This window comes from Paramormyrops kingsleyae, chromosome 1, assembly GCF_048594095.1.
Source record: "Paramormyrops kingsleyae isolate MSU_618 chromosome 1, PKINGS_0.4, whole genome shotgun sequence".
NCBI lineage: Eukaryota > Metazoa > Chordata > Actinopteri > Osteoglossiformes > Mormyridae > Paramormyrops > Paramormyrops kingsleyae.
The window spans coordinates 42951508-43095686 of record NC_132797.1 but is presented as its reverse complement, the minus strand read 5'-3'; the positions used below and the strand labels follow the sequence as shown (position 1 = coordinate 43095686).

At 44.0% G+C, this 144179-nt stretch overlaps 1 protein-coding gene across 1 annotated transcript; it reads right to left on the bottom strand.

Annotated features, from left to right (window-relative positions):
• Positions 1-40397: 40397 nt before the first annotated feature.
• On the bottom strand, positions 40398-133353 carry LOC140592537 (uncharacterized). The gene is made up of 3 exons (XM_072716030.1): positions 132945-133353; positions 45862-46288; positions 40398-42702 (listed from the first exon to the last, which is right to left on the bottom strand). The coding sequence occupies exons 1-3, from the start codon at positions 132952-132954 to the stop codon at positions 42669-42671; spliced, it is 471 nt and encodes a 156-aa protein (XP_072572131.1). The 5' UTR covers positions 132955-133353; the 3' UTR covers positions 40398-42668.
• Between the last annotated feature and the right edge of the window lie 10826 nt (positions 133354-144179).

The window sequence follows — 144179 nt, the reverse complement described above, 5'->3', positions numbered from 1 at the left end:
GTGCCAAAATCGCCCTCCACAAAGGCCAGTGGTGTAAAACCAGAGTCAACTACGTGGGTCTACTGGTTGGTCCAAATGGTATCGAACCCCAATACAGCCGTACCCGAGCCATCCAGACCATTAAGGCACCATCGAACCTGACAGAGTTGCGTAGTTTCCTCGGCGTCTGTAACTACTCTCGGCAGTTCATGGAAAACTACGCCGATGTTGCCAGACCGCTAACTATACTCTTGAAGAAGGATGCTCCATTCCGGTGGTCCACGGAACAGGAAAACAGCATGAAAGAGCTGAAGCGACTATTGTGCTCAGCCCCTTGCCTAGCTTACCCTAACCCAGACAAGGAGTTCTATTTGGAAGCGGGCTTTTCAGACCACTGCCTTAGTGCTGGGCTGTATCAAACCTACGACCAAGATAAATGCGTGGTCGCATATGCCAGCAAAACCCTTCTGGCACCAGAGCGCAAGTACTCTGATTGTGAGAAAGCACTGCTCTGCACTGTCTGGGCAATAAAGCATTTCTCCAACTACATTGGAGGGCAGAAGACAGTCATAGAAACAAACCATCAACCTGTCACATTCTTGAACAGCCAGCGCATCAGGGATGGCGTGGTCACCAATGCACGGATAGCCACCTGGCTGATGGCACTCCAAGGCCGTGACATCGAAATCCGGTATGCCCAGAACCACAAGCTACCCCTGGGCATGGGACTGGCCACCTGCCAAAGCTGTTCTCAGGAAGGACCACCAACACCCAGCATTCTGGACACGTCGACCCCAATGGAACCCTCTCAACACCACTACTTTGATGAGAACATCTGTCAAGACATGACCACCGTTTATGTGGATGGGTGCGCATTCAACCAACAGGGGACCCTGAAAGCTGGAGCCGGCATTCTGTGGCTCAACGACGACCCCGTCCCACCACAGCAGTTCAAGCTTGGTCCCCACACGTCACAGTACGCGGAGCTAGCAGCAGTCTTAATTGCCTTGGAGGTGGCCTCCGAACATGGCGTACAAGATCTACTGCTCCGCACAGACTCCAACTACACACGTCTCAGCTTCATGTGCCATCTCCCTCACTGGAAACAAAATGGCTTTTAAACTTCAGGAAACAAGCCTGTCAAACATCAAGACCTCCTGCAGGCATGTGATGTTCTCATTACTGCACAAAACATGCATATTTACTGGAAGAAGGTTCGCGGTCATTCCAGACTCCCGGGACTTGACAAGACATACAATGACCGCACAGACGCACTCGCAAAAGCAGGGGCACTACACGGTGACCCGTGGGAGTTTCGTTCCCCCCCACCCACCCATACTGTCCAGGTCATCACCCGCAGCCACAGCCGAGCGTCTGCCTCGCAGCCAGCGGCCTCATTGCTGGGACTTTCCCCTCAGCTTTCCGACTCGGACATCATCTCCCTCCAATCCACTGATGCTGCGCTCGGCAAGGTCTGTGATCACCTCCGCGACTCCTCTGCCAACTCGATCTCCGCAACCGACCGAGACTCCCTTCCTGAACTCCGTCACCTGACAACGATCTTACCGTCTCTTCGTCTTACCAAGGGCGTACTTCTTCATGTCCCTGATGCCCACACTTCGCCGCGGCTCGTGGTCCCTCAGGCACAAAGGGGGGTCATGCTACTGTACGCCCACGACGCACCCTGTGCAGGACACCGCAATGCCAAAACAACCTACGAGGCACTTAGTCAAGTAGCCTACTGGCCTAACATGCGACAGGATGTAACAGAATATGTGAAAGGATGTCTGGTCTGCTGCCAATTTGAACCAGCAAACCCAAACCACAAGGCACCTCTGCAGCGACGGGGTATCAATTTCCCATGGTCAGATCTACAGATTGACTGGGTAGGACCCCTGACGAGATCAGCTCGCAGAAACAAATACTTCCTCACAGTCACCTGTCAGTTCACTAAGTGGGTAGAATGCCTCCCGGCACCCAACGACACAGCCCAGACAACGGCATATCTGCTCACGAACCATGTGTTCTCCAGGTTTGGCCTCCCACTGAATGTCAACTCAGACCGAGGCACCCACTTCACAGCCGAAGTGATGCAGGACATCTGGAAACTGTTGGGGATCAAAGCCCAGTTCCACATCAGCCACCATCCTATGGCATCCGGCCAAGTAGAACGGACCAACCGAACCGTCGTCGGTATGCTCAAGAAATATGTGGCATCCAATCAGAAAGATTGGGATGTGAAATTGCCTCTGGTGCTCATGGCAATCAGAGCCACACCCCACAAGTCCACAGGAGTGTCCCCCTTCGAACTGATGACAGGACGACAAATGACACTCCCTCTCCACCTGCTCTACCAACCTGGTGACAACAATCTCATCACAGCCTACACCACACAACAATATCTGGACAGCCTGCACCAGCATTTGAGAGCTTCCTTTGCATTCGCCCAACAAAACCTGCAAAGAACCGCAGAGGGCAGGAAAGCCTACTATGACCAGAAAACCTCACAAGATGAACTCCAAGTGGGAGATAAAATCTGGTACTATAGGTTTGTGCAACCAAACTCAGCACAAAGACTTTCCAGGAAGCTTCTACCACGTTGGTCGGGACCACATGAGATCGTGGACAAACTGTCACCTGTGGCTTACCGAATCCGAACCAACAAAGGCACCCAAGAAACATGCCTCAAGTGGGTTCATCGGAATCAAATCAAGAAATACCAAGCCCAAAGAAAGCCTGAAACACCCACCAACCAGCCTTCTCAAGACGAAGTCAGCAGCTTGGAATAAACCACATTCCAACCAAAAGAAAGACAACTTTTCCAGTCGAAATCTCCTCCAAAACCACAACAAGAAAGACCAAAGAGAAAGGGGAGGAAAGATGGTCACAGATAGGGTAGACCAGGGTGGTGGACTTTAATGATATCTGGTTGACCTTTTCATTTTTTTTTGCTGTACTTATCTGTTTCTTTCTTTGGATAGCTTTTCATTTTATTTTGGTTGTTGTTTTTGGTAAGGACCTGGGGTGGCTCACGCGTGCCCGGGAAATTACTGAAGAGGATCCAGTTTTGCAATTTTCTTTGTCCCGTTTGTTTCTTTGCAATTGTTCTCTGGCCGAGAATTGTTGCCCACTATACTCTCTCCCTGTTCCCTTTGCACCGGTGTGCACAACATTCAGAGTCTCGACTCACCCCCTCAATCCTAATATGGTTTTATTTTCTACCCTCTTATCACTAGGATGATGCTGCCCCCGCTACTAGCATTACTCTGGCTAGGAGGAGTGCAACCCCAGTCTGAGACGGTTCTCCCGGGGCCTCCGTCAGGCATCGTCTTCCGGGAACAGCCCGGTCTGTTGATTACCAACTGTCGTACTCACACGCAGCGAGTATTCGTCCGTCTTGACCCGTACGATGTCTACCAAGCCCATTACCCCCATGAGAGGCCCCAAACTAGCTGGGCGGGTGTCCGATGGACCCAAGATGCTCTGCATCATGCTGCCGCAGACACCACCCACATGCTAGAGCAGTTACGAAAAATGACCGTGACCCAAGCGGAACTAAGCGGTTCCAACCGACGCTCCAAGAGGTTCCTGGGCGCCCTGCTGGGAGCTGCAGCAGCCGTTGGAACCCTTTTCAACATAGGATTCACCACGGTCAACGTCGTAAACCTAGCCACAGTACGACGGCATGTCAGTGAACTGCAGGATGAAATTCCTAAGCTCCAGGAACAAGTTCTTATACAGAAGGATGCTGTCCAAGCCATTGGCAAGTCGTTGCAGGGCACCGTCGTCATTGTCAATACTCATAGTGCCATTCTCAACCAGACGGTGAAATCTGTCAATCAACTCTTCCACGTTCTCCAGAATGACTACGCTCACACTCAAGTAGTTTCGCTGTTGATGGAGGACATGCTCCGGGAGATCACCTCCTCCTTGGACAGTCTGGCAATGAATAGGATCCCACCCTACCTGGTGCCCCTAAGCCTAGTGCAAGACATTCTCGCTGGAGCCACAATAGGGGCTGTCCAGCCTGTCCAAGCTCACCTGGCCTATTCATTAGGAAGTGCCATACCCTTATACGTTGATCCCATCCTCGTGAATCTACCCCTCACAGACCCAAACAGCATCTACCGTTTAAAGGATGTTGCCAATGTAGGATTCTGGCGGGGGGATACCTATGTCCGGCTTCATACCCCGGATGTGGTGGCGTACCACGACAATAATCCTGAACTCTTTTTGGCTCCCAACCTCCGCATGTGCACACGAACCAAAGATGTTCATTATCTATGCCCCAGTAAACCATTTGTGCGGGATAACACAGGGGGCATTTGTGGACTCGAGCCTATGCGGACGGACACTAGTCGCGCAGCTGAGGCTACCCCGCGAGCCCTAGTGATGACCACGCAGGCCGAAATAGTAGGAAGCCAGTGGCTCATTAACACTCCCTCCAAGACGGCCACCCTTACCTACGATCAACATGACACAGCCACCCGTCTTACCCTGCCGAACCAAACATTCTGGGCCAATGTACCCAAAGGGGCAATCCTCCACATAGACGATTTAGCCCTGTACCACCTACCCAGTGACACCTACGAGACGACTTTAGAAATATCTCCTTTTTTCAAGGAACACTCCTTTGAGTTGGACTCCTCGCTTGAACAGTATGAGGGGACCCAAACTATCGATTTGAAACCTGTCAATGATGCACTGCAGGCTCTGACCCGACAACCACTAGGGACAACCCTAACCGTTGCTCAGGCCTGGACCTCCGCAGACACTGCGGTGTGTGTCGCATTGATCCTGGGTCAGGGACTAACCCTCGTCTTGTCGTTCATACTGTTCCTTAGGTATCGCGAAGTACAAAGTCGGTTAAGCCGATGTGCTGCTGCCTATCCCCGACTATTCAATAACAGGAAACGACAATCTGCAGCTCCCACCGAGCAGGAGGGTGACTTACTCGAGATCACTCCTCTACCGCCTCGCCGGAATGTCATAGCCGGCAGGGATTCTGAGTTACTCCCCTGAGACCCTCAAGCACCTCACCACTGCCAACCAGAGGTTCACCATTGCTTGCTGCCGCAGAAGCCAGGCGCCAGCCCTGGCGCTTCCTCCCGGTCCATCCTGTCGCTGTGCCACCCAGGGTGCCAAACAATGGGATGTCAACGATGCCTCATTGCATGGGTGTGATCCTGTTTCAACTTCCGTCGCCTGAATGATGGCAATGCCATCATTAGCCGAAAGGGGCGATATGTAGGATCACACATGCACATATCACAGGGCCTAAATTCCAGGTGGCCTGAGACAAGGCCGAGCCTGGTACGAGAGGCACCAAAGGGGGGTTACACACACAAACACACACACACAGATAACCAGGGAGGCTAGCACTCCAACTTTTATTGCCCAAAGATTTAGGGACCTACAGACAAGCAGAGTGGACTTCACGGACAGGGGTCCCTCGACTTGGCACACAACCCCCTCCCCATACACTCTGCCTTACATCTCACTCACCCAACAGACGAACACCCTAAAGGAAATTTCATTTAAGTTGCTTTTGTATACCCTGTATATTGATTTACTCACGACTACTAGTCTCAATATACCGATACGTTATGTTTGTATGTGTCTGTAGGATCACATGCACATATCACAGGGCCTAAATTCCAGGTGGCCTGAGACAAGGCCGAGCCTGGTACGAGAGGCACCAAAAGGGGGTTACACACACAAACACACACACACAGATAACCAGGGAGGCTAGCACTCCAACTTTTATTGCCCAAAGATTTAGGGATCTACAGACAAGCAGAGTGGACTTCACGGACAGGGGTCCCTCGACTTGGCACACAACCCCCTCCCCATACATTCTGCCTTACATTTCACTCACCCAACAGACAAACACCCTAAAGGAAATTTCATTTAAGTTTGGCTTTTGTATATCCTGTATATTGATTTACTCACGACTACTAGTCTCAATATACAGATACGTTATGTTTGTATGTGTCCTTAGACAATCTTAGTGTTTTGTGTGCCACCCTTATAACCATGTTCACGGAGTATCACCTATTTCACCCCTTTGCTCTTGAACACATATAAATTTAAATAAATAGATTGGTATAGCTACCATTGTATATATGTTCTCATGGTATACCAGAAGAATCTGGAAAGTGAGTGTAACCAATGTGTCCTAACTTTTAGAGAGTCTTCTTTGTTAAAACCCCCCCTTCTCTTCCAACATTCCTTTGTGGTCCTTATCTGATCTTGGTGGACAGTCACCAAGATTCTTTGTTTCTACCATGCTATGTTAAAAGAACTGAATTAAGGTGTATCTTATCCATTCTGGAGAAGATGAATTGGCATAAGCCACACCAAACAAAATATGTTGTTTCCAGATGTGCAACTTATATTGATATTACCACAAACTAACGGCCACGCCTATCTATGGATAAGATGTGCTGTTTGTAATAATAATAATAATAATAATAAATTTAATTTATAATGCACTTTACATTTTACATAGAAGATCTCAAAGTGCATACAGACAGTGAGAGAATGTCACATTAAAAACAACAATAAAAGAGGAATAAAACAGTTAGTTAAGCAGTCATTAAAGACATTGGTTAAAAAGAAATGTTTTTAGGTTTTTTTTAAAACATGTAACAGTCTGTGGAGCCCTCAGATGTAGAGGAAGGGCATTCCACAGCCGTGGGAATAGGAATATTTGATGTAATATCCGCACAAAGTGTAACATCTGTTGAGGTGCAACCCAAAACACCTGTATCCTATACTGATGTGAATCAGTCACATAGATAAAATAATTAATTGTTTAATCAATTAATACAGATGGTATGAGGTATGTACCTGTGAAGCTGGTATGGCATGTGTGGTGTCAAACTGATTGTTAATCACCCCTGATTCCAAATCTGGTCAGTGATTACCATAAAAGTGGATGTATCAGTTATAACAGCATAATGAAAATCATCAGTAAAGGGAGAATCAGTCGGGCCATAAATCCCAAAAGGACTGATACAGACCCCCTTCCGAAAGCCCGCCAAATGGATGGCCAGCCATTGGGCCAGGAGTCGAATTCCTGGTCATCCCTATTCATGAACTTTAGACCATAAAAATCTAGCACCTCAGAACAAAGGTTAATAACCGCCAGCCCGAAGGAGAATATCAGCCAGGGCAAACAGATCATCAAGCGCAGAAAAGACCATCAGCCCGGGAGACGAGAAGCCCACAAGAAACCCTCCGGTGAAGGCCCAGCTGAACAGAGAACAGCACCCAAGACAAAGCTTCACCAGGAGAGAGAATCCAGAGGGGCTCCACTCCACTGCTCAAAACGCCGCGCCTTCCTGAGTGCCATCAACTCAGCAGCTCTGCCATCAACTGCCAAGACCCCCCCCCCCCACTCTTCAACCAAGTAAACCAACTTCCTTTCATTCTAACAACTTAAGCTGTTCTGTTAACCTGCTATAAGACTTTAGGGTCGTGTTCCACAAACTGTGCTTGCTTTGCAGAACAGTATTTCCCATTTAAGGTTGCTTATTTAAATCCGGTCATTGCATTTTCATAATTACATCATTTGTTTTATTCCGTTATTTCGTGTTTGTTGTTTGTGTTAGGTGTAATGTCTGTCTTTTGTTAGTTGTAGTGTTAGCTAGGAATAAATGCATGTCTTTTACACAACTTCAGCCTCCGTCATTGAGTACTCACACTAAGTTCCTGCCTCTGTGCGATCTTGCTACACGCTCTGAACCTCAAACTCGCCTGAAACATCGCGAGACTCTCTCTCATCGGCCGTGAGGGGAGCTTCGCTACCAATCGTTTACATTACCTGATGATGCAGCTCGCTGGACGAGCCTTCTAACCTAGGTTATAAGTGATATTGGTCAATCCCGTTTAAGTCTCACATTAACAGACTTACGGGGATACTTCAATTGAGTTTGGAGGAGCCGAGCATTCGGCATAACAATTGGTTAATGATCAGCATTAAATACTGTAATACTTAATTAAACTTTAATTAATTTCAAACCTATTGGTGGAGAATATTAACATTTATTTGAGCTAATAATTCCTAGACAAACAACTGGTCAAATACTGTACTAAGCATATTGTTATGGAACTCTTAACATCTAATTACATATTATACATTTAGAGTTATATATTTAGAAAAAAAATAATACAATTATATTCTCACCCTTATACTTTATGTATCTATCTTCGATTATGTCGTGCTGATCAATTCCCAATGAAATAACGGTACATGCGTGTTTCTTTGGGTTAAGTCTCCTCTGTCTTTCGGTCATGGTGCTATAACAAGAAAAAAGTGGCAGAAGGAATGGAACAAATCCAGCATGCTAATCTATTTCATTCATGCATATCAACTATGAACGACATAACAACGATAAAAAGTACCAAGAATTTCATATGAAAGTTCCTTCTGACGTACATATTCACTGTGTTAAGGTACTCCACGTAAGAGAGATGGAGAATACTGCTTCTTTCAAAAAGATTTATGACCCAAAGGTCATAAAGGTCACGGGTCAAAAGTTCACTGGATGGGCGGGTCTGGGGCGTGACGTCACCTGGCTGTGAGCCAGCAACGACTAGTGAGGTTGGGAGAGGTTTTTTTTAATTATTATTTATTTATTTATTTATTATTAATTGATTATTTATTTATTATAATTATTATTAATTATTTATTTAATTATTTGAGGATTTTGAATTGTGTGCTTATGAGTGGGTTTTTGTGGGAATAGCCCCGTGCTACGAGGGTGCCGAGGACGGAGCTGAGGACGGGGGCTGAGTGGGTCGGTTACCTGATGGAGTGTGAGCGTACGGTGCCTGTGGAGCGGTACCTTGGGAAGGTCCCAGTCGGTCCAGCGGAGCGTGTACTTGGGCATAGCGCAAAGGCCTCGGAGAGAGCGATGCTGTGTCTGGTGCGGTACCGTGGTAAGGTCCCATGGCTTTGGATAATCCGCAAAGGACTCGGAGAGAGCGATGCCGGAGAGCTGAGAGTTGTGCTGCGCGAGACTGAAAGAAACCCTGTGAGAATGAACAAGTTGGAGCTAAGAATGAGAGGAGGAGGAGGGTCTGGGTCTGACGCTATCCTCCAATGAACGCTTAGCGGCAGTTTGGGTGTGTGTGTGTGTGTGCGTGAAAGCCGACACCCCCCTGCAGCAGTAGCAGTTTGGCCTTGTGTGGTAGTTTTTTTCAAACTTGTGTTTTTCCTCATGCAACCTATGTACATCCCGATAGGTCAAATCCCGGTCAAACTGTAATTTGGGCCACACATCAAGTTTGACATTTTGTATTTCAGTAAATTTTGTTTGAAGTTTTGTCTTTTCCCCCGACTCCCCGCCACACATCAAGTTTGACATTTTGTATTTCAGTAAATTTTGTCTTTTCCCCCCGACTCCCCCCATACCGTCTGCGCAATTAAAACGTACATCGAAATAGACATCAGATAAAACTTGACAGGACGTATATTTCTCCTTAAAGAATCCTAAGAAGTAACCAACCGCAGATATTTTTATTACCTCAGTATACATTGGTATTACCCCAGTATGCCGAGCAGGGTTTCCCTCCTTTGGTAGACACAAGTACCCCCACCCAGTATCATCAAGGCCTTGCCCTACTAGAAAGAGAAAACTACACGGGACCTGCATAGAGTAAGTATATTATTTCTTTTACGCGTGTTTTATGATAAACACCATACAATAAAATAACTTAAAATAATTATTTTATTTTTAGAGATTCAGCTATTTTGGGTTTGTTTTTTTTTCTCTACGGGAGACGCTGCGGATAGAAAACTCCATATAGTGAGTATATTATTTCTTTTATACGTATGATAAAAACGCTATTCATTAAAAATGACATTCTAATAATAGGTATTCTCTGTTTTTTCTATGTACGAGAGAGACGGGGCGGACCAGTCAAGAGAAAATCTACGCAAGACCTGAATCAGCAGGGTATGGACGGAGCAACACCCCCTCCTCTACCCGAAGCGCTATTAAATGAAATAGACAACATCAACAACGCTAATAATGATGAAAATGATGCGGTTTACTTTGCTCAACACGACTCGCCACCCGCAGCGTCTGGTGAAGCGACGGCCCAAGAGCCCTGTTTGCTACCATCCTTAGAGACATTATTAATAACCTTCCTGTGCTGTTAGGGTCGGCACCGACCCATTTTTAAGTTTAACATGCATAAAAGCACCACATATATTTGTGCATACTCTTAAAACGAAAGGCTCCATATTGAACCTTTTAGATTGGTACATATATGACACTCCTTGGACATTCTCAATTAAAAGAAATGGCACCTTTTTGAAGGCAATGGTTATATTTCCTCTGGTTAGAACCCCTATAGTTCTATATAGCACACCCAAGAACCTTTTTTTCGAAATATATACTGCATCAAAGCTTTTTGACTTTGTCAGGAATCTCTATTTAAACTAAATAAATTAAAACAAAATCAAGGTAAGGCATCCCCACACATGTAAGGTAAGATAAGACCAGTTCAGTTTATTTATATAATTCTCTAGAGGTTTATTTTATCATTATTTTTTATTGAAAACGAGAGGAATGCTGTCAAAAGAAAGGTCCACAAAGCCACACCAAAAATATTAAAACTTTAATATTAATAATAATTTAGATTTAAAAGATTTAATATAATATTAATATTAAATCTTTTCATGGATAAGGAAGCCTAACAAGGTAACCAAGAAGTAAGAAACAAATTGGATGATAAATAATTGTTTTGAGGGTAAGATGTAAGACACGTGCTGCTTGACACCGACCCGTCTAACATAAGAGACAGGAACAGAAAGCTAACATAGGCCGAAGGTTAAGCGTGTTAAATGAAAGGCAGCGGGATAATTCCCCATAATGCCGCACTATAACAAAATCAAACGCGACGTGAAAATGTTTAATAGACCTCAATAAAAATGTCAGGGACGTCTACGACAAACGCAGATTGTTGACTAGTGCGGAAACTGCCTTTTGGATACCGAACTGTAAAAACTAGCAGCATCGCAAAAAGGGTGTTGTAAGTCTTTAAAAATATTTCATCGAATGAATTTGTTAGTGTAACATGAAAGTTTTTCAAAGATGTACAGATGTTTTAAAATGTAATATGAAAGTTTTTCAAAGTAAGATGTACAGATGTTTTAAAATGTAACATGAAAGTTTTTCAAAGTAAGATGTACAGATGTTTTAAAAAATGTAACATGAAAGTTTTTCAAAGTAAGATGTACAGATGCTTTAAAAATGTTCGGGTGTTTTATTTTCTAGACGCGTTGTACAAAAACGTTTTGTTATGTGTACGCAGCGCAAGCATGTTTGTACAAAGTTTTATGCATTCATTTTGCGAATCAGTTTTGAAATCTAATATGAACGTGGCTTTTATTTTACAAAAACAAAGTTGCAAAAAATTTGTAGGCTCTTTATCAAAGCAGATTTTGTTAATATAACAGTTAAACAAGTTTTTTTTAATTTATTTTCAAAGTTGCACAAGGGTTTTAAGTACACGTGTGTTTTATTTTTCAAACTTGTACAAAAATGTGTGTGTACATTTATCAAATGAGTTTTAAAATGTAACATGTACAGGTATTTTATTATTCAAAATAAAAGTTGTACATACATTTTGTTATATGCATGCAGCACGGTCATGTTTTTAAAATGTACTAATTTTTGCGGGGTGGTGGGCACCTCTCGTGGAATCTATCAATCTTTAGCAGCTTTTGAACCCTGAGCCACACGGGGACTGGGGCTTTTAACCGTGAGACTCGACACCTACACATTAGATCCTTACTTCAGCAATGGTTCCCATGTACCCAGTGTATAGGGTCAGGTCCATCGCAAGAGAATGTCTCCGCCGTGAGAAAACGATCCACCAGCATTTTGTGTATCAACGAATCTGTAACCATTCTTTCCATTCATTATATGCTGAGTTTTCCAAAATTGTTTTTTAGCTGAAGCATAAAAAGCTGTAACTTCGAGTGCACCTGGTTTAATAGCATTTTATTTATAACAGTAGGAGCTTGTAAACTGCATTTAGCGGTCGCATTAAAACACATTAAAAACTTTAAAGAATAAAGCCTTAGTTATTTTTAATAAAGACGGCTTTCTAGTAAATGGTTTTCCTACAAGGTGATCCCGTGGCCTATACTTAAGACATCCGGGATGTTAAGTTAACAGTAGTGACTGAGTTTTTTGCACTATTTGTTTATTGTTTGTTGTGTGTTCTACATACATGTTTTCACTGGAGGATCTGCTTTTATTCTCATTGTACATGTGTATAGTGACAATAAAAAGGCACCCATTCATTCATATAATATGTCGGACACAATGGCTCTGAGCACGAGGGAGTCTGCGGTGAGGCGCACGAGCTGCTAGCTGATGTAACGCTGCGAACAGTGGGGCTCTGACATTCTTAAGGTGCGGCTAACTATCCCCGAGACACTTTAGCCAGGATCGTGTATATTTGCGCTTAATGCTGCTGTCAATGTCAGGGTTTTGTTGACTCTTATAGGGAGCTGGCGAGCAATAACATTTTTTGGTTGGTCCTTTTCATTCAGTACATACACGCTTTAGAAGAAAACCTAATCACCATTAAAATAAATAAATAAATAAATAAATGTACAAAACTATTGAAATCTCCCAGAAGCATGTGCATATTTTTCTGGTTTGCGTGTGTGTGTGTGGGTGGGTGTGTGTGCGTGGTTGCCTAAGCCCAGTCGGCCTAGTGTTTGATAGGTGATGGAGAAGCGTACGGTCGTGGGGACAATAAACTACATGCGCCTATGCCAACATGTGTTTAAGTACTGTATAGCGACAAACATGGACGCTTTCTTTAACGTAAAACAGTTAAAGGCTCATTCGGTTTTGTTAACATTCTTAATTTTTTTAATTTCAAGTAGCCTCTAATCACCTTACATTAGTTCTGATTTACCGTAGTCACCAATTAGAGTATTTTAAAACAATGTCACTGAAATGTCACCACATGTTAAAGCTATCAAGGAAACATGATTATATCAGCGGAACAAACCAGTCGCCGGTATGTATAGACAGATCATGTGTTGCTCATCAATCGACAGCATTTTGAAATCTATTTGTATTTAGACAAATATATAGGGAATAAAGCGTTGTGTTTTAAAAGCAGACATTGAGGCCGAATTTAAATTGGTCACAATTGTATTTTTTTCCGCAGCTAGAAGTGTCGGCTGAGCCTGATTTTAATTGGCATGTCGGTTTAGGATTCTTGCAGTAGAAGTTATGCAGTGAATTGCGGTACTCTGAAATTAAGTGATATGTGTATTAGAATCGTGAAGCGTCATCTTCCTTTGTTTTAGGTTCACCCCAGGCATTTTATGAATTGTAATGTAATATCAGACAGTGTGTGATGAATTTCTGAAGGCATGTTATATATGACCATTTCGTGGAAGTGTCTCATGGAAAAATGTAGTTGCAGTTTGTCAGGACTAAAGACTGGCTAATATGACATGGTGAACAAGTCCTGTGGTTAAAGAATGCCTGCCTGCTGCTTAAAACATTGTGTTGTATGCCGAATATTTCTTGCCCATAGACTACATGTTGCTATACTGTTCCTTTATAATATTCAAGTATTATTTTTTAAATCATTTAATGAAATAGGTAAATATCTCATCATTGATGACTATGGTCCACCTGAGTGACAAGTAACCTGTCCTGGACAGAGGTTTCTTTAAGGCCTGTTGTGGGAACCCCATGGTGTAGCATTAAGAGAAAGAATACAGGGAGTGGTACAAATGAGCAGTTGTCCTGCCCCCTTTTACTCATTTTGGATGCTTAAATTACTAAATTGTGATTTTAATGCTAATCTGTATGTTTCTATGGTCTGAGTGAGTCTCCAGTACTACATGAATGGTAAACTTAAAAACTCTACTTCTCTTAGCTTAATGATATTTTCTTTTACTGTGTACGATTGGTAGAAATGAAAATCCTGATTTGCCTCTCAGCTTGTGTGTGTGTGTGTGTGTGTGTGTGTGCATGCGGTGTATCAACAATGACAATCACTAAATTCTAAACAAACCCACATATAAAACCCCCTCCCCACCCTCCCCAGACACCTATAAAACACAGCATTCTTGCTCGCACCCCCCTCTCATTTTGTGAAAAGCATGTCTGTTGCCAAGACTACAGCTCGTGTCCTGAGTCGTACATACTATGACCCCAGCCACCTGGGGTCATACGGAGGGGCCTCCAGACTGCAGAGAGCCGTGCAGGAAGATACGGGGAAAAAAAGTGGCTACTGATGACATCAGAGAGTGGCTGTCTATGCAAGACAGTTATACTTTACATAAGCCGGCTAAAAAGAATTTCCCCAGGAACAGAGTGTTTAATACCGAGAGCCATGTATCAGCGGCAGGCCGGTTTATGCGACATGTAAGGGCTGGTGACGTACAACGACAGGTTAAAGTATCTCCTTACGGTGATTGATTTTTTTTCCTAAAAGGCCTACTTGCGTGTGTTAAGAAACAAGACAGGGGTGGTTGTAACGGAGGCCTTTGATTTTATTTTAACCGAGGAGGAGTGTCCCTCAAGTTACACACGGATGCGGGTAATGAGTTTGAAGAAAGAACTTTTCAGAAACTTTTAAAAAGTCATAAAATCACCCATTTCACCATTTAACCAAACGTTAAAAGAGAGGATGTCCAAGTCAAATTGTATTTTCTTACAGCTTGAAAAGTGCGGGTGTGGTACCATCAGATTGGAAGCATGCTAATATAACACCCTTATTCAAAAAAGGGAATAGAAGTAATCCAGCAAACTATAGGCCAATCAGTTTAACTAGCATTACTGGAAAAATAATGGAAGCTATAATTCAAGTGAAAATGGTAGATTACCTAGATGCAAATAACATTATAAAGGAATGCCTTTAATATAAAGTAGGCCTTTTACAGGGTTCGTACGGGTGCTGGAAATCCTGGAAAATGCTTGATTTTTAATATAGTGTTTTCAAGGTTAGAAAAGTGCTTGGATTTTGGACAATGTGCTTGAACCTGCTTGAATTTGAAATTGCATTGCTTTCATAATAATTCGTTATCTTACGGAGTAGTTTTCCTTTTAGCTAAAAATGCATTTTGCACGTAACGAAAATAACTCCGCTCGAGTCCGCGCTTGTGGCTGTAGTGGTGTAATCGTGCATTCCATTTGCCTCGGGATCCGATTTTCGGATTCCGATATTACGTCACATCCGCTAAAAACTCGGGAAAACCGAGTCGGATATAGTAGCAATACCATGGATCCATATGGAAAAAGCAAGATTTTTTGCTTAGCCGGACAACTTGTCGGATTTAAGGTACCTCAGTTTAAATGGCCTAAATGGCCTTTATCTTCGTTCACTTACAATTAGCCCGAACTACCTTAAATCCGACAAATAATCCGACTAATCATGAAATCCAATTCTAGAACGGTTAACTGGTAGCCATTGTTACCAATATCACTTGATAACACATTACGCGCGGTGCTTCACGTATAAAACTCCGTAGCAACACGTCCACAGATAAATTGGACGATATAGTGTGTGCGACCGATTTAATGAGCCACAAATGAGAAGTAGTGCTTAAACAGGATAAAGCTACAACTTTCCCTTCTGTTGATAAAGGGCGCAGCCATCTTCGATTCTGAACTCGGGATCCTCTGCGTTATCCGATCGAGATATTTCTCGGATCTCCGAGAAATGGGAGCGCGCATGTCATCACTTCCGGCTTCGAAACTCGGAATCCGACTCGGAATCCGAGTTCCTAGGGCAAATGGAATGCACGATAACAGTCTAAAGGGCACTTCCTTGCCAATTTGTTATTGATCATCAATAACAAATCATTTCTACCAATCGTACACAGTAAAAGAAAATATCATTAAGCTAAGAGAAGTAGAGTTTTTAAGTTTACCATTCATGTAGTACTGGAGACTCACTCAGACCATAGAAACATACAGATTAGCATTAAAATCACAATTTAGTAATTTAAGCATCCAAAATGAGTAAAAGGGGGCAGGACAACTGCTCATTTGTACCACTCCCTGTATTCTTTCTCTTAATGCTACACCATGGGGTTCCCACAACAGGCCTTAAAGAAACCTCTGTCCGGGACAGGTTACTTGTCACTCAGGTGGACCATAGTCATCAATGATGAGATATTTACCTATTTCATTAAATGATTTAAAAAATAATACTTGAATATTATAAAGGAACAGTATAGCAACATGTAGTCTATGGGCAAGAAATATTCGGCATACAACACAATGTTTTAAGCAGCAGGCAGGCATTCTTTAACCACAGGACTTGTTCACCATGTCATATTAGCCAGTCTTTAGTCCTGACAAACTGCAACTACATTTTTCCATGAGACACTTCCACGAAATGGTCATATATAACATGCCTTCAGAAATTCATCACACACTGTCTGATATTACATTACAATTCATAAAATGCCTGGGGTGAACCTAAAACAAAGGAAGATGACGCTTCACGATTCTAATACACATATCACTTAATTTCAGAGTACCGCAATTCACTGCATAACTTCTACTGCAAGAATCCTAAACCGACATGCCAATTAAAATCAGGCTCAGCCGACACTTCTAGCTGCGGAAAAAAATACAATTGTGACCAATTTAAATTCGGCCTCAATGTCTGCTTTTAAAACACAACGCTTTATTCCCTATATATTTGTCTAAATACAAATAGATTTCAAAATGCTGTCGATTGATGAGCAACACATGATCTGTCTATACATACCGGCGACTGGTTTGTTCCGCTGATATAATCATGTTTCCTTGATAGCTTTAACATGTGGTGACATTTCAGTGACATTGTTTTAAAATACTCTAATTGGTGACTACGGTAAATCAGAACTAATGTAAGGTGATTAGAGGCTACTTGAAATTAAAAAAATTAAGAATGTTAACAAAACCGAATGAGCCTTTAACTGTTTTACGTTAAAGAAAGCGTCCATGTTTGTCGCTATACAGTACTTAAACACATGTTGGCATAGGCGCATGTAGTTTATTGTCCCCACGACCGTACGCTTCTCCATCACCTATCAAACACTAGGCCGACTGGGCTTAGGCAACCACGCACACACACCCACCCACACACACACACGCAAACCAGAAAAATATGCACATGCTTCTGGGAGATTTCAATAGTTTTGTACATTTATTTATTTATTTATTTATTTTAATGGTGATTAGGTTTTCTTCTAAAGCGTGTATGTACTGAATGAAAAGGACCAACCAAAAAATGTTATTGCTCGCCAGCTCCCTATAAGAGTCAACAAAACCCTGACATTGACAGCAGCATTAAGCGCAAATATACACGATCCTGGCTAAAGTGTCTCGGGGATAGTTAGCCGCACCTTAAGAATGTCAGAGCCCCACTGTTCGCAGCGTTACATCAGCTAGCAGCTCGTGCGCCTCACCGCAGACTCCCTCGTGCTCAGAGCCATTGTGTCCGACATATTATATGAATGAATGGGTGCCTTTTTATTGTCACTATACACATGTACAATGAGAATAAAAGCAGATCCTCCAGTGAAAACATGTATGTAGAACACACAACAAACAATAAACAAATAGTGCAAAAAACTCAGTCACTACTGTTAACTTAACATCCCGGATGTCTTAAGTATAGGCCACGGGATCACCTTGTAGGAAAACCATTTACTAGAAAGCCGTCTTTATTAAAAATAACTAAGGCTTTATTCTTTAAAGTTTTTAATGTGTTTTAATGCGACCGCTAAATGCAGTTTACAAGCTCCTACTGTTATAAATAAAATGCTATTAAACCAGGTGCACTCGAAGTTACAGCTTTTTATGCTTCAGCTAAAAAACAATTTTGGAAAACTCAGCATATAATGAATGGAAAGAATGGTTACAGATTCGTTGATACACAAAATGCTGGTGGATCGTTTTCTCACGGCGGAGACATTCTCTTGCGATGGACCTGACCCTATACACTGGGTACATGGGAACCATTGCTGAAGTAAGGATCTAATGTGTAGGTGTCGAGTCTCACGGTTAAAAGCCCCAGTCCCCGTGTGGCTCAGGGTTCAAAAGCTGCTAAAGATTGATAGATTCCACGAGAGGTGCCCACCACCCCGCAAAAATTAGTACATTTTAAAAACATGACCGTGCTGCATGCATATAACAAAATGTATGTACAACTTTTATTTTGAATAATAAAATACCTGTACATGTTACATTTTAAAACTCATTTGATAAATGTACACACACATTTTTGTACAAGTTTGAAAAATAAAACACACGTGTACTTAAAACCCTTGTGCAACTTTGAAAATAAATTAAAAAAAACTTGTTTAACTGTTATATTAACAAAATCTGCTTTGATAAAGAGCCTACAAATTTTTTGCAACTTTGTTTTTGTAAAATAAAAGCCACGTTCATATTAGATTTCAAAACTGATTCGCAAAATGAATGCATAAAACTTTGTACAAACATGCTTGCGCTGCGTACACATAACAAAACGTTTTTGTACAACGCGTCTAGAAAATAAAACACCCGAACATTTTTAAAGCATCTGTACATCTTACTTTGAAAAACTTTCATGTTACATTTTTTAAAACATCTGTACATCTTACTTTGAAAAACTTTCATGTTACATTTTAAAACATCTGTACATCTTACTTTGAAAAACTTTCATATTACATTTTAAAACATCTGTACATCTTTGAAAAACTTTCATGTTACACTAACAAATTCATTCGATGAAATATTTTTAAAGACTTACAACACCCTTTTTGCGATGCTGCTAGTTTTTACAGTTCGGTATCCAAAAGGCAGTTTCCGCACTAGTCAACAATCTGCGTTTGTCGTAGACGTCCCTGACATTTTTATTGAGGTCTATTAAACATTTTCACGTCGCGTTTGATTTTGTTATAGTGCGGCATTATGGGGAATTATCCCGCTGCCTTTCATTTAACACGCTTAACCTTCGGCCTATGTTAGCTTTCTGTTCCTGTCTCTTATGTTAGACGGGTCGGTGTCAAGCAGCACGTGTCTTACATCTTACCCTCAAAACAATTATTTATCATCCAATTTGTTTCTTACTTCTTGGTTACCTTGTTAGGCTTCCTTATCCATGAAAAGATTTAATATTAATATTATATTAAATCTTTTAAATCTAAATTATTATTAATATTAAAGTTTTAATATTTTTGGTGTGGCTTTGTGGACCTTTCTTTTGACAGCATTCCTCTCGTTTTCAATAAAAAATAATGATAAAATAAACCTCTAGAGAATTATATAAATAAACTGAACTGGTCTTATCTTACCTTACATGTGTGGGGATGCCTTACCTTGATTTTGTTTTAATTTATTTAGTTTAAATAGAGATTCCTGACAAAGTCAAAAAGCTTTGATGCAGTATATATTTCGAAAAAAAGGTTCTTGGGTGTGCTATATAGAACTATAGGGGTTCTAACCAGAGGAAATATAACCATTGCCTTCAAAAAGGTGCCATTTCTTTTAATTGAGAATGTCCAAGGAGTGTCATATATGTACCAATCTAAAAGGTTCAATATGGAGCCTTTCGTTTTAAGAGTATGCACAAATATATGTGGTGCTTTTATGCATGTTAAACTTAAAAATGGGTCGGTGCCGACCCTAACAGCACAGGAAGGTTATTAATAATGTCTCTAAGGATGGTAGCAAACAGGGCTCTTGGGCCGTCGCTTCACCAGACGCTGCGGGTGGCGAGTCGTGTTGAGCAAAGTAAACCGCATCATTTTCATCATTATTAGCGTTGTTGATGTTGTCTATTTCATTTAATAGCGCTTCGGGTAGAGGAGGGGGTGTTGCTCCGTCCATACCCTGCTGATTCAGGTCTTGCGTAGATTTTCTCTTGACTGGTCCGCCCCGTCTCTCTCGTACATAGAAAAAACAGAGAATACCTATTATTAGAATGTCATTTTTAATGAATAGCGTTTTTATCATACGTATAAAAGAAATAATATACTCACTATATGGAGTTTTCTATCCGCAGCGTCTCCCGTAGAGAAAAAAAAACAAACCCAAAATAGCTGAATCTCTAAAAATAAAATAATTATTTTAAGTTATTTTATTGTATGGTGTTTATCATAAAACACGCGTAAAAGAAATAATATACTTACTCTATGCAGGTCCCGTGTAGTTTTCTCTTTCTAGTAGGGCAAGGCCTTGATGATACTGGGTGGGGGTACTTGTGTCTACCAAAGGAGGGAAACCCTGCTCGGCATACTGGGGTAATACCAATGTATACTGAGGTAATAAAAATATCTGCGGTTGGTTACTTCTTAGGATTCTTTAAGGAGAAATATACGTCCTGTCAAGTTTTATCTGATGTCTATTTCGATGTACGTTTTAATTGCGCAGACGGTATGGGGGGAGTCGGGGGGAAAAGACAAAATTTACTGAAATACAAAATGTCAAACTTGATGTGTGGCGGGGAGTCGGGGGAAAAGACAAAACTTCAAACAAAATTTACTGAAATACAAAATGTCAAACTTGATGTGTGGCCCAAATTACAGTTTGACCGGGATTTGACCTATCGGGATGTACATAGGTTGCATGAGGAAAAACACAAGTTTGAAAAAAACTACCACACAAGGCCAAACTGCTACTGCTGCAGGGGGGTGTCGGCTTTCACGCACACACACACACACACCCAAACTGCCGCTAAGCGTTCATTGGAGGATAGCGTCAGACCCAGACCCTCCTCCTCCTCTCATTCTTAGCTCCAACTTGTTCATTCTCACAGGGTTTCTTTCAGTCTCGCGCAGCACAACTCTCAGCTCTCCGGCATCGCTCTCTCCGAGTCCTTTGCGGATTATCCAAAGCCATGGGACCTTACCACGGTACCGCACCAGACACAGCATCGCTCTCTCCGAGGCCTTTGCGCTATGCCCAAGTACACGCTCCGCTGGACCGACTGGGACCTTCCCAAGGTACCGCTCCACAGGCACCGTACGCTCACACTCCATCAGGTAACCGACCCACTCAGCCCCCGTCCTCAGCTCCGTCCTCGGCACCCTCGTAGCACGGGGCTATTCCCACAAAAACCCACTCATAAGCACACAATTCAAAATCCTCAAATAATTAAATAAATAATTAATAATAATTATAATAAATAAATAATCAATTAATAATAAATAAATAAATAAATAATAATTAAAAAAAACCTCTCCCAACCTCACTAGTCGTTGCTGGCTCACAGCCAGGTGACGTCACGCCCCAGACCCGCCCATCCAGTGAACTTTTGACCCGTGACCTTTATGACCTTTGGGTCATAAATCTTTTTGAAAGAAGCGGTATTCTCCATCTCTCTCACATAAATAGTATTGTAGTGTTCTCAGACAAGGACGAGGTGTTTTAATGCAAAAGGGGTGTTTATTTGGGCTGTTGTCGGCCACAACCCACGCCGTACACACCCCGACTTAAGAGAGAGCCGTACTTGAACCACGAGGCACTCCTCCCTCTCCCTACACACACCACACACGGGGTGGAGCTTCCTCTCATATCTTGAACAACCAATAACATTTCGAAACGCAAAAAGGAATAAAGTGCAACTTTCACATTAACACATTGTGATCCACAACACAATAACATTCTGAACACGCTACACTACCCCCTCTTACTGAAGTCCTCGACCCCGAGGACAAAGTCTTTGAATCTGACTGGGGTTCTCCTCCTCCGTTTTGGACGCCCCCTGAGGAGCGTGCGAGTTTGGCCTCCAGATGCTGAGTCCTCTGAGCCCTGTGAACAGTCGCCCTGAGGGATATCGGGCAGCGATGCCACCCGCTGGCCGCTACTGGCCATATCAGCTGATTCGAGTACCTCCTCCGGCCCTGTAGGAGTCTCAGTGTTCTGTGAAGGAAGTACTGTGCTGCCTCGCGGTGATGCGGCGCCCCGGTAAGGGGCCAGTCTGTCCCTGTGCAGTACCACCTTGCGCCCCCGAGGAGGCAACTGCACACGATACACAACCTCCCCCAGCTTTTCCAGTATTGGGCATGGTCCAACCCAGTGGCTGTCCAGCTTCGGGCATCTCCCTCTCTTCCTCACTGGGCTGTAAACCCAAACTAGCTCCCCTATCCCAAAGTCGCGCCCCCGGGCATGCAGATCATAAGCTCTCTTTTGCCGCATCCCTGCAGAAACTAGCTGCTTCCGGGCATATGCATGGGCGGAGTCCAAGCGGTCCTGGAGCTGTCTAGCATATTCGAGTCCAGCCGGAACAAGTGGAGCATCCGGGGACTGACCAAAGGCCAATTCTGCAGGGGTCCTAATTTCCCTACCGAACATCAGCAGGGCCGGTGTGCATGATGTAGAGTCCTGAATAGCAGAGCGACATGCCATTAGAACCACCGGCAGATGCGTGTCCCAATCGTGTTGATGTGTAGATGTTAAGATGGACAACTGTTCAGCTAGCGTCCTGTTGAATCGCTCCACGAGCCCGTCACTTTGAGGGTGAAGTGGGGTGGTGCGAGTCTTGTTGATCCCCAATTGACTACACATACAAGAGAATACCTTGGATTCAAAGTTTCTGCCTTGATCACTATGGATACTCTGGGGAACCCCGAACCTACTAAACATTCCTTCCACCAAGGCATTGGCAACCGTCACGGCCTCCTGGTCAGGCAATGCAAAGGCCTCAGGCCATTTTGTAAAGTAATCCATAGCGGTCAAAACAAAACGATTTCCCCGTGTGGTGCGAGGAAATGGCCCCATTATGTCAACCCCCACCCTCTGCATTGGCTCCCCCACCGGAAACTGCTGTAACTGGGCCCTAGACTGACCTTGTTGCCCCTTACGTGCTGTACAAAGATCACAGCGCCTGCAAAAGTCCTCCACATCACGCCGTAGCCGTCCCCAGTAGAAGGCCTGATGCAGACGTCGAAGTGTCTTTGTCACCCCAAAATGTCCCGATCCAGCAGAGCCATGCATAGCCTTCAATACCTCCTCTCGCATGTCCCCGGGCACCACGACTTGCCATCTCTTTTCTCCCGTCGCGGGGGCCACCCAAGCTCGCTGCAGAACGCCCTCTATCAGCCGCAGACATTTAAACTTGGCCCAAAGTCCCTTGGTAAATGGGGAGAGGGCTGCCACCTCCTCCCATGTTAGTCGCTGCTGTGCCTCCATCCACCGAATCACAGGCTGCAGGTCTGGATCCTGCCTCTGAGCATCCGCCCATTGAGTGACACCCACCTCTCGTAGCTCCCGGCAGACCGGCTCTAGCCCATCGTTTCCATCTGCCTTCCGACTCAGCTCCAGCTCTCGGGCCTCTCTGCGCTCACAATACTCGCATTCCTGCACACTACATGGTCGTCTTGACAGGGCATCTGCATTGCCATGCCGTTCCCCTGCACGATGTGTCACAGTGAACTCGTAACTCTGCAACTCCTCGAGCCAACGAGCCAGCTGACCCTCTGGCTCCTTGAACGTCATCAGCCACTGCAAGGAGGCATGGTCAGAGCGTATGGTGAAATGCCGACCGCACAAATAGTACTTGAAATGCCTAATGGCAGAGATTGCGGCCAACAGCTCCCGTCGTGTGACACAGTACCTCTTTTCCACTTTGCTGAGCAACTTGCTGTAATAGGCCACTACTTTCTCTCCATCTGGCCACACCTGGGACAAGACCGCCCCTATTCCATCCCCACTTGCGTCGGTGTCCAGAACGAAGGCCAGTTGAGGGTCCGGAGGTGCCAGAATGGGCGCGCACACAAGGGTTTGTTTTAGAGCATCAAAAGCATTTCGACAGTCCCCTGACCAGACAAAGCACTGATCCTTCTGCAGGAGCTTGTATAAGGGAGCGGCAATACAGGAAAAGCCCCTTGCAAACTTCCTGTAATAGGATGCCAAACCCAGAAAGCTTTTCAACTCTCTCCGGTTCGCTGGGACAGGCCACTCCCGTACAGCCCTCACCTTGTCCTCGGCCGTGCCAATCCCCTCACTGCCTACACGATGGCCCAAGAATGTCACCTCTCTGCTTAACAGTCTGCATTTATTGGGATGTAACTTCAGGCCTGCGGATCTTATTTTTTCCAGCACTGCTCTCAAGGCTGTGATAGCCAAATGGAATGAGCTCCCATGTGCCAGTATCTCATCCAAAAATACCAGACACTGCTGCCGCGGAAGGCCTTCCAGCACTCTCTCCATCAAGCGCTCAAATGTGGCTGGAGCATTGCAAAGACCGAAACCGAGGACTTTAAATTGCCACAACCCTCTACCCGTGCAGAAAGCGGTCTTAGGTCGAGCTTCTGGCGTCAGCGGCACTTGCCAGTACCCACTTCTCAAATCCAATGATGAAAACCAGCTAGAGCCAGCCACAAGGTCCAAACATTCATCCACACGCGGGAGAGGGTACAAATCTTTCCATGTCACTGCGTTGAGTCGTCTGTAATCAACGCAAAAGCGCCACTCCCCCCCCTTCTTTGGGACCATAACTACTGGGGATGCCCAGGGTCTCTCAGAAGGTTCTATTATACCGGCACGCTGAATTCCAGAAAATGCCCGCTCCGCAGCCTCCTGCCGTCCTAAGGGCATGCGTCTTGGCCGCTGACGTATAGGTGTCGCATCCCCTGTGTCGATATTGTGTTGCACCAGGGAAGTCTGACCCAGGTCTTCCTCATTACAGGCAAAACAGCCCTGGAACTCCAACAACAGCTCCCACAACTGTTCCTGTTGCTGCGTGTCCAAATCACCCGAGCTCCGCTGCATTATCTCCCGCAGCTCCCCCATTATGTCCCCCGCACTTCCTGAAACAGACCCAGGCCCTGTGTGCATTAGCAGGGGCTCTTGCTGGGACACTCTGGGTGGCATTGTGCATCTTGAGTCATCCCCATCTTCCAAGTGACATGCCCAGGACCCAACCACCAGTCCATGTGTATGACGAGCTCCTGGTGGCCTCATCTTCACCACCTGGCCATTGCTGAAACTCAACGTGGCCTTTGACAGGTCCAACCGACAGCCATAGTCCCTCAAAAAGTCCAACCCCAAGATACAGCTGTCCTGCACATTAGCTATCCACACTGGATGCTGCATGTTTACACCCGCCAGTCAACAGCCCCTTCCCCTTCATTGGTGCGAGCTCGCTGGTAACTGTGTGGAGCTGGACTGCTGTGTCCTCAAGCTGCGTTCCCTCTGGCACCACCTCAGGACGAACCACAGTCACTGTAGACCCTGTGTCTACTAGGGCAGTGCATTTAACTCCCTCGATGCAAATCGGAATATGGCAAAAGTCTGATATGGCCGTTCTTCCCACAACCACCACGCCATGTTCACCCGTCCCGCTGCCCATAGTGGGCTTATCTGCCTGTTTGGCGAAGAGCGGGACATGGACTCGGGGGTGTGCAGCGTCCCGCCTACTGCGCCCCCTTGCTGTTTCCCGAACTCTTAGCTAGTGCAGGGCATTCCTTAACCAGATGTCCTGGCTGACCACAACCCCAGCAAAGGCGGACCTGTGCCTGCTGTGTCTGCCGCCTGGGTGAAGGCCGCGCCAGCCCCCGAATCATCTCTGAAATCTCCTCCAGCCACTCCGGTCTTGCTGAAGCCGTTTCACCCCCCCCAACAGCCCGGACAGTGGGAGAGGGGTTCACAGACAACCGCCTTGCCGCCTCGACTGCCATCTCCCTCTCTAGAGCCAACTCCAAAGCCTCAGCTAAATCACGAGGGCGTGCTAGCTGTGTATGTATGCGCAGCTCTGCTGGGGACAGGACCCTGATGAACTGATCGCGGGCCAGTTCACTTTGCACTGATGGGGGAATATGGGCATAAGCTCGCCTTGCCAAGGATTCAATATCGTTAGCCAGAACACGCAGCGGCTCCCCTGGGATTCTCTGACGACTGTGTAATTCGGACCGCAGAAGCTCAGATCGGAAACACTGTCCAAAGCGACGTCTTAATGCACCGACCAATGCACCATAATCAGCCCTCTCACTAGCATCAAGCAGCAATAAGCATGACAGTGCATCATCTGTCAAGCAAAGAGCAAGCTGAAGGGCTTTCTGTTCCACTGACCAAGCATAAGCATGAGCCAATAGCTCAAATTGTGCATGAAAAGCCTCCCAGTCAGATCTGCCGGGGTATTTCGGCGTTTTTATTCCAACCGGCTTATTCAGTTCATGGGAGCCGCCATTATTGTTTACCTTCGGTCGCGTCGCTTCACACGAGGTCGGCGCCGCTACGTCACGTACGTCTGACGTCATGGCGGCCGGCAGCGGCGGGTAATGGCGGCTCGTTTCCTCGCCTGCAGCCGCGGCCTCACGCGGCTCGTTTTTCACTGAATTTATTTTATACTGACTGGGAATCGCCGCTGCATGCGCACCAAACATATGCACTGCCCCAACACCAGCGTAATCGTCATCGTCCTCCATCTTAATACGAGTTGGATTATCCATTCTCACCAGCGGAAGAAGCTGCTCGTCTCGTTCAATCAGCGACTGCACTTCCAGCTGTCTCACAGATTCTTTTTACTTCTGACACCAGTTGTAGCGTTCTCAGACAAGGACGAGGCGTTTTAATGCAAAAGGGGTGTTTATTTGGGCTGTTGTCGGCCACAACCCACGCCGTACACACCCCGACTTAAGAGAGAGCCGTACTTGAACCACGAGGCAGTCCTCCCTCTCCCTACACACACCACACACGGGGTGGAGCTTCCTCTCATATCTTGAACAACAACAGTTCGAAACGCAAAAAGGAATAAAGTGCAACTTTCACATTAACACATTGTGATCTACAACACAATAACATTCTGAACACGCTACAGTATGTTTATATGTCCAGTCCAATGCCGGTATTCAGATTAAAGAAACCGCAAAACATTATTTTTACGTGCAGTGTTTGCTTTTGAGCAAAGATAATAGTTTTCAGAAGTTTGTTTGATTTTGCAAGACGAGTGTAAGGTATTGTGGTTTAGCTTGAATTTTAGGGTTTGTGCTTATAGAGGAGATTTTAGGAAATGTGTTTTAGCAATTCAGGAAAACTGTAAAATGTCAAGGCATGTCAGACTGGGTGATAGGCCTCAGACTCGATCCAGAGGCTTACAGTAAATACTTATTGTTCTGTTTCTTTTATGTTCCTCTTTTTGTATCTGCTACTATGACAAAAAAAATCCCAGTCTATCTATCTAGTGCTGCTTCATTATTCCATCCTCTTTGTACAATGTACAGTACTGTCAGCAAAACAGCATGATACTACCACCACCATGCTTGACCGTTGGTTCAGTGTTCTTAGGTTAGGAAAACAACCTCACCCTAACCCCTTCAAACATATCTCTTTTCATTGTGGCCAAGCAGAGATGACACATTCACACGTCATTGTGACTGCCCCCCCCAGCCACCTTGTGAATTTGCAGTCACACGTCATTGCCCATATGGGCTGGCCCACATTGTGCCCAGGTAATGTGGCCCATATGGGGCCCAGATAAATCCCACATCATTTGCCCATATGGGCTGGCCCACATTGTGCCCAGGTAATGTGGCCCATATGGGGCCCAGCAATAACCCATACCGAACCCATTTGGGGTTTCTGGGCTGGCCCAAATGGGATCCATATGATTCTTTGGTGCAGATTTTGATGGAGCCCATATGGGGCCCATGTGGGAATGCTACCTGGGATGTTTGAACATCAGCTATATGTGCATCCAAATATGTCAGTTTACGATAGGGAATTATGATATAACCGAGCCGTTTTAGACTTAATATTGTGTTCGAATTATTTGTCCTGCCGAGACAGAACCGATGTGGTTAAAGTGCTCACCTCAGAACACCGCCTCACAGACGGCATCTACGATTATTGTTATTTTCTGTTATAAATGAATATGTTATATTTGTACGTATGCATACATATTTACATCAAACCATTTCAACCTTATTTGTGTGTATTATTTTTAAAATTGATGCTTTTAGATTATATTAAAGAAAGAAATACATACCTTGAAGAAAAATCACCTCGTAGGGACATTTTCCGGGGTTGGCGGGAATGTGTATAATTTCGCGCGAAAGTGTATGGTGCCGCCTCTCCAAATCGTGGCTCCGTGGATACGCAATCCCATACACAAAACTGGTATGCGGTTTAAAAGGACACTTTTTAAATATCCAAATAACCTTCAGCTCTTTTATATTTTATAATATCTAACAACAGTAGCAGTTGTACCTAAACATCCATTCTACTTTTATTAAGTGAAAATGATTATACGCTTTAAACATGTCGGATTTACAGGGACACCAAAAATGGTCTTGTAAACCCAATGACCTTATAGTGAAGGTATGTATTCAGGGATTTTGTCCTAATAAGACATAAATACCAGAACACACACACACACACACACACAAACAAACAAAAAAAGGTACACCGAGAGTGGTATCTAAATTTTACCTCCATACTTTTGTACTTTTTAAGGCTGTTTTGTGTCACATAACAGTCAACAGTTCTTTTTCTGTGTGGAACAGTAGACTACAATTAAAGGGTCAACATTTCTCTATCTCACTTTGTCTGTTACTTCATCCAGGTGTATTTCTTGTCACTCCCTGCAGCACTGAGTGTCTGTTTGTCTTTCAAAATGTTGGAGTAAAACTCAGAACAGGACTGCTCAAAGTTGAGAGTGATCAATAGCTCACTCCTCAAGAGTTCCATTGAACACATGTTCCTGCTGTCACTCCATTTGATGGCCATTCTGGAAAAGATCCTTTCCCCATATCCAGTGGATGCTGGGATGCTCAGGATGTTGCTGATGATGGTCAGCATGTTCAGCAAGTTAGCTACTTGAAAGAGAGCCACTGACCTGGCAGCCACATCTTTGCAGGGAGACATCTTTGAAGTTGCAAGGAGAACAGCCAATTGTCTTCTGAAAAGGTCGACCCATTTCTCAATGTATGAGATTGCTGTGTTCAGAAACACAGTAAAATCTGCCTGTTGGGTGAGTGGTATGTAAGGCAGGATGTCTGGGGAGGGGGTTGTGTGCCAAGTCGAGGGACCCCTGTTCTTGAGGTCCACTCTGCTGTCTGTAGTTCCCTAAATCTTTGGGCAATAAAAGTTGGAGTGCTGGCCTCCCATGTTATCTGTGTGTGTTTGTGTGTTTAAGTGTGTTTATGTGTGTGGGGTCACTAACCCCCCTTTGGTGTCTAGGCCAATGTGTACCTCTCGTACCAGGCTAGGCCCTGTCATATGTGCATGTGTGATCCTACACTCATATACGGTGTCCCCGAAGGTCAAACACGACGACGTTTCAAAAAACACAACAGCATTTCAAAAAACACAACATTTAAAAAAACCCAACGACATTACAGAAAACACAACGACATTTCAGGAAATGGAAAGGGTAGGACTACACTTCTTGTTCGTGATTGGACAGTACCCTTGGAGACGACCCTATAGCTGGTTCTCAAGGATCCTCAGATCCTCAAGGTTGCCAAGGCAAGAGCAGTAAGCACACTGGCACGTGTCGGAAGACGTGAAAGTCAGACATGCCAATAAGACCATCAGATGCGGCAGGAAGTGGAAGCCACAAGCTGCAGTGAGACAAGCCGAGGCATACTGGAAGAACCAGGAGATCATTGGGGTGGTCTGCCAAGGTCGGCTGGGTCTTGGTAACTACAGTGCCAATAGGTGGTGTAGGACCAATGCCAAAGGCAGAAGAGGCCTCATAGTGCAGATGGTCTGGGAGGCAGCAGAAGAAGAACACCATGTGAAAGCGGCCAAGGACAGTAGATGCGCGCCAAGGACGGTAGATGCAGCAGGACAATGCACTGGAATGATCGATGTCCTGGAAGGAAGTTTGGGGTACTGCCAGGGCAAGCTGTCTTTTCTCCTGCGAGCAGTGGCTGACCTCTTACCAACTCCTAAAAACCTTAAGATCTGGGGCAAAGAAGAAGATCCATCCTGCAAGCAGTGCGGAGCATTGTCTTGCACCTTGAACCACATCTTAACAGGATGTCCCAAAGCACTTGGAGAGGGCCGATATAGGTGGAGACACGATAAGGTCCTTACGGCAGTGGTTCCCAAACTTTTTCCAGCCGCGTACCCCCTGCTACCAACGACTATTAATTAGTGTCTATAAATAGATCATACTGGTGCATGCCATGGCAGAATCTCAGAATAGAAAAATACGCAGGACTTTATTTAATTTTCGGTTAGATGCTGTTAAAGACAGTTAAGTTATCTGTGACAAAGCTTTCCAGTGAGTGTCATGCCCCGATCGTCCGCTCCTTCCGTGTGCCACGCCCCCTCGTTAACCCTGTGTGGATTCCCCATGTTTACCATCTGCTCCTGATTGTTGTCAAACTTGTCATTAGTCCATTATATTTAGTCCACGTTTCCTTTTGTTTCTCCAGTCCAGTAATTGTATTGTCATTCTGCTTTACCGCTCGTGTGTGTTCCTTTTGCTCATTAAACCCCGCATTTCCCCGATCCTATGTCTCCTCGCCTCTGCTTCCCCGGTCAGCGTTGTGACAGTGAACCTGCTTCCATGCTGCAATGTGAACATTTGCCATGTTCCTAAAAATTCTGTTTATTGCACATTGTCTGACCACACAGACCTATTGCCAGATGATCATACTGGACATATCAACTGGACATATTTTGCACTATTACAGATTGATGTTGTAGGATTACAAATTTATAAATTGTTCAGTCTGGCTTCCAACATAACAGTGTATGAACTGAAAGAGATAGGCAAATTGGATTTGCAGTTGGAGGTAAGGATGGGGGACATTCTAATAAGATCAAGTCTGGGGGCCCAGGTGTCTGAGACATTAACATTTAATCTTTATGAACTTCCTGATCACTGGGTAGGGGCCCAAAGTAAAGGTGAATGCTAATCTCAAGGCCAGGCTGTGCCTTTGTCGCTATGATAATGTGAAGGTCTGGGTGATACTATCAGGCTAATTAGATTAGCACCTGGAGAGGCATTTGAAAGGCACTGTTATGCTGATGAAATCAGGGCTGGGGAACTTCCAGGCTGATTCCTGGAAGATACTATGCTTTGTTTAGTTGGTCTCCACCTCTGTGTATCTCTCCCCCCTTGAAACGTATAAACTCTGCCGAGCTGAGTTTTAGTCAGACTTGGATGACTACAGCGACGCATGGCGAGTTCTCAATAAAGAGGAACTTCGGCCGGAAAGATATCCCAACGTCTCCTGGTCTCTGCTTCGACAAAGGAAAAAGTTTCCAACAGTTTTGGTGCCGTGACTCGGATAGAGCTCCTCACCTGAATCCAGATTGAAACTGTAAGCTTCAAGAACTGACTTCATTCCAGACAGAATTTTTTGTACAACCAAGGATTGGTGAGTGCCACTCTATTCAAAAGAACCTTTAAGACCAGTACAAATTCGTCATCCTCTGCGCTGTCAGGGAAGAGTTAACAGGCTGCTGTAGGGTTTGGTTAACTAAGTTATCCTCTAAAAAAAGTTTCTTTTTAGAGATGAAGGTTATCCTCTGTTCAGGCAGGGAAGATTAGAATTACGTTCTAATATTTGTGTGTTATCCTCTGTTCAGGCAGGGAAGATTAGAATTACGTTCTAATATTTGTGGGTTATCCTCTGTTCAGGCAGGGAAGATTAGAATTACGTTCTAATATTTGTGGGTTATCCTCTGTTCAGGCAGGGAAGATTAGAATTACGTTCTAATATTTGTGTGTTATCCTCTGTTCAGGCAGGAAAGATTAGAATTACGTTCTAATATTTGTGTGTTATCCTCTGTTCAGGCAGGGAAGATTAGAATTACGTTCTAATATTTGTGTGTTATCCTCTGTTCAGGCAGGGAAGATTAGAATTACGTTCTAATATTTGTGTGTTACCCTCTGTTCAGGCAGGGAAGATTAGAATTACGTTCTAATATTTGTGTGTTATCCTCTGTTCAGGCAGGGAAGATTAGAATTACGTTCTAATATTTGTGTGTTATCCTCTGTTCAGGCAGGGAAGATTAGAATTACGTTCTAATATTTGTGTGGTATCCTCTGTTCAGGCAGGGAAGAGTAGCATTATGTGCTAATATGTGTGTTATCCTCTGCTTTGCCAGGGAAGATTAACAATAGTTGATTTGTGTTAACAAGCGTAACAGGCCTCTGTTGATCAGAGAGGTTTTAGTGTTTTGATGGTGTGGTAGCGAACAAATTCACAAAATGTTCAAGAAGAATGCTAGACTGATCCCCACCACTAAAAAGGGTGGTCTTGCGACTCCTTCATGGTCTGATAGTGAATTCAAATCACTGTTAGGAGTGCAAATGAACCTAATAGTTACTGAGAAAGTGAGACAAGAACTAACTCAGAAGTATGAGATCCATCCAGACAAGACTTGGTCTGTAGATGAGTGTAAAAAGGTATTAGGAGCATGTATTCGCAAGAAAAATATAAAAGGCATTATCTGTTGCCATAGAGAATTTAGTTTAGCACTAGGTACACAACAGTCCCAGCGTATCTCAGAGCTAGAGGAACAGATCCAGGAGCTCCGTGCGGGAGTATCCTCTTTGACTAAAAAATTGAACCGCAACAAAGCTTCAGTCAGAACTGATGTGGAGGAAGTTAGTCAGCCTGATAACAACTATCCTGACCTACAAGCTTTCTTTGAAACCAATGTAGCCATCCAATCAGTAACTGATGTGCCTGTAAATTCAGTGGAGGTATGTGGTGCTAAAAGGAGATCTCAGGGGATTGAGAGAATTGAAAGCGTTACTCCCAACGCTTCTGTTGTACAAGTACAAACTGTTACTAAATCACTAGGACCTAAGGATATAGAGAGACTATCCCAGAGCTTACCCTCAGCACACACAAATTTTTCTGAATTTAGAAGAGCTTTGATCAGCAAAATGCGTCTCTACAACATGTCATTAGAAGAAGTCACACAGCTGATGTCACAAATTCTAACTGAATCTGAATTCAACCGTTTTGACTTCTGAACTACAACATGCCAGTAAAGGTGATTTGAGAGAAGGTGTTTTGAAAATTCTAAAGGACATCATGGGACCCAAGGTAGACTGGTCCAGAATTATTAACTGTGTGCAACAGAGAGAAGAATCTGTAAATGAATATACTGAAAGGTTTTGTCAGTCAGCTGTAACTTACAGTGGAATAATTGAGGATTCTGAAAGTGTGCTTGATGATAAGGGACCCCTAGTCCGCATCTGGTCAGATGGCCTTATAGCCGATTACAGAAAAGCATTGCCATTCCTAGATCTAACCTGGTCTAGCATGACTCTCAGAGCTAACCTCGACAGGTTAGCGGCATGGGAAAGGGATGCTGATGTTAAGGCAAAGGTGAGAGTAGCAGCAGCTACGTTTAGCACAACAAACCTCACAAAGGCAGTACAAAGTGCCAGAGAGAGAGTTGAATCGTGTTGGCAGACTGCACCAGAAGGTGGACACACAATCATCCCAGGTCAGTGGGTCATGATAAAATCATTTAGAAACAAGCCATTAGAGCCTAAGTGGCACGGACCACATCAAGTGATGTTGATTACAGCAGCTGCAGTGTTGTGTCAGGGAAGGAAAACCTGGACTCATGTGTCACACTGTAAAGTTGTTCCCCCACCGGCAGGGATAGGATAAGACACACGGACCAGTGAGGAGCCCAGGGAAGAACCGACTGCAACAGGCTTCGGGGGCCAAACCCTGCGGTGAAGACTCCCACATAGGCCTTCCCCATCTACTAGGCCATCCTGACCTCACTGCTCTTTAGGTGTTTCGGGAATTAAGAGATAGGGAAAGAAGGAACAACAGTAGACACAGATCGAACAGAGGATACAACCCTAGTGTTGGCAAGTTTTGTACAACAGATACTGCTCTGTCGTCTTTTGTTTTCTTTCTTACTCTGTGCAGATACCACTTGATGGCTGTCCCGGGACCCATACACACTGACCTCCTCACCGGCAAAGGAAGCCACAACTTCTGACCGATTACTAGACCCACTACCGAGCCAACTGTCACAGAAGAGAAAATAAATAATAAAATAAAAAAAATTTAAAAATACACAACGCAGAGAATCACATACGAGAACGTCAGTCATCCATCAACATGATCAAGATTGCCGTACTAGTAATCATCATGGACATTGCACAAGCTGTAGACTCCAGAAACAACATCTTCTCAACAAGACATTCTGGATCTTTCAACAAAATTACACCAGATGACTGAAGATAATTCTTCATGGTTCGGAAAACATGTTAGGGAAACCCTGGCTGTGGATCAAGGAAATAGCAATTCTGCTGTTGTTTTTCCTACTGGTGTATTATCTATGTGTCCACAGTATCAAGTGTTTCATTCAACGGATAACCTGCACCCATCAAGAAGAAATGACAGCTCCAACCAGAAAAGACTATTATCCATAAGAACTTCACAGACTCTATCTAAATGGTTTTTTTTCTTTCCTTTATGTCATTATGGCATTCATCACTGCCATCAACAACAGAACAAGTGCTATGTGCCTGTAACGGTCACAAGTTACAAGAATTAAGTGTCTAAATTTGTATGTTGTGAGAGTTATTAGAACTCTCAAAGGGGGAATTGTAGGATTACAAATTTATAAATTGTTCAGTCTGGCTTCCAACATAACAGTGTATGAACTGAAAGAGATAGGCAAATTGGATTAGATTAGCACCTGGAGAGGCATTTGAAAGGCACTGTTATGCTGATGAAATCAGGGCTGGGGAACTTCCAGGCTGATTCCTGGAAGATACTATGCTTTGTTTAGTTGGTCTCCACCTCTGTGTATCTCTCCCCCCTTGAAACGTATAAACTCTGCCGAGCTGAGTTTTAGTCAGACTTGGATGACTACAGCGACGCATGGCGAGTTCTCAATAAAGAGGAACTTCGGCCGGAAAGATATCCCAACGTCTCCTGGTCTCTGCTTCGACAAAGGAAAAAGTTTCCAACAATGTCTTGCATATATACAAAAACTGATTTTATCGATTACTCAAGAACATAAAATATAATTAATACCATTTGTTTTCACTGTAAAAATAATTCCCGTGGTTGTTGATATTCTCATTATTACTTAATATTTACTTTTTAATAATATATACAATGAACTGAATCAGGCTTAATCAAGATAGGTGATCTATCACTTTAACGATCCCCAAAATTAACCTCCTGGACCGGACAAATACAAAACGAATGATTAAACATTATATGCGTCTCTTTTTGTATGTTTTCTAAATAAGACCGCGTGCCCATACCCAACTGTAATAGCGATTACAGCAATCTATTCTTTTAGTATTTATGTTAAAGCAAGACTTTTATTTTATTACAGTTGTGGGATTAATCTTTGGAAACACTTAAATTTAATAAGCACAAAAACATATGACATAAACACGACTGTATTGTGGGTTTTACGGCTTTTTTGGAGGTCACCTACTCTTCTGTTGTGAGAATTACTGACTGTCTCGTTGTTCGAATTCGTGATTCCCCCCCGCTCCCTCACGTACCCCCTACAGCCTCTTGCGTACCCCCGAGGGTATGCGTACCCTAGTTTGGAAACCGCTGCCTTACGGTAATTGCCAAGTGGACCAATAAACTTCAGGCTTCACCACCCAAAGCTGTCAAGTTCTGCAGGGAAGGAGACAAGGTGCCAAAGGCAAGTACAGCTGCCAAGAATGGGTTTTCCATCTTACTGCAAGCCTCTGACTGGGAGATGCAGATGGACCTGCAAAAGAAACTCGTCTTCCCGGAAGAGGTAGCTGTAACATCACTCAGGCCAGACATGATCCTGCTATCCAGGAGTAAGAAGACCATCCTGATGGCTGAACTTACTGTACCATGGGAGGATAGGCTCACTGTCTCTCACCAGCTGAAAAAAGCCAAGTACCAAGATGTGGTTGACGAGGCTCTTGCCAAGGATTGGTATGCAGTTATATTTCCTATATTAGTTGGCTGTGGTTGCCGTGGTTTCCCAGCAATATCAGTATGATACTTCCTACAGAAGATCGGCATGGAACCCAAACAAATAAAGAAGGCCATTGGGGAGATGGCTATGGGTGACCACAACTGGAGCCCTTCAAATAAGTAGCATTAGCTATTCCGCTCCACCTAGCCAGGATCCACAACTTATGTGGCCAGGTTTATTCTTGGCTCAGGGAGTAGGACACCCCTGCCATGCATAGTTCCAGCTGCAGGGAGCGGCAGGGAGATGACCCTGTAGCTGGTTCTCAAGGATCCTCAGACCATCTTGCCACTAAGGAGTCCCAAGAGAGGGGAGGACTTTGCTACATCTCAAATAGCTTTTGCAGATTTCTGCTTGTAGCAATGCATCTTTGATGCTTAATTCACCTAATACACTTTTAGCCCATTTACTTTCCTCATGATTACTGTAAGTGAGGTATACAGAGAAAGTACAAAATAAATTCACCATGTCACTCCAAGGGTACTGTCTAATCACGAACAAGAAGTGTGGTCCTACCCTTTCTGTTTTTTGAAATGTTGTTCTGCTTTGTGTTTTTTGAAATGTTGTTGAGTTTTCTGAAATGTCGTTGTGTTTTTTAAAATGCTATTGTGTTTTTAAAATGTTGTTGTGTTTTTTGAAATGTTGTTTTTTGACCTTCAGGGCCATATCATATCCTGCATGTCTTAAACAATCAGTAGTGCCTTAGATATCAACAAATCTATTCAACTGCGTTTTCATACAGAAAGTGTGCGTTCATCACAACTTAGAAAAACGGGACAAACCACGTCCGGTATTGATTAAAAATCCTAACTATTCCTGTATTACCCTGAAAGGCTTAGGTCAGTGGTTTTCAAACTTTTTTTGTTGTGCCCCCCTTCGCAAGCAGTTGACCTTTTATTACCCCCCCCCCCCCCCCCAGGCTTGGGTGCGTATAACTGGTACGTAAGTATGCATTCGCCGCATGAAGCAAAATGCGTGGCAATAGTCATAGCAATGCAAATCCATATTTATATTATGTGCATAAAATCTATCCATGTTTTACTTCACAGTTGTTTCATTGTCTGAAAAAAAACCAAAGGCACTGTTTTCTATTACTCCCCTTTTAAACACATAAATTAAACTTTGGATCCACTACACATTTAAGCACACTCCCCACTTGGGTTGGGCTATGCGCCCCCCCTGCAGTGCCGTAGTGCCTCCCAGGGGAGGCATGTCACACACATTGAGAATCACTGGCTTAGGAAAGAGCATTTCGCTGCAGGTCTCCACTGTGGGGCCAGAAACTTATCTTAAGTTAATCTGGGGTGTTGTGTCACTGTCATACAATTTAATACAATTTAAATCAAAGTTCTTTAATTATAATTCCAAAGCTGTCAGTATAAAGACAAGCTAGAGTAAAGATAAAATGTGCCCTTCTATTAATTAATTGTTAGTTTGGCTTGAGGGACCCGGTGATAACCTTTATTGCAATACATATATATTTTGAGTTGAGAATTGGTAGTTTCTGTGATAGGTCCTTGTGTCCTTTGATTATATAAGCATATTTAGAAAGTACTACTTTAACACTTAATGATCATGTAAAAACATAATTTTTTTTTTTCGAAGCAAATATATCATAACAGTAACAAAGAATATTGATTTTTTAAAATCATGATTAAAGTATAGATTTTCAACAGAATGAAAAATCTTTTGCATTAAATATAGATCATATAAAAATCCACTGTGCCTGTGTGAACTATTCATGTTTCCCTCATGTTGCACGTTTCCTCTGCATATCCATGTTTCCCCCCACAACTGAAACACAGGTAGGTGAGTTGCTGATTTCCACAGTGTTTGCCTGTAAGTTGGTGTTTGCTGTGTGCTGGACCGACACCTTCTTCAGGGTAGACCTCTGTCTTGTGTCCTATGCTGCCTACCATAGTATCTAGGTCATTCCCATCACATGGATTGAGAAAATGGATATGTGGATGAATGTGTGTTTTGTACCATTTCTGTGTCTTGTTTATTTTTGTAAAATTATTTATGTGACTCAATTGAAATAGTAATTTGAGTGGCGCTTTCATGTGCAAAGTTCCAATTTAAATAAACCGTGAATGCGCCAGTGTACCTTATTGAAGTCTTTGATATGTCTAATTAATTAAACAAGCTTTAATAAGTAAACAGCTAGAGTTCTACGATATCGAATCTGATTAAGGCAATGTGGTCAAAATGTCAGCAGTTTGTTTCAAAGCTATAGGATCAAAGACATTGCCAGCTGAATCTGGATATCAGAGGACCCCATCAAGCCCAAATACAATGGTAGTTGTCAGCTTCGGTGGGGAGCGCGAGCCAGGAAGCAGGCAGCGAAGCCAGGAAGTCCGGTAGAAGGTTTATTTTTAGAGGCAGAAGGACAGGTGCGGACATCGACGGACTATACAACGATGACAGATCTGGGGTACACTGACTTAGACACGGACTAAATACAAGACACAGGCTAAGGGTAACGAATCACAGGTAAGAGACAATCAGGGAATCACACGAGGTAACGAGGTGGGCGTGGCACACATCGGGAGCGGACGGAGCGGGGCGTGACAGAACCCCCCCCCAAAGGCGCGCACACCGGGCGCGCCAGAGAGGAGGCGACGGACGGGACGAAACCGGGGAACAGGACCTGAAAGACAAAACAGAACGTCAACCAAAACCAGGGAACAGGATGGAGACGCAAAACAAGAACAGGGACGAAAAGAAGGACAGGACCTGACAGAGGACAGGGAAGGCGGACAGACAGATCAAGAAGGGAGACACAGGGGGAACACCCACAGGCGACACGAAAGGGCCAGGAGTGCCAAAAGGAGGAACAAAGGGACCAGAAGGAGAGACAGGCGGGACGAACGGAAAGGGAGGAGGAAACAGGGGAGCCCGAGGGAGCCCAGGCGGGCGACAGGCAGCGGCCGGAGGGGCCGCAGGCGGGAGGGAGAAGGGAGCTGAAGGGGACCACCCAGGGGCCAAGGGAACGGGACGAGGGAGTGACGGAGGGGACACGGAGGGAGCAGGAGGGAACACCGGTGCAGGCAGGCAGAAGGGGGAAGCCGCGGCAGGCGGAGGCGCAGCCGGAGCCGGCGAAGGCGCCGTCCGACGCCCAGCCGGAGCAGGGGGGCCCGGAGGCGACCGACACGGACCCGGAGGCGGGACCGAGGACCGGCACCGAGGATCCAGGGGGGGACCCGGCGGCGACCGCCGACCCCGAGCCGGAGGACCCGCAGGCAGCCACCGAGCCACAGCCAGGGGCCGAACGGGCGAGCCAGGGGGCAGGGCGGGCGGGACCCAGGCCCTACGCCTATGTCCCCGTCCCTTGCTGGAGACGGAGAGGCGGGGTCCTGGGGGGCGTCGGCCTTGCCGGGGTAACGGCGAGGGAGTCAGGGTCTCAGGTAGGGCCGCGGGCAGGACGGGAGAGGCGGCTTCAGGCAGGGCCGCTGGCAGAGCGGCGGCAGCTGCAGCAGGGAGGACAGGCAGGCCGGGCAGGTCAGGTGGGACAGGCGGGTCAGGCAGGACAGGCGGGACGGGTGCCGCTGTCACGTGGTCAGCAGGGGGCGCCTCGGCGGGCGCCACCAGCAGGCGGCCAGCAGGGGGCGCCTCGGCGGGTGCCACCAGCACGCGGCCAGCAGGGGGCGCCTTGGTGGGCGCCACCAGCACGCGGCCAGCAGGGGGCGCCTCGGCGGGCGCGGCCTCCACGCGGCCGGCTACAGGGACTGCAGGCAAACCAGGCAGCGCAGCCGCGGGCAGATCGGCGGCGGCAGCAGGCAGCGCAGCCGCGGGCAGATCGGCGGCGGCAGCAGGCAGCGCAGCCGCGGGCAGATCGGCGGCGGCAGCAGGCAGCGCAGCCGCGGGCAGATCGGCGGCGGCAGCAGCAGCAGGCGACGTCGCGGGCAGAGCGGCGGCATCAGCAGCAGGCGGCGCCGCGGGCAGAGCGGCGGCATCAGCAGCCGGCGGTGCCGCGGGCAGAGCGGCGGCATCAGCAGCAGGCGGTGCCGCGGGCAGATCCGGAACACGCAGGTCCGGAGCCGGCAGGAAGGGTGCTGAGCGCGTGGGGCCCCTCCCTTTCCGGGCTTTGGGAACCCGGGGAACGCCGTCTCTTGCGGCGCGAATTCCGCCTTGCCCCAGACGCTCCGGCCGATAGTAAAAAGCCTCCATCGGAGGGGGCTGCTCCGGATGCGAGCTGGCCAGGCTCGTAGCGATGGTGTCATCAAAGGCGGGGAGGAGATAGCAGGCTCCCAGGAAGAGCGACGGAGTCTCCTCCTGCAGCTTCTCCCCTCGCTCGGCGAGCCGGCTTTGTAGCCGACGGAGGCATTTCCGGGCTTTGCCCAGAGGGTAGTCCTGCCCCGACGGGCGCTCCTTCCGGAGCAGGTCCCGGCCCCGGCTAGCCAGCTCCAGGGCTACCGGGTCCTCCTGTACCTCGGGCTGGGAATGCCAGTACAATGACAGCGAAGTTACATTCACTTTAAGTAGCAGAGCGATTAGAGGGGAATTGCCTACAGCTGTCCTGTCCTGCCCGTGTGGGCATGACAGAGGTTTTTTTTTTTTTTACATCAGAAAACATTATTATTTTAATGTCTTTTATGAATGCTATTATCATAGGTTTCTATATATTGTATTTTAACTTGTACTTTTTGTGAGAATGATTCACTTTGAGATATACCAAGGTATGCTTCATAACCAGAAGTAATTACAATTGTATGTTTTTTTTTGACTTAAATATTTTTACATTCAATATTACAGATGAATCAAAATAACTGGATACCAAGGTCATGCTGCCAAAAGTAGTGATTTGGTGTAAATTAACTGGAGGTTTGTGGCCTGCTTTCACACAGCTCAGTATTGAAGAAAGCTGTTAACTCATATTTGTGCGTTTTTTTATGTCTAATGTGACTTGAAATATCACCACAGTATAATTACAGAATACAAAAATATGCTGCCCCCCCTCTCCAAACACACATGTACACACACACACACACAAATTCATTTCTATGGGAAAAACGCTAAATATGACAACCTTAACCCCTACCCAGCCCTAACCATGACCAAAAGTAACCAATCAAAACAGTTTTGCATTTTTAGTTTTTCATTGCAGTCACAGATTTTTATTAAATTGAGCTTTCCCAAGGACCAGGAAACTGGGTAAAAAACTGAGTACTCATCACATTGTGGGGACATTTTGTCCCAATGAGGTAATGTATACCTGCTCACACACAAACACACACACACACACATTTATATTAATATCTTTATTCATACCCCTTACCCTCTTTATCCCTACCCAGCCCTAACCCTAAACTCAAGTAACCATACCAATACACAACTTTTAACATTTTTAGTTTTTTATTGCAGTCACAGATTTTTATATAATTGACTTTTCTCTTCAAAGATATAGTCCCCACAATGTCAAAATAACAGGTTTTTATCACATTGCGGGGACAGGAGTACATCTGTTGTGTAAGTGTTCCTACAATGTAATCTATACATTTACCCCCCTCCTACACACACACATACACAGACACATAGCCATGCGTCCCAAAGTCACTATTTTTATGCTTGATTGACTGACCACGTGAATCTACAAGCAGTAAGTTTATGTCTCCTTTATTGAAATGTGAATTGCAAAATATCCAGATATGTGTGGTGGCTGGTCGCGACAGAGGAGACAGACCCCGGAATGCAGTGTGCAACTGATTTAATATTCCAGCAAGCAGCGATCAAAGATAAGGGGAGCAGGCGGAGTCGTGGTCGTAAAGCAGGCAAAGGGTCGATGTCCAGGGAAGTCAGTCCTACACGGAGTGACGGGACAAGACGACGAGGGGAAGGGACACACGAAGCCGATGGAGGAGCAGGGCAGGACAGAGCAGGCAGGGGTAGGAGAAGGCGGGTGGATGGAACAGACGGGGCAGGCAGGGCAGGTGGAACAGCAGGGCAGGACACAGCAGGCAGGGCGATCGGGGAAGACAATAGACAGAAAACCGCTCAGTATGGCACATTAGAACAATGGCAACAATACAGTACTTCGCACTGAACATCCTGAGTCATAGACAACTTTAAGAAGTGGAGCAATTAGCTGACGAATGCCTGCTGGTGCTTGGTCCCGCCCTTGTGGGCGTGACAGTACCCCAGACAGTCGCCTCCCGGAGGCCGAGAGTGGCGACGAGGACGGGGCTTTTCTATTTCATTTTATGGCCAGGGTGTGGGTTTGGACGGATGGGCAGCGTGGAAATCAGCGACCAGAGTTGGATCCAGGACATCCGCTGCAGGCACCCAGGAGCGCTGTTCGGGACCAAACCCATCCTAATCTACCAGGTATTGCAGTTGTCCTGCCCGGCGTCGGGAGTCCAGGAGAGCTCAGACCTGGTATATTTTGGAGCCGTCCTGCAAGGTGCATGGAGGAGGTATCGCCACTGCAGTCGAGGGATGTGCCGTGATGTACCGCACAGGTTTCAGGAGAGAAGCATGGAAGGTGGGACATATTCGGTATATCTTGGGCAGCTGCAACCGGAAGGAGTCAGGTCCCACACATTTGACAATCCGGAAAGGCCTAATATAACGGGCAGACAACTTATGGCAGGATGGGAGCTTAAGGTTACGGGTAGAAAGCCATACCCTTTGTCCCACATGACAGGGGGGAGCAGCTTGTTGATGTTTGTCAGCTTGTGCCTTTTGTTTTGAGGATTGTCTGGAGAGGGCTTGCTGTGTCCGAAGCCATGTGTCCCGGGCTCCCTGGAACCAGTCATCCACTCGAGGAATGTTGCTCGTGGGTGAGTCTCAGGGGAAGAGCTGTGGGTGATAACCCAACACACTGAAAAGGCGAGAGGTTAGTCACAGGATTGACTCGGTTGTTTAGCGCATACTCTGCCCACAGAAGGTGGGTAGCCCGCTCGATGGGTTTGTCTTTACAAAGTAACCGCAGAGCTTTGGAGACCTCCTGATTAGACCTTTCAGCCAGACCGTTAGATTGGGGATGGTAGTCGTAGGTCAGACTGAGGGAGATGTTTAATTTAGCACAGAAAGCACGAAACACCTGAGAAGAAAACTGGGGACCTCGGTCTGAAACTACATCCTCTGGCAACCCGTAATACCTGAACACCCAGGTGATTAACAACTCGGCTATGTCCGCCGCGTTTGGAAGCTTAGGCAAAGCGATGAGTCGGCACATCTTCGAGAAGAGATCCACGATGGTGAGAATTACGGTGTTCCCCTTCGAGAGGGAAAGGTCGGTTACGATATCCATGACAATATGTGACCAGGGTCAGGAAGGGATTTGTAGAGGATGAAGCAACCCAGCGGGTGGTTGGTGTGAAGCCTTGAGTTGAGCACATTCCGGACACAAGGCCACATATTGCTCCACCTCCCTCCTCCATCCGGGCCACCAGTATTTTCGGGCCACCGGCCGGAAGGTAGTGGCGACCCCCGGGTGTCCTGTACTGCGAGATGTATGCACCCACCTTATTACGGTTGACCAATGGGGCCCAGGTACATACAGTCTTCCCGGGGGGCAGCCGAGAGGTGGACTGGAGTGCTCATTCGCAGTGCGAATGGTCTCCTCTAGCACTAGAATTCCTGGAAAAATGAGGCTCTTCTCAGGAGGAGCCCCCCCCCTACTCCCCACACAAGCTGCCCGCCCCCTCTGCAGCACCATTAACACCTTTTGTTTAATGAATCACAGTCACTCAGTCAAAGTCACCCCCCAGCCTGAAGTCACTTCTTCAGCTCAGGTCTGCACTAAAGAGTTTATCTAGCAGTGTGTTGTAAGGAATCGTATACATGCTTTGATATAGCATAATTGGAAATATAGTGGAACCCCCAAATCTACTAGGGTAACCGTGGTGTCAATTACACAAATATGTGATATAACAAATACATATACTTGATGTATGTTCTTTACACAACTATATGTGTAAATTTATGATCAAATAAATGTGCAGACAATCTCATACACGTGCATGCATGTACATTTTTGATATAAACACTTCATATGGTACATGGGAAAAAGTTGCATCATTGAGTCATGAGTGCAAGCTGCCAGAAATTTAGACACAGAATGTGTAAATTTCAAGTATCAGATGGTATAAAGATAAAGAGCATATGTGTGTGTGTATGAAAGAGAGAGAGAGTCAGTGTCATTCAAGTGGAAGATACACATTTATTATATAAAATAAGCAGATACACAAAAGGTACAAAACCATTTCGTGTGAACTGTTTCCGTGGAAGGTGCACTGTAGCATTATTTAAAAAAAAAATTTATAACAAAAGGTTGAACTTTACACATTACATCGTATAACATTTTTGGCACCCCTCGAGTAAACAATATTTCGTTTTTACTGCGTGACACATTTATAATGCATATACCATGCTAATGTCATGCCAGTATCCTTTTACCGATATACGTAAATCAGTTTGAACTTTTAGCTCTAACTTTTACAACTGAATAAGGTCACACAGATTGTTGCAGACATCAACTGTATGTATTTATTATATCAAATATAACCGCTTGAATGTGATACGGAAACATACATACGCGAAAGTCTTCTTTATTGTGCCGTAATATATTTGGACCGCAATCTGTTTCTGAGTAATTAGCCCTTTTGTGTGCTCCAAACATGTAACGTGTGAACTGTTTCCGTATGACGTTCACTATGGCATCTCATAATCCCATACATGATTGCACACACGTCCGGAGTAATTTACAGTATTTTGTGTGCTCATAACTATACAATGTTTCACATGTAACGTGTGAACTGTTTCCGTGTGAAGTTCACTGTGGCATCTCATAATCCCATACATGATTGCACATACGTCCGGAGTAATTTATAGTCTTTTTCGCACGTAGCGATGTCAGTGTGTATACTTGCAAAGTGCATTGTGCTATCTCATAACAGATGGACATAGTAATCAGTAGTCTTTTTTGTGCTCATAACTACGCAATGTTTCATATGTAACGTACGAAGTTTCCCTGCAAGGTGCACTGTGCCATTTTTTAACAGGCGGAATGTGTGTTTTAGCACATACCTTTATTGTGTTTTGTAAGATACTTGGACTTCATACGGTCTTTACACCGTAAAGTTGCAAGTTCCATTTTTTTTCTTCATTACTTATAAAAATGCTTTGTCTGTCGGCACATTTATAATGCATATATCGCGCTAATGTCATGCCAGGGTAATTTTGACGACATAAATCAATTAATTTGTCTTTTAGCCCTGATCGAACTTTAAAACTGAAAAAGAGATTAACACCAATTGTTACAGACAGTAAGCAAATGCATTTATTTATTCTTTCAAATACTTTCGGGAAACTGAAATCGCAATTGCTGAATCAAGAGAAATGGGGATTAAATTGTATTTCAAATTACGATTATAATATACATTTATTTTACGATTCCTCAGACCAAACTGTTAGAAAGACGTTTCTGAGCAGATCCGAGGTTGAAACCGTGAAACTCGCTTTCATTTGCAAAACAATAGGTGTTGATTGGCGCTGATGAGGGGGCGGGCAGTTTGTGTGGGGAGTGAGGGGGGGGCTCCACCAGAGGTGCGTCCGAGATTTTTCGTAGGCTTTAGGGATTCTAGTGCTAGGGACCATGAGATGGTGGCCACGAAGCAAGATGGGGTCAGGATGGAGGAGGTTAATTCTACTGCTGCTGGGGTTTTGTACTGCCGGGAAAGGGCAACCGCCTTTACATTTTTTGATCCTGGGAGGTAGGTGACTGTAAAATGAAAACGGGCAAAAAACATGGCCCACCGGGCCTGTCGGGGGGTAAGCCTTTTTGCCTTCTGTATGTATTCTAGATTCCAGTGGTCAGTGAAGACCTGGAAAGCGAGTTTAGCCCCCTCTAACTAGTGTCTCCACTCCTCCAACGCCAGTTTGATGGCTAAAAGTTCCCCATCCCCCACATCGTAATTACATTCGGCTGGTTAAGTTTTTTGGAGTAATAGGCGCAAGGGTGTCGGTGACCAGTTACCGGGTATCTCTGTATGAGCACGGTTCCGACGCGTCGACCTCCACTTCAAAGGGGTCCTCTGGACGTGGTTGTTGGAAGACAGGAGCAGAACAGAAGGTCTGCTTCAGCTTCTGGGAGGCGATGTCGGCCTCAGGAGTCCACTGGAGATGGGTACCCTTTCCGCGGGTAAGGAAGGTGAGAGGCGCGGCAATCCGACTGAAAGACCTTATGAACCGGTGGTAGAAATTGGCGAATCCCAGAAACTGTTGCAGTTCTTTGATGGTGCGAGGCCGCAACCATTCTTGGATGGAGACCACTTTACGTTCGTCCATCACTACAGCCCCTGGTCTGATGACATACCCCAGGAACTGTACCTGATTTCGATGAAACTCACACTTCTCTCCCCTTCGTGAAGCCGCTGAAGAACCTGACGAACGTAGTTTATATGCTGGGAGAGGGAAGACGAGTAGATCAAAATATCGTCTATATACACGATGACAAACTGATTCACCATGTCTCGAAAGACAGCATACATAAATGCCTGGAAGATTGACGGGCTATTAGCCAACCATAAGGCATAACCAGATATTCATATTGACCTTTGTGAGTGATAAAGGAGGTTTTCCATTCATCCCATTCATCCCATTCATCATGGTGAAGTTTGTAATTTGACATTCAAAGTATAGACATTGCAAAATGCAGTTTGGAACACTTGCAGAAACATTATAAAAGTACATAGTAAGCAATGCTGGCAGTTTGTTTTGATCCCAGATATCTGATCACCAAAGTCTTGGCTACATGAAGATGACTAAATGGTGTAGTTGCAACATTCATTTGGATAAATAAATAAGAAAAACCTAACTCATGTAACTATTTCTGTCTCCATTCATTGAATATGTAGCAACTTTCATGTGTATGAATGAGCCATCGTCACCTGGCCACGTCCCCAACCCCCTTTTATGGCGCTGAAGGGGATGTATCTGGATCGCGTTTCACCGTTGCGCTGTTAATCAAATTACCATACGAATGCGATTTGAATACGCGCTAATGCGGCTATTTAGAATGTGAATAGCGATCTTCAGGTGAGAGCGGTATACACGCCCCCGATGCAGGTAAAACAAAGTAAGATGACAAGGTTTACTTTTTTGCCGATTTAACCTAATTAAAAAAACTTTAATACTTCCGACAATGGACGTTTTGAAAAGAAGACAGATTACGGATTTATCCAGCGTTTTTTTCATGATTCCACATTAAGATTTCAGCGAGATATAAACTGAAATAGACGCGAAAAGTACGCGATGTCGCCGACGACATACTCGACCCCAGAGAGTTAAGTTTGGCTTTTGTATACCGTGTATATTGATTTACTCATGAATACTAGTCTCAATATACAGATAGGTTATGTTTGTATGACACAAAAAAATTTGATCACATCACACCAGTCTTATCCTCCCTTCACTGGTTACCAGTTAAGTCTCAGATTGACTATAAAATACTGCTGTTAACCTATAAAGCACTGAATGGCCTTGCACCAGACTACCTTAATAATCTGCTGACCACATACAATCCCCCACGTTTGCTTCGATCTCAAGGTGCGGGATATCTGTTAGTACCTAGGGTAGAAAGATCTACGGCAGGCTGCAGAGCTTTCTCCTATAGAGCTCCTCAGCTGTGGAACGGTCTTCCACCGGATGTGCGGGTTTCAGGCTCACTTTCAATATTCAAGTCTAGACTAAAAACACACCTATTTAGTTTAGCTTATAGGGACACTAGTTCGAGCTCTAGCTAGCTTCTCACCTTGCGGGATACCGCATATTTTTCAAGTCGATAAAAATTATATAAACTTATAAACTTAAATTAATTTCAAACATATTGGTGGAGATATTTAAAATTACCTGAGCTAATAATTCCTACATAATTGGTGGAGAATGTGGGTACAAGGTTTAAACTTTTTGTGAGCACACAATTTAAACTTTTTATGACCGAACGTGCAGTTGAATAAGCACTACTGTGAACAGGTTGCAAAGTTGAGGATTAATTGCACTCACAGCAGTCCGAAGGCATTTAAGCGGGATCATACGGGCTTATTATTTTTATTTCTATTATTAGTAATTTTCTTGTTTTATTTTCAGTTATTTTATTTTAGTTTTCATTCGTTTTAAACTGCAGTAAACTTAAACCCTATATCTGACGAGATTCTCAGGTATAGCGCGTTGTTTCCAGGATCGATTCGGACGAGTTTCTCCGTTTCTATATATCCTGGCAGAGATCTCTCTCTCTATTAGCAAACAGGAATTCTTGTTAAGAGGTTCTAGCCTGAATTCTGTTGCTCTTGTACTCCCTGAGATAAGACCGATAGCTTAGCTACCTATCGGGATCTTTCTCGTATGTGTGTGCCTGCTTTAGACAAAGCAAGTTTAACACCGCTTTGCGCTGTGAGACAAGTGTGTGTGTTATTTAGAATTTGGGAGTCTCCAGTGCTTGAGACCCGCCGTGGTTAAGCACCATTTGCGACGAGATATAGTGCACTCGTTATTTAGATCCGTCGCCGTAACGCGAGTGCTGTCTCGCTTCAGCAATTGTTTTAAAGGGTTTTAAACTGCGCAAGACACAGAAGTTATCCGCAAGCGGCGTGTGCATACATTAAAAGTGTATATCACTCATCTAGCGTCGGCAACCGCCTAGCAACCGTCTTGGTTACGAGTGCAGTCAGCGAACGCTACTCTAACCAAAGGTCAGAGCCCTGAAGGCCTGCCTGACGCCATTTGTTTTTTTTCTTCTGGGTCACCAGTGACCCCACCCCTTATAGGCTCACTTGTCGGGGACCCCCCCCCACAAAGGGAGCAACACCCAATTGCGCCTCTAGTGGTCAGGCATTGGACTACCACTCCATTTCAAAAGTGCGCCTCTAGTGGTCAGGCATAGAACTACCACTCCATTTCGAAATTGCGCCTCTAGTGGTCAGCCAAAGTAGTATAACAACATCTGAGTTGGGTCTCTAGTGGTCAACACCGGTAATACCAACACACAGGTTCTTGCCTGAAAGCAGGAATCAACTTCACAGACCAAATCGATTAGATCACAACACATTAACATCTAATTAGGTTATTGCTGCATAACTAATTGATGTTTACAATTAAACAATAAGAAACAATTAATTTGGTTTGATTTCTGTTTTACCTTTTTGATTTATTTTAGGTTTTACTTAATTTTATGCTTTCATCCACTCCATCTCTCCCCCAACAAGGAGATTTGCATAGAAGTTCAACCCTTATTAATAACAGTAAACCAGTTACATACACAATCACATCAGGGAGTCGTTGAGGTTTTGGACGTGATCGGTTGAGCTTTTCCTGTGCTGGGTGCTTACCATTCGCTCTCTGTTGGTTGAGCTTGCCTGTAGCTCTGCTACATAAGAACATAAGAACTATACAAACGAGAGGAGGCCATTCGGCCCATCGAGCTTGCTTGGGGAACTGCTGTCACAGTTTGTCAGAATCGAAGGGGAGTTCTCAGCAATTGGACGCCCAAAAGCGCGCCAGCCTGGCTGCACCCGCTGACTCATTAAGGGCAAGGCTGACAGGTACCTCAGGCAGTCACTACAACTTTTGAGCAGGACCTCGTCTAGGGTGAGTTCTGAGAACGGCCCTAGCTTGGACTCTCACTAGGGTGGGTGACACCTGAAGGCTATTTTGCCAGCCTTGGTCGAGTCAGGTCTCAGGCAGTGCAGCCGATAAGCTGAGCCCCACCTGGGTTGTCTCAGTTGTGCGTACAGAACACCCCCTTCCAAGTTGACATTGCTGGGGATCGGGGGAGTGGGAGCTGGACTTGGGCCTGCTTGGCTGGGATTGAGCTTGTGGGACGTGCCCTACTCAGGAGGGACACCTGACAGCGTTCAAACCTCTCTAACTGCATGACTAGCTTAACACCGCATCACCTCATATAGGGACAAATAAAGCAGAACCTGCTAGTGGTCCCCCGTCTGGTCAAAGCGGAGTTGTACAACAGAGCCCAACCCAGGGGTAATCTGATCTGCAACAGCAAGCTACGTTTGAATGCAGTCCCATTGGTTTGAAGCTGTTATTTCTCATTTCCTGTTCCCAACTTCTCCTGTGGTCTTCTGACACTGTCAATAGTCACAGATCTGCAATTTCCAGGATAAGGCTTTATCCTTTCCCCCTCACTAGGGCATCTCTCAGGCCCTAGAGTAACTCACACTGTTCTAACCTGCAACAACTTCTCCCAGGGAACAATTTTTGTTTGTTTATTTTGTCGTGGGTAACTATTCCCGTGGTTCACTACACCCTTCCAGTTACCCATTGACAGGCCCCAGTTGTACTTTACTTTATTTTGTTGGTTTAATTTTTTCGCCCAGATTTAGGTGTTAGGCCTCCCACCTAGGCAACTCCCAGCCTGAGTAACAGATTTCTGCAGCCACCCTCCTGTTGACCGAGTCACAATGACCCACATGGAAAGCCCACTGGACCAGTGGAAAGATTTTGGTATCTGGCCTGAAGATGTGACTCCCAACTTGCCGCCTGGTCATGTCGATCTCACATGGTCCAAAGAAGCTGACCAAATTGAGGACGACATTGCCGAACTTATGGACATGCCACCCACTCAGAAATGCGGGAGTAAAGAGCTAACCAAAATACTCGGCTCCCTCGCACACAAACTCCTAGCCAGGCTGAAGATGAATGAAGAGGGAACGTCCCATCTCCAGCAAAGGGTGCAAGCACTCCAACAGCAGGAGAGAGACACCCAACAACTTCTGGCTGAGACACAGAGAGATGCCGCCCAGGCCCAGTATCACATTGGGAATCTGGAGCAAGAACTCCAAAAGAGAAGCTCTCCACCCCATGAGGAGGAAGAGACGGAAGAAGGCGAAATGCCTCACACCAGCAAAAAGCTTCAACACGCCCTGGAAGAGCTCAGAGCTGAAGCTGACCAGCAAAAACAGCAAGCCAGAGCCACCAGAGAAAACCTTGAAGCCAGACTCGACCAGGCCGACACCCTGCTGGACAGAGCCCACATGGAGCTCAAGAACAAGGATGGTCGGATCCAGGCCCTGGAAAACCATCTGGCAGAGGCACAGAGAAATCTGCACAAGATGAATCACCAACTGATCAGCTCCCAGGAACAGCTCACCAATGCCATAATGAAACATCGGGCTGAAGCAGAAGAGATTGACCGGGTGAGACAGGAAATGAAGCAAGCATATGAGGTGAAGTTGGAATTCGAGGCACCCTATGAATCAGCAATGGGACCGACGTCATCTCTAACAGTGCGGTCGCTCCCAAGGCACACGGGGATCTCTCATCGGAACGAGGTAAATCCCTGCCCCTCACCAGACCTTGAGGAGAATAGCTGCCACAGCTATTCTCAGGAGGGACCAGCAGCACCCAACATTTTGGACACACCCACCTCAATGGAACCGTCGCAACACCACTACTTTGATGAAAATGTCTGTCAAGACATGATCACCATTTATGTAGATGGGTGCTCATTCAAACATCAGGGGACCCTGAAAGCTGGAGCTGGCATTCTGTGGCTCAACGATGACCACGTCCCACCACAGCAGCTCAAGCTTGGTCCTCACACGTCACAGTACGCAGAGCTGGCAGCAATCTTAATCACCCTGGAGATGGCCTCCGAACGTGAAGTAAAGGACCTGCTGATCTGCAAAGACTTCAGCTATGCACGTCTCAGCTTCATGTGCCATCTCCCTCACTGGACACAGAATGGCTTCAAGACATCAGGGAACAAGCCAGTCAAACACCAAGACCTCCTGCACATGTGCGATGCTCTGATTACCGCACGAAACACGCAGATCTATTGGAAGAAGGTCTGTGGTCATTCCAGACTCCCAGGACTTCACAAGACATACAATGACTGCATGGACGCACTCGCTAAAGCAGGAGCATTGCATGGTGACTGTCCCCTCCCACCCACCCATGCTGTCCAGGTCGCCAGCCACAGCCGAGCATCTACCTCGATGCCAGAGGCCTCACTGCTGAAACTTTCCCTTCAGGTCTCCAACTCTGACATCATCTCTCTCCAGCCCACTGATGCTGTGCTCAACAAGGTCTGCGATCACCTCCGCGACCTCTCTGCTAACTCGATCTCCACAACTGATCAGGCATCCCTTCCTGACCTCCATCACCTGATCATGGCTTTACCCTTTCTTCATCTTGCCGAGGGCGTACCTCTTGATGTCCCTGATGCCCACACTTCACCACGGCTCGTGGTCCCTCAGGCACAAAGGGGGGTCATGCTACTGAACGCCCACGAAGCACCCGGTGCAGGACACCGCAATGCCAAAACAACCAACGAGGCACTCAAGATGAAGCCATTCCAACCAAAAGAAGGACAACTTCTCCAGCCGAAATATCCTTCAAAACCCCAACAGGAAAGACCAAAGAGGAAAGATGGTCACAGATAGGGTAGACTAAGGTGGTGGGCTTGACTACTGATATCTGGGTGACCTTTTCATTTTTTTTTTGTTTATCTGTTTCTTTGTTTTGATAACTTTTCATTTTATTTTGTTGTTGTTTTTGGTAAGGACCTGGGGTGGCTCACGCATGCCCGGGAAATTACTGAAGAGGATCCGGTTTTGCAATTTTCTTTGTCCTGTTTATTTCTTTGCAATTGTTCTCTGGCCGAGAATTGTTGCCCACTATACTTTCTCCCTGTTCCTTTTGCACCGGTGTGCACAACATTTAGAGTCTCGACTCACCACCTCACTCCTAATCTGGTCTTTTATTTACTACCCCCTACCACTAGGATGTTGTTTCCCCCGCTACTAGCATTACTCTGGCTAGGAGGCTGAGGCTCCAGTCTGACACAGCGTTCCCTGGACCTCCGCCTGGCACCGTCTTCCGGGGACAGCCCGGTCTCATGATTACCAACTGTTGTACCCACACAGAAAGAGTATTCATCTGACGACGTCAACCGAGCCCATTACCTGCACAAGAGACCGCAAACTAGTGGGACAGGTGTCCGACGGACCCAGGATGCCCTGCATCATGCTGCCGCGGACACTACCCACAGTTTGGAGCAGTTACCCAATGACCGTGACCCAAGCTGAGTCCAATCAACTACCCAAGAGGCTCCTGGGCACCCTGCTGGGAGCTGCAGGAGCCGTTGGCACCCTGTTCGACATAGGGTTCACCACTCCTCACGGTCCCAGAAGCCAGGCGCCAGCCCCTGCGCCTCCTCCCTGTCCATCCTGTCACTGTGCCACCCAGAGTGCCAAACAATGGGATGTCAACAATGCCTTGATGCATGGTGGTGATCCTGTTTCAACTTCCGTCGCCTGAATGATGGCAATGCCATCATCAGCCGAAAGGGGGGATATGTAGGATCACACATGCACATATCACAGGGCCTAAATTCCAGGTGGCCTGAGACAAGGCCGAGCCTGGTACGAGAGGCACCAAAGGGGGGTTACACACACAAACACACACACACAGATAACAAGGGAGGCCAGCACTCCAACTTTTATCGCCCAAAGATTTAGGGACCTACAGACAAGCAGAGTGGACCTAATGGACAGGGGTCCCTCGACTTGGCACACAACCCCGTCCCCATACATTCTGCCTTAGATATCACTCACCCAACAGACGAACACCCTAAAGGAAGTTTCATTTAAGTTTGGCTTTTGTATACCGTGTATATTGATTTACTCACGACTACTAGTCTCAATATACAGATAGTGTCAGGGTCAGCCCCTGCTGTCCTTCCGTGTCCCTTCCCTGTTTGACCAGCAGGTGTTGCTGGTCATCCCGTTCTCATGTTAGTCTTTGTTCTCCCCTGTTACCTGTCTGGTCTTGTGGCTCAATGTGTTTGAGCATGTGGTTGTCTGTGTACCCTTCTGTCCTGAGTACCCTTCTGTCCTATGTTTGAATCCCACCTCCTGTTTTTGTATTTTGCTCCCTAGTGTTTCATTTGAGTTCTTGTGTCTGATTTTGTAGTTGGTTTTGGTTTTGTTCCTTGTGCCCCTGCTTGTGTCTTTACCTGTTTAATTCCCTACTGTTGGATTAGGTTTCCTTGGTTAGTTCTTAGTTTCCCTGTTTTTAGTTCCTTTGAGTTATTGGTTTCACCTGTGTCCTGTTTCCCTAGTCTTTGTTAATCAGCCTCACCTGCCCTGTGTTAGTCATTACCCCATAGTATATTAGTTCCTGCCTTTGTTCTGTTCCCCGCTGGTGCATTGCGTCGTGTCTCTGATGTCAACGTTTGTCTAGTTTATTCCTCCCTGTTTAGTTTTGACCCCTCGTGGTCCTTTTGGTTTCTTTGTGTTTGTAGTTTTTTCTGTCATTAGTAATAAAACCTTTTGTTCTTGGAGCTGCAAGTGGGTCGTCCGCCCTTTCTTGTGCACCATGCCTCGTTCCCGCACCCGAGCCACCCGGAAACATGACAGAATGCACCAGCCAACAGGACGATCCCCAGGCTCCGGAACACCTGCTCCCCCTGAAGTTCTGGTCACCGTCCAGGTACGTCGGGAGGAGCTTGGTTCTCTTCAGGCCATCTGGCAACGGCTATCCCAGACCCCAACGGTTCTCCAGTCACCGTGGTTGTGTCGGACCCTGATGGAAGCTGGCAAACAGCTTCTCCAGCTCTCTCCTACATCTCCAGAGGAGGAGGTACGTCGGCTGGAGAGAGTTTTCTGGCACCTGGTGGATCTGGCTGGGTCGCCTGAGGTCCCTGACCCAGGTTCCAGTGGGGAACTCACAGCCGTGATGCCCGAGCCCTGCCCAGGGGAAGCCACGGCCGCTTCCGCCGCTCTGCCCGAGCCCTGCCCAGGGGAAGCCACGGCCGCTTCCGCCGCTCTGCCCGAGCCCTGCCCAGGGGAAGCCACGGCCGCTTCCGCCGCTCTGCCCGAGCCCTGCCCAGGGGAAGCCACGGCCGCTTCCGCCGCTCTGCCCGAGCCCTGCCCAGGGGAAGCCACGGCCGCTTCCGCCGCTCTGCCCGAGCCCTGCCCAGGGGAAGCCACGGCCGCTTCCGCCGCCCTGCCCGAGCCCTGCCCAGGGGAAGCCACGGCCGCTTCCGCCGCTCTGCCCGAGCCCTGCCCAGGGGAAGCCACGGCCGCTTCCGCCGCTCTGCCCGAGCCCTGCCCAGGGGAAGCCACGGCCGCTTCCGCCGCCCTGCCCGAGCCCTGCCCAGGGGAAGCCACGGCCGCTTCCGCCGCCCTGCCCGAGTCTTGCCCAGAAGTCATGCCCGCTTCCGTCGCCCTGCCCGAGTCCTGCCCAGGAGAAGTCACGGCCGCTTCCGCCGCCCTGCCCGAGCCCTGCCCAGGGGAAGCCACGGCCGCTTCCGCCGCTCTGCCCGAGCCCTGCCCGGGGGAGGCCACGGCCGCTTCCGCCGCTCAGTCCGAGCCCTGCCCAGGGGAGGCCACGGCCGCTTCCGTCGCTCTGCCCGCGCCCGGCCCACAGAGGGCCGCCGCCTCTGCTCTGTCTGCGCCCGGCCCACAGGGGGCCGCCGCCTCTGCCCTGTCTGCGCCCGACCCACAGGAGGTCGGCGCTTCTGCGAGGCCCCGGCCGCCCGTGCCCGGCCCACAGGGGGCCGTCGCCTCTGCTCCTGCTCTGCCCCGGCCGCCCGTGCCCGGCCCACAGGGGGCAGCAGCCTCTGCTCCTGCTCTGCCCCGGCCGCCCGCGCCCGGTCCTCAGGGGGCAGCAGCCTCTGCTCTGTCCGCGCCCGGCCCACAGGGGGCCGCCGCCGCCTCTGCTCTGTCCACGGCTGGTCCACGGGGGACCATGCCACTTGACTTTGCCCCTGCATCTCCGGCCAAGGCCGTCCTGGCCCCAAGCCCCAGGTTCCAGACTTCTACCTCCACCAAAGCGGACCTTGCATGGCGCGGGTGGAGGTCCAGCAGAGGACCGGGCCGGTTCTCTGTTTCCCGAAAGGGGAGACGGGGACACACCAGGCGGTCCAACCGCCCAGACCCAGTCCCTTCGCCTTCCAGTTCCCTTTCCTGTCAGATGCCCTCCTCGTTCCCTAGTCCTGCATTTCCTGTGTCGGTGTTTTCCAGTTCCAGTTCCCGTCCCTGTCCTGCAGTCCCTTTCACATCACCCTCCAGTTCCTGTCCTGTTCCCTCCTCATCGCTCCCCAGTTCCAGTCCTGCAGTCCCTTCCTCGTTGCCCTCCAGTCCCAGTGCCCGTCCTGCCATCGTCACCTCGTCATTGTCCTCTGGTTCCCGTCCTCATCCTACAGTCCCTTCCTCCTCATCACCCTCCAGTCCTTCACTCCCTTCCTCATCGCCCTCCAGTTCCCGTCCTCGTCCTGCAGTCCCTTCCTCCTCGCCCTCCAATCGGCCACCAGGCCCACACCCTACCCAACCTTTTCCTTTTATGTTTCCTGGCCAGCTGCCCCAACAAGTCCCATTTCTGCCCTTCCCTTTCAGTTCATCTGCCCCGTTTCGGTCCCAGTCCCATGTCCCTGGTCCTTTCCCTCGCCCTGCTCCTTTTGTTCCTTTCCCTTCCGGTTCCCCTACACCATTTTGTTTTCTACCTCGTACCCCTGTTCCTCAGTCTCCGCGTCCATTCCCGAGTCTTTTTGTTCCTGGTCCCCAAGTTCTGTCCCCTGCTGTGTTCCCTCATCTAGTTGTCTTGTCCCAGCTCCTGGTGCCTGCCCTATCTGTTTTTGTTCCCCTCTTGTCCGAGTTCTTGATTTTGTCTGTCCAGTTCCTTGGTTTTCGTTAGTGGGTTCCCTGTCTTGTTCTATGTCCTAGTCCTGTCTGCCTGTTCTTTGTGGCCCTGGCAGTGCCCTTGCGCGCGCCCGGTGTTCGCGCGTTCGGTGGGGGGTACTGTCAGGGTCAGCCCCTGCTGTCCTTCCGTGTCCCTTCCCTGTTTGACCAGCAGGTGTTGCTGGTCATCCCGTTCTCATGTTAGTCTTTGTTCTCCCCTGTTACCTGTCTGGTCTTGTGGCTCAATGTGTTTGAGCATGTGGTTGTCTGTGTACCCTTCTGTCCTGAGTACCCTTCTGTCCTATGTTTGAATCCCACCTCCTGTTTTTGTATTTTGCTCCCTAGTGTTTCATTTGAGTTCTTGTGTCTGATTTTGTAGTTGGTTTTGGTTTTGTTCCTTGTGCCCCTGCTTGTGTCTTTACCTGTTTAATTCCCTAGTGTTGGATTAGGTTTCCTTGGTTAGTTCTTAGTTTCCCTGTTTTTAGTTCCTTTGAGTTATTGGTTTCACCTGTGTCCTGTTTCCCTAGTCTTTGTTAATCAGCCTCACCTGCCCTGTGTTAGTCATTACCCCATAGTATATTAGTTCCTGCCTTTGTTCTGTTCCCCGCTGGTGCATTGCGTCGTGTCTCTGATGTCAACGTTTGTCTAGTTTATTCCTCCCTGTTTAGTTTTGACCCCTCGTGGTCCTTTTGGTTTCTTTGTGTTTGTAGTTTTTTCTGTCATTAGTAATAAAACCTTTTGTTCTTGGAGCTGCAAGTGGGTCGTCCGCCCTTTCTTGTGCACCATGCCTCGTTCCCGCACCCGAGCCACCCGGAAACATGACAGATAGGTTATGTTTGTATGTGTCCTTAGGCAATCTTAGTGTTTTGTGTGCCACCCTTATAACCATGTTCACGGAGTATCACCTATTTTACCCCTTTGCACTTGAACACATATAAAATTAAATAAATAGATAGGCATAGCTACCATTGTATATATGTTCTCATGGTATACCAGAAGAATCTGGAAAATTAGTGTAACCAATGTGTCCTAACTTTTAGAGAGTCTTCTTTGTTAACAACCCTCCTTCTCTTCCAACATTCCTTTGCGGTCCTTATCTGATCTTGGTGGACTGTTACCAAGTTTCGTGGTTCTAACATACTATGTTAAAAGAACTGAATTAAGGTGTATCTTATCCATTCTGGAGAAGATGAATTGGCATAAGCCACACCAAACAAAATATGTTGTTTCCAGATGTGCAACTTATATTGATATTACCACAAGCTAACGGCCACACCTATCTATGGATAAGATGTGCTGTTTGTAATATACACTCACCTAAAGGATTATTAGGAACACCTGTTCAATTTCTCATTAATGCAATTATCTAATCAACCAATCACATGGCAGTTGCTTCAATGCATTTAGGGGTGTGGTCCTGGTCAAGACAATCTCCTGAACTCCAAACTGAATGTCAGAATGGGAAAGAAAGGTGATTTAAGCAATTTTGAGCGTGGCATGGTTGTTGGTGCCAGACGGGCCGGTCTGAGTATGTCACAATCTGCTCAGTTACTGGGATTTTCACGCACAACCATTTCTAGGGTTTACAAAGAATGGTGTGCAAAGGGAAAAACATCCAGTATGCGGCAGTCCTGTGGGCGAAAATGCCTTGTTGATGCTAGAGGTCAGAGGAGAATGGGCCGACTGATTCAAGCTGATAGAAGAGCAACTTTGACTGAAATAACCACTCGTTACAACCGAGGTATGCAGCAAAGCATTTGTGATGCCACAACACGCACAACCTTGAGGCGGATGGGCTACAACAGCAGAAGACCCCACCGGGTACCACTCATCTCCACTACAAATAGGAAAAAGAGGCTACAATTTGCACGAGCTCACCAAAATTGGACAGTTGAAGACTGGAAAAATGTTGCCTGGTCTGATGAGTCTCGATTTCTGTTGAGACATTCAAATGGTAGAGTCAGAATTTGGCGGAAACAGAATGAGAACATGGATCCATCATGCCTTGTTACCACTGTGCAGGCTGGTGGTGGTGGTGTAATGGTGTGGGGGATGTTTTCTTGGCACACTTTAGGCCCCTTAGTGCCAATTGGGCATCGTTTAAATGCAACGGCCTACCTGAGCATTGTTTCTGACCATGTCCATCCCTTTATGACCACCATGTACCCATCCTCTGATGGCTACTTCCAGCAGGATAATGCACCATGTCACAAAGCTCGAATCATTTCAAATTGGTTTCTTGAACATGACAATGAGTTCACTGTACTACAATGGCCCCCACAGTCACCAGATCTCAACCCAATAGAGCATCTTTGGGATGTGGTTGAACGTGAGCTTCGTGCCCTGGATGTGCATCCCACAAATCTCCATAAACTGCAAGATGCTATCCTATCAATATGGGCCAACATTTCTAAAGAATGCTTCCAGCATCTTGTTGAATCAATGCCACGTAGAATTAAGGCAGTTCTGAAGGCGAAAGGGGGTCAAACACCGTATTAGTATGGTGTTCCTAATAATCCTTTAGGTGAGTGTATTTGATGTAATATCTGCACAAAGTGTAACATCTGTTGAGGTGCAACCCAAAACACCTGTATCCTATACTGATGTGAATCAGTCACATAGATAAAATAATTAATTTTTAAGCTGGTATGGCATGTTTGGTGTCAAACTGATTGTTAATCACCCCTGATTGCAAATCTGGTCAGTGATTACCATAAAAGTGGATGTATCAAAAGTTATAACAGCTTAATGAAAATCATCAGTAAAGGGAGAATCGGTCGGGCCATAAATCCCAAAAGGACTGATACAGACCCCCTTCCGAAAGCCCGCCAAATGGATGGCCAGCCATTGGGCCAGGAGTCGAATTCCTGGTCATCCCTATTCATGAACTTTAGACCATATAAACCTGGACCTCAGAACAAAGGTGCGCAGAGAACAACCATCCGCCCGAAGGAAAACAACATCAGCCGGGGCAAACAGATCATCAAGCGCAGAAAAGACCATCAGCCCGGGAGAAGAGAAGCCCACAAGAAGCCCTCCGGTGAAGGCCCAGCTGAACAGAGAACAGCACCCAAGACAAAGCTTCACCAGGAGAGAGAATCTAAAGGGACTCCACTCCACTGCTCCAAACGCCGCGCCTTCCTGAGTACCATCAGCTCAGCAGCTCTGCCATCAACTGCCAAGTCCCCCCCCCCCCCCCCCACTCTTCAACCAAGTAAACCAACTTCCTTTCATTCTAACAACTTAAGCTGTTCTGTTTAACCTGCTATAAGACTTTAGGGTCGTGTTCCACAAACTGTGCTTGCTTTGCAGAACAGTATTTCCCATTTAAGGTTGCTCATTTAAATCCGGTCATTGCATTTTCATAATTACATCGTTTGTTTTATTCCGTTATTTCGTGTTTGTTGTTTGTGTTAGGTGTAATGTCTGTCTTATGTTAGTTGTAGTGTTAGCTAGGAATAAATGCATATCTTTTACACAACTTCAGCCTCCGTCATTGAGTACTCACACTAAGTTCCTGCCTCTGTGCGATCTTGCTACACGCTCTGAACCTCAAACTCGCCTGAAACATCGCGAGACTCTCTCTCATCGGCCGTGAGGGGAGCTTCGCTACCAATCGTTTACACTACCTGGTGATGCAGCTCGCTGGACGAGCCTTCTAACCCAGGTTACTAAGCGATACTGGTAATTAGTGAATCCCATTTGAGTCTTACATTAACAGACTCACAGGGATACCGCAATTGAGTTTGGAGGAGCTGACCATTCAACATAACGATTGGTTAATAATCAGCATTAAATAATAATTAATTAAACTTTAAATTAATTTCAAACATATTGGTGGAGATATTAAAAATTACCTGAGCTACAGTAGTGATCACTTTTTCTAGTCCTACAACGACTCCATTTGACAATCCAGTGACCATCCTGCTAAACTGGCAAAGCAAAGGTCCAAGGTGACAGATGTTGTGACATGTTTTTCATATTAACAAAGAACGGCACTTGCAGATCCAATCAAATATACTCCTGTACATGTTTCTAATTACCTACTGAGGCAATGCTATTGTTTCAAAGGGCATGCCATGAGATTCTTGCATCAACGGCTGAATGATGATTAACTTCCTAGAGGATTATTGTTCAAAAATACACCATATGTGGATTCAAAGGTCTGTAATAATGCTGCATTTTTATCATAGCAATCTTTCTGCAATAGAGTGTATATAGCAAAAAAAAAAAAAAAAAGCCGTGCACCAAAAACAAATCATCATTCCTTTACTGCATTTGCCAGATAGTCAAAAATGTCTTCCAGTACCTCAAATACTTTTATTTAAAGTTGATCAGACTCTCCACTTTAAAACTTTCCTGCTACATTGGCCAAGACTGATATTGGTTTTAATGGTCTATGGGCTGACTCATGAGCATATGCATTTATGTAGACAGACACAAAACACACATGTATAATGTAAGGCATTAAAATGTTTATGCTTCCATAAACACAGGGGTTCCTTATTGGACAAGATAAATGGAACACATGCATTTTGTTGTTATTCTTTATAATTCAAAACACATTGAAAAACATTTTAGTTTATGTTGCAATAAAAACCTGATCTAACCTTATTTCATCACTGGAAGTATAATGCAAGTTTTTTTCAGTTTTTAATAAGCACCATGCTGTCAGACGTGTAAGGAAATAGCCTCGAGACAGGCTGAATGACAAACAATCAGCTTCTCTAAACTTATCTAATTAATGGAGCTGTGGTAAGTCACAGTAATGCTCACAACTTATTAAAGCCAGGCTCCCTGAGTGACCTGTCCCTAACTAACTGTGCAATTATTTATTATGCATGTGTGTGTGTGTGTGTGTGTGTGTATAAATATATTGATGAACTACTGTGTTTTATGTATGGCAGTAAGGGCAAGTACACTTTTCATCTGTGCATTTTAGGGCCTCTCAAAGCTTTTTCAAACATTCATGGTTTTTGTCCTTAATGTCTGTAGGGCATACTGTTTGTTTATATATCTAAGTGCTTATTGAAGTTGGCATTCCGCAGGAAAACTGTTCTATCTCATGGGCACAACTGTATACGATAAAATCCATAGAAATTTAAATAGGAAATAATACTATAATCCCTAGCCTCTCTGATGCTTGATTCAGCTTAAAAGCCCAATAAGGAAGTAAGGAAAGAGCTGCAGTAGAAAATAAATGTACAGTCGAACCTCGTTACAACGTACCCCGTTTATAACGTTTACACCAATACAACGTTCAAATTTCGATGTCCCGAATTCGCGTAATGCATTATTCCATTTGCCGGTATCGCTTAGAACGTACACCTTTACAGCGTAAACTTCGATGTAACGTATGATTTTCAGAAGAAAATAGGCAAACTGACCTTCGTTACAACGTACAGCCTAATCTTCCGAGCGCGCGCACAATTCAGAATCGGCTGTTGCCGGCCATCTACATCGCTTAGCAACGCCTAACTGTATGAACCTATCCTCACGAAGCATTCCACGCTGGCCGGACTCCTTGCATGCAGCCCCCGTTTTTTCATGGTTTTGCATGGTGTCATGCTGCCGCATATCAAGCAAGATGCCTGCTAAAAGGAAACGGATTTCGCTGACCGACAAGGTGGAAATAATTCAGAATTATACATGGCAGCCTTATACTGCCGACGCGAACTAAGTTCTGAAACTGTGTGGTTATTGGGGTAATTGTGTGACATACAGTATAGTGAAAGAAATTAACAAAAGACAGATGTCTAACACATGTATCGAAATTTATTTCAGCCAATTGAATCATATACAGGTGCATAATTTCGGTTTGACATTAGGTTACAGTAAGGCGATTTGAACGATAAGCTGGCAGTGGATTTTGCGTTATGTCGGCTGTCTATGAGTAACTGATATTAACCTAGTTTGAAGAATATAGTTCCTATTATATTCTTCAAACTACACAAGCTGTATGTCATAGTGTCAACTTGGGTGTTTTCTAAAAGTTTTTTTATATACATTTTGTGTTCTATCATTCATTTTGAGGGACTTGGTTACAACATACTATGGTCATAACGTACAAATTCTACAAGAGTACAAAAACTTAATGTCCCCCAAGGTACGTTGTAACGAAATTTGACTGTATAAGTAAAGTTGTGCAAATATAACTGCCTAACTAATGATTATAGAATGATTGAAACTTTTACCTGACCTGTCAGATTTTCCCTTCCACATTCATGTAATGCAGGGTTATTCAACTCACGGTCCTCGAGGTCCGAGCACTGCTGGTTTTCCAGCCTTCCTTTACCTGTCAGTCAGGTGTGAAGCCTCTGACCAATCAGAATCAGTAATTATTAAACAACTACCTGGGAGAACTGAAAACACGGCCTGGATTTGGAATCGAGGTCCAGAGTTGAAGAACCCTGATGTAATGGATCAAATCAAATCAAATCATTTGTCCCAATTGGCAATTTGAGGCACGCAGAGCAGTGTTGCACAGACACAGAACCAGACATTAAAAAAATAGAACAAATTAAAAAAAAAGAAATCTGAATAAAAGTAATAATAACTAGAAACTGCAGGCAGTTACGGAAGGGTCCAAAGCGTAGGATGATAGGAGATGTAGGACTGATTTTGGTGAGATGGTCTAAGTAGTAGGCAGAAATTATGACGGAGATGCTTTTAGTGCAGGTGTGACATGTCAGTCGACGTCAGATAGTACGCTGTGCACATCGGGCTACCTAGCTCAAATACCCACCGAAGCTGGGTTCGAACCGGCGACCCTCTGATTACAGGCACACAGGATTAGCACACTGAGCCACCCGCTGCTGTTGGTAAGATGGGTGAGATTGGTAGACACCTTTCTACCTTATCTGGTAAATCATTTTAGCTGAATTGGCATTGGATGGTCTTAGACATATATGAACAGTGGCCGCAGCGCTCCCGTTTGACCGATCGACACAAAATAGAAACAATAGAAATACAATACAATAGAAAGCCAAATTTGGTAATGATTGGCTGAAGCATGCCTGAAATATAGCTCTCTGATTGAAATGGACGTGGCACCAGTAGGGTCTTGGTGTGGATTTTGGCCGTCCCTTACCGAAAGTTTAAGTTTTTTTCTCTAAATCTTTAAAAAGACTGTCTCCTGATTTGAATGACACCAGATTGAAGTAGGTTGGGCGAAAATCCAACGAGGTTAACAAAATGTCCTTTTTTCAGACAAATATACATCATGCAAAAACTCGAAGATGGAGAACCAAGTTATATATATGACTGGATTTGTCACGACATAGTGAATTGAACTGGCAATAAAATTTAAGTGTAGGACAAGTAGGACAGGACATATCAACCAAAACGTGTTGTGTGACTGATTGGGATGGGTCGGAGGGGCTGAGTAGTGGGTAGCAATAGGCATCTTGGTGCCAAATTTGGTGGGCCTAGGACTTACGGTTTAGGCTGGGCATTCAGTTTTAGGGAAGAAAAATAATTATAATCGAACCCTTCGGAAGAGTGCCTGAGCCCGTCTGAATGACTGGATTAATAATAAAAATAGAAGCTTCATTGATCCACATGGGGAAAACGCCTTTACATCTCCCCAACTTCCTTTACGGAGAGCATGCTGCACACATCGGGCTGCCTAGCTCAAGTACCCACCGAAGCTGGGTTCGAACCGGCGACCCTCTAATTACAAGCACGCAAGTTTAGCCCGCTGAGCCACCCACTGCTGTTGGTAAAATGGGTGAGATCGCTGGACACCTTCCTACCTGATCTGGTGACTCATTTTAGCTGAATTAGCCTGGGTTGGTCTTAGACATATATAGAGAGTCGCCGTAGCGCTCCCGTTTGACAGATCGTCACGAAATTTAGAGGGTCTCTCTGGGGTACAGCCTTACATTGCTGAGAGAAATTTGGTCATGATTGGCTGAAGCATGCCTGAGATTTAGCTGTCTGATTAAAATGGGTGTGGCACCAGTACAGTCAGGATGTGCCAGGTGGCCATAACTTAGGGAAAGTTTATGTTTTTTTCTCAAAATCTCAAAATTCTCAAAAAAAGGACTGTCTCCTGATTTAAATTATCTCAGTTTTAAGTAGGTTTGGTGGATATCCTGGGAGGTTAATGAAAAAAACCTGTTTTCAGAGAAATATAAATCATGCAAAAAGGCAAAGATACAGCAACAAGTTCAATATGTTGTTGGATTTGACAGGACATATTGAATTGGAATGGCAATAAAATTTAAGTGTAGGTTTGGAAGTTCTGGAGAAATAGGCAGAAATGCAGATGGGGGCGCTGTCACACCCCCATCTGGCCTAATGATATGTCCTTTACAGGGTGGGCTAATGGTCAGAGGACAAATGTACCAGCTAAATTTGATTTGGATTGGTCATCATTAAGCCAGTCAAATTGCTGCTTGATTTTGATTGGCCAATGGCGGCCACTGTTTCAGGACTTATGATTGCCATTGTAGGTGACTGACCTCAGGCTGGGACCTAGTACATATCTGCCAAATTTCAGTTGGATTGGCCAAGGCAGTCAGGAGATATTTGCAGTTTTTAGTTGTAGCGCCCCCTATGGATGAAATGCGGCCCGCCTTGGACGGTGTCCCCAGAATGGTGTCGGGAGATGGGATTTCAAATTTGGTCGAGGTAGGCCAAGGCACGGCCAAGTTATAGCAGTCAGATCAAAACTGGCCAAATTTGGGCATTGTTTGGGTGTGGCTAATGGCCGTATGAAAGAGAAATGTCCGAATTGCAGTCATCCTACCAAGTTTGGTTAGCCTAGGGCTTACGGTTTAGGCTGGGCATTCAGTTTTAGGGAGGAAAAATAATAATAAAAATAAAAAAATAATAATCCTAACAAAAACAATAAGGTTCCATAGCACTACGTGCTTTGGACCCTTAATAATAATAAAAAAAATAATCATAACATAAACAATAAGGTTCCATAGCACTACGTGCTTTGGACCCTTAATAATAATAAAGAAATAAAGTAAGAAAATGGTTCTCAATATATAGATAAGGTGCAAAATTGCAGTTGCAAGTAAGTAAATTAACAGACTAACATGACATGCAAAAATGGGGAGGTCTATAGGTAGTGGGGAATGAGAATGTGGTTTATGGGGTTTGGTGCATAAAGGCAGAGGGTAATAGTGGCTTCAAGTTCAAAAGTTGAACAGCCCTTGGAACAAACGTGGCTCTTCTCATTTGTGTCCTGCAATCCGGGCAGCGGATTCAGCGTCCAGAAGGAAGCCACTCAAAGGCTGGGAACAGCACATGTGAAGAATCCTGTAGGATTCTGTGTGCTGTTCTCATTGTTTGCAGCTCACAGAAGGAGGACAAAGTTATGACTGGGGATCCAATTATTTTAGAGCACATTTTGACTATCCTCTGCAGGCTGGCTCTGTCATGCAGAGTGGTGGCATGGAACCAGCAGGTTATTGAGGATGTTATGACACTCTCAATGAAGGAGTAGTAGAATGACTTCAAGATGTTCTTGTTGGCTCCAAAGCTGCTGAGTTTCCTCAGGAGATACTGCCACTGCTGGCATCTCCTTAGAATCTCCTCAGTGTTGGAGGCAAACCTGAGCATACTATCAAAGATAGTGCCCAGATATCTGTACTCCTCCATAGTCTTCCCATGGATTGTGCTGGTGTCTTCTGCTGCCAGTTCCCTCTGCTTGTTGGAAAAGGTCACCAACATCTGTTTTGTCTTCTCCACGTTCAGCTCTAATGAGGCGTGGTCACACCACTCCACAAACTTGTGGAGCATTGCGTTGTGTTGTGTTGATGAGAAGGGCCAGAGAGCAGAGTCAGAAGAACAGTGTCATCCGCATACTTGATCAGATGACACTTAGGGTGGGAAGACCTGCAGTCATCTGTGTAGATGATGAAGAGTAGAGGTGAGAGGACACAACCTTGAGGAGAGCCAGTGGAGGAGAAGGAGTGGTCGGAGAAGATGTTGTTAAGCAGCACTCTCTGTGTTCTGTTGATTAAAAAATCTAGGATCCACAGAACTAGCTGGTCATCCAGATGGAAGCGGGTGAATAGTTTTTTTGCAAGGATATGTGGCTGTATAGTATTGAATGCTGACGAAAAGTCAGCAAACAGAAGTCTAGCTGAGGTTTTGGGACATTCAAGGTGCCTGTGTATGGTGTCCATGATGAATAATTTTGTGTCATCAACCCCTCTATCTGCCTAGTATGCAAACTGGAGAGGGTCCATCAGAGCATCTTTATGACTCTCTCCATGGTCTTCATCACAAGTGAGGTTAGAGCCACAGGCCAGGGTTCTTGCAGGTTTCAGTAAGTTAAATTTAAGACCTTTTAAGACCATTATGAATAAAATTTAAGACCAACACGATGCATTACTAGAAACATTCGAATGATACCAGAAATTCTCATATTTTATGTCACTCATATCCTTAGCCCAACATCCACATATCATATGTGTTTACAAAGTGGGTTTTAATAAGTTCACATGTGTTTAAAGCATGTGGGAGTGGTATTTTAAGGCTTAAACCAGCGGTCACTAACAGGCGGACCGCGGTCCGGGTCCGGGTCCGGACCCAGAAGCTGTCCTATACGGACCCGGACTGACAGCCAAAACATTTAGTTATTATTTAAAACCTGACGGGGCGCTTTTATTTTAACCGGCGCAGCGTTTGTAGCCTTTTAGTAGTGGTTTAGCAGTAGAACCGGCGTTTCCCACGCCAATGAACGTCAAACGCCTTTGATCGCCAAGCAAGACGTATAGTTCAGCATATGCAGCCTTTGTCTGCGCTAATGTGCCATTAGTGTTAATAGCAGCAGCGAAGCTAACACCCGCAAACAAAAAGCGTAATGTTCCTAACAGAGTGGCTGCACTCTCCTGAAATCGTAAAGCTGAAAAGTTTTCAAATACAATATGTATTATATAACACGTTGGATAAATAGACATAGTTTATTGTTGATTTCATGTTCGTTGAAGTTTCTGCATTTTAACATATGTATAAAGTAATGTTATCTGTTGTATAAAAAAACTCATGTGAAACAAAAAATGTACGTTTTCAGGGTTGCCAAATCTCAAGCATCTGGCATGACATGCTTTCAGACTCATGCTAGAAATCTTACGGCAAATCTATATTATTCCATTATAAAACCTAAAATTAACAAAAGTGTATTTACACGGTTAAATACAAAAGCAGACTATTTACAAGGTAAGAACTGTTACATATGTGTGCAGACATCTCGAATTGAAAATCTCACTCCAGCCAGCTGCCCGAAGTTCTATGTCACGTGACAATAAATAATGTCAAAACGTTTTTGAATTGTACTGAATTAATTTGATTGACAGTCAGGTACTGATTACATACAATGTTGATGCAACTAATAGGCTACTTAAATATATATCACACTATTAAATAGTCAGACATTATGATCTTCCGGACCTTTGCTTCAAGAATTTTTCTCTAACTGGACCTCTTTAAATTTTAGTTGAATACCCCTGGCTTAAACTATAAAAAAGGTTATGTATATGGTCTTTCTATACCGCGGATTTTCACCTATCTGATGGGTCTGGAACGTAACTTCCTCAATAGGCGGGGGATCCAGACCCATCAGCCATAGGTGAAAATCTGTGATATAGAAAGACCATATACATAAACTTTTTTATAGTTTAAGCCTTAAAATATATAGTGATCCCCCGCCTATCGTGGAAGTTACGTTCCAGACCCATCAGCGATAATGAAAACAACTGCAAACAGCTGATAAACACGGGGAATCCACACGGGGTTAACAAGCACGGAGTCGTGGCTTCACTCGCGGAGTCGTGGCTTCACTCGCTGATTCCCAACGCTGCAGTCGAGTTAGCAGGACGCACACTACACCGGCATGACCTAACTAGTGACTCAGGTAAAAGCAGAGGGGGGGGACTTTGTATTTATGTTCATAACGAGTGGTGTCGTAATAGTAGGATCATATATACACACTGTTCTCCTGATTTGGAGGTTCTGGCAGTCTCGTGCAGACCTTTTTATATCCCGAGGGAGTTCACAGTAGTTCTGGTGTTAGCTGTCTATATACCGCCAGATGCTAATGTTGGCACGGCTCTCAGCCTCTTGCTCAATATTTTAAACAAACAACAGCTCGCCCACCCTGATGGAGTTTTGATTGTCGCCGGTGATTTTAACAAAGCGTGCCTAAAGACTGTGCTTCCTAAATTTGTCCAGTTTGTAGATTTTGCTACAAGAGGGGAAAACATCTTGGACCATGTTTACTCAAACATTAAACATGCTTATAAAGCGAGACCCCTCCCCCACCTGGCTGGATCCGACCACCTCTGTATGTCCCTCACCCCCACCTATACTCCCCTGCTGAGGAAAACTAAGCCCCAGACAAAGATTATAAAAACTTGGCCTGAAGGAGCCCTTTCTCAACTGCAGGACTGCTTCTCAACAACTGTATGGGATGTTTTCTCCAGCCAAAACCTCCAGGAGTACACGGACACTGTACTCTCTTACATCAGAAATTGTGTTGACAATGTCACCGTCAACAAAAGGGTTAGGGTGTTTCCAAACCAAAAACCCTGGATAAATAGCGAAGTGAAATCCCTCCTAAAAAGCCGCAATATTGCTTTCAAGTCAGGAGATAGGGTAGCGTATAGGGCGGCCAGGGCAGACCTGAACAGAGGCATCAGAGAAGCCAAGGCGGCCTATAGGAGAAAGATTGAAGATCACTTTGCTGAAAACAACCCTAGGAGGATGTGGCAGGGGATCAATCACATCACCAACAACAGAAGCAATAACCGAGTTATATCTAGGATTGATGCCTCGTTGGCAGAGGATCTGAATCATTTCTTCGCTCGCTTTGAGACGACCAGGCCCTCACCTGATATAACACTGCCATCTGCCCCAAACATCGGCACACTGACACTTCAGGAGTATCAAGTGAGGTGTGTTCTAAGGTCAGTGAATCCCAGGAAGGCGGCAGGTCCTGATGGAATACATGGTAAGGTTATCAAAGCATGTGCGGACCAATTGACCGGAGTCTTCACTAAAATTTTCAACCTTTCCTTAACTCTAAACACCGTCCCACCCTGCCTCAAAACCTCCACTATCATTCCCATCGCCAAGAAGACAGTTGTAGACGGTCTAAATGACTATAGGCCTGTTGCACTTACACCTGTCGTGATGAAGTGCTTTGAGAGACTGGTTTGTCATCACATCAGGGCTGGTCTTCCTCTCAGGCTGGATCCCCATCAATTTGCCTATAGGGCAAATAGATCTACAGAGGACGCTATCACCATAGCGCTCCATACTGCGCTGAGTCATCTGGAGCACCAAGGAAGTTATGTGAGAATGCTCTTCCTGGACTTCAGCTCAGCTTTTAATCACATCATTCCGGATATCCTGGTCCAGAAATTGTCACACCTGGGACTTTCTACTCCCATGTGCCTCTGGATTAAGGACTTCCTGACGGATAGACCACAGTCTGTTAGACTTGGCCCCCATATGTCAAGGACCATCACACTTAGCACCGGGTCTCCACAAGGATGTATATTGAGTCCCCTATTGTTCACACTCTACACATCGGACTGTTCCCCGACTCACCTCTCAAACACCATCATAAAGTTTGCGGATGACACTACCATGGTTGGTCTCATCTCAAGGGGTGATGAGTCGAACTACAGAGATGAGGTAATCCGACTGACGGAGTGGTGTTCAGTAAATAATCTCCAACTGAACACCACAAAAACTAAAGAACTTGTTTTAGACTTCAGGAAAAGCAGAGAAGACCAGGCCCCAATTTACATTCTCGGGAACCGTGTGGAGAGGGTTCACTCCATGAGGTTTCTGGGGGTACTGATCTCTGATGATCTCTCCTGGACTGCAAATACCACGGCGGTGGTAAAAAAGACTCAGCAGCGCCTTCACTTTCTGGGAGTGCTCAGAAGGAACAACCTGGAGGAGAGGCTGCTGGTGACTTTTTACAGAGCCACCATTGAGAGCATCCTAGCGTACAGCATAACAACATGGTATGCAGGGTGCTCAGCTGCAGATAGGAAATCACTGCAGAGGATCATCAACACCGCCCAGAAGATCACTGGCTGCTCTCTAACCAGACTGGAGGACATTGCCAACTCTCGCTACCTCAGCAGAGCTATAAATATCACCAAGGACTATTCTCACCCCTGTAATCAGTTGTTTAAACTGTTACCGTCAGGCCGACGGTACAGGTCATATAAAACCATGACAAATAGATTCAGGAACAGCTTCTTTCCCAGATCTATAACTGAATTAAATAAACACAAACTCAGATAAAGAAATCTGTTTATCTCGATCGCATAGATACCGTTATGTTATATATGTAGGATCACACATGCACATATCACAGGGCCTAAATTCCAGGTGGCCTGAGACAAGGCCGAGCCTGGTACGAGAGGCACCAAAGGGGGGTTACACACATAAACACACACACACAGATATCAAGGGAGGCTAGCACTCCAACTTTTATTGCCCAAAGATTTAGGGACCTACAGACAAGCAGAGTGGACTTCACGGACAGGGGTCCCTCGACTTGGCACACAACCCCCTCCCCATACATTCTGCCTTACATTTCACTCACCCAACAGACAAACACCCTAAAGGAAATTTCATTTAAGTTTGGCTTTTGTATACCCTGTATATTGATTTACTCACGACTACTAGTCTCAATATACAGATAGGTTATGTTTGTATGTGTCCTTAGACAATCTCAGTGTTTTGTGTGCCACCCTTATAACCATGTTCACGGAGTATCACCTATTTCACCCCTTTGCACTTGAACACATATAAATTTAAATAAATAGATTGGTATAGCTACCATTGTATATATATTCTCATGGTATACCAGAAGAATCTGGAAAGTGAATGTAACTAATGTGTCCTAACTAGAGTCTTCTTTGTTAAAACCCCCCCTTCTCTTCCAACATTCCTTTGTGGTCCTTATCTGATCTTGGTGGACGGTTACCAAGTTTCTTTGTTTCTACCATGCTATGTTAAAAGAACTGAATTAAGGTGTATTTTATCCATTCTGGAGAAGATGAATTGGCATAAGCCACACCAAACAAAATATGTTGTTTCCAGATGTGCAACTTATATTGTTATTACCACAAACTAACGGCCACGCCTATCTATTGATAAGATGTGCTGTTTGTAATATGAATATTTGATGTAATATCTGCACAAAGTGTAACATCTGTTGAGGTGCAACCCAAAACACCTGTATCCCATACTGATGTGAATGAGTCACATAGATAAAATAATTAATTGTTTAATCAATTAATGCAGATGGTATGAGGTATGTACCTGTGAAGCTGGTATGGCATGTTTGGTATCAAACTGATTGTTAATCACCCCTGATTCCGAATCTGGTCAGTGATTACCATAAAAGTGGATGTATCGAAAGTTATAACAGCTTAATGAAAATCATCAGTAAAGGTAGAATCAGGCGGGCCATAAATCCCAAAAGGACTGATACAGACCCCCTTCCGAAAGCCCGCCAAATGGATGGCCAGCCATTGGGCCAGGAGTCGAATTCCTGGTCATCCCTATTCATGAACTTTAGACCATAAAAATCTAGCACCTCAGAACAAAGGCGAGCAGAACAACCGCCAGCCGGCGCAGAGAATAACCGCCAACCCGAAGGAGAACATCAGCCCGGGAGGAGAGAAGCCCACAAGAAGCCCTCCGGTGAAGGCCCAGCTGAACAGAGAACAGCACCCAAGACAAAGCTTCACCAGGAGAGAGAATCTAAAGGGACTCCACTCCACTGCTCCAAACGCCGCGCCTTCCTGAGTGCCATCAGCTCAGCAGCTCTGCCATCAACTGCCAAGACCCCCCCCCCACCACTCTTCAACCAAGTAAACCAACTTCCTTTCATTCTAACAACTTAAGCTGTTCTGTTTAACCTGCTATAAGACTTTAGGGTCGTGTTTCCACAAACTATGCTTGCTTTGCAGAACAGTATTTCCCATTTAAGGTTACTCATTTAAATCCGGTCATTGCATTTTCATAATTACATCGTTTGTTTTATTCCGTTATTTCATGTTTGTTGTTTGTGTTAGGTGTAATGTCTGTCTTATGTTAGTTGTAGTGTTAGTTAGGAATAAATGCATGTCTTTTACACAACTTCAGCCTCCGTCATTGAGTACTCACACTAAGTTCCTGCCTCTGTGTGATCTTGCTACACGCTCTGAACCTCAAACTCGCCTGAAACATCGCGAGACTCTCTCTCATTGGCCGTGAGGGGAGCTTCGCTACCAATCGTGTACATTACCTGGTGATGCAGCTTGCTGGACGAGCCTTCTAACCCAGGTTACTAAGCGATACTGGTAATTAGTGAATCCCATTTAAGTCTCACATTAACAGACTCACAGGGATACCGCAATTGAGTTTGGAGGAGCCGACCATTCGGCATAACAATTGATTAATAATCGGCATTAAATAATAATTAATTAAACTTTAATTAATTCAAACATATTGGTGGAGAATATTAAAATTTATTTGAGCTATCAATTCCTACATATAATAAGCATATATGTGACCTGAAATCCTTCTCTTGTACTGAAACTAAACTATACACTGTTTTATATAAATGCTGCTACTTTTTTTTTCGGTATACATTTGTACATATTATTCTATGGTATTTTTAATTGTACGTTTTTATATTTACATTAACATTATTATTGTGTTGTATTTTGCACCAAGGGAGTGGCAATCCAATTTCGTTGTACCTGGTACAATGACAATAAAGGCTATTCTATTCAAGGGGGCGTGGCAAACGGGAAGAGCGGACGAGCGGTACAGGACATATTGCACTTCTAATCAGATTTTTTAGATTTTCTAAGCAATTTTTATTCAAATAAGTTTTTTTTCATCTCTATTTTGCTTTTTTGTCTTGGTTTAACTTTTTAAAATCTTGTTTTTTTTAAAGCACATTAAATAACCCCTGTGTATGATAATAAAAACTTGCCTTGCCTTACCATAAGGAGACTGAGAAACGTTCTCCTCAAGACCACATGAACAACTAAAAACTATATGCTGCAAACTAAGACATTCACAAGGTAACTCCATGAAAAACTCTGTAAAAGTAGAAATGTGTTTATTTTATGATAAGAAAATAAACTGGCTGGTAGTTGCCTTTTAACTGAAAAAAATCACTCCAGTCATCAGAGAAAAAAGTTACTAACGCACTACATCAAAACATTTACATTGCAATAATGTATGGCATGAAACAAACTTGTAACTATATCATTCAGTAATACAAATAAAATAAAACAACATACCGTTCACATTGGCCTCAAGAACTAAGTTAGCGATTGATTCCCCTGCACTTCCTGTTGTGGCTGAGCGTGCACCTGACGTCAGTGGCTGAAAGTGCACGTTCTGCAGCCAGACCCTTCTCAAACTGGATGGTTGCCTAGCTGCAGTGATCACACAATGGGATTTGTAGTTTTATTACCACGCAGACACCGGTGCAGACCAGAAAACACAACCAACGGATTAGTTTTACAGCGATTTACTATTTTATTTTCTGCAGACAACGCTTTTTGGGAATGAACGGAGGTAAGAATTTTAAGACTTGGGTAAATTAAATTTAAGACCTAAGATGAAAATCTGGGCATTTTTAAGACATTTTAAGGCCTTAAATTTAACTTTATGAATTTTAGACTTTTTAAGAACCCTGACAGGCCTATGGTTGTTCAGAGCCCTGACTGAGTTCTTCTTGGGGATGGGGACCACCGTGGAGTGCTTCCATAACTGGGGAACTGTGCAGCTCTCTACTGATCTTTGAAACAGGAGCTGAAACACGCCCTCCAGCGCAATGACGTAGAACACGGCCACTAATATTGTCTGGGCCAGCTGCTGTGTTCTCCTTGGTCTTCTTGAGGGCTCTCACAACCTCCACAATGGTGAAGGTGAGATCTGTTCCAGTAGGCAGTAGGGAGGAGGTGACCACACTGAGGCAGGAGGTGTTCTTGTACATCAGCTTGGCATTTTTTATGGCTTTTTCGACCTCTTTGTTAACCTTCTTCTCAGGATTTGTGCCGGTGAAGAATATTCTCTTCTTTTTATTGAGAATTTCTTTAAGTTCTTTAGTTATCCAAGGTTTATTGTTGGGATAGATTATTACCTCCTTAATAGGAATGATGCTGTCTACACAGAAGGTGATGAAGACACCATTTCCACTTTTTCATTGATGTTTCAGGAGGAGGAGAGGAGACTGTCCCAGTCTGTGGATTCAAAACAACCTTGCAAGGTTGCAATGCTGTCGTGGGTCCACTGCTTGATGTTTTTTACAACCTTCTCTGCTCTCCTTATGACGGGGTGTAGGCTAGAGCTAGCAGGATAGTGTGGTGATCAGCAGTGCCAAGTGGGGGAAGAGCAAAGGCTTTATATGCATGAGGTACAGATCCGTAGCATTTGTCCAAAGTCTTCCCCTGATGTGTGGAGCTGAAAACCTTTTAGAGACTTTCCAGGTGAGCAGTGATTAAAGTCTCCAAGGATGAATTTGGGGGAGTCAGGGGATATGAATTCCAGCCTGTCGATTGTTTTCTTGATGTGTTCTGTGGCTGTGGTTGCATTTGCCTTAGGTTGAATATAAAACAGAATGAAATAGAGTTGAGGGAATTCTCTTGGAAGATAAAAGGGGCGGAGTGAGACAGCAAGAAGTTCTATGTCATTGTTGCACAGCTCCTCTCGAATGACGACTGTGGAGCAGCAGCGTTTGTTCACATAGAGACACACACTGCCGCCATGTTGTTTGCCAGTGCGCTCAGTATCTTGGTCGAGTCTATCAGGGGTGCCGAATCTGTCTATTTGCAGCTTGTCATCACTGATGTTCTTATTTAGCCACGTTTCCACAAAGGCAAGAATGGAGGCAGTCCTATATTCATGCATGTGGTTAACATTAGCTTGGAGCTCGTCTGTCTTATGGCAAAGCGAATGCACGTTGGCTAGAATGACCGAGGGGAGTGCTCGCTGTTTACAACCCTCCTTCTTCAGACGAGCTCTTATTTCACCTTTTTCCTTCCCCCTCCTCGTTACCCTTTTTTTTTTTATCAAGCTATTATTATTTTGATGTCTTGCCATATGAACTGTATTTAATAATGCAAGCATAGTTTATGCGTCATATCCATGCATTTTAAAAAAATTGGTTAGTTATTGTGTGACAATATTTTTGCTGATTTTTTTTTAATGCTGATGAAGTTCTGGAAGAATATGAGGGACATTATGAAGGAATAATGATACGGTACTTAAATATTCATCTGGTTTGCTCAAGAAATTGTCACTTTCTATGAGAGCTGACATTAAAACAACACCAAGTGAAACTTTGATGCTGAAATCATGTAGACAGACAAGGGGATCTATAGCTGCCTGAGGTAGGCAAAGGGGCAGGAGCATGTTAATGCATAGGCTCGGTCAGGCTGAGGCCTAGAGGCTTCTGCTAAAAAGTGGCCTCAGCTAACATTGTTTAATAAAAAATTTTTACCTTGAGCTGTCACCTGTCCAGTATTTTATTGCCTTGACCCATACAAACCAAAAAAAATGAAATTCTGTGTCCTGTAGTAAACCAATACAGAAATACAGTTTAATCCATATGGCATGACTGACCCCCCCCCCCCATCGTAGAGAATAGTAGGGGGCCCTATGACACCTGAAATAGTCCAGGGGCCTTTTACCATGCACTCTGAAAGTCTCAAGGCTCAGACTTGTCAAGAAAAGTACATACTAAAGTACTAAACCAACTCACAGAGAAAGAATCCTGACAAAAACCAAAATAGCAGAGAATAAGACAGTTTTCCATATTCTCCCTAACCTCTATCTCCATGGTATTTGAAGAAGGATGAATTTTAAAGCTTCTTAAGATCTACTGGAGCTGAACTGAGATGTGTTTCAGAAACACAGGCTCATGAGAACATCCTGAATGACTCACTATCCATCTGTTCTCAGATGTTAAGTACAGAGATTCTAGTCTTAATGTAATAAGGAGATGTTGCTATACAGTATATGCTGAAAACTGAAAACATGCAAAGAGACAGTCAGACATTGAGATACATGAGGTGGGATGTCTGTAGGTTTAGCTGTACCCAACATTAGTGTCTACTTTTGCATTTGGATTATTGTATCGTGTACCATAGGTCAATGAAAAGAAAATGTGAAGTGCCATCATTGATTATTTCACTAATGCTCTGGACTGTATTAAATTAAGTCATCTGAGGCAAGCATCATCCTCTCTGGAGAATAATAATTTACCCTTCCAGCCACTCATCCACTGTTACTCAGATCAGATTAGTTAATACAGGCTACTGGTTTTGACATTCTGAAAAACATAAAAATTGTTGTTACCTTTTGTGTTTGTTCATGTGCTCCAGGTGGATATGCAGACCAATAATGGCCATATAGCTGCCTTAAATAAAGCCTGGGGAAGTGGTATTAGTAGTAGTAACCAAGTTCAGAAAAATTAATCTAACCCTAACCCTTATTTATTTTTCCTATATAAGGTTCATATTTGTATTTTGTGAAGGCTTCTTTTTCATTTTCTGATTTTGATTATCTGTGCTGCCACATGCACAAACACCAATGTCTCACTGCTGCCATAGGCTGCAGCTGTACAGTCATGGCCAAAAGTTTTGAGAATTAAATAAATATTGATTTTCACAATGTCGGCTACCTATTTTTTTTTATAATGGCAATTTGCTTATACTCCAGAATGTTATGAAGAGTGATCAGATGAATTGCAATGAAAATAAACTTAATCACAAAAAACCCATTCCCACTGCATTTCAGCTGTGCCACAAAAGGACCTGCTGACATCATGTCAGTGATTCTCTCATTAGCGCAGGTGACAGTGTTGACGAGGACAAGGCTGGAGATCACCCTTTCATGCTGATTGAGTTAGAATAGCAGACTTGGTGCTTTAAAAAGAGGATGGTGCTTGAAATCATTGTTCTTCCTCTGTTAACCATCGTTACCTGGAAGCAAACATGTGCAGTCATCAGTGCTTTGCACAAAAATGGCATCATAGGCAAGGATATTGCTACTAGTAAGATTGTACCTATATCAACCATTTATCGGATCATCAGTTCAATTGTTGTGAAGAAGTCATCAGGGTGCCCAAGAAAGTCCAGCAAGCACCAGGACCGTCTCCTAAAGTTGATTCATCTGCGGGATCGGAGCACCACCAGTGCAGAACTTGCTCAGGAATGGCAGCACACTGAAGAATTCTTGCCATATGTGATTGGGATGTATTCCAGTGCATATATGACTGGAATGACGAGTTCACAAATAGCAGCACCATGATGAACAGCTTGGACCAGTGCTTTCTGATCTGCACAGAATTCAGACTACTAGTTTAATTTAACTTACTGTATATTGTCCATCTTGCCACTTCTCCCCACTTAAACCATTTATTTTTTCCCCAACTTCTTTGCTTCACTGTCTAAGGAGTAACCAGATCTGCATTTCACTGTGAGTTGTATGTTTATAACTATGTATGTGACAAATAAATAAATCTTGAGTCTTATCTTTGCCCTCCTCTGTCAAAGGATCTCCGACATTCTTTCTTGCAGGAATCAACATGTGCAGAGCATCACATATTTGAGAGAATCCCGACATTCTCCATCACTGTCTGACTTGGCTCAGACCTTGTCCATATGTACTTAATTATATAATTTTTTTAAATGGTGTTTAAAAAAATCTCTGGCCACATGAAAACACTAAAATGCACTGTGAAGAGCATGCCAAACCAATAGGCGGTGATATAACTCTAACCGGAAAGCCAGGTTGGCCAATTAGAAGCCTTATTACCAGTTCTACAAGGCTAAAAACAACTAATGTAAACATCAACGTAGGGCTGTGTGATGTGGCATAAAATTCATATTTTGCAGTATATATTGCATTATATATAATTTGATCTGGAAATGTCAATATAACTGTTTTTGAAAAGGTAACATGTCCATAGCAAAGGCATTGCAGCAGGAAGTTGTATAATAAACTGTTAACACATTTCAAAGTAGTCATGAACGTAGAATATTTATTGTACAAATCTGTAGTTATAGAAAAAATATGTAAACATTTCAGGTAACTTCCCTGATTTTATCTTATATTAAAAACACGGGTTGGTTTTGTAAACTGCAGGTAAGGAGAAAACAAGACACAGAAGCAAAAGCTACAAAACTAATAGAATTAGACTAGTGTCATAACTGCATCTATATTAGAATGACCATCTCTCCCATAAAGGTCCTGCCTGGGAGAATGCTGCATGGGTTCAGGTACCCGACGGGTGACCCGCAAATTTTGATGAAACGGGTGAAAAATATTCTACTTTGTCGGATACGGGTTTGTGGTAGACGCAGGAGAGTGCGGGTCTAAATTGCGGTTTTCAAAACATTATGTGCCAACAAAAAATACCCTAGGGCTATATCAAAGAAAAGAGAATAAGAAAACTAGCAAGTGTAGAGTTTAAAATTGTGGCCAATACCGCCACTAAAATCAAGTCCGATGTTTGGGAGAATTTCAGAGTTCTCAGATAACAAAAACAAGTCTTTTGACATCTTGTCTTGGTGGAGAGAGCATCAGCGTTTGTTTCCCAATATTGCTCATATTGTGAGATCTATTCTCAATTTCCCAGCATCCAGCGCCACAAGTGAGCGAGATTTCTCATGTGCTGCACTGTAACAAATTTCTGTAGTTTTCACAGCAGTATTACTGTATAATGAGTAAATGCTTACTGTAGAGTCTGTTTACAGCATATTGCTGTAGATCTGCAATGCATCATGGTTGAAATTTGTTGGAGGGTGAATTCTACGGTAAATATACTTTTCCTGTGAATCATAATACAGTAATATTGAGCGGGATTTCTTCAACGGTAGTATTTTGTATTATGTCTAATACAGTTGTAGCTTATTTTGTTTTCTGGAGAACGAGGAGCAACCAATGTCTTTCTATCTTCCATAATGTTTCTGGGAGTAATAGTAGTGTGTATGGCTAGTAGTTGCTGTGTACATTAATTTTGTGAAGTCTTGTCGCGCAACGCTCATAGTGTGTGTAACTTTAAAAGTGCACCGGGAGAGAGAAGTTCAGAGCTTGCTTGTAAGCTGCTGTGCGTAATATTACCGAAGTAAATAACTAGCATGTTATTTTTTTCTAGAATTTGTTATCTGGCGACATTAATTTAATACATTTGGTACAGGGGGTAACATCGGCGGATAACATTTAAACCAAAATCGCGGGTCCTTGCCCGCGTGTCTGAGTGTTGGCGCCCTAACAAGCTAGCGCTGTTCGTTTGCCTCTTCCTAGCTACCATCTGTTTTGGGATCCACGCACTGAAACGGACCAAGGCATGGAAAATCATGCACTAAAAAAAAAAAAAAATGCTTCAAAAACCTTAAGAGAGACCTGGGTCATGGGTATTTGAACCACCAAATGTTGACATCTGTGCTGTCAGTATAGAAAAAAACTTTGGTAAAAACGTTATTTTTTCGTGGTAAGGTTGACTTTTGCATGGAATTACCATTTGCTGTTATTATGATATAATTGTAAAACCAGCATTTACAGTATTACAACAACAATTATTAATTATTGTAAAATTTACATTAGGCCTAATTTTTCACTAATTTTTCACTTTGATATTTCATGTCTGGTGAACAAAAACAGGCTTCCCTTCAGATTTTAAAATTATTCAGATTTCCTTAATTGGCTAAGATGTAATGTATGACCCTATAAAATCAATTTTATTTTTTCCATTTTTTTTTTTTTAATTTTTCTTGACTCCACCAGACAAATAAAAAATATATATTAATAATAATAAATATAATAATAATAATAATAATAATAATAATAAAGTATGTCTAATTAATTGAAATCATAAAAAAGTAATTTAACAGTAATTTATTAAAAAAGTTATTAAAAGTTTAACAAAAAAAAAACATTTTTTGGGCTCTATGAAACGTGCATTTTATTTTCTTAAATTCAGTTTGTGTTTTCCAATAATTTTCTGGAATTATGAAAAATGTAGGGCCATAATGGCCATTTATTTAGAAAGCATTGTCTGCTGTTAGGACACCTGTAGATGGTGCTCTTTTACTCATTTCCGGGTTTCCGTTGAAACGCGTCATCACTGCCTTGTGAAAATTGGTCCATTCTGAAGTTGAAGCTTCCAGAAAGCGGATCTCTGACACGTTTTATCTGGTGAGTAAATGTGTTATCTAATAAAATATAAAACAAGTTATATTGGGTAACTGTTAACATCAGAAGGTTGTGTTACAATGAACTATGACTTGCAATGCAACTGCAACGTGCAATGGTTTTTTTGTGTGTATTCGAATTTCCCGCCAGTATGTATATTAACGTTACCAGTGTGGTTGAAGCTTTGGCTATGTGAACATATAAAATAGCATTGTATTGTAAGTCTAACATTAATGATTTTAAAATGTCAAGGGGATGATGCGTTAACCGTTCGGACTAGAACTCCGCGTTAATTATATGAATCTTAACGAACATCTCCCTGCTTTCATGGGGGTCCATGTATTTTTTCGTAATTTATCAACAAGAGATTGTTTCATTAAAATCTAAATAATGATATAAAAATAGTTTCGTAGTGTATGCTAAATTTAATTTTTAGCGTGTCAATACAGACTGTAATAACAGTGCCATCGGGAGCACCTTCACAGTGAGCCGTTGTAAAATGTGGGCCATTATAAATAATGAATTATAGTTAGCTGATGGGCTGAGCTGATCCTGTATGCACAGTTAAAGCACCTGACAGACGATTGCAAGTCTTTCATTCAGTAAATAAACAGTGTAGCCTATAATAAAATGAAATGTACACTCACCTAAAGGATTATTAGGAACACCTGTTCAATTTCTCATTAATGCAATTATCTAATCAACCAATCACATGGCAGTTGCTTCAATGCATTTAGGGGTGTGGTCCTGGTCAAGACAATCTCCTTAACGCCAAACTGAATGTCAGAATGGGAAAGAAAGGTGATTTAAGCAATTTTGAGTGTGGCATGGTTGTTGGTGCCAGACGGGCCGGTCTGAGTATGTCACAATCTGCTCAGTTACTGGGATTTTCACGCACAACCATTTCTAGGGTTTACAAAGAATGGTGTGCAAAGGGAAAAAATCCAGTATGCGGCAGTCCTGTGGGCGAAAATGCCTTGTTGATGCTAGAGATCAGAGGAGAATGGGCCGACTGATTCAAGCTGATAGAAGAGCAACTTTGACTGAAATAACCACTCTTTACAACCAAGGTATGCAGCAAAGCATTTGTGAAGCCACAACATGCACAACCTTGAGGCGGATGGGCTACAACAGCAAAAGACCCCACCGCGTACCACTTATCTCCACTACAAATAGGAAAACGAGGCTACAATTTACACGAGCTCACCAAAATTGGACAGTTGAAGACTGGAAAAATGTTGCCTGGTCTGATGAGTCTCGATTTCTGTTGAGACATTCAAATGGTAGAGTCAGAATTTGGTGTAAACAGAATGAGAACATGGATCCACCATGCCTTGTTACCACTGTGCAGGCTGCTGGTGGTGGTGTAATGGTGTGGGGGATGTTTTCTTGGCACACTTTAGGCCCCTTAGTGCCAATTGGGCATCGTTTAAGTGCCACGGCCTACCTGAGCATTGTTTCTGACCATGTCCATCCCTTTATGACCACCATGTACCCATCCTCTGATGGCTACTTCCAGCAGGATAATGCACCATGTCACAAAGCTCGAATCATTTCAAATTGGTTTCTTGAACATGACAATGAGTTCACTGTACTAAAATGGCCCCCACAGTCACCAGATCTCAACCCTGGATGTGCATCCCACAAATCTCCATCAACTGCAAGATGCTACCCTATCAATATGGGCATTTCTAAAGAATGCTTTCAGCACCTTGTTGAATCAATGCCACGTAGAATTAAGGCAGTTCTGAAGGCGAAAGGGGGTCAAACACCATATTAGTATGGTGTTCCTAATAATCCTTTAGGTGAGTGTATAAGTTAGACTACTTCAAATTAACTAAAAGTTAATTGAAAATAATACATTTGTAATAAAAAATAATTAAAAATTAGATTAATAATAAAACTAAGCAATTAAAATATAAAAAATACTAACAGTTAAGTATTTGGTTATGACTGAGTGTCACACCAGCGACCACGAGCGACCACGCCCCCCTTCGCTACGCCACGCCTACCTCCATTACTTAAACCCCGCACGACCATCATTCGATGCGAGGTATTGTAGAATGCAATGTCCGAGCAATTATCTCCCTTGTCTCTGTTTCAGCTCCGATCCGCCCGACTCTCCCTGCTCCCGCTTCCTGCTGTTCCCGATCCATCCCGACCCAGCCTTGATCTTCCCTCGTGTCCTCTCCCGGTGTCTCCTGTCAGCGTCCCGGATGGACTTCCCGGCTCACCGACCACACCGCACCCGACCCGACTACGAACACGGATATTCCCTTGGCTTTGGTTTTTCGGACTGGACGGACCCCGGCTTTGACCCTGATTGGACTTTGGATTTCTCTTTGGTTTACCCTAATTAAAGACTTTCGAACCCTGCCCGGGACTTCTGTCGTGACAGAATACCTCGCCTTACAGATGGACATGCAGGAGCAGATGCACCGTATGCAGGAGGAGATCCGGTCCATGACCAAACTAGTCGGTCAGCTCCTCCAGGAATGAGCTTCCCCCGTTCCCCTACCGGGTTCCCCACCCAGACCACCGGTCCCCGTGGCCGTCCCACACCGCTACGAGGGCAATCCCAACTCCTGCAGGGCATTCTTGATGCAGTGCGGGTTATACATTACCCATCATCCTGACCTATTCCAGCGGGATGAAGATCGTGTTCATTTTGTAATGTCTCTCCTAGGAGGACGTGCCCTGACCTGGGCTACGGCTCTCTGGGCCGAACGGAGTCCCCTCTTGCAATCTTCCCGTGATTTCCAGGAGGCGTTTCGGGAGGTCTTCGATCATCCGGATGTAGGAAGGAACCTTGGAGATCGACTTCTGGACCTGTGCCAAGGAAACCGATCAGCTTCGGACTTCTCCTTTGAATTCCGCACGATCGCTGCCGGACTAAGCTGGCCTCCTGACTGTATCCAGACCATATACCGTCGTGCCCTCCGACTGGAGTTAAGAGCGGAGCTCGCTTGTCGGGGAGCCACTCAATCTTTCGACGATTATGTTAGACTGTCCATAACCCTGGACAACGTCGTAAGAGAACAATGTCGGTCGGCCCAACCCCCTGTCCGGGCATCGATCACCCCACCGCTGCGGCAAGAGGAACCCGAACCCATGATACTCGGACGAGCTCCGCTATCTGCAGAGGAACGCGAACTACGCATGAGGAAGGGTCTGTGTGTGTATTGCGGGGAGGCGGGCCACATCCTTCGCAACTGCCCCACCAGACCACCGCGATGCAGTTCAGAGGAGACCCAGGTAAGAACCCTGCCCTTGTCCTCCATCACCCAGACCCAGATGACGCTTCCGGTGGAACTAGTACGAGGAACTGGCACGGTCCAGATCCCAGCCCTGGTAGATTCGGGAGCGGCCGGAAATTTCCTGGATAGAGAATTTGTTCTCCGACATCACTTCCCGATAGAACCTTTAGAGCAACCATTATGTGTACGGGGTATCGACGGTAACCCCTTGACCTCCGGTAAAGTCACATCACAAACCGGTCTGGTGACTTTAAAGGTGGGGCTATTTCACAGTGAAACTATCAGATTTTTGATCATTTCGTCTCTCAGGCATCCCGTTATTCTAGGGTTCCCCTGGTTAAGGGAACATGATCCCAGAATCGGGTGGAGAACAGGTGAGATACTAGCGTGGTCCCCTGCTTGTTTTAGCTGCTGCCTTTCTATCCCCTGTCGAGTTTCTTCCCTAGAGAGTCCTCTCCCAGAAGATCTCACCGCGATCCTGGAGGAGTACCATCAGTTCCGAAAAGTGTTCAGTAAAGCGGAAGCTTATGGTCTTCCTCCGCACCGGTCTTCTGACTGCGCTATCGAGCTCTTGGAAGGAGCTACTCTGCCTCGGCGTCGTCTCTACGCCTTGTCCCGATCGGAAAAGAAATCCATGCAAGTTTATATCTCTGAGGCAATGGAACAAGGGATCATCCGTCCATCCACTTCTCCCTTTGCAGCAGGGTTTTTCTTTGTAGGGAAAAAGGATGGGGGTCTTCGTCCTTCTATCGACTACCGCCCGCTCAATGCCATAACCAAGAAGAGGCGGGAGCCTCTCCTTCTCATCCCATCTGCATTAGAGCAACTTCGAACAGCCAAGATTTTCACCAAATTGGATCTACGGAGCGCCTACAATCTCATCCGAATCCGAGAAGGAGATGAGTGGAAGACATCTTTCTTGACTAGTACCGGTCAGTACGAATATCTCGTTATGCCTTACAGTTTGGCTAATAGTCCGTCTATTTTCCAGGCATTTATCAACAGTGTGTTTAAAGACATGCTGAACCGGTTTGTCATCGCATACATCGACGACATCCTGATATATTCTGACAATGCCGTCCAGCACGTCACTCACGTTCGGCAGGTGCTTCAACGACTGGACGATCACCAGCTTTATGTTAAAGGGGAGAAATGTGAGTTTCACCGTGTGTCTGTTCAGTTTTTGGGTTATTGCATTCGACCGGGAGAGGTGACTATGGATCTAGGTAAGGTTCAGGCGGTCCTTGAGTGGCCACAACCCACCTCTATTAAGGAACTACAGAGATTCCTGGGGTTTTCTAATTTCTACCGTTGTTTTATTGGTGGGTTTAGCACTGTAGCGGCTCCACTGACTGATCTCTTGAGAAACGGCTGTAAAAAGCTCATCTGGTCCCAAGCCTCTTCGCAAGCCTTTTCAGAGTTAAAAGTGAGATTCTACACAGCCCCAGTGTTACAACAGCCCGATCCGGAAGAGCCCTTCATTATTGAGGTGGATGCCTCCGAAGTCGGTATCGGAGCGGTGCTCTCGCAAAAAGATAATAGAACAGGTAAAGTGCATCCTTGTGCATTTCTCTCCCGGAAACTGTCGCCCGCTGAATGCAACTACGATGTCGGGAATCGAGAATTGTTAGCCATAAAGATTGCCTTGGAGGAGTGGAGACATTGGCTAGAGGGAGCTAAACACCCTTTCCAGGTACTCACGGACCATAAGAACCTGCAATATTTGCAATCTGCTAAATGTCTCAATCCCCGTCAGGCTAGATGGGCTCTGTTCTTTACCCGCGGATGCGCTGTCCCGGCGTTTTCCTCACCCAAAGACATCCGAGGAGCCTACCCCAATCCTACCTCCCACATGCTTTGTTTGTCCCGTTCAGTGGGATCTGGAGCGTCAGGTCCATCAATTCAACGAAGGACATCCTCCACCTTCAGATTGCCCGCCTGACCGTACGTATGTCCCATCACAACTTAGAAATTCCGTTCTCCAATGGATTCAGACATCGTTAGGCTCAGGGCATCCTGGGGTGGACGCTACTACCCGTCTGGTAGCGAAACGTTATTGGTGGCTCGGCTGGAGACGCGAGACGTCGCTTTCCGTTTTATCTTGTCCAGTTTGTGCCCAGAACAAATCCCCTACTCAACCCCCTGCAGGATTGATACACCCTCTTCCAATTCCTACACGCCCGTGGTCTCATGTGGCCATAGATTTCGTGACCAACCTTCCCTCTTCGCGGGGTTATACAACCATCCTAACCGTAGTCGACCGTTTTTCCAAAATGTGTCGGCTCATACCTCTGCCGAAGTTGCCATCCGCCCTAGAACTCGGGGAGCTGCTTATCCACTGGGTGTTTCGATACTACGGCTTGCCCGAAGACATCGTGTCAGATCGAGGACCCCAGTTCACCTCACGAGAATTCCGTGCTCTCTGTGATAAATTAAACATTCGTATTAGTCTAACCACGGCGTATCACCCTCAGGCCAACGGACAGGCAGAACGTCTTAACCAGGAGATCGGTAAGATCTTACGGTCCCTCTGCTCCGCCCAACCCCAGGAATGGGCTCGGTTCCTTCCTTGGGCCAAGTATGCCTGGATGAGAATCCGGTCACGGGTTTAACTCCCTTCCAGTGCGTGCTGGGTCTACAACCTCCACTGTTTCCCTGGACTCCCTCTCGCACTGGAGTACCCGCTATCGATCACTGGTTTGGACGGTGCAAACAGGTGTGGGATAATGTGCGCCAACAGTTGTGTAGGAGAACCGCTCGGACAAAGGCACAAGCGGATCGACGACGACGCCCGGCACCGGCGTATCAACACAACACCTCAGACTTCCCCGAGGCCGTAAGCTTACTCCGAAATATATCGGGCCATTCAAAGTTGCGGCACGAGTGGGACCTGTCATTTACCGTTTACTCCTACCCAGGGTGTACCGTATTCATCCAGTCTTTCATGTTTCTCTTCTCAAACCCGTTCGTTACAGCCTCGCTGACTCCCCTGCAGACGCTCGGGACCCCCCTCCGCCGATTCCCTTGACCGATGGAGAAGCTTTCACTGTGAACACCCTGCTGGACTCCCGCCGCCGTGGACGGGGTTTGCAATATCTAGTGGATTGGGAGGGGTATGGCCCCGAGGAGCGACCATGAGCGACCACGCCCCCCTTTTCTACGGCACGCCTACCTCCATTACTTAAACCCTGCACGACTGTCATTCGATGCGAGGTATTGTAGAATGCAATGTCCGAGCGATTATCTCCCTTGTCTCTGTTTCAGCTCCGATCCGCCCGACTCTCCCTGCTCCCACTTCCTGCTCTTCCCGATCTGTCCCATTCCCTTCTGACCCAGCCTTGATCTTCCCTCGTGTCCTCTCCCGGTGTCTCCTGTCAGCGTCCTCGGACGGACTTCCAGGCTCACGACCACACCGCACCCGACTACGAACACAGATATCCCCTTGGCTTTGGTTTTTCGGACTGGACGGACCCCGGCTTTGACCCTGATTGGACTTTGGATTTCTCTTTGGTTTACCCTAATTAAAGACTTTCGAACCCTTCTGTCGTGACACTGAGGTTGAAGCATGTTTCAGTTTAGATTTTATTTACTATTTGTTTGTCTGTTAATTGATGATGGTGTTAGTACTCCTGACTGCTGAAAATACATGAGATTTTTTTTAAATGTTTAATAAGACAAAAATACCCATGCGTGTCATTCTCCCATAACATCTTTGTAAATATATGTAAATATCTTAGATGCATTCCTTCTTTATTTTGCAGCTACTTGTGACTTAAATAATGGCATACTACAGAAACTGGAGGAAACGTAATGCTGAAGTGCTGTGTCTTGCAGCTGATGATTCAAATAGCAGTGATGTAGATGGGTTGCTGAGGGCTCAGTTCAGTGAGGATGAAACTGCCTCTTTGTCACCTTCAGCAGATGGCAACATCTCATATTATGACTCTGATGCATTAGTCCTGTCTTCTGACTCTGAGGTTGCTGGCAATCTCTCTGATGATTCTGCAGAGGAAATTCCTCCTGACCTGGGTGAGGAAGTTGCAGCTTGGGCAGCTACCAACAAATGTAAGCAGTCTGCACTAAATGAACTGCTAGACATTCTAAGGTGCCAAGGACATCGCCTTCCCAAGGATGCCAGAACGCTGCTGAAGACCCCCAAAAGAGTGGAAACAGTTGAACTGTGTGGTGGACAATATGCATACTTTGGTATTGCTTCTGGCATTTTGAAAGTTTTAGCCCAGAGTCCTGGTTTCCTAGAAGACCGCATAGACATGTGCTTCAACATTGATGGTATTCCACTTTTTAAATCATCAAGCCTGCAGATGTGGCCAATCCTGTGCAGTTTCCATGCTTTTGCACCTTTCATTGTGGCACTCTATTGTGGAAAAGCAAAACCGAGCCCAGTTCAAGATTACTTTTCTGATTTTCTTCAGGATTTGCAGCACCTTAAGGAAGATGGCGTAGTCCATGGAGAGAAAACACTTCAAGTGACTGTGAAAGCCTTCATTTGTGATGCACCATTTCTGAAGTGTATAAAGAATCACAACAGCTACTTCGCATGTGAGCGCTGCACAGTAAGAGGCACCTATGTGGGACGAGTTGTTCTCGGTGCTACAGCACCCGGTGTTGTTGCAAGGTCTGAAGCAGAATTGAAGTAGACTTGCCTACAAAGATCACCAAGTTGAAAAATCTCCACTGACCCTAGCTGGGATTCCATGTATTCGAACATTTGCATTGGACTACATGCACTTGGTGTGTTTGGGTGTAATTAGGAGAATGCTTCACTACATGCAGGGAGGACCCAACATATGCAGACTGTCATTTCAGCAAAGGAGTGAAATTTCAGATAAACTCAAGGCATTGAATGGAGAACTTCCTAGTGAGTTTGCTCGGCAGCCTAGGACTTTACTGGAATTGGACCGGTGGAAGGACACAGAACTCAGACAGTTTCTACTTTATACTGGACCAGTGGTTCTGAGAAGAGTGGTTTCGCCTGCTGTATATAGTCACTTTCTTTCCTTGATGGCTGCAATGTCAATCCTGTTGAATTCTGATGATGCAGAGCGTGAGGAACACTTGGACTATGTCAGAGAGCTACTCATGTACTATATGAGGAAGTGTGAGGATATATATGGAAACACCTTCACTGTATACAATGTGCACTCACTACTTCACTTACCAGATGATGTGGAACACTTTAGATGTTCACTGAATGGGATTTCAGGCTTTCCATTTGAGAACTACAGGTACCTGCAGACTCTAAAGAAAATGGTCAGACAATCTCGCAATCCTATAGCCCAAGTTGCCAAGCATTTGGCAGAACTAGAGTAGTCTACAAAATGTAGGCCCTTGACCAAAGAGCGGTTTACTCGTGTCTCCACAAGGCCACGAGATTGTTGTTTCATTCTTCAGAACAAGGACTATGTCTTTGTAAAGGAAATACGTGAAGAAGGCACCTTGGTTTGTGATGTGCGACGCCAATGCCACACAGAGAGTTTCTTCAGTGAACCTTGTGATTCTAAACTGCTCAACATCGTCCGTGTTAGAGATATCAGCAGAACCAAACGTAGACTGATCAGCAAACAGCAGTTGATTCGAAAAGTTGTCTGTCTTCCAAACAACCCCGGTGAAGCTGACACAGGGTACATTTTGTTCCCCTTGCTGCATGAAATAGAACGTAAGTATGTTACTGAAAGTAATGTTCCTAAGGCTGATGATACAAGGGGCAACTTTTAAGCAATGTTGCCAGATGACTTTAGGCAATGTTGCAGGCAACCAGGTGACACACAGGGCACATAACTAATCTAATTATCAGAAATTATTGTTCGGTTCAGCCCCTTTAAGAATGTGTCTTTAGAGCTTACATGATCCGGAGTGAGAGAGACGGTAGATGGAAGAGAGACGGAAGAGAGACGATTTACAGCACGCAATTCATGTAGCTGATAAGACTTTAACCTATCTAATAATAACAAATTGCTTTTTTTATTTATTCTTTCCAGAGCCCAGCGTAGTAAGCATATTTTATTGTAGTTACAATTCGCAGGTGGTTTATGTTAAGGTTTTGAGATCGCGGTGGATAATTAGCGTCTTCACGCCAAATGTGATGCAGTTGTTATTTAACTATGTTTATAGGCTTATTTGGTTTCTATTGAAAAGGCGAAAGTGTTTTAAAGATGTCTGATAGTGTGTTCGAGATATTAAAGCTAAAGCCTAATGTTTAAGAGTTAATATAGAAGGTTTGTGATTTCCCGAATTTATAACGTGATACAGCTTTGTAAGTGAAATTTATGTTGTCTATTTTGTTACAGTTTGACCACACATATACAATACGCAAATACCAAATGCTCCTGCAACGATGTAGAAAAGGTGACATTAGTACAAAGTCTGTAATTTGTGAGTTCTGCACAAAGGAATTAAAAGGAAAGAAACAACAACTATTCTAATGTTATCTTTGTTGGTAACATTAAAGTCAAACACGACGGATAAAGTTAAAGAAAACGGATAACAACATGGATGAAGACTCAGTGCTAATTGCAATGCCTGAAGATCATAAACAAAATCCTAAGCGTCAAAGAGGAGGCGCAAAAGCTGCGGTGACACGCTTGATGACTCAGATAACAACAGCCATGAACTGTAACCAGCTAAAAGAAGTAGAAAAGAAGCTGGCTGCATTAGATGAAGCAGTAGTTCGATTTAGCGAGGTTCATGACATGTACCATAAAATATTAGAGGACGATGATGACTTGGATGCCTCTAAAGGCTATTTGACATCAGTCCTGCGTGATGTTCAAGACTTTCAGCACACAGCTTTGAGCTGGCTTGACGAATTTAAACCATCAGTGGTGGATTTAAATGTAGATGTGCCTAATTTCCAAGAGGAAATATGAATGCTTTCAGTGAATCAGTTGACTACTCAACTTCAAGACTTAAACGAATTAAGACAGAGAGAAAAGGCGGAGTTCTCCAGGCTCATTTCTCAACAGGAAGAACGTTCAAGTTGCAGCTTCAGCATGCTCAGTGTGAAATGGACGAAATGAAAGATATACTGAAACTGAAGGTTGCAGAGGTGGAAGAAAGTCATCGAAAGGTTAAGTTAGACTTGATGAGCAAAGGCACTTCAACTCCCGTTATGGGTAACCCATCTCTTAATTTTCGCTCATCACTTTCAACAGTGAATGAGACTTCATTGTGTCAACTGTTAGAATTGTCAAAGCAACAGTATCAGTCAAATATCGACTCTATGCACCTACCGCCTGTGGACATCATCAAGTTTGACGGAGAACCCTTGAAATATTGGCAATTTATGAGACTGTTCTCCTCAGTGATAGATAAGGAAACTGTACCAGATCAAGAGAAACTCACTCGATTGCATCAGTACACAGTCGGCCAAGCCAGAGATGCCATTTCACATTGTTTGTACAATCCCAATTCTAGTCAGAGTTATGCAGAAGCTATGGCCATCTTAAAGCGGCGCTTTGGTAATCCATATGTAATATCCCAGGCATGGGTTGATAAGGTGTTTAATTACAAGGACATCAAGGACAACAAACAGTTGCAAAGTTTCGCAGACATTTTGTGTAGCTGTCGAGACACCTTAAAGGCAATGAAGTGTGAGGATGAGTTAAATGGTGGACGCACTTTGCTACAGATCGTGGAGAAACTTCCCGAAGATATAAAGAAAAGGTGGCTTACTGTTAATTATGAGATAGTCAAGTCTGTTTGTTTGCCAAAGTTGGACGATGTAGTCAGTCTTGTTGAATCAGAAGCTGCTAAGCGAGCAGATCCTATTTTTGGGAACCTTCTTAGTTCAATCAGTCGAAACTCTCCAGTGAGTTCCAAATTAAATACAAAGCCAAGTCTCGATAAGAAAAGGCACACCTTTGCAACAGAGTCAGCAGTTAACCCCCTGGGGCCTGAGGCCTTTTTTCCACTTTCGAGGTAGTCTGACATGCCTTGACATTTTAAAATATTTCACCTATCTAAAAAACATTTATCCCAAAGTGATACATTTGCTTTTATTCAGCACAAACTCAGCACCAATAATCTGAGACCTCTTAGAATGTTATTATTCTATTTTTTGTTAAAATCAACTTTAAACATATACTTTTCAAAAACCTATTTTCAGACATGCTGAGAAATTGTAAAAAATCACATTATAGACATTTCTAGGTAAGACTTTTGAGCTCTGAAGCTTATAGACACAGGGGTTGGCTACACATAGGTGAAAGTGACATTCAGAAATTTTATATGGTTTGATTACTAAAGTGTTAGAACTTTGGAGTGACACTCTTTTTCTCAAAGTCAGTGGTCTTCACAATGAATATTGATGAGATAGGTGTCCTCACACCTGTAGTAGTTTGCATACTGTCAATGGCCCATCAGTCTGGAATGTCACTGCACCCCACACCCATCACTTTGGAAAGGCAGTTTGAAACGCAAGAAAAGTAGCAACAATAAAATCCCTTTCACAGTTTATTGATAGATGGAATGAACAATGAAAAACTGTGACTATATAAATATAGAAAGTGATAAATATGATGCAGTGACTATTATTGACGCTCTGGGGACGAGGGCATCATCGACCGCGTATCTTTCTCGTGTATTTCAGTTTATATCTCGCTGAAATCATTATGTAGAATCATGAAAAAAACACTGACTAAATCCGTTATCTGTCTTCTTTTCAAAACTTCCATTGTCAGAAGTATTAAAGTTTTTAAAATTAGGTTAAATAGGCAAAAAAGCAAATCGTGTCACCTTTCTTTGTTTTACTTGTATCGCGAGCGTTTAGGACCGCTCTCAGTGGAAGATCGCTATTCACGTTCTAAATACGCTGCGTTTGAATCGGCAACCACGTGATTGCAGGCACACAGGCTTAGCCCACTGAGCCATGAACGCAGGTATGAGCTTCGCTGCTGAAAGTGGCAACACTGGCGCAAAGCTTCAGCGGCAGAGATGTATCCGTGTGCTATATTGTAGCCGATCAGTGTAAACACTACCCAGACATGTGCTCTTGTTTATTTCGGTCACAATGGCCGTATTCACATATTTCTTTACCCAATACTAACTGTCGGATTATCATGTTATTATCATGCGAATAGCGCGATTTGCAAGTGGGTGGGCGATCAGAGCCGCTTCGAGACGCAGACGCTTAAGTCAGTCACTCTTGTTCTTTCAATTCGTATCACGAGGCTGTAAAAATATATTTAGTTTCTACCTATATATATTTGAAAAGTAGACCGTCCAAGGTTTCTGAGAGTATTTTTAAAATGTGTATATGACAAAAACTCACGGAGTTATTTAAACGGTTTTGCGAAATTTTTGTCAGATCCCGCTGGCGGGATCGCCGGCCCCAAGGGCTTAAAGAGTCGACAACATCATCTGCATCAAAGCCAGCAGTTATATTTAAATGCCCAAAGTGTGCTGAGGGACACTTTCTAAATCAGTGTCAAGCTTTCAGGGCTCTGTCTGTCCCAGAGCGTCTGATCTTCGTCCAACGAAAGCAACTTTGCCTGAACTGTTTTATGAGAGGTCATCGCAGTGCTGTTTGTACTCGCAGCTGGGTATGTAAGGTGCCTGGATGTGGCAAAAAACATAACAGTTGGTTACATTCCGCTATTGTAACTTCTAACGACAACGGCAATCAGTCTACTAGCAGAGCTACTGATGAAGAGCCAATTACAGACTCGCCACAAGCTATTCAAGCTCATGCTACCAGAAGGTGCAACGAAACCAGTCAAAGAAAGATTGCACTACCCATCTTACCAGTAGTCGTTTCAGACACAGACAACCGATTCTCCATGAATGTCTTTGCTCTGCTTGATAACGGTTCCAACGGGACGTTTGCTTCTAAGAAATTAGTTCATGCACTTAAGTTGGAGTCGCGTAAAGTGAATATCAAGCTGAACACCTTGGAGACCAAAGATCTCAATGTAATCACTTTAGCAGTGGATTTGCGAGTTGAGGATGCTCAACGGAAGAATTCATATCTCATGAAGGGAGTGCTCTGTAGAGATCATCTGAACATAAGTTTGGATAACCTGGTCACACAGCAAGAGGTGTTTCAGTGGCCACACCTGCAAGGAGTTGCGGATGAAATTAGCTTAGAAGACGTGGATCTAGCTGATGAGGTTCATCTGTTGATAGGTCTAGATCGACCTAACATACTTGCCCCGAGAGACACATGTTGTGGTGAACCCGGGGAACCCTACGCAATTCTTACTGGCCTTGGGTGGACACTCCACGGACCAGTAGGTGATGGTTCTACAGCCGTTTCTACTAATTTCGCTCAGGCTGATCATTCTCTACAACAAGCAGTTGAAAGATTTTGGAGATTGGATGATCCGATGCATGTGAATGACGATCTGTTGTCTAAAGTTGACCAGAAAGTTCTGGATCTATGGAATAAGGAAGCAGTCAAAAGGGATGGTCACTACACATTGCCGATTCCATTCAAGAAAGATCCACCACAAATACCCAGTAATTACACAATGGCAGAACGTCGATTATACCTTCTAGGAAAAAGATTAAAGAAAGACCCGACACTGCTTCAGAAGTATACAGAAAGTATCAGAGACTCTTTGCAGAAAGGATATGCAGAAGAGGTTGCTGACATTAACCGAGAAGATGGTCGCGTATGGTACCTCAATTTACCAATTGAGTCAACACTAGGAGTCCTTTGGGATGTGGAAAGAGATTGTTTCACATTTGAAGTCAAGTCAGTAGACAAACCAGCAACAAAGAGAGGAGTGTTGAGCACTACCTGTTCGATCTATGATCCTTTAGGATTCGCTAGTCCATTCGTGCTTAAAGCAAAGATAATTTTTCAAGAGCTGTGCCGCTTGGAGGTTGACTGGGATGAAGAATAGCAGCACAGTGGCGAATATGGCTAGATGATTTGCCTCTACTATCCGCAATGGCAATCCCAAGATGTCTCAGACTAACATCCATTAGTCGGTTGTTGGAGACCCAAGTCCATCACTTTTCTGATGCCTCAGAGATGGCATACGGAGCAGTTTCGTACATCAGAATGGGAAACACCTGTAGGTTAGTGATGTCGAAAGCCAGACTCGCACCTATCAAGTCGGTTAGCATACCGCATCTTGAGTTACTAGCAGCAGTAGTAGCTACAGAATTGGAACAACAAATCAAGCGCAATTTGGAAATTCCGATTGACAAGACTTTCTTCTGGACAGATAGTACCATCGTTCTTCAGTACATCAACAACAAAAGTTGTCATTTCCAGACTTTCATTGCTAATCGAGTCTCAAAGATACATGAACGTTCAGAACCATGTCAGTGGAGGTACGTTGACTCTGCGTCTAATCCAGTGGATGAAGTGTCTCGCAGAATGACTATGGGAGAGATCTTATCAAGTGATCGATGGATTTCTGGCCCACATTTTCTTTGTCTTGAAGAGGAGCATTGGCCGGTTCAGCCTGTTTCAAATAGCTTGCCAGAGGGAGCAGAGATCAAACGAACAAAGGAGGTCTATGCGACTAACATTAGTGCAAGTGAAGTGTTGAAGAATGCAGTAGACAGGCTACTGGAGAAGTACTCTAGTTGGCATCGCTTGAAAAGAGCTGCAGTTATCCTGTTACGTGTAAAGGGATTGTTAAGCAAGAAATTGAGAACACGTCTGTCTGACCCCATCACTGTCAAAGAGATCCAACAAGCAGAATTAGCTATTCTCAAATATGTACAAGTCAAATCTTTTGGATCCACTCGAACCAAATCCAATTCTCTACTCAAGCTCAAACCCTTTGAGGAAGAATCTACCCAACTCCTTCGTGTAGGAGGCAGATTAACGAAAGCTCCAATTCCCTTTGAAGCTAAACATCCAGTGATTTTACCTAGTGATCATCATGTCACCAAGTTGATCATTAGTCACTACCATCTTATCTTGGGTCATGCAGGTCCAGAAAGAGTACTCGTGGAAATTCGACAATGTTACTGGATTATGAAAGGACGTGTTGTCATTAATCAAGCTCTTAAATCATGTCTTCAGTGTCGCAAGCTAAGAGCTAAACCCCAGGATCAGCTAATGGCAGACTTGCCTGATTCTAGAGTGATACCAGGGGAACCTCCATTCACTCGTGTGGGCATAGACTACTTCGGCCCATTCTTGATTAAGAAGGTATGGGTGCTTGTTCACGTGTCTCACTACGAGAGCTATCCATTTAGAAGTAGCGCACACTCTCGACACAGATTCTTTTATCAATACTTTACAAAGATTTATCGCCAGGAGAAGCCCACCCTCGGAGATAAGGTCAGATAACGGGACTAATTTTGTTGGGGGACTACGAGAATTGCAGAAGGCCTTAAATGACTGGAATCAACGAAAGATTTCAGATTACTTACTACAAAATGAGTGAATTGGATCTTCAACCCACCTGCTGCTTCATATATGGGAGGCGTTTGGGAGCGACAAATTCGCACCGTTCGTTCTGTTTTGAATGCAGTCTTGTCGCAGCAGACACCTGACGATGAAGGATTAGTGACATTGTTTTGTTGTGTTGAGTCAATAGTCAACGGCAGACCAATCACTAAGCTCTCAGACAATCCATCAGACTCTCTACCACTTACACTAAACCATTTGTTGTTGCTTCGTTCTGGACCATCTCTACCTCCAGGAGCCTTTGTTAAGCAAGATCTGTACCGGCGCAGATGGCGCCAGGTCCAATATCTGGCGGATGACTTCTGGTCACGATGGCTCAAAGAGTATCTACCTGCTTTGCAGCAACGGCAGAAATGGTTACATCTAAAACGGAATCTTCAAGTAGGAGATCTTGTGCTTGTTATGCATGAAAATACACCAAGGAATCACTGGCCGTTAGGGCTGATTACTCAAGTTTATCCAGGGTCAGATGGGCTTGTGCGTACTGTAGAAGTAAAGATGCAAGCAGGAGTTTTCAACCGCCCTGTAAATAAAATCTGCCTACTGGAAGCCAATCTGATTAACAAAGACAGTTCTTAAAGGATATTTATCCTTTTGGAGTTTGAAAGACCTGTGAGGGTCTTTGGGGCCCGGGATGTTCGGTTCGGCCCCTTTAAGAATGTGTCTTTAGAGCGTACATGATCCGGAGTGAGAGAGACGGAGACGGAAGACGGAAGAGAGACGGAAGAGAGACGATTTACAGCACGCAAGCTGATAAGACTTTAACCTATCTAATAATAACAAATTGCTTTTTTTATTTATTCTTTCCTGAGCCCAGCGTGGTAAGCATATTTTATTGTAGTTACAATTCGCAGGTGGTTTATGTTAAGGTTTTGAGATCGCGGTGGATAATTAGCGTCTTCACGCCAAATGTGATGCAGTTGTTATTTAACTATGTTTATAGGCTTATTTGGTTTCTATTGAAAAGGCGAAAGTGTTTTAAAGATGTCTGATAGTGTGTTCGAGATATTAAAGCTAAAGCCTAATGTTTAAGAGTTAATATAGAAGGTTTGTGATTTCCTGAATTTATAACGTGATACAGCTTTGTAAGTGAAATTTATGTTGTCTATTTTGTTACAGTTTGACCACACATATACAATACGCAAATACCAAATGCTCCTGCATTGTATGTAGAAAAGGTGACATTAATACAAAGTCTGTAATTTGTGAGTTCTGCACAAAGGAATTAAAAGGAAAGAAACAACAACTATTCTAATGTTATCTTTGTTGGTAACAATTATCCTTGCGAGGGTGTGGAGGTTGTATATGATGCTTTTTCTGAGTGTGGAGGAAAGAATGCTCCCCTTTATGTAGATTGCATGCAACACATTCAGAGAATGATTAAGTTATCTTAAGTAAGTCCCAAACTGAAATAACACTTCTCTAAAAGTACTGATTTGTTCTGATTCTTTTATAGGTCTTATTATGTGGATCAGGGCAGTTTGGACAGAGCCACATGGAGAAGAGGAGGGAGTCATCCCAGAGGTTTGGGTGAAGGACAACATGGTTCACTGGCCACCAGGGACTAATGTAACCAAAGTAGCTAAAGAGATGCGACAGCCAGCAAGCAGCTGGAAAAAGTTTCCACTGTTGAAAATTAAAATCAGGTCAAGTAAGTTTACATCCCTTTCTAAAAGTTAAATCAGTTTTTTCTTTTTTTTTTTTTACTACTCTAATTAGGGGTGTGTGATATGACGATTTTTGATCATGGATAATTACAATGTCTCTACGATCTGCTTTTGAATAAACATTTTAACACAAATTAAGTTAGTTATTAAAAGTTTGTTTTGTTGTCCACTTACTTTAGAGAAGCGGGAGGTGTGTGAGGCATTCGACCAAACAACAACTGCAGAGCTGAGTGAGGAAGAATGCAGTCCTGTCAAGAGGGTATCGAAGAAGAAAAAATACCCAGGGTTTATGTTAGGTATAGAATAATTGGCCACTGTGGCAGGTCCCTGGTTTCTGCTGCTGAAGGATATTATATCTTGTGATAGTATGCATTGTGGTTATATTGTTGTTTTCCTTCTTACACAGATGTGGATGAATGCACCCAAGATGGTTCTAGAAAAGGATGCAATGTACGAAAGCCATGTGTGGAAGCACAATCACAACCAGAGCATGTGAGCGGAGCGAGGAGCGGAGCGGGCGGAATTTGGTCAGAGCGGAGCGGGTTTTCTAATTAAGGCTGGAGCGGTCGCTTTGTCTCGCTCCAATTTCGCTCCGATACCGCTCACACTACAATTCTGAGGCGTGCCCAAATCTACCCAGAATTCATCTGTACAATTATCAAGACTGTTACACAAATTGGCCGAGATGGAATTCGCAAAGTATTTCACAAAGGAAACTGATAAATCATACAAGTGTACTATTCTTATCAAACGTATAGATGACAAGAATGTACAGCAAGAACAACAATGTGGTGAAACTGTTTCAGTGAGTAAAGATTCACTTTGGAATCACTTTTCTCAGAAACATGAGTGTGCTACGCGAACAAGCGGAAGCCAGAGCAAAACGCGTGCAAGTTTTATATGGTTGTAGCATGTCAAGTCTATAAAGTAAATTAAAGTATAAAAGCCTATAAAGTAAATATTGGTAATCAAATAAATTCGTTTTGTCATTCAAAGTAGGTCTAATAAGATTTTTTTTTTATTTCACGTAACGTAAAATTTTATTTTAGAGACGTGCTGCATCCACAGAAAAAAATTGAGGAATTTAAAACGTGTCTGTATATTCTTTAGGCTATTAAACCCACTGATTCCTTTATTTTTAAGCCTATTTTTGTGTGGAATGCCATTTCCAAACCTGTCCGTTGTTGCCGATAGGTTGCTTAAAAATAAATATTTTCTGTTCTGACTGGCAATGTTGCCGTTGCTCATATTTCTTTATGACATAAGGCTTCGGTTTAAGGTGACATTTGTTAGGCATGCAGATTATTTGTTCCTCTTTTAAATTGGAGTGAACGTGGAGCGATTAGACTGGAGCGGGAGGACATTTTAGTGGAGCGAGGAGCAGTGTTGAGCGGAGCGGCTTAGTGCGAATTAGAGCGGAGGAGCGGGCGGAGCCAACAGCCTCGTGAGCGAGGAGCGGAAATTCTCACCGCTCCGCTCCGCTCACATGCTCTGATCACAACACAGTAAGCAAACTAGTAAGCATCATATATTTCAGCCAATCCATCATCTAATTTGGTTGTCTTTCAACCATCAGGATTGTCCTTTCCAAAACCACCAAATGTTCGACAAATGTCCAGCCAGGCTTCAGGATCAGGAGAAATGACTCCAAGATCTAGGTCCCGCAGTCCACTCCATGTCTCTCCAAGCCAGTGGTCCCATACCCCACGCCAGCGGTCCCACACCCCACGCCAGCGGTCCCACACCCCACGCCAGCGGTCCCATACTCCACGCCAGCGGTCCCATACTCCACACCAGCAGTCCCACTCTCTGCGTCACAGCTCTCCACACCAGCGCTCCCACTCTTCTCATCATTGGTCCCACAGTCCATGTAGGGTGAACCAGCACAGAGAGGGCAGTGATCTATTCCCTTTAGATAATGAAAGTAAGTATACCTCCTTATTTTCTAACTGACAGTGGTGTTTTTGCAAATGGGACAAATGTGCATATATTTTTTGGACTTTCAGAGTTCCAAAGACGAGTCCTCTATCTACTGTCTGATATAAGAGCAAAGCTGTCCCAAGTGGGTCAAAACTTTGTGCCCCCAGATTCTCAGTTCCACCTGGATAAGATAAACAGCAGGCATGAGCTCAAGAATCTAGAAGGGCAACTAACTGATGAAGGACAGAAGAATCAGATGGTCAGTATAACTTTGTCAGGTCAATAGTAATACTGTTCTCTCTGTGTTCCTGAGTTGGAAAATTTTAAAAAATGTTTTCAGATGTCTCGGTTAGCCAAGATTGGGGGTGCAAACCATGAGGACTGTGTGAGAAATGTGATGAAAAGGTAAATGAAACTCCATAATACAGTTTTTCTCTGTTGCTTTGGTGCATTTCTCAGATCAGAATTGAGATTCTTAACTTCTAGATCAACTTTCACATGACCTAGTCACTTCTTCACATTATAAAAGCAATTTCTCATTTCTTGAAACAAACAGAAAATGCAGTCTAGCAGGAAAAATAGGTTCCCATTAGGGGCATAACGATTATTTAACGATTTTTGATTGTTGACAATAAAAAATGTCTCCACTATCTGCTTTCGAAGAAATAACGTAGTGTGCGTTCTACAGCATACATTCCATCAGTTGTAGTTCTGACACCTCTGTCTTAATATGCTGTACAATGCCACATACATTCACATCAGTGTCAATACTGCACTTATTCGCAATCACAAAAGTGCAATATTTGCATGTGCTTTAAAGCTTTGCCAGTTAAAAGTTTTATTCACATGCTGTTCTGACACAGGCTTTTTCATGTACACCTGAAGTACACGCACTAAAAACAGGGTTTGTACGGTCATTAAAAACCTGGAAATGTCAATTTCCTGGCCTGGGAAAGTTTTGGAAAAATAAAATAAAGATATAATGCTCGACCAAAGCGATGGAGAAAAACTCTAAGGCATTCCTTCTCTGCTTGAAGGCTCAGCTGTTCTGGTCACTTACATTGTTCATTCAGCTAAACAAATATTGGTTACTGATTTCACTTTGTTGTCTTTTTTCTGTTGGCAGAGTTCTTACAAATAGATTGATGGCCATGATGAACATGGACGGCACAGGACCAAAGAAAGCCTTTGGCAAAACACAGCTCTGCCAAGTTATGATAGGTACTGGATCACTTTTCTTGTATGATTAGAGGATGTAGTTTCCAGCTAGGTCAGTGTTACTCATTGTGTGCCAAGCTTTTTACAACAGGGTTCGTAAGATGCTTAAAGTGCTTGAAGTTGACTTTTTAAAAATGTAGGTCCTGGAAAACCCTTTAAAACAGGCATAGTAATGTATACAGTTATCTGATTGGCTTGAGTAAATGGTGGGTGGAGTGTACGCATTTATGGAGAGGTTAGAAATGTTTCTAAATCCACAAATGCACAGTGACCGATCTACAAATGCACAGGACGCGATTCACAAAAGAATACCAGGCAAAGTTGTGTTTTTGACATAAAAATATATTTGTGAATATGTTTTTTATTTGCAGATCTTATTTTATTTTTTGTGTGTGAATTTAATTCTTGATTGTGAAACTATAAGATTTATTTGTGGATCTCATTCTATTTATCAATACGTAAATTTTTTGTTAATCTCTTTACATTTATTTGTGGCTCATAGTCTACTTTTTTGGAATTTTGCAACGATTCTACCCCCATATGTGAAAGCCTTGGAATTTTATTTTGCAGTATCTGTACAAACCCTGTTTTTAGCCACCATAGATGACAATAATGTATATAAAAATAGCCTACTCAACCCATTCCAAAAGCTGTTGTGTACTCATGAAGCCTATAGTAGCCTAGCATTGGTTAGAATTTGTTTTGTAGATTGTAATGTCTTGAGTGCAAAATGGCTCAGGGATCCTAACGCTGTCCATGTCAATAAGCAGTGACAAACTGTACCGTCTCCCTCAGTATCACATAATCATATCACTTTTTCATTCTTTTTTTTCTCCTAGTAAATGTAACAGTATATGAGAATTTGGATATTCTGTAGAATACACTCATGTAATCAAGGCTTTTGAGTATGGATGAGATGTAAGCAAGTGTTCATACTGGAATTATCAGAGAAGATAGAGCACACACCTTTTAAAATATGTGAAATCTATTTTGTGTAGCGCCAATTTTAGTCGAATCGGGTCCATGTAACACTTGTCAGTTCAATTTTGCATCTGAAAAATAGGACATATTAGAATTGGACTATGTTGACTTTGTCCTGCTGGTGCAGCTTACTTGGAAATAATAGTGAGGATCACTGAGCCACTAGTTGGTTATCCATGCTTATTTAAAGAGTTGTAATTACTTTGTGGATTGCTATGTTAGTACGAGTGATGGTTAGTTGAAAATGTATACTGCATTTTAAAATGAGTGATACAAGTGTCTCTATCTTCATTCAGGTGCTGTACAGCAGTCAAAACCATCATCGTCAGAGGCTGACATAAAAAAATTCATGCGGAATTATCTCCGGTCTGCTCCTGACAGATGTGGGGGTATGGGACGCCGAAAGGGCCAGACTGCGATTGAGCTGTGTTCTCATTCTGAGTAGGTACAAGCTAGCATTTACACTACCAGTCAAAATTTATGAACCGGAAGATTTTTAATGTTTTTTTTTTTAAGAATTTCTACTATTTAGGAATTTTACTATTTTAAAATGTAATTTATTCCTGTGATTAAAGCTGAATTTTCAGCATTATTACTCCAGTCTTCAGTGTCGCATGATCTTTCAGAAATCATTCTGAAAATACAGATTTTCTGTTCAAGAAACATTTATTATTATTATTATTATTATTATCAATATTAAAAAACAGTTGAGTACTTTTTTTTTCTGGATTTTCTGTTGAATAGAAAGATTCAAAGATCTGAAATATAATTTATGTAAAATAAAAAGCTTTTGTAACATTATACACTACACCATTCAAAAGCTTGGAGTCATATATAAATCTATATATTATATATATTTTATATATATATATTATATATAATATATATATATAATATATATATTATATATATTATATATAATATATATATATATATATATATATATTATATTATATTATATTAGATTATATTATACAAGAAAATACTTTTATTTAGCAAGGATGCATTAAATTAATCCAAAGTGATGACAGAGACTTAATGTTTACAAAAGATTATTTCTATTTCAGATAAATGCTTTTCTTCTGAACTTTCTATTCATCAAAGAAACCTGGAAAAATTCTACTTTTTTGTTTTCAGCATAATATAATAATAATAATAATATGTTTTTGAGCAGCAAATCATAAAATTAGAATGATTTCTGAAGGATAATGTGACACTTAAGACTGGAGTAATGATGCTAAAAATTCAGCTTTTAAATCACAGAAATAAATTACATTTTAAAATATATTCAAAGAGAAACAGCTATTTCAAATAGTACAAATATTTCAAAATATTATTGTGTTTGCTGTACTTGGATTAAATAAATGCAGGCTTATTGAGCAGAAGTGAATTATTTAAAAAAACATAAAAAATCTTACTATTCAAAACCATTTGACTGGTAGTGTATCTACATCATCTAGCTACAGTATGTTGTTAATTGGCCTTTTTTATGCTTTTGATTTACATTGTTACATTTACATACTGTAGTCCCTTCACAAGATAAAATCCAGTTCACATTTGTATTTTGGAATTGTATCTTGATAAATAAAATAGTTCTTATATTTATTACTGTTGTGTCATTACTTTGCTTGTCTAGAATAGGACATAAATGTGTGGAAGTCATTGACGTTAATTTTTGATGTCAAGTTTTTGACATCAATTTGATTTACGTTTTTGACCTGTTTTTTGACATCAATTTGACATTACGTTTTGATGTCAATTTGACATCAAGTTTTTGACGTCAATTTGATTTACGTTTTTGACATGTTTTTTGACGTCAATGTTTGATGTCAATTTGACATCAATTGCCCACTGGGTAATACATCACACTGCTTTAAGATTTTTGCTTTTCCAACTTTAACGTCTCACAGATTCTTTTAGACTGAGTAGGTACAGCAAAGAAAAACACAAAAATCACTTTGTACGTGTCACGCCCCGCTCCGTCCGCTCCCGATGTGTGCCACGCCCACCTCATTACCTCCTGTTTCGCCCTAATTGTTCCCACCTGTAGCTCGTTCTCTGTTACCTAGTCTTGTGTATATAGTCCGAGTCTCAGTCTGTATTCCCCAGATCTGTCATCGTTGTATAGTCCGTCGATGTCTGCACCTGTCCTTTTGCCTCTTAATAAACCCTTATCCGGACTTTCTGGCTTCGTTCGCCTGCTTCCGTGCTCGCGTTCCCCTCCGAAGCTGACAGAATGACAGATCTCCAGGAAAATACGAAGCAGCAGTCCGAGCACCACCGGCTCGGACTGCTGCAGGACTTCGTATACTGGCATGCCCAGCCCGAGGTGCAGCAGGACCCGGTAGCCCTGGAGCTGGCTAGCCGGGGCCGGGACCTGCTCCGGGAGGAGCGCCCGTCGGGGCAGGACTACCCTCTGGCCAAAGCCCGGAAGTACCTCCGTCGGCTGCAACGCCGGCTCGCCAAGCGAAGGGAGAAGCTCCAGGAGGAGACTCCGTCGCTCTTCCTAGGAGCCTGCTATCTCCTCCCCGCCTTTGAGGACACCATCGCTACGAGCCTGGCCAGCTCACATCCGGAGCGTCTGGGGCAAGGCGGAATTCGCGCCGTACTGGACGGCATTCCCCGGGTTCCCAAAGCCCTGAAAGGGAGGGCGCCCACGCGCTTAGCACCCTTCCTGCCGGCTCCGGATCTGCGTGTTCCGGATCTGCCCGCGGCATCGCCTGCTGCTGATGCCTCCGCCGATCCGCCCGCGGCTGCGCTGCCTGCTGCCGCCGCCGATCTGCCTGCGGCTGCGCTGCCTGCTGCCGCCGTCGATCTGCCTGCGGCTGCGCTGCCTGCTGCCGCCGCCGATCTGCCTGCGGCTGCACTGCCTGCTGCCGCCGTCGATCCGCCCGCGGCTGTGCTGCCTGCAGCCCCGCCTGCTGCGGCCGCCGCGATACCAGCAGCACCGCTCGACCTGCCAGTCCTGCCTGTCTTCCCTGCTGCAGCTGCCGCCGCTCTGCCTGCGGCACCGCCTGCGGCACCGCCTGCTGCAGCTTCCGCCGCTTCGTCAGCGGCACCGCCCGTCCTGCCTGTCTTCCCTGCTGCAGCTGCCGCCGCTCTGCCTGCGGCACCGCCTGCTGCAGCTTCCGCCGCTTCGGCAGCGGCACCGCTCGACCTGCCCGTCCTGCCTGTCTTCCCTGCTGCAGCTGCTGCCGCTCTGCCTGCGGCACCACCTGCTGCCGCTTCCGCCGCCTTGTCAGCGGCACCTCCTTTCCTGCCTGACCCGTCTGTCCCATCTGACCCGCCTGCCCTGCCTGGCTTGCCTACAGTCCCGGTGGCTGGCCGCGGGGTGACAGCGCCCGTCGAGACGCCCCCTGCTGGCCGCGTGGAGGTTGCGCCCGCCGAGGCGCCCCCTGCTGGCCGCGTGCTGGTGGCGTCCGCCGAGGCGCCCCCTGCTGGCCGCGTGGAGACTGCGCCCGCCGAGACGGCCCCTGCTGGCCGCGTGCTGGTGGCGCCCGCTGAGGCGCCCCCTGCTGGCCGCGTGGAGGCTGCGCCCGCAGAGGCGCCCCCTGCTGGCCGCGTGCTGGTGGCGCCCGCCGAGGCGCCCCCTGCTGGCCGCATGAAGGCTGCGCCCGCCGAGACGGCTCCTGCTGGCCGCGTGCTGGTGGCGCCCGCCGGGGTGTCCCTCTCTGGCGCGCCCGGAGTGCGCGCCTTTGGGGGGGGGTTCTGCCCCACGACGGCGCCCCCTGCTGGCCACGGGAGGGCAACGCCCATCCTGCCGGCACCTGAACTGCCTGTTCTGCCGGCACCTGAACTGCCTGTCCTGCCGGCACCTGAACTGCCTGATGCAGCATCCCACAGGGCCCCGGAACCACGGCCCTGTCTGGAGGATGGCAGCAGGTTTCACCGGCTGCAGGAACAGTACTGGTGGGTGGTGGGTGAACCCGCCATAAAAGACTCCCCGGAGGCAGCTCCGCTCCTGGAGCAACTCCGCAGGGAGTTTGCCATGGCAGCCCCTGACTCCCCACTCCCACAGCTAACCGGGGTGGAAGAAACCCTGGGGCAGCTGCTCCGTATGCGGCCTGCTGTCGCCGCTCCTCCTGCGGCGCCTGTCCAGCTGGCCGCCGTTCCCGTCCTGCCCGCGGCCCCGCCTGAGGCCGTCGTTCCAGTCCGGCCCGCGGCCCCGCTTGAGGCCGCTGGTCCTGTCTTGCCCGTGACCTCACCTGAGGCCCTGCCTCGACTTCCCCCAGCCTTGCTCACTGTCCCCGAGGAGGTCCCTAACTGCTTGGCTGCCGCGCCTTCCTCCGGGGAGGAGGAAGGCCTGGAATGGGATCCCTCTGGGATTACCCTATGGACCTCCCTTAAGACTCCCTCGCCCTTGCCCCGACAAGACCGACACCATCCAGGACCCCGCCTGTCAGTGTCCCATAAGGGAAGGGGACACAGGCGTCGGGCCTGGGTCCCGCCCGCCCTGCCCCCTGGCTCGCCCGTTCGGCCCCTAGCTGTGGCTCGGTGGCTGCCTGCGGATCCTGCGCCTCGGGGTCGGCGGTCGCCGCCGGGTCCCCCCCTGGTTCCTGGGTGCCGGTCCTCGGTCCCGCCTCCGGCTCCCGGTCGGCCGCCTCCGGGCCCCCCTGCTCCGGCTTGGCGTCGGACGGCGCCTTCGCCGGCTCCGGCTGCGCCTCCGCCTGCCGCGGCTTCCCCCTCCTGCCTGCCTTCCCTGGTGTTCCCTCCTGCTCCCTCCGTGTCCCCTCCGTCACTCCCTCGTCCCGTTCCCTTGGTCCCTGGGTGGTCCCCTCCTGCTCCCTTCTCCCTCTCCCCTGCGGCCCCTCCGGCCGCTGTCCGTCGCCCGCCTGGGCCTTTTCGTGCTCCCCTTGCTCCTCCTCCCTTTTCGTTCGTCCCGCCTGTCTCTCCTTCTGGTCCCTTTGTCCCTCCTTTTGGCACTCCTGGCCCTTTCGTGTCGCCTTTGGGGGGGGGTTATGTCACGCCCCGCTCCGTCCGCTCCCGATGTGTGCCACGCCCACCTCATTACCTCCTGTTTCGCCCTAATTGTTCCCACCTGTAGCTCGTTCTCTGTTACCTAGTCTTGTGTATATAGTCCGAGTCTCAGTCTGTATTCCCCAGATCTGTCATCGTTGTATAGTCCGTCGATGTCTGCACCTGTCCTTTTGCCTCTTAATAAACCCTTATCCGGACTTTCTGGCTTCGTTCGCCTGCTTCCGTGCTCGCGTTCCCCTCCGAAGCTGACAGTACGGGAATAAACTAGCAGGCTATGCATAAAATGTTTTTCAAGTGCAAACAATGTTGTTTCTCTGCAGACTCAGTCCCTAAATATATCAAGCATGTTAAACTGCATAGAAACCTTGCAAACTTCAGGTTTCCATGTGGGATTTCCAAGTGTCCTTGTAATTTTAAGACATATTGTGCATTACAGACACATATGTACTGAAGTCACACAACCTCCAAACCAGCTAGATCCCATAAGGATGTGGATTTGAATTGTCAGGTTGATGAATGCACATTCAAATCTTCCAATTTTTCAAGTCTTTGTGAGCATTTAAAATGGCATATAAGGGATGGGAAAAAATTGTTTGCCCTTTCAGTGCTTGTCGGAAGCTCTTCAGTGTCAAATCTTCGTTCACCTCACACATTAGCAGGAAACATGTAAAGCCCTTGAGGGCTTGTAGAGGTGGGGGCATGGACAGTGATAATGCAGGTGTGCATGATGCTACTGTTGATATTGGAAATGATGATATAACAGAGGTAGAATTTCCTGAGGTTGGTGATTATTTAGGCAACGTTGAGAAAGATGGAGATCTTTTTCTTACCAATTTGGCCCTTTTTTACTTGAAAATGCAAGCAAAGATGCTTTTACCTGCTTCCACAATATCCATACTGATAGAAGAGTTTCAAGAAGTATACACAAATGCAATGTCACACTTGTTTATTAGACTTCGTGAAGAACTGTTTAAGTTTGAACTTCCTGAGGAAAGGATTTCTGATATCATAAAGGGACTTTCAAAACATAACTTATTGAAGATGTATAATGCAGGCTTAGTGAGCAGAAGAGAATTATTTAAAAAAACATAAAAATCTTTTTTTTATTTATTTTTTTTTTATTATTGCCCACCACCACCCCCCCTCTTCGGAGGACAACTTTATTTTACATTACATTCGAGAGCAAAGAGTGTGGCCGCTCTGAACTCACCAGTACCGTGGAAAAAGGAAAAAAAAAAAAAGAAAAAAAAGAAAAACAGGGGGGGATACAGAAACAACAGGCGTAACAATCAATCAACAGACATCAATCAACATGGGGAGAGAGAGAAAAAAAAAAAGAGGTATACAGAAATAACACTAATAATGTAGGTGGGATGGAAAAAAATTAAGTATAGGGGAATACAGAATACAAACAACCATAAGAAACATAACACTCGTCAAACAAGAATTATAAAAACATTAAAAATCTTACTATTCAAAACCATTTGGCTTGTTTAGATCTGATGCAACCAGGAAAACATATTTTATGAGACAGTTCAGTTATATTGAGCCTGTACAGGTTTGTCTTGGTTTTGATGCTTCTGGCAAAGAGCAGTTTTGCCAGTATGTCCCAGTTAAAGAGACTCTAAAAGCCCTGTTAAACCTGCCATCAGTGAAAGAGCAATATAATGTGTCAAAAACGCACATAACACAAGATCAAAATGTACTTGAGGATGTGAGGGATGGTAAGAATTTCAAAGAAAACATCCTTTTACAAATGTTGCCTTCCTCTGTCTCAATAATCTTGTATCAGGACGCCTTTGAAGTAGTGAATCCTCTTGGATCTGGCAAAAAGAAACACAAGCTCCTAGCTGTGTACATGACACTTGGGGTGACCACCTAATCCATGTCAGGAGGGACACTATGAGCTACTTCAGCTTTTACGAACTACTTTAAAGCTGAAAGTGTTCTGCGCTCTGCTGTTTGGTTATCATCCAGCTGTTTTGCATTAACATTACTGACACTTATGCATGATTATAGGAGACTGACCAATCAGCATACGGCAAGAACCCAGTGCTTATGTGAAATCCTGGTCCTTTTAATTGAAATGTATGAAATGATAGTTTACAAATCCTGTTTGGATCCTCATAGTGTCCCTCCTGACATGGATTAGGTGGTCACCCTAATGACACTGGGTGAGATACTGCCCCATAACAGGTCATCCACTGACCCCATGCAGTAAGTTATGCTTTGCAGGGATTCTGATTATCATTTTTTTGGACAAGAGAAAGTGTTCTCCATCATTGTAACAGACTTAAAGGATATTGAGCGATCTGGTATAACCTTGGAGACAGGTGAGACTAGGGTGACCACCTAATCCATGTCAGGAGGGACACTATGAGCTACAACCAAACATTTTAGCAGAGCACAGAACCCTTTCAGCTTTAAAGTAGTTCGTAAAAGCTGAAGTAGCTCATAGTGTCCCTCCTGACATGGATTAGGTGGTCACCCTAGGTGAGACTGTTAATGGGGTAGTAATTGCAATCGAAGGTGACAACCTTGGCTCGCATTCACTTGGAGGATTCACTGAGAATTTTAGTAAAAGCATAAACTTCTGTAGATACTGCCTTATAACCAGAGACAGATTTGCAAAGGAACCTACAAAGCTAGGTGCTACAATGACAACAGAACACTACAGAAGCAGTGTGGAGAAGTTGTCTGTGGGATCTGAAAATAACATTGATGGAGTAAAATTTGACACTGTTTTCAATTCTTTGGAGAATTTCCCTGTCTGTCAACCAGGACTTCCACCATGTCCTGGTCATGATCTTTTTGAGGAGATAGTGGCTGCAGATCTTCAACTCTATCTAAAACATCTTGCGTCCAATGGGAAGCACTTCACATTTGTGCAGCTGAATAGGAGAATCACTCAACTAAAACTCAAAGCTAGTGATGCTAATAACCGCCCGTGTATGGTCAAAGCTGATGCAGAGAAGTTGGGAGGAAGTGCAGCACAGAACTGGTGCTTCCTACGTCTTCTCCCTATCCTTGTAGGTACACGTATCAAGAATCCACTTGAAGACCAAGTTTGGCAGTTGTGCCTCAAGCTGAGGGAAATAGTAGAATTTGTCTGTGCTCCAAAGATCCATATCAACCAGATAGCCTACCTCAAGTTACTTGTTGAGGAATATTTGGAGTCTCGAGTGTAGGATCACACATGTACATATCACAGGGCCTAAATTCTAGGTGGCCTGAGACAAGGCCGAGCCTGGTACGAGAGGCACCAAAGGGGGGTTACACACATAAACACACACACACAGATAACAAGGGAGGCCAGCACTCCAACTTTTATCGCCCAAAGATTTAGGGACCTTCAGACAAGCAGAGTGGACCTAATGAACAGGGGTCCCTCGACTTGGCACACAACCCCCTCCCCATACATTCTGCCTTACATATCACTCACCCAACAGATGAACACCCTAAAGGAAGTTTCATTTAAGTTTGGCTTTTGTATACCCTGTATATTGATTTACTCACGACTACTAGTCTCAATATACAGATACGTTATGTTTGTATGTGTCCTTAGACAATCTTAGTGTTTTGTGTGCCACCCTTATAACCATGTTCACGGAGTATCACCTATTTTACCCCTTTACACATGAATACATATAAATTTAAATAAATAGATCGGTATAGCTACCATTGTATATATGTTCTCATGGTATACCAGAAGTATCTGGAAAGTGAGTGTACGCCAATGTGTCCTAACTTTTAGAGAGTCTTCTTTGTTAAAACCCCCCCTTCTCTTCCAACATTCCTTTGTGGTCCTTATCTGATCTTGGTGGACAGTCACCAAGATTCTTTGTTTCTACCATGCTATGTTAAAAGAACTGAATTAAGGTGTATCTTATCCATTCTGGAGAAGATGAATTGGCATAAGCCACACCAAACAAAATATGTTGTTTCCAGATGTGCAACTTATATTGATATTACCACAAACTAACGGCCACGCCTATCTATGGATAAGATGTGCTGTTTGTAATAGGAATATTTGATGTAATATCCGCACAAAGTGTAACATCTGTTGAGGTGCAACCCAAAACCCCTGTATCCTATACTGATATGAATCAGTCACATAGATAAAATAATTAATTGTTTAATCAATTAATACAGAGGGTATGAGGTATGTACCTGTGAAGCTGGTATGGCATGTTTGGTGTCAAACTGATTGTTAATCACCCCTGATTCCAAATCTGGTCAGTGATTACCATAAAAGTGGATGTATAAAAAGTTATAACAGCTTAATGAAAATCATCAGTAAAGGGAGAATCAGCCGGGCCATAAATCCCAAAAGGACTGATACAGACCCCCTTCCGAAAGCCCGCCAAATGGATGGCCAGCCATTGGGCCAGGAGTCGAATTCCTGGTCATCCCTATTCCTGAACTTTAGACCATAAAAATCTAGCACCTCAGAGCAAAGGTGCGCAGAGAATAACCGCCAGCCTGAAGGAGAACATCAGCCGGGGCAAACAGATCATCAAGCGCAGAAAAGACCATCAGCCCGGGAGACGAGAAGCCCACAAGAAACCCTCCGGTGAAGGCCCAGCTGAACAGAGAACAGCACCCAAGACAAAGCTTCACCAGGAGAGAGAATCTAAAGGGACTCCACTCCACTGCTCCAAACGCCACGCCTTCCTGAGTGCCATCAGCTCAGCAGCTCTGCCATCAACTGCCAAGACCCCCCCCCACCACTCTTCAACCAAGTAAACCAACTTCCTTTCATTCTAACAACTTAAGCTGTTCTGTTTAACCTGCTATAAGACTTTAGGGTCGTGTTTCCACAAACTGTGCTTGCTTTGCAGAGCAGTATTTCCCATTTAAGGTTACTCATTTAAAATCCGGTCATTGAATTTTCATAATTACATTGTTTGTTTTATTCCGTTATTTCGTGTTTGTTGTTTGTGTTAGGTGTAATGTCTGTCTTATGTTAGTTGTAGTGTTAGCTAGGAATAAATGCATGTCTTTTACACAACTTCAGCCTCCGTCATTGAGTACTCACACTAAGTCCCTGCCTCTGTGCGATCTTGCTACATGCTCTGAACCTCAAACTCGCCTGAAACATCGCGAGACTCTCTCTCATCGGCCGTGAGGGGAGCTTCGCTACCAATCGTTTACATTACCTGATGATGCAGCTCGCTGGACGAGCCTTCTAACCTAGGTTATAAGTGATATTGGTAATTAGTCAATCCCGTTTAAGTCTCACATTAACAGACTTACGGGGATACTTCAATTGAGTTTGGAGGAGCCGACCATTCGGCATAACAATTGGTTAATGATCAGCATTAAATAATACTTAATTAAAATTTAATTAATTTCAAACATATTGGTGGAGATATTAAAAATTACCTGAGCTAATAATTCCTACACGAGCAACGTTTTTTCCAGGCTAAGCACTGAAGCCAAAACACCACTTCCTCCTCCACTACCCAGACCTCATAATCAAATTTGGCCCACTCATTCGACTCTGGACTCTCCGCTTTGAAAGTAAGCACTCGTATTTTAAACAATGCGCACGGAAGCTCCACAATTACAAAAACCTCTGCAGCACTTTGGCAGAAAGGCACCAGTTTCTTCAGGCCTATTTATACTCAGGGAGCTTGTTCCCAGCCATTCTTCAAGTAGGCCAAGCAAATCAATTTAATGATGAAATGTACAATACCGCCATTCAAGAAGCTGTGAGACTAACAGGTGTTAAGAAACAAAGCACAGTAGAAACAGTGTCTGTCACATACAAGGGCACTACATATCGGAAAGGAATGGCTGTGCTTCTCAGTTTTAATGACAGAGGATTTGAAGTTGGTAGGATTGTTCTGCTTCTGGTCAGTCAGAAGAAGGTTTATTTTGTTTGTGAAAAATCTTGGTCAGTGCCAGCCTTGGATCTTGTAGTTCATGTCCTACAGCATGATACAGACTCATTATGTTTGTGTTAGTGTGGATAGACTTGCTGACTACTACCCACTGCCTCTGCACAAGCTCTTTCACCTTGACGTAATTGCACTTCATCATTCTGTTTTTTCAGGGGAAGCATAATGGAAGCCACAATTAAAAGCATCCTCCCCAACTGGAAAGTGAGCCACTGGAAATGATTATACAACTGTTGGGGGTGAGGACGGCTGATGACATGAAATTTATAAATGAAGATGATTTGAGGCACCACCTGCCACTTCTGGATTGTAGGAAACTACTGCATGCATTCAGGAGAAAATGTTAGTTTTTATGAATTATGGATTTTAGTTAAATACACGGTTATTATAAAAAAAAATACAAATGGATCTCAAAACTTTGTATTGTATAACTATATTTGATAAATGAGTGAGGATTTTGTGTATTACTTCAGGTTATGTTAAAATCCACTGACAAGATTTAGATTTTTTTAACTACCTAGCCATGAATTACTGTTGTAGCTACTTTACTTTTCTCCAGATGCACGAGACAATAATCAGCAAAATCACTGTACCATGGCTACATCCGAACCTGAAATTATACTTACGCTTTCACCTAATACCTCCCGCAATTCGGAACCTTCATTGGAACCTGCAAGCTCTGTTTCTGTGCAAAACAGCACTTGGGTATCAGCATTTTCTGTGCCATGGGAGAAAACACATGAGAGTTTGAGAAGGTGTCTGGCACAGGGGAAGAGACCAGAAGCTGCAGATAGATGGCATATGGTGAGAGTCATTGCAGAAGCAATAAGACAGGTTTGCTTGAACCCCCCGTTCAAGCAGTGTGCTGAACTGGCTAAAAGCATTGTGGATAAATTCCCTGAGTCTTTTGAAGACAGAACAGAAGAGGGAGAACGAATGGGCAATGGATATTACACCTTAAGCAAACAACTCAGGACAAGGATCGAGTTTTTAACAGAGACAATACCTTAACACGACTTCGAAAACCAAAACGAATGGTCCCTGCCATGGATGACGACCTGCCAGAACCATCAAGAAAGTGTGCAAGAACAGACAGTTATGGATGTGTCAACTGGCAACCCTCACAACTACCTGAAGGGGAAAGTAGAGAGTCCCTCAATGAGAAAAAAAGAGAGCTTTTGATTATTTATTCACAGGAGGGACAAAGAGGTGCAGACCAGAGGCAAGTCAATGACAATGTTTGAGGCACAGCGTCGTGACATTAATGCAACTTCAACACCGAGTGTGTCAGATTTACAGAAAGAGTGGCCATTCCTCTTCATGCAGAAGTTTTTACTACAACACTTCTGCACATTGACAGGAATTGAGTTAGAATCAAGACTACGAGAATCACTTGCTGGAAAGAGCAAAAGAGTGCTACAATATTTCAAAAGTCAACTTTTGAAATGGAAAAAGGATGTGAAAACAGTCCTTCATGGCCTTGATCAACAGATGGAAGACGTGGATTCTGGACTTGCAGCAATACTAGTCATGATTGCTTACTTCAAAGATAAGGAAGATGCCCTTTTCCTCTTGGCTGATGTAAATATTCCTTTATACTGTAGTTTTCTCATTTTTTTTCCAAACAAATGTGGTACTCTTTTCTATTAGTGCGTTTATTTTGAGTTGCAGGAGACTTAAACTCAAGCAGACGCTGAGGCCCAGATTTCCTTGCCCAGCATTCCAAGGCTCATCATGCTTGGTAAGATTCCAGTGCTAGACAATACATAACACATGCTGACTTAAATGTTACTTCAGCTATGAAGCATATTTGTATGAAGTATTCACTGTGTTACTTTGATTTGAGTACTTGATACAGATATGTTGTATGGGTGAAGTAACCCATACATCCCATACCGGTCTGACTGTGATGTCAGGGATAATCTTATGGCAAGTCATATTTATGAAAATGTTTGAAAACATGCATGAAGAGTGACATGAAAATCTAATGCTATAAAGTCACCTTCAGAGAACGAATTTGCTTATGCTTATGTAAATAGAAAGCACTTTCACTTTATTAATGTACTCTATTAATGCACTGGGGGCACCTCTTGTACTATTGTCTGTAAGAATAAACAAAGAGAATAAACTAAAGTAACACCGCATCTGCGCCCTACGTGTTATTCATAAACATGCAAGTAATTCAAACAAGTATGGTAAGAGAAAACTCACCCGCGCTGACATCGGCGTCCCCCTCACACGATAAAAGTGTGTCCCCAATCATCGTAGCAACTAGTTGCTCAAAGGGTGTGATACCGGGAATTCCGCAACCTCCGGCTGTGCTTTTAAGACTCTTACAGTGAGCGGCCGCTCGTTTTTTCACATCGATTTTAATGTCTGACCACTTCTTTTTAATTTCGGCCACCGTGCCATTTTCGGAACCAACACTTTTAACTGACTCTGCCACACTGTGCTACTCCGTCAACTCTCGTTTATTGCTGATGCCACTTATACCACCAAATAATATCACTTTTCTTTTCTCGATTTCTGTTAACATGACCTCCACTTCGCACTCACTGAAATACTTCTTTTTCCCACGTGGTTTATTCATTGTTGTTTAAGAAAAACATAGAACAAAGCGGGCATTTATACAGATTTACATATGCAAATATAAATAATTATGGGCGGGTCGGGGGGGTGGCTGTGGGCTCGTTCACGTATGTTAAATTTCACGCTCATTGGGATTTATAAAGGGAATGTTCGTAGATCTGTGCTTACGCACAGTTTTATGCATCTGGATTTTTTCTTGCTTACGCACATTCCTAGTTTTGTCCGTACGCCTTGTTTTAGTGTGAATTCTATGCTCGTCGTTATACATGAGGCCCCAGGTGAGCAGAACGACTGGCAAGATGGTCCAGCGGAAGAATGAGTCCTTGAATCCACATGTGGCATCATTTATCAGGGACAATTGATGCCAGGTGAGTTTTATCAATAGTAGAATCATATAAATGGATTTCTGGTTGGAAGTAAGGAGCCAGCAAAAGTTGTCATCAGTCTTGCCTATATTTGTCTACATCAGGAAACAATTCCTTTTTATCCTTCCTCTTCAGCAAAGAAGACTCCAGCCCAGGAAGTGGTAAAATATCTTGTGACAGTTTTCTATAATATGAGGTCACTGTGTTTTTATCACTGAATGTAGGAAACAGGAAGCAAATGTAAAACGTACATAAAAATTACTTGCACATACTGTCACGATTAACAACTGCTTCCTTACAGTCAAATTAGCTATTTTAAGTTGAAAATTCACATGGAAAGTTAAACAATTCCAGGCCAAACAATTTACATACTGTTAAATACTGTTTATTAATAGCTGTTGAATTGTTTGCAAAATGTTTTGTATCTAATACATTGACATATTGATGACTTTATTTAATAAACTCTTTTTCTGATAGAAACAGTGTCTTTATTTTAAATTATGTAGTTTGGTTATCAGTTTACAGTAATACAATTAATGCTGTAAAAGCTCTTTCAGTAGTCTAATGTTTGCTGTGATGAAATATACAGCACCGTCATACTGTGATAATAATTACAGTACTGTGATAATTACTGTAAAAACAATTATGGTATTTTCCAGGTACTGTGATTAAATTTGCAGTAACAATACTGTGAAATGTATTACAGCAACTTACTAGCTAATTGCTGCCAGCCAGTTACTGTAGATTTTACAGTATTCTTTTTACAGTGTGGATATGTCATCCAGGAGCGAAGGAGTCAGCTGAGGCCATCAACTGTGGACGATCTCCTTTTTTTACACAGTAATACACTGGGAATTGACAGGAGGTTAATGAGGGGGGCGTGGCACAGGAGGATCAGCACGATCGGGGTGTGACAGACAGTGCACGTAGGTAGCCTATAAAACCTAATAATATGCAGGTTAGCCTAATGTACATTTTATATAATTTTAGTTTTATAAACACATTTGACTGTAAACTGGTAAGGCTATGTGTGGGCATGGCAATATCAAACGTTATTTGAGTTTGGAGGTAGGCTATTACGATACCGTTTGTTTTGCTTATTATTGGGCTGTTATTAATTAAGCAACGTTTTCATTTGGCTATGCCTTTTAAACTGATGTTGCACATGTCACTGGTCATTTGTAGTGGCAATAAACCTTTGTCTCTAATTTTGGCTATCTGATTTTCATTCGGGTGCGGGTCAGGTGTCGGTCTATTTATAGCGAGTTAGATCGGGTGCATTTTATTTTATTTCTGTCGGATAACGGTTCGGATATGAGTTTAAGCATGACGGTACAGGCAGGTGCGGTTTGTCAAAACAGACCAGTGCAGGACTCTGCTGCCAGGTGCAGAAATAATCATATAAATAATTTAGATATAAATCATATAAATAATATATTATTTATTATTTGACGCAACTTGATTACGTAATTAGCGGGAATTTCTCCAGTAGGGCGGTATAATCGAAATCTCTCCCATTGGCCAAATTTATATCGTATACCGTTTATACCGTCATCAATGTTTATCAACGTCAAAGTTGACTACGGTAACCAAAGCAGTGACAAAAAAAGACAGGTGTTCCCTGTCTTTGTGTTGAGACTGAAAATTTATTTTCAGGTGTTAGGCTGATGATGTAATCATGATGATGCAGTTTCAAGGAACCCTGCAAATTTCAAGTTCACCCTTACTGCTGCAGCAAGTTCACATGAATAAAATACATTTATAAATGTCTGTAGGATCACACATGCACATATCACAGGGCCTAAATTCCAGGTGGCCTGAGACAAGGCCGAGCCTGGTACGAGAGGCACCAAAGGAGGGTTACACACATAAACACACACCAAAACACACAGATAACAAGGGAGGCCAGCACTCCAACTTTTATTGCCCAAAGATTTAGGGACCTACAGACAAGCAGAGTGGACCTAATGGACAGGGGTCCCTCGACTTGGCACACAACTCCCTCTCCATACATTCTGCCTCACATATCACTCACCCAACAGACGAACACCCTAAAGGAAATTTCATTTAAGTTTGGTTTTTGTATACCCTGTATATTGATTTACCCACGACTACTAGTCTCAATATACAGATAGGTTATGTTTGTATATGTCCTTAGACAATCTTAGTGTTTTGTATGCCACCTTTATAACCATGTTCACGGAGTATCACCTATTTTACCCCTTTGCACTTGAACACATATAAATTTAAATAAATAGATCGGTATAGCTACCATTGTATAAAGTATATGTTCTCATGGTATACCAGAAGAATCTGGAAAATTAGTGTAACCAATGTGTCCTAACTTTTAGAGAGTCTTCTTTGTTAAAACCCCCCCTTCTCTTCCAACATTCCTTTGTGGTCCTTATCTGATCTTGGTGGACCACCAAGTTTCTTTTTTCTAACATGCTATGTTAAAAGAACTGAATTAAGGTGTATCTTATCCATTCTGGAGAAGATGAATTGGCATAAGCCACACCAAATAAAATATGTTGTTTCCAGATGTGCAACTTATATTGATATCACCACAAACTAACAGCCACGCCTATCTATGGATAAGATGTGCTGTTTGTAATATGAATATTTGATGTAATATCTGCACAAAGTGTAACATCTGTTGAGGTGCAACCCAAAACACCTGTATCCTATACTGATGTGAATCAGTCACATAGATAAAATAACTAATTGTTTAATCAATTAATGCAGATGGTATGAGGTATGTACCTGTGAAGCTGGTATGGCATATTGAGTTAAACATACATTAATAAACTAATAAAACATGTTGGTTCTATTATCAAGCTAAATGCAAACAAGTTCTTAATAATAATAAAAACACATTTTTTGAGAAACATTTCTAAACATATGTAGCACACTTGAATAAATTAATACTCCGTGTGGTGTTTGTCTTTGTTCCTTTTATTGCAAAATCTGCAATCACATACAACAGTTAGCGGGTTAGCAGCGTGCATGCCCGCGTATGAACGCTACTTTGGCTGCGTTTAATCTGAGCCAAAATGCTGCGTGACATCCCAGCACTGTTCACCGCTTGCCACCTACTGGCGGGAGTAACGTACTGTGTGTGAACTGCAAGTTTCAGTGGTAAATTGCTTTCCTTCAGTTCAAAGTGTGGCCAAACCTAACAAGTCATCTGTAAATATAAATAAAATATTATGGGGGTAGCCTGGGATGGGCATAAAACAGCCAGATCCTTACACTCTCCCCCCCTAGAAAAAAAATTACGTCCCGACATTGATATCACCCATCCACCTTATGCAGTATTGTCCAGGTGGTCCGAATAGGAGGCAGCAGTCCATATAAAAGGAACACCAGATACACTGCTGTAAGCAGTTCCACATGTGACGTCTGTCTCCTCTTAACGTCACATGGTTGCCGTGAGTGTCATTGTGCACGATAACAGTTCACAGCGGCCTCAGTCATTGGCCAGGATCTCTGTATCTTTCCTGAGAGTAAGGTACTCAGCCGGAGACCTAGTTCAGTATCATCACATAATGTATGTGGTTTGGTACATCCGTGATGGGTTCTTCCAAATGATCAGTACCATGTAACTAAATGACTGCAACATATCAACTGAACATTAACATTACACTATCCACTCATGTCAGTATCATTTCAAAGTGACAATTAACACCATTAATGCGAAAAGGGAAACAAAGTGGGCTGTCCCACTTGATTATAAGTTAACATCTGATTCAGCTTCCTATGTCGTAAAGGATACCGTCGCATTGCAGTAGTTCTCTGGACGTCCAGGTCCTCTTCATCAGGCTCAGGAGACTCGGCTTCACATTCTGTCCCCGACATAACAGCACCACCATCTATGACGTCTCCCGGGGGGTCAGCGTCCCCATTTCCTGGAACCTCAATGTCTCTCTCCCCTCTGTTAGGCCGTGGGTAGACGACATGTACACCCTCCCCTACCTCAACAATCGCTGCTTCATTCTCGGGGTAGAATGGAGGCCCCTCAGCTCTTAGTTGATGCTTGACTCCTTCACCCAGTCTCCGTGTTATTGGCTGAATGGCGTATTCTCCGTCAGAGTCCTCCGAGCAATTTTCCGATTCTGTATGTACTTGATGATGGTGGTCCCTTCTGCTGGGCTTCTACTTAGCTCTTTCTGGTGTAAGGTCCTTCCCCACCTTTAAAAAGTCACAGGGTAGCAGGAGATTTCTGTGGACAACACGAAGTCGACCCTTCCCGTTCTCTGGCTTTAGTTCGTACACAGGGCTGTCTGGATGTTTCCGTTGGGTTACTACATACACTTGATTTTCCCAAAAAGATCTCAGTTTCCCCGGACCTCCTTTTTCATTCAAATTTCGAATTAGAACTCTGCTTCCAATGCTTAACTCAGCGCCATGTACTTTCCTATCATACTGGGCTTTCCCCCGTTCTTGCTGTCTACTAACTGTCCTGCGTGCGATCTGGTAAGCTTCTTCCATACGAATTTTCCACTTCTCTGCATAGCTGTGATGTTATGGGCTCTTGTCTTCCTTTCCCAGGCCAAACATGAGATCGATGGGAAGCCTTGGGTTGCGGCCAAACAACAGGAAGTAAGGGGCGAAGCCTGTTGATTCACTTTGCGTGCAATTGTATGCATGTACTACTTTTGCCAAAGAGGACTTCCAATCAGTCTTGTGTTCTGTTGGCAATGTTCTGAGCATGGCCACGAGTGTCCTGTTAAAGCGTTCCACCTGCCCATTTCCCTGGGGGTGGTACGGTGTTGTTCTTGACCCTCTTACCCCACTATACTCCTCAAGTTTCGCAAACAACTTATTGCTGAACTCCTTGCCCTGGTCATGGTGAAGACGCACCGGGAAACCAAACCTTAACACAAAGTCCCCAAAGATCTTTTCTGCTGCTGTCTGTGCTGACTTATTCCGGCAGGGGTAGGCCTGCGCAAAGCGCGTAAAATGGTCCATCACCACCAGAATATATTCGTATCCTCCCTTACATTTCTCCAGATGCAGGTAGTCAATTGAGACTAGCTCAAAGGGATGTGTAGTGACTATGTTCACCAGGGGAGCTCTAGCTGGCTTATTTGGGTGCTTGCTCTTGATACAGCTGCACACACGAGTGATGTAATGTTCTGCGTCTCTCTGCATATGAGGCCAGTAAAATCGATCTCTGATGAGATGCAGCACTCTCTCCACCCCAAGATGACCCATCTCCTCATGGAGTTCCTTGAACACCAGACTGTGGAATTTGTCTGGTAGGACCAACTGGGATCTGAAAGCAGTCTTCCTGTACAGTAGTCCATCATCCTCCAGGTATAGCCTCTTTCTCTCCCTCGCCAGGGCTGCCAATTTGTTATTTGTCTTTTGGATCCCCACTTTAGGCCAACATCCTGAGGTAACATACCCGATTACCTCACCTATGACGGGATCCCTCCCTTGCGCCTCTCTCAGTGTTGACCTGGGGATCTTAGCAACAGACATCGTCCCTACAACATTTTCTCCATCTAGCATTGTTGAAATGCTTACTGGGCACAGCCATGGTTCGCTGTCTTCCAGCTGGATAGACAGAGCCTGTGTCACACTCATCATAACATCCGGTAAGACCTCATGTGAACATGCGCACATGTATTCTTCCATGTCAAAGGGCATGCGAGACAAGCCATCCGCATCTCTATTAGCTTTTCCAGGGCGATATTTAATTGTAAACTGAAAGTCGGCAAGTTCTGCTGCCCATCTGTGTGTAGTTGCATTAAGCTTGGCGGTCGTGAGAACATATTTGAGAGGGTTGTTGTCGGTGTATACCGTAAATGGTGGGGAGTAGTAGAGGTAGTCCCGGAACCTCTCACATATGGCCCACTTTAACGCAAGGCACTCTAACTTCCCAGAGTGAAGATGCTAGTTTTTCTCTGGGGCAGTTAGAGTCCTGGAGCCGTACGCAATGACCCTCAGTTTTCCTTGTTGTTTTTGATACAGAATTGCCCCAAGCCCCTCCTAAGAGGTGTCACAATGAAGAACAAAAGGCTCTTCAAAGTCTGGGTATCCCAATACCGGAGGCTCAGACAGGAAATCTACCAGCTGACTGAGGACTTGTCGGTGCTCTATTAGCCACTTTATTGGGTGTGCTGAGGGCAACTGCTCTGATTTCTTTTTCTTCCCTTTCTGATATTTTGTTTTTGTTAGGGTTTCTGCTGCATTACTCAGACAGAGCAGATTGTACAGGGGCTTTGCTATGCGGGAGAAATTTGGGATGTAGCTCCGATAGTATGACACGAATCCCAAAATTTGTCTTAATTCTCCAACTGTAGAGGGTGTTCTCTGCTTTAGTGACTGCACAGGGGCAACCTCCGCAGGATCCATTGTGTACCCGTCCTTCGCAATAATCCTCCCCAAGAACCTCACCTGGTTCTTAAAGATCTCACACTTCCTAGGTGTTAATTTCACTCCATGGGTGATGTATCGACACAAAACTATTTTCAGGTCCTGTAGGTGAGCATCAAATGATTTGGAGTGAACAAGGTTGTCATCTAAATATGGTAGACATACCATAATCCCGTAATCCAGTTAAACACTCCTCCATTGATCGTTGGAACTCGGCAGGAGCTGTGGACAGGCCAAATGGGATTCTCACCCACTCATATAGCCCCTAGGGTGTAATGAAGGCGGTGAGAGGGCGGCTTGACTCTTCCAGGAAGCCCTGGTGATAGGCCTTCCCTTGATCTAACACCGAGAACCATTCACTGCCTTTGAGGCTGTTTATCATGTCCTGGATACGGGGTATGGGATGATGGTCTGGAACTGACTTTTTGTTCAACTCCCGGTAGTCACAACACAACCGGAGGCTGCCGTCTTTCTTCCTTACACAAACAATGGGGCTTGAGTAGTGAGACCTTGATTTTGTGATCCAGCCTCGGTTCAGAAGGTCTTCTAAGTACTCCTTGACTTCTTTATGTAGTGGCCTGGGTATTGAAATGTAAGTTTTCCTGACTGGTGTTGGATCACTCAGACGAATTTTTAACTGAAGGGATGGAATGGTTCCCACATCATTTTCATCTCGAGCAAATGCACTACTAGTCTCCCTAAGCAGCTGCTTCACCTTTAATTGCCAATCTGGTGGAAGGTGGTGCAAGGGGACTGGGGGGTCCCAGGATTTCTGTTCGTCTTCGCTTGCTACCACATTAACTGACTCCTCATTACTGTGGGTCTTTTCCAAAAATTGATTACCTTCCGCTGGCCTCACCGGTGCCGGATAGACAGTCTTCACTATCTGCGTTTGTCCCAATATCGTTCTTGGAGGATGTGAAATGTTGCGTGTCGTGTTATTTACAATAGGAATAGCAACAGGAGACCAGGTCCCCCTCTGCAGACGTACAACACTTCCGCCGATCTTTAATCCATCTGGCCACTGAGGATCTGAGCTGGGTTCAAACAAAACATCTTGTGATGCGCAGAGTGGACCTGCCCTCACCCCACACTTCACTGCCTTTGCCTGGCCAGCTGGGATCGTGACCTTTTCTCTTCCTACCTTCACCGTCGCCTCGCCCAATGTGTCATCTCCAGCTTTCATAACTTTTAAAAACACCTCAGCTTTCTTACTATCAAATGAGAAGGCATTGCTGACGACCTCTGTAATGACTCTGGGTGGCTCCATACCCTTTGTTAGCAGATACTCTATGACATTGAACCCAATGATCGGCTCACCTGCCATTCCTCCATCGTCAGTAATTAACACAGGCACTAACAATTGCAACTGGGGGCCCGTTTGGGCAGGTAGTTCGAATCTGATCTCCACCCAGCCAGTGAAGGGGATCGTTGTCTGATTAATTGCCTTTCCTTCCAGAGTGCCTGGCCCCAGGATCTCAACCAGACTTCTCAATCTACTGTGTGGTAAATGGCGTTGTCTCCAGTTCTCACTGATCAGGCAGACTTGTGACCCTGTATCCCACAGTGCCTTTGTTTCCACCCCATCTAGGCGGCAGAGGATGTTATATTTCTTTCCCACCAAATTAAGTAACTGGGATCTTTGTTTTGGGGACAGAAGGTTGATACTGGCCATATCTTTGCCCGGCACCGGCCTATCTTGTTCAACAGCTGACAGTTTATCTTCCAGCTGCTGTATGCCATCAGTAAGGAGTTTGTGGGTATTACCCACAAGCCCACTGTGGTAACTGTGTTTTTGAGGCTGGACTGGACTGTGTGTGACTGAATGGCAGGACATGTCCACCGTGTCTGCCCTACTGGTGGTCCTCCCCCTCCGGCACCCTCTTGATACATGGCCGCTTTGTCCACATCTGAAGCAGTGGTCACACTGTTCCTCATTGTGTTTCTCTTGGCAGTCTCTGCATCCACGTCTACGGTTTACTTCCTGGAGACGGGGCACTCTCGACGATCCACACCTCGCATTTTTCATCATCTCTATTTCACCCTTCAACTGTTTTATCATCTCTAAGAGCTCTGATTCCTTTTGGTTTGCCCCTCGTTGTGTTTTGACCATTTTCCATTTTGTATTCGTTGCCGATGGCTGTTCTGATCCACTGGCACCACTCTCCGTTACCTCTTGCTTATTGACTTCGGCTTTTACTTCACGGACTTTAAATTCTTTACTATTCTTCTTCAATTTTTGTTGTCTTTCCCATTCAAAACTTGCAGCCTCATTTATTTTGGCAATCAGGACATCATCTGTCACTGTAGTGTCATCCAGATAACTCTTAAGTTGATACTTTACATTGTCGCTGGTCAACCCTGTTCCCACTGCTCTCAGGAATTTTTTCTGAATTAATTCTGCGCTGTACTGTTCATCCGATCCTGGTTCTCTTGATGCAGCTAGAAGTCTCTCCTTCAGTTCTATAGCTCTAAACAGAAAATTTTGGGGTGATTCATGACTGTACTGAATGAGGTTTAACAAGCGGTGGTAGAGATCAGTGGGACTATCTTCCTTATAATGACCCTTCAATATTGTTCGGAGCTGGGGAGGAGTGAGGTCTGCTTTAATTTCCAACATATCTCGAAGACTAAGACCCGGATTGATGGCCCTGACGACAGCTTCGACTATCTCACTTTCGCTGTGACCCTTCTTTACTCCCATGTTACTTTCCGGTTGAGTGAACGCTGGTGCGCTTGGCTGCCGCTACTCAGCGGTTTACTATTTTAAGTTTGTTTTTAAGTTTTGTTTCTCTGGTCGATTACCTAAAGTGTAATCGTACCTTGATATATTTCGATATTTTAATAACATTTGCGGGTGTCTCATGCTCACGCTGCTGTTGTCTGTTTGGACTTTACCACATCGGGATTTTTCAGCCGGCTATATTCCAGCGCTCCGCGGTTGAAGATGTGGATCCACAGGCTGTGTGTGTGGTCTGTGCTCACCGGGGTTTTGTTATCAATTGTTCACCACCCGGCGACAGCTCTGCTGCAGTACTCCGCAAACAAACTTTTTAGGCTCCGCTTCTACCTGTCTGTCCCTCCACCCGTGTCTCTGCACCTCCATCCAGACATCGCTCTCAAGCCCCGTCGCAGGTACATCCACCGAGGGTCCCGGCGAAACTTCAACATCAATGACACTAACTCCATAAAGTCCATCTGGTCCAGATCTCGACGTAATCCCCGCAATACCTACCGGACTGTCAGCCACAATGCGCTAGCACACCCTGCTAGGTCGGCCAAGCCCACTATCAGAAACGGCATCTCCAGCGTCAACTTCGGTCTACTAAACATCCGCTCTCTCACTGGCAAGGGGCAGCTCATCCAGGATCTCCTCTCCGACCGTAAGTTGGACTTTCTTTGCCTGACTGAAACGTGGCAGCAGCCTAATGACTTTGTTTCGCTTAATGACTCCACTCCACCTGAGTTTGTTTACGTTTGTCAACCTCGCAACTCAGGGAGGGGTGGTGGTCTCGCGATAATTCACCGGAAGCAGTGGAAAGTCCTCCCTCTCTCAGCCCCAATCTTCCATTCATTTGAATACACAGCAATACAGCTCCCTGGTTCCACTCCCACCATCATATGCACTGTATATCGCCCACCTAAGCCGAACAAGGACTTTTTAAACGACTTTACTGCTCTACTCACTCACTTCTCTGTACTCACTCCAAATATAATAATTCTTGTCGATTTCAATATACACATGGACAATGACAGGAATCTTCTTTCCAGAGATTTTGCTTCCTGTCTGGATAGTTTTGGAATACAACAACACATCAAATTTTCTACGCATTCAAAAGGTCATATCTTGGACTTGGTCTGCTGTTCTGGTGTCACCCCCACAAACTGCAAAGCTAATACTTTTCCTCAATCTGATCACATGTTAATTTCTTTTATTGCTAATGTATCAGCTTCAAAAACCTGCATTACTCGTGACATTTCATTTAGGAAAATTAGTAATATTAATCCGGATATTTTCTCATCTGCTGTAAATGAACTCTCACCCATCCACAGCTCCTCAACCCCTGAAGAACTTGTTTCACACCATAATCTTCTTAACACATTTGCTCCCCTCAAACACTGTTCTGTTTCTTTTTCTCATTCGGCACCATGGTTTACTCCCAACCTGCGCCTTCTCAAAGCCAAAGGACGGCAACTGGAACGTCTTTATAAGAAAACAGGTCTCACCATACACAAAGACATGTACAGTGATCATATTTTGCTTTATAAGAACAGCATAGTTTTAGCCAAATCCACATACTACTCCGGTTTAATCAATTCTAGAGAAGGGAACTCCAGATCTCTCTTTTCTCTTTTTAAAAAAATTACAAAACCCCCTGACCCATTCCCCCCTCATATGTACTCAACTGATTTTTGCAACAATATCATGTCCTTTTTTACTCTTAAAATCTCTGATATCCACCAACAACTTAACTCTATAGGAGCTTCTAATTCTGTAACCCATTCCCCACTCACTTCACTGTCTCCCTGTCAGTTATTTTCAGGATTCACCATTCCCTCTGTAACTGATGTATCAAATCTCATTCAAAAATCTAGACCATCCACCTGTCAGCTTGACCCCCTCCCTACAGTGTTAGTTAAAACCTGTTTGCCCTCGTTGGCTCCTCTTATAACCAGTATTATTCAATCTTCCCTTAACACTGGAATTGTTCCTTCATCCTTGAAAACTGCTGCTGTTACGCCAATACTCAAAAAGCCTGGTGCAGATCCCAATAACTTTGACAATCTTCGCCCTATATCGAACCTCCCTTTCATTTCAAAAATCCTAGAGAAAGTTGTTGCCTCCCAGCTCCACTCTCACCTCAATGAATACAATCTTTATGAAAAATTTCAATCTGGCTTCCGCCCCGATCACAGCACTGAAACTGCTTTGTTAATGGTCACTAACGATCTTCTGATGGCAGCTGACTCTGGCCTTCTCACCATTGTCATTCATCTTGATCTCAGTTCTGCATTTGACACTATTTCCCATGATATCCTCTTAAACAGATTAACATCCATTGGCATTAGTCATATCCCTCTCACCTGGTTCACCTCATATTTCTCAGACCGCACTCAGTTTGTTCAATTTAAATCTCACTCCTCAAAATTGTTTCCTGTTTCTGCAGGTGTACCCCAGGGTTCAGTATTGGGGCCTCTTTTATTCGTCATATACATGCTCCCTCTTGGCCACTTATTCAGGAAATATAACATAAATTTTCATTGTTATGCAGATGACACCCAGCTCTACATCTCTTCGAAACCCAATTCATCCCTTCCCCCCATCTCCCTCTCTAACTGCCTTATGGAGATTCGATTGTGGTTCTCCTCCAATTTTCTAAAACTTAACAGTAATAAGACTGAAGTTTTGCTCATTGGTACACCTTCCACTCTGACAAAATCCCATAGTTTTCCTATTGACATAGATAACTCCCTTATCCATCCCTCCCATCAGGTAAAGAGTCTAGGTGTCTTATTGGACAGTACACTCTCTTTTCAGTCCCACATTAATTACATCACCCGGTCAGCATACTTTCACCTACGTAACATTAACCGACTCCGTCCCTTCCTTACTCCCCATGCTGCCGCCATCCTTGTGCATAGTCTCATCACTTCCCGTATCGATTACTGTAACTCCCTCCTATTTGGCCTTCCCAACAAATCTCTCCATAAACTTCAAATTTTACAGAACTCTGCAGCTCGGGTCATAACTCGGACTCCGTTAAGAGATCATATCACACCAGTTCTCCAACAACTTCACTGGTTGCCCATAGATGCTAGGATACACTTTAAAATCCTACTCTTTGCATTTAAGTGCATCCATAACCTCGCCCCTCCCTATCTGTGTGATCTGCTACATATTGCCACTCCTTCCCGTTCTCTCAGGTCATCGTCTGCCATTCATCTCATTGTTCCCTCTGCCCGTCTTATTACCATGGGGCACAGAGCTTTCAGTCGCTCCGCCCCTCAGCTCTGGAACTCACTTCCCCCAGTCCTAAGGAACACTGATTCCCTTTCCTCATTTAAGTCACAGCTCAAAACACATCTGTTCAAAATGGTCTACTTGCTTTAAATACAGTATTTACTTGCAGTCAATCTTGTCTATAGTTTTTCCTCTTTTATCTTATTGTAATTTATTGTAATTTATTGTTTTTATTTCTTATGTCTGTAAGGTGACCTTGGAAATAAAATGTATTATTATTATTATTATTATTATGTTAATTTTATGCATCAAATTAGTATATGACAATTTGTCTTTTTGGCCCCTCTCTCCAATTTGGCCATTGATTTTGAATTCGCGATGTATGGTTAGTTCTGGTGGCAAATTGACAGAACACCCAATCGGGAAAGGCACTTGTTGACCCTGGTTCTGGTCTGTCATTTTGATGGTTAACTCTCTCATTTCTTCCTCAATGCGTTTAGTGGAGGCTTGAAAGCTTAACTGTAATGCAGCATATTGCTCCTGCAATGTGGCCAGCATGGCTGCATCTCTCTTGAGGCTAACGGTGCTCTGTGTCTGTTCATTGGACTCTTTTAGTGCTTGGGCCCTATCTATTAGGCCCGCGTATGAACGCTACTTTGGCTGCGTTTTAATCTGAGCCAAAATGCTGCGCCAAATAAACATGGAACACTTCCACACGAATTAACCAAACATCCTTTGCCTGAAGATATCTAGTACACTAATACAAGCTAGGTTATTAACTATTCCTCTAGCCATTCACCACCGTCACTACATGCATTTTATGCGAACGCCATTAAGCCGAGTCCGCCTTTATACGGTACCAGTTTCACATACGCTTTCTTTTAAAATAAGAAAACATGTCTCGCTTTCTCACTGTTCACGTCTATTACGCCATTTCCCTCGCATATGCTTTTGTGACTTCCTTGCTTACCTGCAATCACATACAACAGTTAGCGGGTTAGCAGCGTGCATGCCCGCGTATGAACGCTACTTTGGCTGCGTTTAATCTGAGCCAAAATGCTGCGTGACATCCCAGCACTGTTCACCGCTTGCCACCTACTGGCGGGAGTAACGTACTGTGTGTGAACTGCAGGTTTCAGTGGTAAATTGCTTTCCTTCAGTTCAAAGTGTGGCCAAACCTAACAAGTCATCTGTAAATATAAATAAAATATTATGGGGGTAGCCTGGGATGGGCATAAAACAGCCAGATCCTTACACATAGCTTATTGGTGTGAACTCTTGTCAGAGCAGAAAGGGAGTACTATGAAACATCACTATCGAGCTAAATATAAATTAATAAACTAACAAAACATGTTGGTTGTACTGGCAAGCTAAATGCAAAGGAATTCTTCATAATAATTAATAAAAACACACTTTTTAAAAGACATTTATAAACATGTTTTATTGATGTGAACTTGCTGCAGTGGTAAGGGTGAACTTGAACACATATAAATTTAAATAAATAGATCGGTATAGCTACCATTGTATATATGTTCTCATGGTATACCAGAAGAATCTGGAAAATTAGTGTAACCAATGTGTCCTATCTTTTAGAGAGTCTTCTTTGTTAAAACCCCCCCTTCTCTTCCAACATTCCTTTGTGGTCCTTATCTGATCTTGGTGGACCGTCACCAAGTTTCTTTGTTCTAACATGCTATGTTAAAAGAACTGAATTAAGGTGTATCTTATCCATTCTGGAGAAGATGAATTGGCATAAGCCACACCAAATAAAATATGTTGTTTCCAGATGTGCAACTTATATTGATATCACCACAAACTAACGGCCACGCCTATCTATGGATAAGATGTGCTGTTTGTAATATGAATACTGTATAATAATGAATAATATCTGCACAAAGTGTAACATCTGTTGAGGTGCAACCCAAAACACCTGTATCCTATACTGATGTGAATCAGTCACATAGATAAAATAAGTAATTGTTTAATCAATTAATGCAGATGGTATGAGGTATGTACCTGTGAAGCTGGTATGGCATGTTTGGTGTCAAACTGATTGTTAATCACCCCTGGGTCCAAATCTGGTCAGTGATTACCATAAAAGTGGATGTATCAAAGGTTATAACAGCTTAATGAAAATCATCAGTAAAGGGAGAATCAGTCGGGCCATAAATCCCAAAAGGACTGATACAGACCCCCTTCCGAAAGCCCGCCAAATGGATGGCCAGCCATTGGGCCAGGAGTCGAATTCCTGGTCATCCCTATTCATGAACTTTAGACCATAAAAACCTGGACCTCAGGACAACCCGAAGGAGAACATCAGCCCGTGAGAAGAGAAGCCCACAAGAAGCCCTCCGGTGAAGGCCCAGCTGAACAGAGAACAGCACCCAAGACAAAGCTTCACCAGGATAGAGAATCCAAAGGGGCTCCACTCCACTGCTCCAAACGCCGTGCCTTCCTGAGTGCCATCAGCTCAGCAGCTCTGCCATCAACTGCCAAGACCACCCCCCCCCCACTCTTCAACCAAGTAAACGAACTTCCTTTCATTCTAACAACTTAAGCTGTTCTGTTAACCTGCTATAAGACTTTAGGGTCGTGTTTCCACAAACTGTGCTTGCTTTGCAGAACAGTATTTCCCATTTAAGGTTACTCATTTAAATCCGGTCATTGCATTTTCATAATTACATCATTTGTTTTATTCCGTTATTTCGTGTTTGTTGTTTGTGTTAGGTGTAATGTCTGTCTTATGTTAGTTGTAGTGTGTTAGCTAGGAATAAATGCATGTCTTTTACACAACTTTAGCCTCCGTCATTGAGTGTTCCACAATAAGTTTCTGCCTTTGTGCGATCTTGCTACACGCTCTGAACCTCAAACTCGCCTGAAACATCGCGAGACTCTCTCTCATCGGCCGTGAGGGGAGCTTCACTACCAATCGTTTACATTACCTGGTGATGCAGCTTGCTGGACGAGCCTTCTAACCCAGGTTACTAAGCGATACTGGTAATTAGTGAATCCCATTTAAGTCTCACATTAACAGACTCACAGGGATACCGCAATTGAGTTTGGAGGAGCCGACCATTCGGCATAACGATTGGTTAATAATCAGCATTAAATAATAATTAATTAAACTTTAATTAATTTCAAACATATTGGTGGAGATATTAAAAATTACCTGAGCTAATAATTCCTACATGTCTTTTTAAAAATGTGTTTTTATTAATTATTATGAGGAACTCGTTTGCATTTAGCTCAGCAGTACAACCGATATGCTTTATTAGTTTAATGTTTATTTAATGTATAATCTGTATATTTATATATGTTGGTGTGTCTACTTATCCATGCTCATATTACTCGTACAGATAAAGATCAACATTTATATGAAAAGGATGTTGCATTATCCAAATTAGAACAAATCAACAATACTTACATGAACACACTAACTTCACAGTATTTATAGCTACTGCTTCAGCCTGTGCCGGAAAATGTAATCACTTGCAGTAACTAAATTAAATGCTTATCAGCAAAGTTAAATCCCTAATATTGTAGATTTATCAAGGTAATAATTATGAAAATCAAGCCAGTTCAGCAAACATGATACTATAGAGCTAAATACAGAGTTACAATCAATAAAATATAATCACCATTTGAGCTAAATATGTGGATTTGTTGAGGAAAATCATACTGGTTAAGAAAATGTCACTGTAGATCTGAATATACAATTCTAATCTAATAAGGCATGTTGATTATATTAACAAGTTAAATGTAAACGATTTTTGTAAATGAAACATCTTTTAAAAACATTTGTAAATGTATTTTATATAAGTAATAACCAATAAAACAGGTTGCTATTGAGTTAAACATACATTAATAAACTAATAAAACATGTTGGTTCTATTATCAAGCTAAATGCAAACAAGTTCTTAATAATAATAAAAACACATTTTTGAGAAACATTTCTAAACATAGCTTATTGATGTGAACTCTTGTTAGAGCAGAAAGGGAGTACTATGAAACATCACTATCGAGCTAAATATATGTAGCCCTCTCCTGTTGAACAGCTCGAATAATAAATATGTCTAGGGAAAATTACCATACCAACAAGGTAAAATTATGAAAGGAGAGTTACACATCACGTACCTTTAAATCCCAAAGGACAGTTTACAGCTAAGCATTAAACTGTTATCTACCACCCCGGATTACAGATATCAGTATACAGTTTTTTCAGAAGTAACTAGATTACTGAAAGTGGTTTCTTACGGCCTTCTATTACCTAAAGTAAATTAAAATCCCACTGAAATTACTCCCTAATTTCCCCTCACATGAGAATCACAGAGAAAACAGGTATTCGATAAGCATTCACATTTATTAGATGTTGACCCTTTTGTTATATTTCATTATATTCCTAGGCTTTACCTCCCGTTAGGCCCTATGCCCCAATCTACAAATTATGAACAAAATCACCCTCAGTTGAAACACTCGGAACACACACAGTTTCACAACAACATAACATGGAAAATACCCACATCAAAGTAATACAATACCCAGCTGGGATTTTAGTCTTTCGATGGCATGCAACGTTGGAGCTCACGTGAATATGCAACAGGTAGTAGTACTCACGAATTCCCATGAAATGACGAAGTTCAAAAACACAACTCCATTTCAGGAAACAAGATGAACTGAGAAGCAAATCCGATCGTCACTGATATCCTCTTGTAGAACGGCCAAGAAGCCTCGGAGTATCACGTCCACGCGTATCCTCAGCTCACGACCACACAGGCCTCGGTGACTACTGGAACAGCCTCCACCTCACAGTCCATTTCCCCGTCTTCATGAGTTCCAATCGAGTTACTCACTCGCTCTCGCTGAACTCTCGATAACTCTGCCTACACTTCGTCTTTGGTGAATGTAGAAAATGAAACAGCTTTCAATTCTTAACTTTTTAAACCAAAAGATTGCGAGTATTTTTACTGTTATCTTCTCAACAGAAGAAAATCCCTACACGTCTCTCTCCCCTCCGTTGCTTCACCCCTCCCCTTCCGGGGTCATCGCCTTCAAGACGTGTCATTGGTTAATCGATAACCTTTCTTTTAAAGTAAAATACAAACTTAGATTTTTTTCTTTTTTAAAGATCACATCTATTTTAAACCCCTTTTTTTCCTTTATGTAAAACAACAAATATGAACTTGAAGTCAAACAATAATGAAATTAAATAAATAACCAAAAAACTTTATCTTAATAGACCCTATTTTTAGTAGGGCTCTACATATAAATTAATAAACTAACAAAACATGTTGGTTGTACTGGCAAGCTAAATGCAAATGAATTCTTCATAATAATTAATAAAAACACACTTTTTAAAAGACATTTATAAATATGTTTTATTGATGTGAACTTGCTGCAGTGGTAAGGGTGAACTTGAAACTTACAGGGTTCATTGAAATTGCATCATCATGGTTACATCATCAGCCTAACACCTGAGTGATACATCACAGGTGGAAGAAATTTTGCATGACAGAATCACCACCTGTTTTTGAGTGATGCCAAGGACATTAAATCGGCAAAAAAGCAAACCATGTCACCTTTCTTTGTTTTACCTGCATCGGGGGCGTATAGTACCGCTCTCAGCTGAAGATCGCTATAGGTTGGGTTTGAACTGGCGACCGTATGATTACAGGCTTAGCCCACTGAGCCATGAACACAGGTATGAGATTCACTGCTGAAAGTGGCAACACTGACACAAAGCTTCAGCGGCAGAGACGTATCTGTGTGCCGTTTTGTAGCTGATCAATGTAAACATTACCCAGACATGTGCTCTCGTTTATTTCAATCACAATGGGTGTATTCACACATTTCTTTACCCAATAGTAACTGTATTATAATAAATTATAATGTCGTTATCATGTGAATAGCGCGATTTGCAAGTGGGAAGGCGATCAGAGCTGCTTCAAGACGCAGACGCTTAAGTCAGTCACTCTTGTTCTTTCTATTCGTATCACAAAGCTGTAAAAATATATTTAGTTTCTACCTATATATATTTGAAAAGTAGACCGTCCAAGGTTTCTGAGGGTGTTTTTTAAATGTGTATATGACAAAACCTCGCAGAGTTATTTAAACGGTTGGCAAAATTTCTGTCAGATCCCGCCGGTGGGACCGCCGACCCCAGAGGGTTAAAGACCCCTACCTGAACAGGGGTCCCTTTCTTCTGGGCTAGGTATAGTGGACAGTGGTGGGTATCTCCACAGTTACTGCTTGCATCATCATTGTCATTTGGCTTGAGAGAGTGGGGCATATCCTAGCTGCATGGGTCCTGGTTTGGCGGCGGAGGCTGTGAGGGCAAAGTGAGCAGACTCAGTCCAAGTGTGAGTCTTGCATTGATCCCAGATGATGTTGTGCAGGGCTATGGAGAGCTATATGTAGTCTTCAAAAATATAACACTTGCAGGTAGGAAGACAGCCATCCCAAACCAGCGGCTAGGATCTGGAAGTTGAATGAGAAATCTATTTCATTCTCCTGCTTGAGTTTGCAGAGACAATCCCCGCGGCTCCAATCTACCGAAGACCTCTCCAAAAGCTTGCGGAAAGGTGACAGAGGAATCTAGCACCAGACTCTTCTCTGTCCATAAGGCAGTTTTCCACTCTTGGGAAATGCACCCGGGCTGTGTCTTCCTTAAAAATCTCTGGGTGCATGTCAATGTATAGTCCTCACTGCATGAGGAGTGACTAAAGAGAACGGATGATCATTCCATAAGCACCATGAAAGGAAGCAATACCCTGCACTGCGTGCGATGACTGGCAGGGATTTAAAGGGAACAAAACAGGTGCTAGCGTTAATTGGAGCAATCAGGGGAGCCCACCTCACAGGGGCGCAGCAGTCCTACATATATGTGTACTACTTTCCCTACAGAGTTTAATTATTAATAATAGTTTGTTTTCCCCTTCTTTTGACTCCACAATCAGCGTAACACTTATGATCATATATTAGGTCCACTTAGCACTCTACTGGCTAGTCTAGGTTCGATAGGAGTGTTGGGGGAAAGATAATATGACACCTCAAACTTTAGAATAAACTGGGCATCTGTTGATAGTGGGGGTTCTCTTGTCAGTTGGAGCAAGGGGTGCCCGAGTCCAGGACGGACCAAAGGGTCCCATTCCAGGTCCCCTACCGTGGCCTTGTCCAGGTCAACCATCTTGGAGCAGGCAGCTAAAAGGTCAGTTACGAGACTATCCTTATGAAATTTTCTGCACAGATAACCGTATCTTGTCTTTGTTTTTGACTAATAGACTTTCAAAGTAGACCGTGACTAAACAAAATCCCAAAATATATTCCTGTTCATATTATTTGAACAGAATTTTTTTTCAGTTTCAGTCATTGCATTTCATGTTTGACCTTTGTAATATGGGTATGCTTTTATTTTAATTATTTTGGAATTAATCGGAATGCTGAGATGTGATTTTATAGGCTTTATTATATTGATTATGTTGCAATCTCAGCTCTGTTCTCCATATTATGGAAATATCACGCAGAGGATTACTTCAGAAAAGATTATTTTTATTCTCTGCTTCCTCGTCTTGCTTTTACTCATAGCACTGACAACAGGGTTCCATTAAAAAAAAAAATATACATATATACAAGACTCACTCTCCCACTAACGCAAACAAAAAAGAAAAAGAAAAATGCACTGTAGGTAATAAACTGACACATGAAGATCATGGTCGTAAAATCAAATATATAGGGTGTTGCAGCCCCTCGGGTCCCAGAGAGTCTGGACAGGTGCTTAAGTTTTTCCCTTTATTTGAAGTTTCAGACAGCGACAACTCTATCCGTCTCGTCAGGTATCTTAGCACCGTGAAAACTGTATTGAGACGTATACACAACATTTAGTAATCTAATTCACGCAAATACAAACTTCAATAAACACAAACATAGCCATACATCTAATACATAAATACAAATTACAATCATAACTATAAAAAACGTACCTTGCTGCGCACCCCAAGGAATGCAAATGTATTGATATAACAGTCCTTTTCTTTATACAAACAAAGTACAAAGTAAGCCTCCAGTACAAACAAAGCAGCTTCCCTCATTTTCGTCTGTAAACTACCTTTAAAGGGACCTCCTTTTATGCAAACTACGGGATCACCCGCAGGACAAAATTCAAAAGCGCAGGTACGCTCAAATTTTATCCATAAATTCACATACAACCATACTAAACACATACAGAATAAAATATTCATGCATGAATTAGAAAATGAATTAAACATTTATATATAATTTTACCAAAGCAAAATAACAAGAAAAGAAAACACATACAGGGACACTCGCGGTCCGTTACATAGGGGCATGTCATTTTGGTACATTACACCTTACAGGTTAACAAAATAAGTCAATCAGACAATATAAAATATTATGACAGATGAGGACACATAATTCAAAACATTATATGACATGAGTAGTGACAGTGCAGAATTTCGTCCAACGGAATGGTCTTTTGAGAATCTGTTCACACACATTGGACATTCTTTGAGACAACGCTTAATTAAGCGAGACAGTTAACCTGGGGCCTCATGTATAAACGGTGCGTATGCACGAAAATACACTACATCCAATACACCAAAATTAATTGTATGTTGTTTACAAATGTACGGCACCTGATTTTTAATCAATTTGTAACAATAAAATGGTGCAGAAAATGACCGAACTATTACAACTACCATGGCCGCTCTTGCGTTATTGGAAGACATAGCTTATGGAAGAATTATAGCGCATATTCAGGGATCATAGTCATTTCTTGGCCCATGATGATGACTGGCATCTAAGTCGATTCAGATGTCCAAGAGCAATCCTTTTGGAGCTGTGTGCTGAACTGGGGCCAGCATTACAAAGGCAGACGATGAGGAATTGTGTTATACCTGTTCTTTTACAAGTTCTGTCTACTCGCGGGTTCTTAGCCACAGGTGCTTCAGCGAGAACTTACGGGCCGATCGGGTATTTCTTAGTCAACACCAAGTTGCGCCATGCCAGCGGTATGGAACGACATAATCCGCTTGTCAACCAGATATATAAAATTTCTTTACACTGTGGTTGAACAGGCAAACATTAAAGCGCAATTTGCAGCGATGTCCGGTTTTCCCAATGTAATCGGATGCACATTGCTATAAAGGCACCTTCAGAGAATGAATTTGCTTATGCTTATGTAAATAGAAAGCACTTTCACTCTATTAATGTACAAATTATGTGCGATTTGAACATCTCAATAATGCATGGGCGTCGCCACCATTAAATCTGAGTGTCCCCCTCACATTTCATAATTATTCGTTTGGATCACCCCACGTTTAACATAAAACATCAGTTTTATGCCAGTGTGTCCCCCTCATTCAAAATGCTTCTGACGCCCCTGCATGAATGTTCCCAGTCAGCAAACAAATTTGGCCAAGATTTGGCATTCATCTGGCACACATGGCATTCATCCGGCACTGGCATACAGCATGTGGGCCAAACATGGCCCGGGTTTGGCAGAGGTGGTACTGGTTTTAAGGCGGCACACAAGACATGGGCCAGATGTCAAATGTAGTATGTAGGATCACACATGCACATATCACAAGGCCTAAATTCCAGGTGGCCTGAGACAAGGCCGAGCCTGGTACGAGAGGCACCAAAGGGGGGTTACACACACAAACACACACACACAGATAACCAGGGAGGCTAGCACTCCAACTTTTATTGCCCAAAGGTTTAGGGACCTACAGACAAGCAGAGTGGACTTCACGGACAGGGGTCCCTCGACTTGGCACACAACCCCCTCCCCATACACTCTGCCTTACATCTCACTCACCCAACAGACGAACACCCTAAAGGAAATTTCATTTAAGTTGCTTTTGTATACCCTGTATATTGATTTACTCACGACTACTAGTCTCAATATACCGATACGTTATGTTTGTATGTGTCCTTAGACAATCTTAGTGTTTTGTGTGCCACCCTTATAACCATGTTCACGGAGTATCACCTATTTCACCCCTTTGCACTTGAACACATATAAATTTAAATAAATAGATTGGTATAGCTAGTGTTGTAGTCAAGACCGCCTAAACCGAGAACAAGACATTGCCGAGACCGGAGGGTATCAAGACCAAGACACTGCCGAGACTTGAGGGTACTAAGACCAAGTCCAAGTCCAAGACCAAGACCAAGACACACTAAGGCGAGACCAAGACCAAGACTGGTCGAGACCAAGACCGAAAACAGACTAGGGCTAGAATCGACATCACATTACCCAGATCAACTGTAGAGAAAAAAGGCATTGCTGTAAAGTGTCATTACTCGTTAAATCAAATTCATGTTATCTTTTCAATTATATTGTCCGTATGTCCATATGTCTCTCATTTAAAATCTCCCAGATTTGTCATAGTTACGAGACCTGATGGAAAATAATATTCTCAGCAATCCTCTCCTATAACCATTTTATCAGACCTCGTAAAGGGAAAGAGATGGGATGTACCAGAAAGATGTTCATATTAAGTCTCTTATACCAGGGACAGAGGCCTCGGGTAAGCTATGAATACAGCTATGTAATGATCCTTTGCTTTGAATTGAAGAGAATGAGCCTCCAGATTGACTTGCACCTCCAAGACCATGCTTTCTAATCAATGTAAAATACCTAATTTATTTGAATTATAACTATGCTATAGACTTCGCGGACATTTTCGGACATTTTTTTGCCGATGTATGATACGATGTGTATGATGTTTGTGGACTGTGAAGCACTGGCAGTGTCCGTGGAGAAAATGTATAAAATGTAACGTTTTTGAAATGGATGCATCTGACTGGTTGCATTTGAATTGAGGCGCGTAATAAATAATGATACTGTTCTGTGAGGATGTGCAGTTTTCTCTTTTTTTCCCCATCCCATCGAGACCGCTATGTCCGAGACCAAGACAAGACCAAGACCAAATAGAGTCGAGACCAAGACAAGACCGAGACCAAATAGAGTCGAGACCAAGACAAGACCAAGACCACAAAAAATTGGTCTCGAGACCGGTCTCGAGACCAAGACCGGTCTCGAGAACTACAACACTAGGTATAGCTACCATTGTATATATGTTCTCATGGTATACCAGAAGAATCTGGAAAGTGAATGTAACCAATGTGTCCTAACTAGAGTCTTCTTTGTTAAAATCCCCCCCCTTTCTCTTCCAACATTCCTTTGCGGTCCTTATCTGATCTTGGTGGACGGTTACCAAGTTTCTTTGTTTCTACCATGCTACGTTAAAAGAACTGAATTTAGGTGTATCTTATCCATTCTGGAGAAGATGAATTGGCATAAGCCACACCAAACAAAATATGTTGTTTCCAGATGTGCAACTTATATTGTTATTACCACAAACTAACGGCCACGCCTATCTATGGATAAGATGTGCTGTTTGTAATATGAATATTTCATGTAATATCTGCACAAAGTGTAACATCTGTTGAGGTGCAACCCAAAACACCTGTATCCCATACTGATGTGAATGAGTCACATAGATAAAATAATTAATTGTTTAATCAATTAATGCAGATGGTATGAGGTATGTACCTGTGAAGCTGGTATGGCATGTTTGGTATCAAACTGATTGTTAATCACCCCTGATTCCGAATCTGGTCAGTGATTACCATAAAAGTGGATGTATCAAAAGTTATAACAGCTTAAGGAAAATCATCAGTAAAGGTAGATTCAGTCGGGCCATAAATCCCAAAAGGACTGATACAGACCCCCTTCCGAAAGCCCGCCAAATGGATGGCCAGCCATTGGGCCAGGATTCGAATTCCTGGTCATCCCTATTCATGAACTTTAGACCATAAAAACCTGGACCTCAGAACAAAGCAGGGCAGAGAACAACCAGCAGCAGCGCAGAGAACACCCAGCAGCCGTACAGAAAAGACCATCAGCCCGGGAGCAGAGAAGCCCACCAGAAACCCTCCGGTGAAGGCCCAGCTGAACAGAGAACAGCACCCAAGACAAGGCTTCACCAGGAGAGAGAATCCAAAGGGGCTCCACTCCACTGCTTCAAACGCCGCGCCTTCCTGAGTGCCATCGGCTCAGCAGCTCTGCCATCAACTGCCAAGACCCCCCCCCCCCCCCTTCACTCTTCAACCAAGTAAACCAACTTCCTTTCATTCTAACAACTTAAGCTGTTCTGTTAACCTGCTATAAGACTTTAGGGTCGTGTTTCCACAAACTGTGCTTGCTTTGCAGAACAGTATTTCCCATTTCAGGTTACTCATTTAAAATCCGGTCATTGCATTTTCATAATTACATTGTTTGTTTTATTCCGTTATTTCGTGTTTGTTGTTTGTGTTAGGTGTAATGTCTGTCTTATGTCAGTTGTAGTGTTAGCTAGGAATAAATGCATGTCTTTTACACAACTTTAGCCTCCGTCATTGTGTGTCTCATAATAAGTTCCTGCCATTGTGCGATCTTGCTACACGCTCTGAACCTCAAACTAGCCTGAAACATCGCGAGACTCTCTCTCTTTGGCCGTGAGGGGAGCTTCGCTACCAATCGTGTACATTACCTGGTGATGCAGCTCGCTGGACGAGCCTTCTAACCCAGGTTACTAAGCGATACTGGTAATTAGTGAATCCCATTTAAGTCTCACATTAACAGACTCACAGGGATACCGCAATTGAGTTTGGAGGAGCCGACCATTCGGCATAACAATTGATTAATAATCAGCATTAAATAATAATTAATTAAACTTTAATTAATTCAAACATATTGGTGGAGAATATAAAAATTTATTTGAGCTATTAATTCCTACAAGTATTTGGCCCAGATGTCAGATATAGATATGTGGGCCACATAAGTATGGCCGATCTTGACCCACATTTAAAATACATTTAAAATATTTTTGAGTAAATTCCCAATGTTTTAATACACAAAGATATTTCCATCTTCCTGTTTGCATCCTGGGTCTAATGCCTTCAATTTAATGCAGGCAACAATACAGATTTAATTATTTGAATTCACTATAATTGTTTGATTTCAGTTCATGTTTTTTTATGCCATGAGACATTCTATGACATCTATGTTATTAACATTTCTATGACAAATATGATTAAATCCTGCAGCTAATAAAACAATAAGACATAATTTATTTATAACGCCACACAACAATATGTAATCACTGTCAGATGTATAACAGCAACATTACTAATGGGTTTGTAAGATGATGACAAATTGAGCATATATGTGAGAGATGACCAAAAAGTGTTGCCATTTATGACAGATATTTCCAGAAACACATATATAGCAGCTTCCTCATGAATCAGTGGTGTCAGCTGATGATTTCCCATGCATCGCTAAAAACACTGATGGGCACATCAATATAGCGTAATTTCTTTTTTTAATTTTTTTTGTTTACCAGAAAAACTGTTACCCAGCGCACGCCAATTAGGATTTCAAAAACCCGGAAATGCGAAATTGGCCTATCAGAGATTAGCCAAAAGGAAGGCGCAATTAATTGTCATTTGCAGTGCTTTGGGATTGCCGTTTTATTTACCCAGTTGGCTGTAACACACATAGTCTCATACTTTTGTCTTTTTGAAAATTTTTCAAATATTTTTATTTCAGATTGAATATTGTACATGTTGTAGCTGGTTGTTATGATTCACATCTTATAACGCTTTAAGCAACAACTCTCCAAGGGAATGAAAATAGACCCGCCGTCTCTTGAAAATGGATTGACGCTGCAGTCTTGCACAGAATTCGGAAACAGTGATTTGCACTGAACCGGCCAAGCCAGCAGAGTTGGTAAGTGCGAACATACACATGTATCATTAAAAGTGTACTATATTCTATACATGTGGACTTAATGATTAATTGATGCGTTTACGTTCTATCGAAATTATCGTATATCCTAAGTAAAAATTGCACGCGAGTGCCTTTGTTTCAGTAGCATGCAGTTTTAATATACAGTACGTGTTGTAAATACAATAAACTAATGTCACTACTGAAAAAGTAGTGCAAATTAGGATTGTAACCGCAATTTTGATGGCATTGTGGTTGGAGCAAATGTCTGTTAAACTATATTAAATTACAGTTTAAAATTATACATTTTTGTTTGACCAATATTTTGGAATTTGTCATGTTGAAATTGCATAAATGCTTGAAAAGGGGGCAAGTTTGTTCCTCACTTTGAATGTATTATATTTGAAATAAACTAAACAATTTTATCAGATTGCAAACAAAAAAAAAAAGTTTCTCTTTCTGGTATTTCATTTTCATTATTGTCTAAACATTTTAATAATCTGTCTTTTTTGTTGTTGGTTTGTTTGTTTTTTTTAGGAGGAAGAACAAAAGGCTTCAGTAGAGTCACGGTATGGAAAAGGTATGGGGCAATTCCAGAAGAAGGGCACTAAGACTAGTCAGTGAATTGTTTGACAATGAGCAGCATGAGGGGGAAGTGGAGGACAATTTGGAGTTAAGTGTTTGTGTTGATGATTTGGGGGAATCAGACATGGAAATTAGTGATGAAGAAAGTGACCACCAGAATATTGAGGAGGATGTTGACAATGAGGTAGTACATGGAGAGACTGCAGCTTCTTTTGAGGACCAGTCTGATCTTGGGGAAGAGAGTTAGAGAGATTTGCAGAGTTCACTAGCAAATTGGGCAATTGAATTCGGAATTTCACTAATTGCTTTGTCAGCACTTCTTACAATTCTCAAAGTCCATCATTCCTCTGTGCCTACGTTGCTGAAAACAAAAACAAGCTACAGCATTACCAGTATAGCTGCTGGTGTGTTCCACTATCGTGGAATTCTGAATTCTGTTCGGAAAATCCTTGATAAAGTTTGGCATACTGTGGCAGACAAACATGTCTTCAAACTACAGTTGAATTTTGATGGACTTCAACTCTTCAAGAGTACTGCTACACAGTTTTGGCCGATTCTTGGTTTGCTGCAAGGTCACACTAAGGCACCTGTGTTGATTGGACTCTTTTGTGGTAATTCAAAGCCAAATTATTTGGCTGATTATCTTCATGATCTGGTTCAGCTGAAAATGTTGAGAGATGGGTTTCTGTTCAAGCAGAAAACATTATTTTTGCACGTTACTTCTGTTGTGAGCGATACCCCTGCCCGAGCCTTCATCAGAGGAGTGAAGTCACACACTGGATATCGTGGATGTGACAAGTGTCACCAAACAGGTGTCTGGAAATCCAATTGAATGACATTTCTTGAGGTGAACGCAAAGCGCAGAACTGATGAGAGTTTTAGGCAAGGAACTGATGAAGAACACCACATCCAGCACTCACCTCTTGCAGACATTGGCATTGATATGGTCACTTGTTTCCCACACGATTACATGCATCTGGTTTGTCTGGGTGTAATGCGGCGTCTCTTAGACTTGTGGCTGAGCACCATTGGCCCCTTGCACTGTCGCATATCATCCATTCAAGCTTCCATGGTGTCAGACAGACTTCTTGCACTGAGAAGTTACATTCCAAATGAGTTTGCTCAAAGGCCTCGGGCACTGGCAGATCGATGTAGGTGGAAAGCAACAGAGCCACGCCAGTTCTTGTTATATACTGGTCCAGTTGCGCTGAACAATGTTCTACAACCTCAAATCTATGACAACTTCATGCTTTTGTCTGTAGCTGTGTACATTTTCTCAAGTCCAAAATTTTGTAAGGAGATTTATGACCTTGCAAATACTCTGTTGCTTTCATTTGTTAAACACTTTAGCCAGCTTTATGGTGAAGAGTTTTTGGTTTACAATATTAATGGCCTGGTGCACCTCAGTGAAGATGTCAAAATACATGGCAATCTAGATCTTATCTCAGGATTTCCCTTTGAAAATTTCTTAGGAA

Excerpts from the sequence above, each read along its gene's own strand:
- LOC140592537 (XM_072716030.1), bottom strand. Across the intron at positions 42,703-45,861 it reads TGCTCATACAGAGATACCCG|TGTGTTGGGTTATCACCCAC; the intron begins GTAACTGGTCAC and ends TCGCCTTTTCAG.